The sequence below is a fragment of the Phyllostomus discolor genome, chromosome 8 (assembly GCF_004126475.2).
Source record: "Phyllostomus discolor isolate MPI-MPIP mPhyDis1 chromosome 8, mPhyDis1.pri.v3, whole genome shotgun sequence".
NCBI lineage: Eukaryota > Metazoa > Chordata > Mammalia > Chiroptera > Phyllostomidae > Phyllostomus > Phyllostomus discolor.
Genome location: NC_040910.2, coordinates 12,255,839 through 12,362,084, shown reverse-complemented (window position 1 = coordinate 12,362,084; position 106,246 = coordinate 12,255,839). Strand labels below are relative to the sequence as shown.

The following is a 106,246-nucleotide window of genomic DNA, read 5'->3' as shown; positions in this document are numbered from 1 at the left end:
GGTCATCAGATACTTAGGTAGATGAGCTGTGGTCACCACAAGCGAGTCGAAGTACGGGGCAGAAAGCAAAAAGCTGTCTAGGGATAAAACCGGCCTGGTTTGTGGGTCTTTGATTTCAATGATTAATTCTTTTTTAATCCATCTATTCAAGTGCGGAGAAATCCCAGCATTCTGCCATGCCTGGTCCTCGAAGCTCCAAATGCCTGGTAGAGGAACAGCTGTAGTGTGAATCAGTTGTTCTGAGCTTTTGGGCGGCTTCCAACTCCGCTATTGCTCATGCCCCACAGGTCAAGCAAAGAAGTGATGTAATGCACTTAGCCGGGCCACTTTAATTACAAAGGAATGGAGAGGGGGAGGGGTTTCAGGCGGTGACAAGTTTAGCACATGACTTGCCCAGGGGATGCAGGAAACAAAAACATCGACAGCCATTGGCTGCGCACACTTCCGACCCGGGTATCTAGCTCCAAGTCTGGAACCTTGAAACACTGATTTCCTGGGAAGAGGGGTGGCGCTAGCCTACGGAGCGTCCACCATAAACACGCTCGGCACACTCTCTCCGCCCGCTACGGAGGCTTGCGACGGCGTCCTCCCAGCTGGGATGGGCGTGGGGCCGAGGGTTTGCCACTCGGTCCCCAGGAGGTTCCTCCAAAGCCAGCCGCAGCGGCAAGTCGCGGCGCGCAGAGCCCACGGAGGACCCGCGGCGCCGGAGGAAACTGGTGCCACCCCGGCTCACTCCAAGTGAACCGCGCTGTCGCCATTCATTCGCAGTGTCCGGAGCGTCCCTCCAGCGAGGAGCTGGGCTTCGCCGCGGGTGCGAGTGGCCCCGACACGGAGTGTTAACGCTCAGTGGGCTCCGGGGCTCTGAGCTGCTCGGGACTGAGGAGGCCCGGAGCTTCGGTCGGTGCCGCGGGAGCAGCCGCGCCCCGGCCCAGCTCGGCCCACACCGCGGCTCGGAAGCAGTTCGCGCGGCCCGCAGCCCTGCCCGCCGCCCAGCCGGACCCCGGGACTGAGCCACACCGCTTCCCCCTCCTCCCGCCGCCCTGGGCCGCAGCCGGGCTGCGGGTGGCGGGCCTGGGCGTCTGCGGGCTCGCGGGAGGCGGCGGCGCGCGGGGAGGATGCTGCTCACGGTGCCCGCGCCCTCGCCGTCCACCTCGGCCGCCCGCGGGGGCTTTGTTGTGGCTGGGGCGCTGCGGGCCACCCGCTGCTGAAGTCGCTTTCCGCCGCCGCACCGAGCGGGCAGGCAGGCGAGCGTGTGCCCGGGGGTGCGCGCCCGTGCGCGCCGGTGTGTGCAGGAGCCGACCCGCCGCCCCATTGTGCGTCCGCCCGCGGCGCCCGGGAACATGTGGGTGAACCCGGAGGAGGTGCTGCTGGCCAACGCACTGTGGATCACCGAGAGGGCTAACCCCTACTTCATCCTGCAGCGGAGGAAGGGGCACGCAGACGACGGAGGCGGCGGCGGTGGCGGCGGCGGACTGGCGGGTAAGGACCTGCGGCTGGTCCCTGCGGGAACCGTGGGGGGGGCCCAGAGCGCTGCGGCCCCCCGCCAAGGCCCTGGCCTGCGGGCACCCCAGACGCAGCCTGGTCCCCCGGGGCTTGGCCACCCGCTCCACTTAGGTGCTGGGAAGGCATCCGGAGTCGTGATTTTCAGACTGTGCAAGAGATGCTTATTTTCTGACCCTGTCAGGCTGTGGGCCCTTCGTGTACTGGCGCCTCCGAAGTGGGTGGTGTTGACGGGAATGGAAATGAGTGGGTCCGGGGCGGGGGGTGTATCAGCCCTTATGAACTAAATGCGGTACTTCCTCCTGCCCGCTCCCCTCTGTAGAAAACAATATCGGTTTATATATGGGCAAGAAAGGTGGCGCGCAGTTCATTTGTACTTCATTCTCTTCACGGGTAATGGCAGGATCCGGTATTAAATGCTCTTTTGTTTTAGCAGAGCCGTCAGTAAGGAACCGGTGTGATCATTTCCTATAGCAGTTACCGCCTAAGAGAATGAATAAGGAAAAAGGAATTTTTGTTGTTGCACCAAATTGGACATAGCAAAGCCAGTTATGTGGTTGTAAAAGGAATTAGCAGTACAACTGCATTTTAACTATTTTTAACTCAACCACTTCTTCCCGAACCCTCTCACAAGGTGTGATTAATATAGTGCCCATCACAAAAACCATGCCGTATCACCCAGGATTATAAAATCAGACCTGTGTCCCAGTGCGGGCCATATCAGAAAGGTCTTCATTAACGAGCAAGTTTGCTTGGTGATAGGTTATACTTAATCTTGAACTCCTGCAGTACTAGAGGAAGGACCGTTGCTCTTCCCGTTGGTTAGAATGAACAGAACTGGATACTTTTACAATACAAGGAAAAAGTTAGCAGAAGAAGCAGGAGAGGTTCAACCAGGAAGGAGACTCCAGGAAAGGAAGACCCTTGGCCTTATGGGACTATGTTACCCTCCAGGAGCTTGTGTGCAAGGTAGATTGTTGCTTTTAGAATACCCTTAGAAGGAACTGTTCCTGATACAGGAGGTATTTGGTTGTGATTACAATTTGTAAACTAGTTTCCTCAAGATTAAAATTCCTGTGTCACATGGTATGGTATACGCTGGTGTGGCAGATCTTGGTTAGTGCATCAGAACGCCTGTAAGCCCTCTGATTTTTCTGTACTTTTCCTCCCATAAAAGAAGAGAATCTGCAGAGTTGCAGACCCCGCTCAGGAAATGCTGATGAGTGGCTCAGAAATAGAATTTTCCAGTTCGTTTTGCAGAAGTTGTCTCACTCTGTCCATGAGCATGTAACTTGCAAGCCTGATACTGGGATTGGCCCAGATGGTCTTGCTCTCTAAGACAACAATGTGGAGTTGATAGTCCATTGGTGCTGGGAAGGCATGGGGAGTTGTGCCTTCATTTCCTGCCTGCGGTTAACCCTCCTGACGCTTAGTAACAACTTAGGAGCACCCGATAACAACTCAGTAATTATTTCCTAGAGTTACTCGTCATAGGTTATGAAAAACTCAGAGACACAGAGCCTTCTTTATCTAGGGAACATTTTTATTGCATTCCTACCGACTCTTAGAGCTGTACCTGACTGCAGTGCACATGGAATTCCATCACTGATGACTTATTTCAGGTAAAGTTATGTCTTTTGACTTGAGAAATCATAGCTTTTACATTTATTGCTGGAATAATTGAAATTATTGTCATGAGTAAAAATATTCCTGCCAACAAAGGCTGTTTTCAACCCACACGGGAAAAAAATGTTTGCTCTGTTAGGCTGGTGCCATGTCAAATGTAGCAGGGACATTTCAGGAGTCCTCGTTACTAGGTATAATATATTCTGATTCGAATGCAAATTCATTCATGCATTTATTAACTCACTGAATCATTTTACAAATATCGGTTGGCACTTTCTGAAGGACCTGTGTCACAACGCTCACAGCCTAGTGGAAGAAGGCAAATGTTGATAAAAAATAATCATACAAATAAAATGATATAAAATTGCCACTCCGCAGGGTCTCAGCAGAAAACAGAATCCGGCCTAGTTCCAGTGAAGGGAGTTTTGTGGAAGAATGGCTTAGATTCACAGGGGCAAGGTTGGTAGAGCCAGTGAAGGGCACAGCTGGGGCACAGTCACCGCCCTGGGTGGCAGGACTGATGGAGCTGGGGGCAGTGTGGGCTGGAGCCGGGAAGGATGGGCGTGGGCCTCTGGAGAAGCAGCCTCCCCTAGAAACACAGACCACAGCAAAACAGGAGTGAGGAGGGCACGCTGGGCTTCTCTTCTCCCTCTCTCCAGCTTCTGCCACTGCCTCCCATCAGCGACACGGAGGCTGACCAACAGGTCAGCTGGGCAGGGTGTCCTGGTGATCTGGTCCCCAGGGATCAGCCTCCGAGGAGGGATCTGGCAGGCGGGGCCTGAAGGAGAATGACCAGCACTAACTCAAAAGGAGAGGCCCACGATGTTGGTCACCCCAGGGAGGGATGGGTGTGGGAATGGGGACAGGGAACGATTCCCTAAAAAAGTGACAATTGCGTTGACAACAGAACAAAGAAAAGATCAACCTGTGAGGAGTGAAGGGAGGAGCAAGTGTTGGGTACCAGTGGTTGGAGGTTTTTCTGGAAGATCTCAGGGCCTCTCTATAATGTGCGTTACCTGGGCCAGGGCACCGCGGTCTGCTCGTGAAGTGGATGACAGGTGAGGAGGAAGCCTGCTCGGGGTGGGCTGGCCAGCAGTGCTCCGTGAGCCACGGTGCTTGGTAACACGTCAGTGCAAAAGCTGTCAAAAATGATGGGCCACAGTGAGGCCACTTGCCATTTTTTCTTTTTAATTAAGTCATTCTCTTCCCATTTTCCAGGCAGTATACCTAGGTACTGATGGACACAATGATGTATTTTATCGTAGATGCATTTGATTTATTATTTAACCCCCCCTTTTTTTAAAAGGAATCTTTTTTTAAAGATTTTTTATTTATTTACTTTTAGAGAGGGAAAGGGGAGAGAGAGAGAGAGAGAGAGAGAGAGAGAGAGAGAGAGAAACATCAATGTGCAGTTGCTGGGGGTCATGGCCTGCAACCCAGGCATGTGCCCTGACTGGGAATCGAACCTGCAACACTTTGGTTCGCAGCCCGAGCTTAATCTACTGAGCTATACCAGTCAGGGCCCTCTTTAACCCCCTTTAACTGAGTTTTCATATTTATACGGAAAAGTTCACCAAATAAAGACGCATATACAGTGAGTTATCACAGTGACACCTCGGAACCAAACACAATAGAGCATCACCAACGCCCCAGAAGGCCCCCTCCCCTGGCCCCTCTTCCAGTCACTACTCACCGTCCCCCGAAGGTGAAAGAGAAACTCCTGATTTTTTTTTGTAAATACCGTCTTGATGTTCTTTATAGATTTTCAGCCAAAGAACTAACCCCTACACATAATATTTTGGTTTTGACTGTGCCTTTTGAGCAAGGACGAAGGGCATCTTAGACCGTGGATTCCCCGCTCAGCACTGTGTTTGTGGTGTTCGCGAATGTCGCTGCGTGCGGCTCTAGTTTGCTCGTTTTTCTGTGCTGCACAGGAAGCTGTTGCCCAAGTACGCCTGCCCCCCGACCGTGTGTCAGTGCCGTTGGTGGGCCTTCGGGCGGTCTGGCCGGGGCGCTACGGTGCAGTGGCTGTGACCGATCTTGAGTGTGTTTCTTGGTGCCTGTAGGTGTGGGTTTCTTCTACTTGTCTGTCCTCAGCAGGAGAGGAAGGCCAGCTCACAGGTAACATGAACTTCAGTCAATACCATCAACCTGGTTTCCAGAGTACTGGTACCAACATACTCCCGTCAGTAGCGTACGGGAGCTCCCCTTGCTCTGTGTCCTTGCCAACATTGGCAGCCTTTGTGATTTCAGTCATTCTGGGGGGTTTGTAGTAATAGCACATTGTGGAGTTAATTTGCTTTATCCTGACAGGTGAGGTTCAGCAATTTTCATGTCTACTGGCAATTAGAAGTATTTTGTGACATGGTAGTTCAAGTCTCCTGCCCACTTTTCGGTTGGGGTGTCTTTCTTTTTCTTACTGGTTTGTAGGTATTTGTAATATACTCTGGGTACGAGTTCACTGCTGATTATATTGTGGCAGAATGTTCACCCTGTTGCTTGCTTGCACTTGCTTTAGGATGAACAGAGGTTCTTAACTTTAATGTGTAACTCCTTTATTGAGTCCATTTCCATTATGGTTAGTGGTTTATTGTGTCCTGTTCGGTAAGTCTTTTCCTACTCTAAGTTAGGAAGATGTTCTTCTATCTTGTGGAAGATTTTCAGTTTTAACACCCAAATGTACATTTACGGTTCACTGGGAATTAACTTTTGAAAATTGTGTGAGATAGGGATCAGGTTTTATTGAAAAAAAAAACGTTTAAAGACGGCCAGTTGCCTCATCATGATCATTGGTAAATCCATTCTGTTCCCACTGTTTTGTGGGGCGACTTTGGCCATAAACCAAGTGCCCAGATGTGTGTGAAGTGGTTTGCTATCCCTATTCTTTTCCTTTTGTCTATTAGAATGTGTTTTTGCACCAGTCCCACACTGTACTTTTACTATAAGAGTTTACAGTTTACATTCATTAGATGAAGCCTCTTACTTTGTTTTGTTGTTGTTGGTTCTTTAAGAGTTTCTTGGTATTCTTTGTCTTTTCCATTAAGACAAAGCTTATTAAGTTCCACCAAAACAAGACAACAATAGCAACAGACTTTTGAACTGTTGGAATTTTGATGGAGAGTGAAGTCTCTAAATAGATTTGGGCAACACTGATATTTTTCCTGATATTGAGACTTCTGGTCCATGAACATGGTATGTTCCTCTATTTATTTAGATCTTAAATTTCCTTTTAATGATGTTTCATAGTTTTCTGTGTGGAGGTCTTACACATCTTTTATTAAATTTATTCTTAGGTATTTCATATTTTTTCATGCTACTTCTAAAAATTTCATATTCTATTTCTTTTTGCTGACCTAGAGAAATATATTTATCTTATTTTTATTTTTATCTTGATATGTATCCAGAACATAGCTAACTAGTGAAATGAATTCTAATGATCTGTACAGTCTTGGGTATTTTCTTCATATGCAATCACAGCATCTTCAGAATATTGGCTGTTTTAGCTCTCCTTTCTAATCTTCATAAAATTTTTCTTTGTCTATTTCCACAGGCAGATTGTACAGTGTTGAATACTTGTGTTGATTTTTCCATATCCTTGTCCCTTCCCAGGTTTCAAAAGAAAGGCTTCCGACATTTGTTCAACTACAGTGATAATCATGGAGATAATTTTGTTTTTTCACTTTAAGGGAGTTCTTACTCCTGGTGTGCCAAATGTTTCAAATTGTGTGCAGGCGCTGAATTTTTTTTAATGCTTTTTATGTCTACTGAGGAAATTGTACAAGTTTTTCTTTTATTCTATTAGTGTGGTGACTTACACTAATTGATTTTTCAAGTATTTAACCAAACTTGCATATATAAAATAATTACCTTGGCTGTGCTATATTATTGTTTTTATATGTGCATTACTACTACTTGTTAAAATATTTTACATAGGAGTTTTGCCTTCTTATAAAGGAGTAGGAATTTTCATAGTCACCCACCCCCATTTGTCCCGAGACTTTACCTGACTTTTCAAAGAAGCTGTCAGAATGCATGCATGTAATTTGTGGAGGATTTTACATGGCATTTGACCTCTTCTGGGTGTTCATAAACTGGTCTCAAGAAGTAGGGAGGAGAAAACGCACTCCAAGCCTCCTGTTAGAAGCTGGAGGGACTGCGGCCGACTTCCTGTTCTGGGCCACTCTGTGCACTTGCTGCTCTGCTGCCATTGTGCACAGAGAGGATCCATCCACTTATGAAGAGATCCGGTTCTCACTGTGCTGGGCCCCCAGGCCTGCACACAAACCCTGTTTTGTAGTCGTGTAGGAATCAGGCATGTGCAACTTGAGACTAGGTAGCTGGAAATGCTAACAGCTGTGGTAGGTGCCACCTTGATGTCTGGGTGCAGGCAGTGCCACAGGCAAACTGGAGAGCCTCCAGTGCTGCTCTTGCCCCGGCTTGTGGTCTCCGCCCCTCACGGGCTCTGGTCTTTTTCAGCCCTTCCCTTAGGAATCTGACCACCCGCCTCAAACCCCAGCCCATCTGTTACTAAGAGGGGCGGTCTGGGATGTTCCTTCCTTCCTGAGCTTGGGTTTTTAAATCTATGTATAAGATGGTTTAATAACCTCTTAGCAGTCACTGTGAGGATTCTGGGAGGCAAGTTCTGGAAAATACAGGAAGCACAGAGAGCCATTCGTAGATGACACCCCATCCCTCCCCTCCCCTTGCTGACGGGCCTCCTGCAGGTGTTAGGAGGCAGCGCCTCCAACCAGCTCACACCCGTGTGGAAGCAGTTAGGGAGGCCTGCAGTTTACAGAGACATCAGCTAGTTGAAAGGGTGCTGTTAAAGCAAATAGTGTCCATCTGCTATGTAGGCAAGCTTAAAGAGTTAAGCCAAATATTCAGGCTTTTTGGAGAAGGTAATTTTTGATCAGCAACTGTAAATTGTTTTTACATACCTACCTTCTTTCCTCCCTCTCGCCCTCCCTTCCGGGACCTGCACATTTTGAAAGCTCTGCCAGGAAACACAGTACAGGTGCTCCTCGACTCACCACCAGGTTACATCCCAGTGACCTGTTGGAAGTAGAAAACACCCTAAGGTGAAACTGTTTAACACACTTAACCCACTGAACATCGTAGTGTAGCCCACATTAAATGTGCCCAGAGCACGTAACACACAGTTGGGCAAAATCACCTAACACAAAGGCTGTTTATACGAAAGTGTTGAATATCTCATGTAATCTATTATGCATATCCCTTTCTCAACATTGTAAAGTCAAAAAATCACAAGTCGAACCCTCAAGTCAGGGACTCTCTCTACTCTCTGTCCCTCCCTCCTTCTCCTCTCTCTCTTCTCTCTCTTCCACCCCCCCCCACCCTCTTTTTGCACAAATGACTCTCTGATCCCGGCAAATGGGACTGCCAGAGAGAGGACTTGGGTGGAAGACCCGGAGGGGCCCCCTTCTCTCTTTCCATGCAGGTGAAGATGTAGATTTGGATAGAGAGAGAGATGTGTAGCTACGGATAGATGGTTAATTAGCCGATTAGGAATGTGTCATTCAGAAGCATTGGTCTAGGACAGTAGACCCCCTTATTTGCCGTTTCGCTTTCCTGGTTTTAGTTACCCACGGTCAACCTCAGTCAAAAATATGAAATGGAAAATTCCAGAAACAAACCATTCATGAGTTTTAAATTGTGTACCATTCTGCATAAGGTGATGAAGTCTCAAGTTATCCCGCGTTACCCTGCTTGGGATGCGAGTCACCCCTTGGTCCCACATCTCCACGCTGCGTGTGCTCCCGTGGGAAGTCGCTTAGCAGCTGTCTCAGTGATCGGATCCCCTGTCTGGTGTCACAGTGCTGGTGCTCCAGTCACCAAGAGAGGTGTCCTCTCTTGTTTTCCTGCATGACCCCAGAGACATTCACGAAACTTTGCCACAGCGTATCGTTATCATTGTTCTAGATTATTATTAGCTGTTAATTTCCTGCTGTGCCGAATTTATAAATTTAACTTTACCGTGGGTGTGTCTGTATGGGGAGTAAACAGAATGTATAGGGTCAGTCCTAGCCATGATTTTAGGCGTCCACTGGGGGTCTTGAACTATTTATCCCCCGTAGATGGGGCGGGGTGTGTGTGGCTACTGTAGTGAAACCAGAAAGCCATGAAGACATCATTAACCCACTTTCCCCATGTCCTTGTTTTGTGTTTCTTTGTTTGTTTGTTTTCCTCTCGGGTGTGTGTTCTAGAAAGCTCAGAGGATACGCCCGCTGTCTTTTTGAGGTGTTCTGAAATTGTCAGCGGGCTTCTGGTTTGCTTCACAGGGCATCTCAGTTTTGATTTCCACACCCTTTCAGGGAGCTAGGTGTCCTCTCTGTGGGGTCCATTAAGGTTCTCCCTCTATCTCTCCATGGAAGGTCTGGTTGAGAAATGTTCATTTGGACAAATCAATTCTTCTCCCTTCTGCTTGGGTCCAAGCTGGGTTCACAAAGCTCGGTGGATAACTAGCCCAGGAGGTGAGGCCTGTGCAATGCACCCCGCCCTTTCAGCTCCGGTGCTCCAAGGTTTGCCAGGCGAGCATTTGCTAGAGGGAAGGTCAGGTAGAACACTGAGGACTTGAGCTCTGTTTACACACAGAACAAAAAAGTTGACCTTGTTCATCTCATTGGGTGTTCTTAGAGTGTGTTTAGTACTTACTCATATGGAAAAAATTCACTTCAGTAGTACAAATGAATTTTTAAAATCTTGTTTAGCCTAGGAACCAAGGTAGTCTTTAATAAAACTAAGCAGGACTTAATAAATTTACGTTTAGACTCTTTAATTAAAGCATGAAAAGAAGAAATTGTTACTTCATTTACACTTCTTTTACTCTATTGGCATTAGGTAACATTTGCATATCTATTACTGTGATGAGTCTAACTTGAAGAGACCACGCAGGCAACAGGCAGAGCATGGGTTTGGACTTAGCTGTGACGGGCTATAGAAAGAGAAAGATAAAAAGCAAGGCAAAAAGAAGAGTGGAAGATGAAATTGGAATGCATCCTTCGGGAAGTTAAGGACACAGGCAAAGTGAACCCCAGCCTTAGAAATGCCGTCTTGAGTGTGGAAATGGAGGGAACAGGCAGAGAAAGGCTGTACCTTCTCCCATGTGGTGACGTCGTTGTTGGGTTGTCACCATTGTGATGTCACCGTTGTGACGTCATTGTCTCAGCACATCATGGGTTACAGTAACATGATTGTGTGTGCCAGGGAGGAAGTCTGAAAACTAACTCCAGGTTTTCCTAAAAGAGACTTCCAGACTTTCCCCGCTTCCAGCCTTCTGGGGGAGCCGCCTTGGGGATCAGATATGGAACTGCTCCAAGGTATGCGGTGAAGAGGCACTGAGCCTTGGATTTAGGACCAGACCAGGGAGAGGCCTGTTGGTATGGGCCTTCCCTGAAGAATGCAGACATCTGCATTCACTGTGAGGGGGGCCAGTCTCCAAACGGTTATGGCTGCCAAAGGAAAATGTGAATTCGACATACAATAGTGATTTATATTAATGTAGTTAATAATCTGTGTGGATATAAAAATATTATTGTGCTTCTTATGGGATCACTACAACAGTTTGGCTCCCCAAATTATTGAGTTGGTCGAAAAGTTCATTTAGGTGTATCCACACAATAGCTCTACTAGCGCTTAGCTGTCCTTCACTTCATTTGAAACAATTTTGTTAAAATTTTAAAAAGATTTTATTTATTTATTTTTAGAGAGGGAAGGGAGGGAGAAAGAGAGAGAGAGAGAAACATCAATGCATGGTTGCTGGGGGCCGTGGCCTGCAACCCAGGCATGTGCCCTGAGTGGGAATCGAACCTGGGACACTTTGGTTCGCAGCCAGCGCTCAATCCACTGAGCTACACCAGCCAGGGCCATTTGAAGCAATGTTGTTAGATTGTACTGTGATAGCTGTTATATCAGTGTGCATTTAAAAAAAAAACTTATCAAAATTGGCGATTTTTGTACAGCCATTTTAAGATGGAAGATGGAAGAAGATAAGTAACACTTTGAGTGTATCATGTTTTATTATTTCAAGAAAGGCAAGAATGCAACTGAAATGCAAAAAGAAACATTTGTGCAGTGTGTGGAGAAGGCGCTGTGACTGATGGAACATGTCATAGGTGGTGTGTGAAGTTTCTTGGCACTGCTGCCATTTGGGCCAAGTACATCTTTGCTGTGGGGCTGTCTCATGCATGGGAAGATGTTCAGCCTCTTCCTGGTCTCCACCCACTGGAAGCCAACAGCGGGAGACAGCTGGCATACTCAAAATATCCAAATCAGTAGTTACTGGTGAAAATGAAGACCGGGCCTTTCATTTCATGGAGAAAACTAAACGGACTTCTCAACCCACCCAGTATGGTTTCGTTTAGGGACTTTAAATGGGTGGGATTTTCAGGAATTCGGGCCCCACCGCTCTCAGCAGCTCCTTAGAGTGTGACACAAACACAGGAAGAGCCAATACCCCACAGTCTTACCCGTCTCAGCTTCTCCACCCAAGTGATTTTTAGGAATTTGTAGTTGCTTGCAACAGGATGACTACCTACCATTTCCAGGCAATTCTGTGATTCTTCCACCTAGTTGAAAATGTGCAGTGCGCTGTGTACTGTTTAAACAACAGGAATATATATACCGCTGTCTTTGGATAAAAATTTCAGTGCTTCCTTCTTACTTTTACCCCGGTACCCAGATGTGGGGCCCTCAACTACAGGTGTTGTGGGGGAGACCGTATGGCACGGGCGCATGCGTCCCTGCCTGCGTGCGTGTGCGTGTGTGCGCGCACGTGCTGGAAAAGTGCCCCGAGGTGGGGAGCAGAGGGCGAGGATTGACACGGTGGGGAGACTGGCCTCAGTCGCAGGCCTGATGTTGCCCTGGCTGCGCCCTTCCGGACAGAGGCCCCCTTCAGGGAGTCCCGGGCGCCCCCGTGCTCCGGAATGCAGAGCACCCCTCTCCGACAGGTAGCTCCCCTGGCGCCCCCTGGTTAATGCGCCTTCCCTGCAGGCAAATGGAGGGAAGACTGGGGGCCGAATACAGACCCGTGAGTGGGCATTTCCCTTTGGCAGTCTGAAGTTCAGCTCTCGGCCTAATCAGTGTGCAGTTCTGATGGGATGGCGCCGCTAATCAGTGCAGACCAGCGCTGCGCTTCGCCTGGGCAGCTCTCAGGGCGCTGACCCTCAGGACAGGCGCAGCAGGCAGGCCCCTCCTTCTTCCCGTGCTCTGTTTCCCGGCTGGCCCAGCGCCCGTCTCCCAGAGACGTCCAGCCCAAGTGTGGCCTGTGGTCTTCAGGAGGAGCGTGCCCCGTGCCCTCTGACTCGAACCATTTATCTGCGGTCCCCTGTTTATCTGAGCCTGCTGTCCCCTTCCTCCTCGCTCTCTCCCCATAAAAGCTGGTTTTCCTCTCTTCTGAAAACCCCCATCTTCACGGCAAATTCCATGGAGCCTTCATGAAGGCATCAGATAGTTTTGTTTTTTGAAAAGATTCATGAATTTCTGTTTTTTTTTGTTGTCGTTGTTGTTGTTTTTGTTTTTAAAGAAGCCCTGCTCACCTTGGCTGTGTGACTCCATTTCAGGGTGTTTGACTAGCCTGCACTCCATGACTTTTGCACAATTTAAGTACCTTAAGTCGGACCCTTGATAGATATGTCTGTAATGAGTTGACCTTCCCTCCAGTAAACCTCTGTGTCAGTAAAAACTCTGTTGGCCAGCAGAGAACACTTCTTACTCTTGCGCTTTGTTTCTGTATGTGTGGACATTTCAGTTTGTCTCAGTGACTGTGCACAATCGGATGCGACAGCAGACTAAACTTCAGCGTGTGTGCTGTTAAAGGCGCTCACAGTTTTCTGTTGTGTTCTCTGTCTGCGGTGCTTCTGAGGGGGGACCCAAAAAACCCCGGAATTATCTTCTGGAGGGCAGGCCCCTTGTAGTGGATGCTGCCCCCGCTAGGTGAGTGTTCTAGGAACCCATCTGTATTAGCAGACCAGCTGGTGTTGTTATGAGAGGCTGCGTTTGGCTTCAGTGAATTTTTTTTAAGACCCTTTAAACACATTTACCCATTCCAGGATGGGTGATTTAGGAGCACAGCTGCCCGCACCGTGCTGAGTACTCAGCAGCTTTTGACCAAAAACGGCCTGACCTCTGTGCCCCACCCTCCCTATTCACCTGATCTCGCACCAAGCGGCTTTTTTCTGTTTTCCTGAATGAAGGAAGTCCTCAAAGGGGAACACTTTGCTGATGTGGAAGAGGTGAAACAAAAAACAGCAGAAGCACTAAAAGGCATCAAAATCAATGAGCTCAAAAACTGTTCAGAGCCGTGGAAAAAACAACTCGATAGGTGTATTGTGTCAAGTGGACAGTACTTTGAAATTTAAACATGTAAGTATAAAGACACAATTTTTAATAAATAAATTCCAGCTTTTGGGGGATTCCCCCTTGTATAACCCACTTTTTCGAGGTTTAGATGAGTACAAGGATTTTAGTAAGTCCTGAATACTTTTTTCCTTATGGTTACTCACCAACTAGATCTTTGTCGTAGAGGATCCATAATGCTTACACAAAATGGGAGAGGGTATTTTTATTTATTTTTTTAAAGATTTTATTTATTTTTAGACAGAAGGGAATGGAGGGAGACATAGAGGGAGAAAATATCAATGTGTGGTTGCCTCTCATGCGCCCCCTACTGGGGACCTGGCCCACAACTGAGGGATATGCCCTGACTGGGAATCCAACCAGCAACACTGATTCTCAGGCTGGCACTCAATCCACTGCGCCACACCAGCCAGGGCAAGGGAGAGAGTCTTTTTAAAAAGTTTAGTAAATGGGAATAATCATTTTTGAAAAGGCCTTGGAAATGTCCTTCCAATAAAGGATAAATGTCAAAGAAGATGTCTGTTTTTTTAAATTATTTATGGCAGATAGAGTTTGATAAAAAGAGATTCTGTATTTATCTTTCATTGTCACGTGTATTAGCCATGAAGGAGTTGAAACATGTTTGAGGGGTGTTGTCTTAAAGGACTTTCTGGAGTGGAAGGAGACCCTGCAATGCTGCCCCCTAAATACGTGACTGCAGTGCTTAACGTCCTTGAGAGTTTTCCACGTGGAAGTGCAGATAGACCCCTGCCCCCCGCCCACCTCCCATGTTTATTGTGAGGGTCAGGTGAGACGCCCTCCGTCCGGTGGCGGCACGGACTAAGTCAAAATAATGTATAAATAAATCAGCCTCGCCCCCAAGGAGCAGAAAGACATTAGGAAGAGGGAGGGAAAGGAAGGAAAGGAAGGGCGGAGGGGAGGAGGAAGGAAGAAAAAAGAAAAGGGAGAAGAGAAGAGAGCGGAAAAGAAGAAAAATGTTTACTTTAGTAGCTGTCTGGGGTGGTAAATTTGTTTCTTAAATGCAGGTGAAACTGACTGTCCTTGATCTCTTTGGAAGTAGAATAATGCATTGTTTTCTATCACTCAGTTAAACAGTGCCACGTACCCTGGGACTTCCTGTACCTTAAGGTTCGGTGCACCTTGTTTCTGGCACGAAGGAGGAGGTGGAGAGAAAGCGTTCTTAACTGCTGTCCGGGTTGCCAGGTGCAGTCAGGAAGTGGGTTTATGGAAATGAGTGTGTAAATGCATGTAACAAGCATTCAGTGTTGTTTCGTGTGAAGTTGTAGGGCTCTTTACTAACATTAATAGGGAAAATGAAGGTCCAGGCATTAAGAAGTATCAAACTTAGGGCCCCTAAACCCTGAAGGATCTAGAAAACACATTTCTCAGAAAGAGAAGTTTCTCTGGAAAGACTCTTGTTTTCCTGGGCAAGTCCGGTCCTGACACCAGCTCACTAAAGAGGGATTAGCACCTGTCTATTTAACAACTCCTGGCATTTTAAACTCAAACAATTATTTTTGAAGGGGAGTGAGGAAGGAGGGAATGGAGGCAAAAGGGATATTGCCTGTCTTGTAAAGGTCAAGTTTTTAAAACGTTAAAACACTTTCTTGCACAAAGAAATATCTTCTCCCAAATATTTTGCAACACACGGTGCTCTCAGTCAGTCTTTTGTTTTCCCAGCTTCAACAGAGATGGAGTTAACGGTTATGGGGATACGTTTCATGACTGTGCACAGTGATCGTCGTTTTGGGGGGCGCAAGGTGATAAGTGGGAACTGACACTCAGCCCCAGCGTCAGAGAGACACTTGGGGGTGATGGGACCAGGGTGGACTGGGGAGTCCGTGCTTATATAAGTAGTCAGTCACAGGCCGCTATTTACGCTGGCAGCTGTGCGGCACGGCGCCACCCTGATGCATTTTGCTGTGATTTACAAATATACGCTGTTGGTTGGATTGTATCAGTAGTAATGTTCACTGTCTAATACTCATCCAGCGTCTTTGAAATCAGCCCCACAGTGTTACTAATTCAAACAATCACACCTTCGCCAGAAAACCTGGCTTCCTGAGAAGAGGGAGGGAGTCGTGGGGCCTCGGCACAAACAGCCCTGGGAAGACTTGAGTTTGATGCCAAAGCAGCCAGTTCTCACTGGTGACGGTGTGGCCGCTGCAGCCCGGCCCAGACCAGATTTCCTCCCGGTTAACCCAGTGAACACTTCATGAGCTGAGATGAGAACTGAGCAGTGTTTTAAGTAGAACTTGGGGACATGGGCGAATACACAGCAGCGGTGCCCTCATTGGGAGGGGCGTCCTGAGTCCCCAAAAGTCATCTTGTTTTTGTCCTTGAGATGTCGTACATTAGTATCTAGAGGTTAAGGCGGGGTGTGTTTGCCTATGTGAGTGTGTTTGCAACTGTACAAAGCTATCTGCTCGTGTATGGCTTTCTTTCTGAACAAGGTGGGTGACAGGGGACGGACAAGGACGAGCCGCTGCCCCTGGAGAGCTGCTGCCCTGGAAGTCAGGGGGAGGAGATCATGGTGTAGTCCGCCCGCTCCCTACACCCCCTTCCCTCCAGTGTCTGAGAACCCATCTCAGTATACATTATTCATACGTGCATCAGTACTCTTCTGAGTTTGTGTTTTCACCGGGTGCCACCTCTAGGGACAGCCGTCTAGTGTTTAAAACTGTGGACTTGTGCTCAAGAGCTTGGCTTTGGGGCCACTCCCTGAGCAGATCCGACTCAGGGCTTTGTGTTCTTAGGAAAAGGTGCCCCTTCCGAGCTCTGCCCCTGGGAAGGCACAGCCCCCAGCAGAGCTGGGGCTGGATGTCAGCACCACCGTCCCCCTTGTCTGGGTACCTCTGTGCAGGGCGCACGCTGTGTAGAGGTGGAGCGTAGCTCTGTACCAGAGTGGAAATCCAGTTCGCACTTCCAAGCTGGGGTGACTTGGTGCAAATTGCATTTCCGTGTTTCGGTCTCCTCATCTTAAAGTGAGGGTCAGAGTAGTGCCTGTGTATTGGAGTTGTTTACATTTGAAACGGCAGGTGTTGAGAACGGCAGTCGGAACCTAGAATGAGCTCAGAGCCCTGGCCATTTCGATGAGGAGTTACAGGGTGAGCAGCAGGAAGGCTCAGCCTGTGGTCCTCGGGCTCCACTTGTCTATTGATGGTTCCCGTGATTTGATCCAACTGACCATACTTCTGACTGGCTCAGCCTTGAGGTCCAGAACACCAGGTAAGAGACATCTTCCCCTTCATGGCAGAAGGGAGAGAGAAGAAGGCATGGAGTGAGAATGCTTGGCCTTGAGTCCCAACGCGGCCAGGTTCAACGTTTTCATGTAGGAACTGGGATTTTCGCTAGGAGCAAGTGCACAGTGAATCCGGATGACTGAAGGACTCACAGATGTTTAGTTTTGTTTTCCTATGAAGTTGCATAGGGTCTTAGATCAAGAATCCATTCCACGAGACAGGTGCCGCTTTGCAAACCATTTATTCTTTTGGTACCCAATCATTCTGGTGGTTCCAAAGACTTTTGTTTTTAACAGGTTAGTCAGAAGGAAATTTCTGAATTTTGGCATTGAGACTCCTCATAATAAATAGTGATTCTAATGAGACATAATTCCTGCCATTTGCTAACACTGAGGTTTTTGGCCCCATAGGAACCACCACTGAAAGTCTGGACAAGTCGGTGGTGAGATCCCTCTGAAATGGAGTGTTTGCTCAGGTTCAAGTGAAATAACTACCCCAAAGATTGTTTTTGTTTTTATTTTTTTAAAACATCAATGTGTGGTTGTCTCTTGCATGCCCCCTACTGGGAACCTGGCTTACAACCCAGGCATGTGCCCTGACTGGGAATCGAACCTACAACTTTTTGCTTTATGGGTTTGCGCTTAAACCACTGAGCTACATCAGCCAGGACTGTCTCTGTTTTTCATATTATGTGGCTGGATACCTTCTAGACAGACTAATACCTTCATGTAACCCAGAAACTGCTTGAACTTGAGAGAATTGCTTCCTTTCTCCTTATGTTGAGTGGTGGCCAACATTCCCGACTGTTGTGGAACATGGCATTGAAAGAATGTGCCTGCAGTATGTAGCCGGTGACCTTCATAATCAGTGTCCACGTTTGTGGTTTGTGTTGTGCTCACCACAGTACATTCTTTACCTTCAGTGGGGTCCACTTGTTTTCACTTTAGCCTCAGCAACAGGCCAAACAGCACAGGGACCACCTACCCCACACCTGCAGTTGCTTTAAAAATAAATGTGCATGTGAGAACCCTTGGGTATTTTTTGGTAGACTCTGGTTTTTTAAGGAACGTTGTATCCGGAGAAAGATCTTAAGGAGAGAGGGGTAGCATTGCTTCTGCAGGGCCGTGGGGCGATCGAAGAGAGACGCTGGAGATGCAGAGAGGCAGAGAGAAGCTCCCTGATGTCTCAGGTGGAGCCTGCCAGCATGCGGAGGCTGGATGAGCAACCTCTCTCCTTCCTCTTTTTTTTTTTTTCTGCCTTTTCTCTATTTTTACTCTCTGGCTAATTCATCATTCACTCACTGGCTCATTCATTTATTCATCCGTTCTTTACCCATTCATCCATCAGACAGACATTAGGTATACTTTTCTTTTTTTACTGAAGATGCAAAAGTACATGACATCATCGCTATATTTGAGAGACTGGGCTCAGCAAGAATCTGCACAGATGTTGGAGACTGAAATTAGTTTCTTGGTTTTGTTGGGACTTAATGAGGGAGGCTTTGAAATGCAGATCGCATCCTACGTGCCCTCTGTGGAGAATCGTTAAATTTGTGTTAGACGGGGATTGTGTTATCGTGGGTCGTCCACTCTCCTCCCAGGCCGGAGGTGCTTGGGAGCTCTGCCGGGGTTTGAGAGTCGGGGAGCGAGCCCAGGAGCGGGGCCAGGCTGCCCCGCTGGGGGCAGTGACAGCACGGGAATCCAAGGTGAAGGCAGACTCGGGGCCGAAGAGTCTGACCCCTTCCGAGACTCGAACATCAGGCTCCAGGAAGAGTCTTCACAGATGAACCGGAGTTGTGTTTTGTTCACTAGGATCTGTGACTGCTGAGGGTCTGTGTATGCACTCCTCTGAGTTTTCTGTAATTTTTAAATTTGATGCTTCATTCTTACTACGTTCGTAATCAATAATATGAAAATGAGATAACCTTCATACAAGTCACTCTGGGTTCCTGGAGTGAGCGCCGGGTGGCGGGCACCCACTGTCAGTGCTCCAGGTGGCACCCACACCCGTGACTGCGGTGGCGGAGGTGGCTGGAAGCACAGGAGACGAGTTTGGCCAGAGGGAGGTCGGGTGACTCCACAGCCCGGCTCAGGAGGGCTTCTGAGTGGGAGCGGGGGAAACTGAGAGTCACCGCCTCGAGTCACCGAAGGTGCTGCATGAGCCGGACCCCAAACCACCCTGGTGGTGTCCTGATCCTAGTGACAGCGGGTCGTCCACGGAGCAACCTCATCATTCACCATAAGGTCCTAAGGTGTTTCCAGACTGACTGGTTTCCTGATTTTGATGAATTTAACTTGGAAGTATAGTCTGTTTTTCCAGCGATAAAGGAGCTTTGTGCATAAGAAGTTTAAATTCGGATTTATGTCTGTGTGTGTTTAAGAAACATCATTTCAAGAAGAGGTCACAGAAGGTGGGGCTGTGAGGCTGTTTCTGTCCTGAAGGTTCCCAGTTCACAGCATGAGGGGAACTGCCAGCGGAAGAGACTGCAACAGATGACCCTTAGCAGCCCCCTCTCGAGCCTCCCCTAAATTCTTGAAGTTAATGATTAACGTTCCCAGCAAACAAAGCCTTTGACACAGTCACGAAGATGCTTGAAAATGTAAATGTTTTGAATAATAATACATTTGTGTATATGGTGCCAAGATCCAATAATGTTAAAAAGTAGACAGTGGGGCCCTGGCTGGTGTGGCTCAGTGGACTGAGCGTGGGCTGCGAACCAAAGTGTCACAGGTTTGATTCCCAGTCGGGGTACATGCCTGGGTTGCAGGCCACGGCTCCCAGCAACTGCACATTGACGTTTCCCTCTCTCTCTTTCTCTCTCTCTCTCCCCCTCCCTTCCCTCTCTAAAAATAAATAAATAAAATCTTTTAAAAAAAAAGGTAGACAGTGGGAAATGTCTCAGGCCTATTACCCACTCTTGGTACCTCTGTGTTCATTCTGGGTGTGTCCTCCCCAGGCCCTCTGTGCACATACCTACGAGCAAGCGCCAGTACTTGGCTTCGTCCCAGCTTCCCCCCAACCCTCCGTGCAGGCCTCTCAGCTCTGCAGTCTCTCCCGCAAGCTGCACGTCTTCCTCCATCAGGACATAGCACGTCGTCATTGTTCTTCCACGTTACAGCTGCTGTTGGCCCATTATAAGGCAATGCTGTGTATTTAACCACTTCCCTGTCAGTAGACACTTATGTCATGGTCATACCTTTACCGTATTTTTTTGACTATAAGACACACCCTTTTTTCCCCCCTCCCCAGATTTGGGAGTAATAATGATTGTTAATGCTGCTGTTGAGTTCTGTTTACATTTACATTGGTAAAATATTATGTTATTTATGTTATTAAATATTTTACCACATTTTTTTGCTCCAAAATTTTTTTCCCTATTTTCCTCCTCTAAAACCTAGGTGCTCTTATGGTCCAAAAAATAAGATAGTATAAAACTGATGCTGCCGTAAATAACCTTGTGCCAGCCCTTTCGCCAAGTGAAACGTGTCTGTAGAATAAATACCCAAAGTGGACTCGCAGGGCTATGGGGTATGGTCGTGCATTTGGAATTTGGGGAGGTATTGCCAAACCCCCGCCCTTGGGGTTCTAGCAAGTTCCACTCACAGCAGTGTGTGAGCACGGCGTTTTCCCAGTCTTGCCAGAGAGAATGCATTCTCAGACTTCAGATTCCTGCCTTACTGATACGTAAAAGTGGTATCTCAGTTTACTTTCCGTTCACGTTTCACGTATACGCGATGTTGGACATTTCTCATGTGTTTCTCGGCCATTTCTATTTCCTCCTCTGTAAACTGCCTGGTATTGTTCCTTGCCCACTTTTTATGGGGCGGCTGCTTTTTTTCTTACCAACCTTGAAGACCTATGGGTATGTGAGTTGCATCTTTGTTTCTTTGTTTGTCTTTTGAGTTCACTTCCGGTGTTTTTGCCCTGTAGGGATGTGGGGGTTTTATGTAGAAGAATGGATCTGTTTTGATCCATGGTTTCATGATTGTGAATCAGAGTTAGAACCCTTTCCACTCGTGGTCTCAAAGGGGATTTTGAAAAGGCCTCTCAGAAACGGCCCCTCCCCGGCGTGGAGTAGATTGCGTTCCCGGCTGCGTCACAGCCGCGTGGCGCTGGCACGCCGCGGCTGGTCCTGCACGGTTCTCAGCCGCAGCACAGCCCCCGGGAGCTGAAGCTGGACAGGGATCCTTGAGTGGCCTCCTGAGCCAGTAGCGGACCAACTCTGGCCTTAGTCTGTACGTGGCTTCCTTTTCTGGGCACTTTTTTGGTAGGGTGGAAAGAGGGAAGGGTAGAGAGGGAATGCCCAGCCGGCTCTGGGACCTGTGCCGTGGCTTCGCATGAATCAGACCATTCCTTACAGAGAGATCGTATCACTTGTCATTTTCGTGACCTTTATCATCTCGAATTTATTCAGAAAGCAGCGCTACCTGTATAGTTGAAAAGTAGCACTTGGATCCTCAAACTGGACGTTGTTCTGGAGCCTATATTAACATTGCCTCGTTTCAGCAATCCTAGGGGCCCTGTTTGGATTGGAAGGAAGCTGTCCAAGACTGGGAAACAGTGTTGTGAGTCAGTGAGCTCGAGGCTGGGCCTGTTGGTGCTGCCTGTCCCACTAAACCCTTCGGGGAAGGCCGCAATGAGGAAGCTGTGTTCTGCAGGCATCCTTTGTCCTTGCGCCAGCCCCCTGGGGTCTTGAGAAGAGAAGCTGAGCGTGTGCAGCCTATGCAGCATAATTACTAGGAATTGTCAGGGTTTGTAATTCAAGATGCCACACTCACTCAGGCATGGCAAGGCCTCTCTGATTGGAAAGGGCTCTAATGAGTAGGTAGGATGATTTCCATCATACGAAGCAATTGGATAGACTCAGAGAAAATGAAAAACTCACTCCCTTCCAAGGAGGTTGGAAGAAATCAAGAAGAGGGACGAAAGGAGGTGGGGGGCAAAGGGAGGGAAGGAGAGATTCTGAGAGAGAACCCTGAAGAGTAATTAGCCTTATAGTTCAGGACACAGGGAGGAGCGTTGCAGGCAGAACCCAGAGTTCTGGGAAGGAAGGGGGTGGGGAGAGGAGGCACACCCAGGGAGGGCCGCAAGTGGAGAGAGACATTTCGGACAAAGGGTGCTGGGAGTCTTTTCAAAGTAAAATGTAAATAAATAGCAGCACGGAGAAGAAAATAACGGTTTACTTGTTTTAATAATAGTTGAAAAATGAAAGGTTCAGAATGGTATCATTTGTAAAAATTGTCAGAACCATAGGGTTATCTCTCACGTGTTATTTCCCAGACTAGTGACTCTCCACTCAACCACAGGTTTAAGATCAAGAGAACGTGGTCACAGCCAGACCCCAGCTGTGTGGGAAGTCACTATGCAAATATTTGCCGGAGGGATGCATGAATGAATGTGTGAATGATAGATGCATGATCTGTTTGGGGCATATATAGATCTCTGACCTGAGTTCAGACTGAGTGAAGATATGAATGGTCTTGGCTGTGTTGAACAGTGACTTACCTTGGCAAGCAATCTTTCTTCTAACACAGAGACTCTCCCCTGCAGTCCAAGCAGGTGGAAATGTATGACCTAAAGCTTCTTGCTCTGAAATTAAACATTAAATAAAAAACAAAACAAAACTAGATACATTGCATGGCAAGACACTCCACAGTTCATGGAGCAATTCCATACCTAGTATGTCATCTGATTTTCCCAGCAACTCTGGGAAACTGGCAGAGAAGACAAATCATCCATCTCTGACACGAACTTTTGGCTCAGAGCGGCTAAGTGACTTGCCTGAAGTCACACAGCTCCCAAGCGGGGCAGGGGGAACTTGAACCCACCACTTGGCCCTGCCGTGTTAGAAACATCCCTGTTTCCATCAAGGAACTGGACCAGTGCAACCATGTGAATGTTAAAGATCAGTTTTTCTAGGGGGTTCCCTGATGATCTTTTCGGAAATAATTTGAAATGTGCATGTTGGTAATTCCCAAGCGATTGGGCTTGCTCATTGTGAAAGTGTGTGTTTGTTGTGGTTTATTCACTGGGCTCTGGGAAGGACAGGGGCCTGAGACACTGGGCATAGACTGTATGGGTGGCCCTGTCCCATTCGTCCTCAGGGTCCATTTAGGGGAATGAGAAATAAGGATCAGAAGCCCTAAAACTTTTACAAAGAGGGAGTTTTGCTGTTCTAAGGAAAATTTTTCAAGAACTAGCACAAAGGCAAGCAAAGAGCAGGCAAATGTCACCCATTACCTCCTGACGTACATATTTATATTTTTTCTTATAAGAAAAAAGAAAAAGCCCTGGCTGGTGTGGCTCAATAGATTGAGTGCCAGCCTGCGAACCATAGGGCCACAGGTTCAATTCCCAGTCAGGGCACTTGCCTGGGTTATGGGCCAGGTCCCCAAGTAGGGGAGCGTGGGAGAGGCAACCACACATTGATGTTTCTCTCCCTCCTTTTCTCCCTCCCTTCCCCTCTCTAAAAATAAAATAAATAAAATCTTTTAAAAAATAAAGCATTAATTTTATTCTTTGTTCCTTTGTAACTGGAAAATCAAAAGCAAACAACAACTTAGGTTTTCCCTCGCCTCCTCCTCCCCAACCTTAACACAAGTCACAGGGAGGACGGCGGGGGCAGCTGTCTGCGTTGTCTGGGTTCAGAGAGCAGATGCTGTGGAGGGGGCAGGGGGTGCTGAGCAGGGCCTGAGGGACAGAGCGAAACTCTGATGTTTATGCAGAGACTGCTGGGTGAGCAACACTGGCACACGAGGAATTCTTGCATGTGATTGTCTTTTTAAAAAGTTTTAAAGTACGACGTAATCTTATTTCTTGTTGTGTCATTGTGTTTCATTACCTCCCGAGAGAGGAACCAAAGTGTGAGGGTCTTTTCAGAGCCCCCGCTACTGCACCCTGAGTTTAAATGAGGTGGCATGTTGTAGCGCGTGTGTAGGCATATGTATGTATACACACACGTGTGTGTGCATGTTATTTTCCTTAGAGATTCAGGAGCTAGACACAGAAGATGTAATTCAAGGCGCAAGAAATATAACGAGACCTTCATTATTTCTGTGTCCCCCATTGTTAATAAAATAATAATATAAAAGTAATTCGCCACATATTTCATCATGGCTCATCAATCTCTAGCTGTAGGTCTATGAGTCAGTGCCATTGCTGTGGTCAGACCATGGGGCGTCACACTGCCCTCTGTCTGTGGTGCCCGGCATTGTCACAGGGTGTCCAGCCTTTTGGCGCCGTCTCCACACCACACTGGAAGAGGAAGAGTTGCCTTGGGCCACACATTAAATCCACAAACGCCAACAAAAGCAAAAACAAATCCCATAATGTTTTAAGTAAGTTTACAATTTTGTGTTGGACCACATTCATCACCACCCTGGGCCTCATGCGGTCCATGGGCTGCAGGTTGGACACCCCTGGTAACATGAAAAAAGAACAGTTTTTTGGAAATGGCTGGCCCCTGTCCCGGGGTACTGCTTTTGTTATCACCAGTGATCCTTTTCTCCATCCATCAGTGATTTTTTTTTTTTCCAGAATAGTTCACAAGCTATTTCTAGGCCATCCCTGAACTATGTTTTAAGGAAATCTTGATTGGATCTAATGTGTTACAGAAGGGACTCATCTGTGTTTGCAGGGTGTTTACCTGTATTGAGAAACACTTATCATTTCTCAGTCTATGTAAATCATAGGCAGCGGACAAAACGAGGGCCTTCCCTGCCGCTGTGCACCTGCCGTTGCAGCTGAACCATCTTTGCCCTCTGGTTTGGCGTCCGCCTCTTATTGGTGCCGCGACTCCTCTGTGCTGTTGGGTCCCCCCAGCTCCATTTCCCCTTTAAGGACTGGATCTGGCCCTTGGGTGAAGGCTGCTCTCTTCTCATCTGTTGCACGGCTGACATGTCTCCGGGAAACATCCCGTCATTTGATCCGGGGACTTCGGGCTAAGCTAGAACTGTGATTCTTCTGAAGGGGGGATGCGAGGGGAGTTTCGTGCTCTCTAAGTGGGGTAAGGTCAGCCGAGACTCGCAGGAATCCAGCCGGGCTGCTGCTGAGTCTCTCCCTTGTAAATAGCACGGTTGTCTTAATTACAGTCCTGCAGCCGCTATTTATATCCATTCTAGAATATTTGGATGCCAGGCTGGAAAGCATATTATTAAACTGTTGTTAATGCCTTGGTGCTTCGTTATATAACACGTGTCTCCCTGTCCTCCAAAAGGGGGTGTTTACTCAGAGCCCCTCTTAGGTGGAGCCAAAGGGGTCAGTTAGGATGTTAACGGAGAGCTGCTTTTTTGTTGTTGTTTTTTGGAAGGAACAGAGACTCAAGGACCTGGTTTGGGGGCTAAGATCTGGGGGAGCTGCAACTGGGCCTGGGAAGCTGGCAGGAAGCAAGGCAGCCCAGGGAGGTGGCTCCCGCCATCCCCTCTCAGCCCCTGTGGCCCCCGCAGTTGCTCGTCAGCCCTGCACATTCCTGCCTCTGTCTGTTGCTCGTGACGGGCTCTACTAACCCGTGGTTATCTGAAGGGAAGCACCAGCTTTGGTGTAAACACAGTAGCCATCTGTTTACTCCATGGCACGCTCTCTCCCTGAGTCGAGAAAGTGCAAAGTAGAAGATTGAATGTCCGTTGGAGAAATTTTCAAGAACGCAGAAGAAAATAAAATTAACATTTTGGGTTTTGGGGTATGCCAATCATTAAGGATACACCAAATATGTTAATTTTTATACTTTTTTAAAAGATTTTATTTATTTATTTTTAGAGAGGGAAGAGAGGGAAAAAGAGAGAGAGAGAAACATCAATGCACGGTTGCTGGGGGCCATGGCCTGCAACCCAGGCATGTGCCCTGACTGGGAATCGAACCTGTGATGCTTTGGTTCGCAGCCCATGCTCAATGCACTGAGCTACACCAGCCAGAGCAATTTTTATACTCTTTAAAAATAATACATATATTATAATTTTTAATATAGCTACATTACACTTATATTTTGGCAGATTGTGATCACATAGAACTAAAGTTATAGTTTTGTGCCTTTGTCACATAACATCCTACATGCATTTTGCCACATCATTAAATGATTATTTGAGGACATGATTATAAATGTCTACATATCATTATAGAGATGTGCTCTAATTCACTTAGACATTCCAGGTCATTTCCTAAATGTAATTTAAAGTTCACAGTTGTTTTTGTTCCATACTATTATTTCATTGTGGAGAAGGTTCCATGAGTTGGAGGGCAGAAAGGCGACTTCCCCAGCTGTGGGCAGTATGCGGCTTCTGCAAACGCTGCCCCACAGAGGGGGTCTGAGGGCATCCAGGTTTACCTCTGGGGGAAGGTGGTGGGCTTCACTACCCCCACCAGCACCGCAAGGGCTCCTCCACCTGTGCCATCCAGGCTGACATGGCCGGCTCTGAGCCGTCAGTGTTGTCTGGTTTTCAGACCTGCACGTGGAGACAAGATCAGAATCATAGCCTTCCTGTAACTTAAATGGCAGCTGGCAGTAAATGTAACAAAAACACATCTACTTTCCTCTTCCCAAAGAGCGCTTGTTTGAGGACTTGGATCACACAGGTGCTTGGAGCGTTCTTTGAATATCCGGTGTCCTCATTGGTCCTCATTGGCCTGTTTCAGAGCAGACCTGAATTCCTGACCAAGGTCTGAAAACAACAGCTTGTCTGTGGGGGTGATGTCACCGTGGCACTGCTGAGGTCAAGGTCGGCCTGCTGGGTGTGTAACCCGGCCTGTTGCACAGGGGCCTGCACTTTCTGGAAGGGCCCCAGACTTAGTGGAGTGTTCTGTGGCTGTCCTGAAATTCTCACAAGTTTTTGAGGACCTGCATTTTCATGTTGTACAGAGTCTTGCAAATTGTATAGCTGGTCCCACCTGGGGTACAGTAGAAAGAAAATATTTTAATGGTTCTTCCTCAGACACTGGCCCAAAGAGAAACGTCAGTTCCAGCTGTCCTCCTGCTTTGCAGGAGGAGGTGTGTGTGTGACTTTAAGGGCCTGGCCCACAGGGTAACCCGGCAGCTCCTGGGCCCGCGGTGGGGAGCCTGGGAGATCGGAGCCGCACTGATTGGCTGCGTGACAAAAGCTCAGCAGACAGAATGTTCTTCAGATTTCAGTCTTCTGTTTGCTTAGCAGTAAACCCCGCCCGTGCTTAGTGCTTATCTTTTGGGACGGAAAATAGAAAGGAACGTTATGGCCTCTTCTGTCCTTTCTGGCTCCAGCTGTCTGGGTCCTTACAGAAGAAGCATGAACGGCAGCGACCCCTGAGCAGAAGCTGGTTTGCAGTGCTGCAGAGGGGAAAGTGTTGGGGCTGGTCGGCTGCACTGCAGCTGGGGAGGAACCACTTCTACAGAAACGTGGTCCAGGGGGTGGAGGATGTTCTCCCCGTCTCCCTGTCTGTTCTGCACTGAAGGGAGAACCCTGCTGTTGGGAGCGGCCTCCGCCCACGAGGCCCATAGTCCCCATACTGGAGAATGACTGAGAGAGATGCCGTGCCCACAGCCCCAGGCCCACCACCTCTCCCTACAAGCCTCCTGCAGCCGTACCTCTTCCTCAGGCAGGGCGCCACCATCACCCGTGCCCTCTCCTGCGCATGGTGGTGCCATGGCTGGCCTGCAGTAGCCCGTTGGTGCCTTCACTTTGTTTGTGGTGACACCGCAACTCCGTGCATTCACAGGGACGTGGCTGGCCCTCGCCCGGCAACCCCAGCACCCCCCTCACAGTGGTGCCCACGTGACAGTTTACCGAACCTCCTGCCTGGTCCTCTGGCCGGCGTGGTGGGCAAACTGGTGTTTGCCAAACTGTGTCTGGGACGTACGGCTTTAAATTGGTTAATTAAGTCTGCGGGTTTTCTTGTTTTGTTTTGTTTTTTTTTTTGACAATTGCAGATCACTATACTGTGTCTAAAAGTGAAAGAATTAAAAAGACTTAGGCTTTCCCTAGATATCTCTGCCTTTGATCCAACTTGCTATAAATCCCAGTATTGATTTAAAAAATGATAAATGACTTCTGAAACTAGAGGAGTCGGTTTCCCACAGCGCGAAGTTCCACGTGTGAGTTTGGTCTGAAGTACCTCTGAGTCTCTGAGGTGGGGCTTTCCAACCTTCTTCTCAGGTCTTGGTCTCCATCCATTGTGAGACTCTTACACAGTTTTAGTACGTAAGGCCAGTTCGCTAGGACTTACTGTGGTGTGCTGGGTCCTGTGGTGCGAAGAGGAATAAGCTGTGTCTGCCCTCCAGGAGCTCATAGGCTGGTGGGAGGAAACTGCCCCTGTTGCTCCAGAAGGAAACGATGTGATAGTGTGTGTGTGTGTGTGTGTGTGCGCGCGCACGCGCGTGCACAGTGCAGAGTGGCAGGCAGATCACAGAGAGGGGAGCAGTTAATTGACAGGTGATTGGAAGGTTGAATGTTGAGAGGGTGGGAAGAGTGTTGGAATTAAGTGGAACAAATACATTAGGTGACCTGAACCTTGGCATTGAGGGACACAGACATTTGCCAGAAGGAGAGGAAGGAAGTACATTTCCAATGGAGTGCAATAGGAAAGACAATAGCCCACAGAACAGGAAACTGCAATGGCCCATAAACAAGAAATAGACACTCAGACTCATGAATAATTAGAGAAATGCAAATTCAAACAACAAGTAGATAACATTTCCCACTCTGGAGACTGGCAAAAACAAAATTGGCACTACTAAGTGCTGGAGACAGGGAGAAACAGGTTCTCTCGCTCGCCTGGTAAGAATGTAAATTGCCACTATCCCTTTGGAGAGCAGCTTTGTCGTATCTAATGTGGTTTAAAAATGTACTCACCCTGTGGCCCACTCATTCTGTTCTAAAGAAACGTGCTCACTTGTTTAAGGACTAGTTATAAAGGAGATAATTGGAGATAAACCCAAATGTCCTTTATTAGAAAATCAGAGAAGTAACAGTTTATTTGCACTGTGAAATACTACACATTTAAAATGAATAAATCAGTTTGGGTAAATTTTGCACACCTGTTAATTGGGTAAGGAAAATAGGTTGTGGAACAGAATCTCCTCTTTGTCATTAATGTAAGCTTTAAAATACACAGCCGTGTTAAATCTACATTCATACACATACGCTGAGTCAGTAAAAAGATAAGGACCCGGGTGGGAAGAACACGAAACCACTTGAGAACGGGGAAGGGAGAGAGGGAAGCGGGTTGAGGAGGAGGAGGAGGTGGGGGGGGGTAAGACCAGCTGTTAAAGTTAGAGGAGGGGGTACGTATGTTTTGTAATTTCCAGTATTTCCCCTTGGCTTCGTTTATTTCGTTAAACAGTAACGCATGGCATGCAACCAAGCCGTCTCTGAGAGGCACTGTTATTGCCTCCATGTCAGAGTCCGGGCCAAGGCCAAGGCCAGGTCCACTCCCTGGGCCACCGTGGCTTCACCCCTGTACGTCAGGCCTCATCTCCCACCGGCTGCAAGGCTGAGGGAAGGGAGGGAGGTCAGGAGACCTCCAGGATTCTGTCCGCTGCAGCCTGACTTATTCTAAGACCATCAGTAGACAGGTTGGCCTTTGTCATGGGCACGCTCCCATGTGTCCAACCCTCTCCTGACGTGCCCCCCCCCCTACTCCCTGACGGTGCTGCCCAGGAGGGAGACGTGACTCCCTGTGCATCACACAGCCCCTGGAGCCCCCCGGCCGGGTGGCCAGCCGCACTGTGCGAATGTTGCAGAGAGTTTTCTGAGTCTCGCTGGAAACAGTGCTTCTGTGTTGCAAGATGCCCCCAAACTGATGTAATAGGTAGCTGCAGAGAAGAGTGCTGTGGAAGGCCGTAATTTGACTTAGTTATCTCCGGCAATCAGAGATTGTTGAACGCCCGAAGTAGCTGATTAGAACAGCTGCTACAACCACACTCTGCGTGGGGACGATGCAAGATGCGGTATTTTGACAGCCGTTTCAGATGTATGAGTAATAAGACTTCTAAGAAAATCCCGATCGCGGCCTCTTTTTGGAGTCTCTCGGCCAGATTTCCCCTCCTCTGGTGCTGTGTGTGCAGAGGACGTGGGGGGTGGGGCACCTCCTCCTCCCCAGCGTTCTGACTTCTTGCATTCCTAGAGGTTGGGCAGCACAGCGATAAAGAATTATTTAGGTTTTCAAAAGATACCTAACTTCTACAAACTGGTCGTTACAGAATAGTCCCGGGGATGTCGAGTGTAGCCTAGGGAATACAGGCACTAATATTGCAATAACTGCGTATGGTGCCAGGTGGGTAGTAGACTTATCGGGGGGACTTCATAAATCATATGTCTAACCACTCTTCTGTATACACCTGAACTAATTCAATGAATGTTGATGGTCATGGTCACTGAAAAATAATAGCTAACTCCTGCATTCATCAAACATGGGTTCAGAACTCGCTGTGCTCCCAGCCAAGTTCAGGGCTCGGGAGTGGGCGTGGCCAGCCCATTCTGAGTCTCCGCCCCTCCTGTCCGTCTCAGTGGGGCGCCTTCTCTATGTCCTGGCCTGTAGGGCTTGGTTCGGCCCCTTTCCAGGCGGTTCTCAAAGGTGGCAGTTCTGCAGTTCAGCTGCGGTTGTGGGAAGAGGCGAGTGCCGTCCTTGCCCGCGCTTGCCCGCGCCACCACGCTGGCCAGAAGCCCCTGAAGGTGGACTTTAACTGGGGACATTTGTGGTGATCAAGATGTGCGGGTCGACTGGACCTTTTCGGAGGTCTCCCCTCGTGGGTGTTACGGAGTACAGAAGCCCAGTGAGGCATTCAGGAGGGAAAAGCTGTGGCCTGGGGAGCTGGGCTTGAAAGATGGGCCGTGGCAGAGGCGAGGGTGGAGAATTCTGGCACCAGGTCTGCCTCTGTCGGTTGCTGCGCCCAGAGAGCCGCACTTGCCCTTGGACGATCTGTATCTCCCAGAACGCCATCCGAGGCTCATTGAATCACGTAAGCTAATCCTCAGTGGCACCTCCCTGATCCCAGACTGAAGTCTGTGCCTCTTAGAACCAGCCCATGGGACACTTTCAGTGTGGGGGGCACGTTATTCCCCCTTGTGGTTGAAGCAGAAGTGGGAAGTGTTACAAACACTCAGGTACCGTGGGGGATGCATGTGTACTTCTAGTCGACATAGGAGGAAGTCCAGTTCCGCCGGCACTCGCCTGCTTTTCCTGGAACACACTTTTCTGCCTGCAGGTAAGCGAAACATCACTGGAGGTCTTTGCAGAAAACCTGAGTCACAGAAAATAGGGATGCCCACATGGGTGGCCCTGTGTGGAAGTCTGTCTCTCAGAAGCCTCTGCAGGCTCCAAGGATTTGATTCTCCGTGTGCTTCATACAGGCCAGCGCAGACCGATGCCTTTGCTTCCACTTTAGCCAAAAGTTGTTTTTGCCGGTGCGCTTCGGTCAGGTCACGGTCACTGTGGTTGGGAGTCAACCTAAGTGGGTTCCTGTCCTTGGACGAAGACCAGGGACAACTGTAGGGCTTCCCCCTGTTAACCACCTCCGGGGTTCTAGATTAACATGCCTGGGTCCGGAAGGCACGTGCTCCTACGGCCACCCTTCACAACCGAGGCAGTGAAAGCAGCGAGAAGTTGAGTGGCCTGTCCGCACCACAGAGCTGGTTGTAACAGAGTCCGAGCCGGGGCTGAGCTTTTCTGGACTCTGGTGGGCGAATCCGTAGCTCTGTCCCTGACTGGGGACTGCTGCCAGAAGGCGGTGAATTGCAATGGCATGGTGCGTTTCAAGGTGTCATTCGGTGTAGTCAGAACCAACCCTCAAGAGGACACATCAAGAGATGGTGGTGGTGACAGTTTCAGAAAAACGCGTGGTTCGGGTTCAGCAGACCTTCTCGAAAAGCCTGCTGGCGGGGGCAGGCGCTGAGCTGGGCTCCCTGGGCTGCACCGTTTATTTCCTGTGAGGCCAAGCCAGGGAGGCTGGGGGCCCTCCGCCCTCCCCGCCGCACCTCAGGCACCACCAGTTCCACCCCCAGGGCACCCTTCGTACCGTATGCACTCTAAGTGGAGGTCAGAGTGCAGTGCCCACCCTGCCCCCGGGACGGGAAGGCACCGAGGACCCTTACCCATCTCTCCCTCCTTCCTGCCCCTAGGCCTCCTGGTGGGTACCCTGGATGTCGTGTTGGACTCCAGCGCCCGGGTCGCGCCCTTCCGAATCCTGTACCAGACTCCTGACTCTCTGGTCTACTGGACCATCGCCTGTGGTAAGTAGCAGTGCTTGGGGACACAGAGACACGTTGCCATGACCGATGTTCCGTCAGGAGGGAAGGGGCGTTTATTGGTGGAACGCAGTCCCTTGGTATTTCAGGGCAGGTGACCATCGCCGTTTCAGCAGATGCACCCCCAAATCTCAATGGCTTAACACCAGAAGGGGGGTGTCCTTCTCGCTCTGACCAAGTCTTGTTTGGGTCCCGTGGCTTCTTCCCTTGGTAGTGACACCCTCTGGGGGCACAAGGCCTCCAGGGCCAGCCCACAGGGGACAAGCGGGAGGTGGAGGTGCACCTGCCTTTACCTCCCTTGGCCCAGAGGTGTCACTGCGTTGTCACTCCACTGGCTAGAACGGGCCACATGGCCCCAAGGTCACTTCAGAGGAAGCTGGGAAAGGAGGAGGAACACACAGAATATTTGGGCGGGACTAAGTAAGGCTTACGTTCCTAGCACAGGACTTCCCCCTGAGGAGGGATTGTTGCCTTCTCCTGCTGATACTCTGTGACACTGCTGATACTGTGCTTGACACGGTGGCGAACAATCGTGCTGCCATCGGATCTCTTCCCAGGAACGGCTACCCCGAAGTGGCCGGGATTGTTTTCGTTACTTGTTTGCATGTGGCGTTCCAAATAACTATAGGAAAAGCAGTGGTATGGAACTTTCTTTCTTTCTTTTTTTTCTCCACTTCATTTTTTGTTATTAATAGTTGTTATTATTTTTAGAGCACTTTGAGATTTACAGAAACGTTGAACGGGTAGCTTGCAGAGCTCTCCCGAGTCCCCTCCCCATACCTGGCTTCCCGTATCATTCACACCTGAGTACGGAGCATTTGAATGAATGAACTGATATGGAGACACTGTTACTACGTCCATCGTTTATTTAGGTTTCCTTAGTTTCTCCCTGAATTTTTTTTTTCTGTTCGAGGAGCTCATTGGGCACGCTAGTTGTATCTCTTTAGGCTCCTCTAGGCTGTGGAAGTCTTTCAGATTTTCCTCGTTTCTGACGATCCCGCCAGGATGCTGGTCAGGGGTGGTGGAGAATGTCGTTTCACTGGAATTCGGTGTTTATTGCAGGGTTAGCCTGGGCATGGGTCCTCATGAGGACGATCACAGGCTCCATACTATCGACTCGATTTATGACTGATCAAGATCATGTCCTCCCTGGCCTGGTTGATGTAGTGTTATTTGAGTTTCTTTACTGTCAAATTATTTTTTTCTTCTCTTCCCATATTGTCCTCTCTGGGAGGAAGCCACTGTGCACAGCCCACACTCAAAGAGCGGGGAGTTTTAGTTTATTCAGCTGTTTTTATCGCTGTGGAATCATGAACATTTGTTCTGTACTTGAGCGGGGGCTCCTAGTACTACTTTATGTATTTTGTTGCTCAAATCATTCCAGCTTTGGCCACTGGGAGCTCTTTTAGTTGACTTCATTCAATTTTTAGATTGATCTCTGCTTGGTAGGAAGTGGTATGCTGGTATCTGAAGACGTGGAGGTAATTAGATCCGGTCTCGGCTCTTGAGAACAAGAGTAAGTGCTCAGCCGAGGTCCAGTGGGGGCAAGATCCGTGCAGTGCCATTTGATTGGGGGGCTCCCGGCCACACCCCAGAACCTTGGCCAGCCTTCTGCATAGGTAGGGGGAGTTATCTGGCTGTGACTTCAGGCTGCTGGAGGGCTCGAGTGTTCTGGTAGTGCTCCCTCGAGGATTCCGCAGCACCCGAAGTTACAGTCGTATCCCTTATTTAACGTTATTCTGGCTGAGATGCAAAGAGCCCCACGAGAAACAATGGGTATATCAGTCACTGTGCTTCCTGGTGAATGGAGGGATGACATCGGGGTTCGGGGTTCGGGGCAGGGAGAAAAACACCCGGAGTGAAGGGTGGGGACTGGGGCGAGAGGGAGGGGCAAAGGCAGAGGGAAGCTGGGACCCCGAATGAGACAGCCTTGGCTGTGTGCCAGCCCTCTGCACGGTTCCTTCCGTCACAAAGTGAAACACCTGGTCGCTACTGTGCAAGGGAAAGCACCCTGTGCCGGTTGGTTGGGAAAAGTATCACATTTAGTTGGCAAGCTATCTAGAATAGTGTTAGACTAGACATTGTAGCCAGCAGGTGAAGACATGAAAAGAAAGGAAATTAGAAATCAGAGCCACTAAATCACTCAGGGACTCAACAGGGGTGTGGAAGGGATCACTGATACATTGTTGCTCGCCATCCGCCACTTGTGCCCAGAGGCTTTGGAGGTCCTCTGGACGCTGCAGCTGCCCTGATCTCCCCCTCCCCCCACCCCGCTCCTCTCAGCTCCTGGCTGCCCCTGGCGAGTGTGCACAGCTGGTTTGTGCCTCCGGGACTCCCGTTCTTGTAGCCCCTCAGCCCTCACCTTCCTTCCCCCCTGCTACCTGACGTTACCACTCCTCCGCCCACTTCTGGGACTTCGCCGTTCTCCAGAGCCGACCCTGTGTGTGCTCCCTTGGGAAGGAGCCCGGAGCCCCAAAGCTGAGTTACTCCTCCGTGGTTTGCTGAGCCGAGGCTCAGGAGCACGAGGCAGTAAACGCTGATGGCGTAATTTATGCCACCAAGAGATGCACTTTGGTTTTCACATTAAGTACCGCCTGTCATAACTGCATGATCTCATTATAATAAACCCAGAACCGGTTTCGCTTCCAAATCTATCGATTGCCCATACGCATAGCTCCAGAATTTCCTGTGGAAGGCTCCACGGAAGTGACGGCCATTGTGAAAGTCCCATCCACCCATTAGTTGTTCTCATCGATTTCCGTTTCAGCCCCAATCGCTGGCTCCCTTTCCTGAGAAGGTTTTAAGAGCGGAAGCTGTTACCTTAAAGATTTCTTTGATATGCTGACCCTTCGGCTTGTCTTTTTCACGTTGTTTTTTCTCATAAACTACACAGTTAGCATGTGGCGGGGCGCTCTATGGGGAGCGTTATGTATTTTCTTGAATTGCGCGACTCATCGTAGGAGAGCTCTCAGCACAGAAGCGGTGAGTCTCACCCACGGCCCCGTGGGACCCAGAGGGCTCCCCAGCCTGGTTCCCTGCCGCGTCTTCTGAACCCTCCGCAGGTGGGAACTGAGTTAAAGGGGGCGCCTGGGAGCAGTGTCCTCACCGAGACCACATTCTGGAGAAGAACCTCGTGGTCTTCGTGGGGAATCCTAGGCACGCGGTTTGCCTTAGACCCCAGCCTCGGGGAGACAAGGACCTGGAGGCCTGTGGACCTGCCTCTCTCGCCGCTCACGGAGTAACGGGCTGACCCCGGGCGATGCGAGCCGTGCAGAACAGGAGTGGGGAGAGCAAGTTATGTGGTGAGACATTCTTTTCCTGCGCTTCTTCGTGTTACCTTCTGACTGCCCATACCCAGACGAGTTTGAGGAAGTTGATTTTTTGCATTTCCTCCACACGGAGACCTTTACCTGGGAAGGCTCCCAGGTAACACCTTCCTGTGTCGTAAGGACTCTTTCCACCACTGCCCCAAAGGAGGCCTCGTGAATTGTAGTGTGCTCAGCGGTTTCTGCAGCAAATGATCCTTCTCACCATGAAGAGCATGGAAGAGCTGCACTGCAGGACTCTGTCCAGCCCGCTTCGTGGAGCGGGTCCTGTGCCCACAGTCCCGCCCCTCCCCCGAGACTCAGTGGCCTGACAGCTGTGCACCTGGGGCGCGAGGGTCACCAGAGAACCCAACAGCTGCAGGTCTCCCCCAGCAGCCGGTGTTTGGGACTCAAAGCCCCGGAGGCAGGAGAGAGCCCGTCCTTCGCCCTCCTTGGCCTTTAGTAGGCTGAAGTGAAAGGCAGCCCCCTTGGCTGTCCCCATTAGGAGGACCAGAGGTTCTACCAGAGAGCGGACGGAGTGAGGAGTGTTAGGCAGCCTCAGTGAACACGTGGGCACACGCCATTGTCTGAAGAGGTGCCCCGGGACAGCTGGGGAAGGGAGGTACGGACAGAAGGACAGAGGAGCTGCTGACAGTTCCCTCTGGGGACGTCTGACCTTCCCACGGGCCTGGTCAGGAAATGGCATCATGGGGACGTGTTTGGCGGAGACCTCACTGACCGCACAGCGAGGCCTTGGCTGCCCTCTGATTCGGTTCCCCTCTTCTTTACCACGCCAGTGTCTCCTCTGGGCCTGGGTGATGGTTGGTCTCAGAGCTGTCAGTCATGTCAGCCTCCACCCCGCTCCCCACCCTTAGCTGAGCAGGGCCCAGTCAGCCTGAGCTGCCCAGATTCTCACGGGCGGCCACGGGCAGGGTGCACGGGGCTGAGACCACTCTCTCGAGCTCCCCCGCTCCAGCCAGCGCGTTTTGAGCAGCACCAAGCCAGTGCTGTTCAGGATTAAACGTCCTTTTACTCCGCAGCTGGTCAGGCCCAGGACTTAATGAAAGGCTGCTCACTGGCTCCGCCTCTGCTGTTGCTCTACAGCAAGGGGGTCACACTCATGTTCACGGGGGGGGGGGGGGGGGGGGGGGGGCCACGTCAGCCTCGCGGTTGCCTTCCAAGGGCCGAATGTAATTTCAACTCCTTCACAGTTCAGGAGCAGTTACAGTTATACAGTCCTGAAATTAGTTCAGCCCTTCGAAGGCAACCTCGAGGCTGATGCAGCCCCCGCCCCGTGAACATGAGTTCGACACCCCTGCTCTGCTGTAGCTGGAGAAAACGCGGGGCAGTTCAGTTGCCTCCCGTCCGAGATGCACGAATGTGAAGCGTGGTCAGCGTTCGATCATCCTTCCTCGGTCTGTGGGCCTCGAGAGCTAGTCCTGGATCCTTTAAGGAGCAGCTTAAAAAAAAAAAAAAAAAGAACTTGCCTTTTCTCTTTAAGCAGTACATGTTCTTTGCAGAAGATTAGGAAATATAGATAAAAAGAATAAAAAATGAAGAACTAATAATACCACACTACAAATCACATTCCAGACTTTATATTATATAAAATGTATCTATACATTCAGGTTAGGGCAAAAGTGGGTTTACAGTTATGAGTACATGAAACAGTTTATTCGTATATTATTCCTTATTAAGTATTATATCATTTGCACACAAACAACTGTAAACCTGCTTTTGCACCGTCCTGTATTATAAATACATTTTATCTTTCCATGTTAGTAAAATATATTTCCATGATGTCAACTTTAATAGGTAGATAATATTTTATTGTGTATGTAACGTAATTTGACTAAATAATACACCATTGTTGGAAATCTAGGGGTTCCCCCCCCCCTCGGATTGGTGAATATCCTCTTAACACAGTCTTTCCCGGTCCCCCAGTTATCCCCTTGGGACGAACGTACGGATGCAGGGCTGCTGAGTCACCACGCATGTGCACGTGTAGGGTGTGGCGAGTTTCCGGAGGGGTTGCACCCCGAGGAAGAGAGGCATTTGCATTTTGCCCTTCAGGGTGGGGCTGGGGGGAGGGGATGGGGGGGTGGGGGGTGGGGTGGAAGGGGGCGGGCCTTGGCACTCAAGTGAAATGAGGAAAACGAGCACATCACCCACTGAGTCTTACCGCCAAGGCCCCAGCCCCGGGATGAGCTACCCGGGCCTGTCTTTTCTCAGAGTGCCCATAAAGCTATCAGCGGATGGTGGTGACCCGTGAGAGGTTACAAGCAGAGTTGTGTAAGACGCTTGTCATACTAGTCGCACAAGGAGTTAGTCGTTCCAGGCCCGCCTTCCGCAGTCACCGGCGCACTTGCAGTGCAGTCCGCACACGGTGGCACCTGGCCCCGGGGCGGGGTTTCTGCTGGGGTGTGTGTGTGTGTGTGTGTGTGTGTTAGTGAAACAGCTGGCTTCTGAGTGTGCTGCCCTCAGAAGTAGATACCTTCTGCGTGACATTGTAAGAGGAGGTCTTTGTGTTGTTGTTTATGATCATGGAATAACAAAAGTATCTTTATTTAGTGCTTTGTACGTGCTCGACCTGTGCCAAGGACTTGACCTGTGTTGGTTTTCTTTAGTCTGCAGCACGAACCAGCGTGGCAGGTGTTGTTACCTCTGTATTATGGATGAGGAATCGGAAGCCCAGAGAGGTGAAGGGACTTGCCCTCAGTCACAAAGCTAGTGTGTGGCCGGGTGGGGACTGGAAACCAGCCGTACCTTTTGGGCAAAGTCTGTGGTCTGAGGCACTCTGTGATAATAACCGTCTTCCTGATACCCAGGCCCCGAATCAATAATGTGTGTAAAGTGAAAGCATGGTGCCTGGTCTTGATGAGCGCAGATAAGTAATAGACAGCATTACCGTGGTCATGATCTGTAACCTGCGTATAATCATAGCTTTCATTACATTTAAATGTAATTTGCATATTTAAAACACAGCTCCCTGTTGTTCCTAAAAATGTTTTAAATCACCACGTTGTGTTTGGGTTTTATCTCTTGCCCTCTCCACGTACAAGTCGGTCATTTTTCTGGGTGTAGGGAGTATACCTGGTGGCTTTGTGGATACTTCAGGGACACTGGCTGTTACACTAGTGTATGGGGTGTCACTCTTGCCTTCATTGGGTATTAAACTTAAGAATGATCATTCCTGTGACTAAGGTCGTTTTTGGGTAGGGCCGTAGGATACCTGAGTCCTTCATTCGGTTCCCTTCATTGAAGCAGCTTCAAGTGCTGTTCTCTTGAGAACTGGATCAGCTCTGGGATCCAGGCAGTCTGTCCCGATGCCGGAAGATACTAGGTGGGTGGCTCTGTCGTCCCTGGGAGGTTTAGGGGATTGGTTTTGCTCTGTTTCGTTTCCTGCTGTGTCGCGAGGGGTTTTTCGTTTTGCAGGTGCACGCAAATACCTACCTGCACGTGTGCACACACACATTCTTGCCCCGTGAGAACTTGCCGTCTGAGTGATCCTGGATTCAGCTTCGTAAGTCAGTGCTGCAGTCACAGAACCAAAACATGATTCATCGAGCATCACGAAGGAATGCCCACCGACCACCCATGAGCGGGGCCTTTCGCCTGTGTTCTTCACCCTCAGGGGCCCCGCTGATAGAACCAGTTCACGGGTCCGTCTCAGTACTTCTCCTTTTCATTTCCGGTGGAGTTTATGTGATTTAACATTCGTTTCAAACTGGTTGACACATAAGACTCAGGGCAATTTAGTGCTTTTCATTCTCATAGAAAATGTGGGGATTTTGCCCAGAATCATGCTCGAGGCCTGTGGCTAGTATTCTTTAAAAAGAAGGAGGAGGGGAAGGAGGTGGAAGAGGAGAAGGGGGAGGGGAGGAGAAAAGGAAAAGGAAAAAGAAACCCACTCCCAATGGTACTTGGATTCTCATTTTTCCAAAACTGATTTCTTTTTTTTTTAAGATTTTATTTATTTATCTTTAGAGAGGGAAGGGAGAGAGGGAGAGAGGGGGGGGGAGAGAAATATCAATGTGCGGTTGCTGGGGGTCGTGGCTTGCAACCCAGGCATGTGCCCTGACTGGGAATCAAACCTGCGACACTTTGGTTCACAGCCCGAGCTCAATCCACTGAGCTACACCAGCCAGGGCTGATTTCTAAATGACCTGAAGTCCACCCCGGGCTGGTCTAGCTGTGGCCCCAGCAGGTGCTTTGCTCGGACTTCCTGAAGGCGCTGCTGCCCCAGCCAGCTCGCCCTGTTGTTCTGGCGGATGGCACAGTCGGGCCGCTGTGTTTCCCGCTGTGTCTCCCTGTGAACGAGCCCTTTCCAGAAAGGCTACAGCCAAGCCCTTCCTTCTCCTCCGAGTGTCCAGCACATTTTGCTCAAACTTCGGGTGAAATAAACCTACCCCTCTTCAGAGTCAGGGCGAAAGAGCTTCCTGGCATCTCACTCGAAGCAGTAACAAAATAAAAGTTCTGGGACCTGAAGTACTGCAGCACTCGGCTTGTTTTCTGGAGAAATGAAGGAGCCGTTTCCAAGGAACACTTAGGATTCCACTGTGTCTCCGTTAGGGCCTCACTGGCTCCTAAGGAGAGGTCCGGAGAAAGTGACAGCTGGCCCCACACTGTCACTAGGACATTGGCTCTGTGGCTCCCAGGTAATGTGGACCCTTTGTTCTGGGGTGAGAAACGGACAGAAATGGAGACCCGCTTTCAGAAATAGCTTCTACCGAATTGAAGTCTTCAGAACTCGGCCCGTCTGCTGGGGGAGGGGGCCGGCTCTGCCTCATGCGTGTCCTTGGACTTCAGACTCCAGGGCCCGGTGCCACGAACACCGGTCCCCCTTTACACTCTGTGCACTTCGGGGAGCGTTCAGAAAATACAGTGCCTTCGCACAGTAAATATCAGTGTAAAAGGCACATTCCCGTGAGTCTCCCTGAAACTAACTCTTGGGTATATAGATCGGAATCCATGGTTAATTCCTCAAACTACCATTGGCCGATGATATTTATGTCATTTTCTTGCCTCAAACACTATGTGGGGATAATGATATTCTACAATGGTGCACAAAATGCTTCCGTATCTGGAAACCAGTCTCCTGGGACGTTGGTGTCTTAGGTCTGGATGTAGCCAGACTCTTCGATGGTCCAGCAACAGGCCCAGAGTCCCGAGGAGGCGACGAGAGTTGCAGATGGGCAGATGCTGAGACTTGCATCCCCAGTCCGTGCCCTCCGCCTGGGAGCGGTGAGCAGCCAGTGGTAGCTCCAAAAGGCCAGCTTTTTCATGTGATGCTGGCAGGTGCGGGAGAAGCAGCAGGAGACGGAGGACAGAGGACAGGAGAAACGGCACAGCAGCGGTGGTCGGAGGGGGAGCAGTGGTGGGGATCGAAGGTGGAAGTGTGGGTGTTTATGTACGTCGTGGTGCATGTGGTGCTGGGTGGCAGAAGGTGGGGATTGTGGAGATGAGGGCAGTGGGGCAGGGGCAGGGTGTCCCTGGGGCCACAGGGAAGGCGATAGGTCAGGAACGGTGTGGACAGTAACGTTGAACTCCAGTACAAGGTCAGCCATGTCAACCTTACGGTGCCATGAAAAGTGAGCGATACGGGCAAATGTTTGTTGAATGAATACATACACGCATATACTGTTTCTGCCGGGGGGTGTGTTGGGGGGGCGTGTACTTTTATGAATACGTGCATGAGGAAAACTGAGGGCAGCCTGTACAGAGCTGAAGGCACGCCTGTTCTGCACGAGAACTTACAGCTGGTGTGCTTGTCCGTCCAGGACAACGGAGGAACAGTGAGGTCAAACTGTGCATGGTTGGATTCCACAACCCATGGGACAGGGACTTTAAAGTCAAGTGCCCGGTGTGACTGCCTGGCAAAGGGCAGAGCATGGTGACATGCCAGTAACAGCCAGACTGCCCGGCTGGGCCAGGGCAGCTGTGAAAACCAGCTCCGGAAGGCGCCTCTGGGAGCTGTGCCCGGCAGGTCTGCAGAAGCGCAGCTGCCCTGTGAGCCCCCAGGAGGGCCCCCGTCCTAAGGTGCACACATCTGACAGTGCCACCAAGTACGGTTGGGGCGGCGGGGCGGAGGGCACATGGCGGCACTCGCCCTGGGCAGGACTCTACCTGTCAATCACAGCTGTTCACAGCTGCTGACAACAGTGAGTTTACAGACAAGGAAGGGTGCGCTCTGTTTTAAAATTTTTTAAATAATCATCAAAAACATTTAAAAGCATACTACACCCTTCCTTGTCTATAAACAAAGTTTTCCCCGTGGCTATTTAAAATGTTACAGCCTAAAAGGTCCAAAGCTCTCTGGCAAATTCCAAAATGACTCATCCCCTAAACATTCCAAATGAGCATTGTTCTTTGCATCTGAAAAGTGCCTTCCACTTTCCGAAATGTATCTGCAGACATTATCCCTTGCTATTTTTTACCGCATTGTTCTGAGCGATGTATGGGCTCTTTGGTTTGTGTGTTTTTCATTTACTCCCAGTTTGCATATAAAGAATTTGAGACAGAGAGAGATGTAAGCAAAATATTTAAAGCCAGCCCACTGGGTGGTGGCAGAAGGGGAGGGGGCCCGGCGTGCTGATTTCCAGCTCTTGCCGTGACCTGCAGCCCAGAGCCTCTGACTGCTTTTCCGTGTGGCTGACTGTGGCCCGAACGAGTGAAAACACACAGGGGGAGCTGCAAATAGCCTCCTCTTCAGTGTGTCCAAAGGCTGCTCTGCACTCGGGGACACACTTTTCATCCTCTCCACGAGCGTGCCACGCAGGCAGTTTTGGTGTTTGGGCTTCAAGAACAAGAAAATGAACTTGGCTTCTGTTTGGTTTGGGGTCTCCTCGTACGGTGGGCCCGACACCCCTCATTCTCTGAGAGGCTTCAGCTCTGTCCCACAGCCCGGAGGGAGCGCCACTGGAGACACAGCTGCGTCTCCCACCTTTCTCTGTCGGGCATCAGTGAGGTTCTGAGAGACACTGAATTACTAGTAGCCAAGAACTGTGAGAAGCCATTTTGAAGAATCAATAAAGAGATAAGTGGGAAATCTAAGGAGCGGCCTAAAGGGTGAATCGGCGGAATCACAAAATCATTTCTTAATTCTGTGTGCAGTGAACAGTGCATGCAATTTCTGTCTGCGATACAATGACTACGATATCTGTACAGTTTATACCTGTGAAAGATGACTTATTTTAAGACACTCTTTCTGCAAGGTCATTGATAATCCCAGAAAAGGGAAGGCAGTTCACCCAAGGGTCCATACGGCCTCATCCGAGAGTGCCCTCCTCACGCGCAGCAGGGGCAGGCAGGAGGGCGTGCTGGTGCCACGCGAGGCACGACCAGAGGGGTTCAGTTTGGAGGTGGCCCGGCGAGCTGACTTAGGCTGCTTATTGCTGGCCCAAGTGCAGTGACTTGGTGGGCTGCTGTGGGGATGACCTCATCCCATTACATCTCAAAGCAGCTGTGGTCATGAGAGCCGGGCTGCTGCTCCCCAGCGATCGTCCATCTTCACATCTCATTCATAATTGAAAGGGAGCGAGGATCACTTTTGCCCACTGCAGGAGGTTACATCAGAGCCCTGGCGGCACACGAAAGCTGTCTTGTGCCGGTGCAGCCTCACTGCTGTAACCTGCTATCCTGACGGGATCAGCGTCACCCTGTGAGGTGTGTGTTGTAGGAAGGAGAGTGGAGACGGGGAGTGCTCAGCTCTCCATCCAGGGAGGGGATGGGGGGCATGTTGCTGCCTTCTGGTTTGGAAGTGTCCTAGATGTCCCTGGACTCACCTCCTCAGACTGGACCGAAACCCAGCACAGCAGGTCCTCCTCGGGCAGCATCCTTCCAGCACCAATGAGATGCTGTAGGGTCTTCCCTCCCACTTACGTCAGTTAGCCTACGGTGCAACTGGTTTCATTATACACCGTTTCACGTGAAGTCTCAGAACCTGTTGATGGCATTAAGTGAGGACTTCCTGTCCTTCCTCCTGGGCTACCACCCCCTTAAGTGTCTTGGTGCATCTCTGGAGGAGAGGAAGCCCTTAAAGCCAGGGCTGTTGGAACAATATTCTCCGTTGGCTGCATTGAATGTTGACGGCACGAGCCTGGCTTTTTAGGGACCTTTTAAAGCCTGACGTTTGATGTTATCATGTTTACACTCACACAGGTGGTTTCAGAAAAGAAATCACCGAGCACTGGGAGTGGCTGGAGCAGAATCTCCTGCAGACCCTGTCCATCTTTGAAAACGAGAACGACATCACCACGTTTGTGAGAGGCAAAATACAGGTAGGGCGTGTTTTGTTTCACCGTTAAACTTTTCCGTTGGAAATCACACAAAGCTTACGGGAAAGTCGTAAAAATAACTCAGGTACGCGTACTTTTCCTATTTTCTTAACTCCTGCACACGAGGCTCCACGGACATGCTGCTCTGCATTTGCTTCTCTCACTCAGTTACTCCTGGGTAACTCTCCACAGAGAATGTCCATGCAGTGGTTGTTAACTTTGATAGTTCTGTTTTTTAGTTGGAAGTTATTTTGAGGTTTGCAGAAGAGGGCAGAGATGGAGCAGAGAATTCCCATAGACCCTGAGCTCAGTCTCCCCGAATGTTGACCTTGTACACGACCACGGCACGTTTGCCAACACCAACACAGTAATGATGGTGCGACATTGTTAACCAGTCTACAGATTTTACTTGGGTTTTACCAGTTTTTCCACTCTGTGGCCTTTTATTTTTTATTTTTAGTTCCATGGGCCAGTGCGGGGGCCTAGGTTGCCTTTAGTTCTTTATTTTTTATTTATTTTTAAAAAAGATTTAATTAATTTTTTTAGAGGGGGAAAGGAGGGAGAAAGAGAGAGAAACATCAATGTGCGGTTGCTGGGGGCCATGGCCTGCAACCCAGGCATGTGCCCTGACTGGGAATTGAACCTGTGACACTTTGGTTCTCAGCCCGTGCTCAATCTACTGAGCTACGCCAGCCAGGGCAGTTCTTTATTTTTTTTAAGCTGCATATGATGTGTGCACGCACCATGGTTAATTCAGCCAGTCTCCTGTGCTTGGACAGGTAAGCGTTTCCTGGCACTGGGGACCGGAGCTCTATGGGGACTGCCGTGCTCACTGGGTGAAAGGCGTCGGCAAGGCCTGGTCCGTTCGTGTGAGTGATTCAGCCCCAGGATATTCCAGAGTGCCATTGCTCAGTGCTCCGTTCTCTTAAACCTTCTCATATTTAAAACCATTTTCCTTTTTAAATGTAAATGACCGTTCTTGAATGTGCTATTTACTAGACCTTTGGATAGCGGAGCCTGAACTTAATGTTTTCCACCCAAAACTCATGGGCATCATTTGTGTGTGTCACATCACTCCCTTCCCTGTTCTCCCTTCAGGAAGGAGCCTAGCAGTGGATCCCAGATGTGGATGGTGTAGACTTTTGGAGTTTAGACTGGTAGCAGTGGGGAACCACTCCGGACTTTCCCTCTAAGAATTCTGTAGTCAAAAAAAGCGTTAGGAAGACACATGTGTAGGGGCGTCCCAGATGGACTGGAAGCAGGAGAGCCCGGAGGCAGGGGTTCCAGGGACGAGGGGACGAGGCGGTTGCAGTTTTCTGTTGGTGGCACGTGGAGGGTTCGTAATGTCAGGGAGAGCCCAGCGGTTACCCAGCTTCTGTGCTTGAGCGCCTGCGCTCTGCTGTGCTGCCCTGAGACCGGAGTGAGCGAAGAGGAGCTGAGAGGGGTCCAGTGATCGCGCAGTCAGAGGGGGACGTCCAGGGAGCACTTGTACGCGGAGATGCGTGGAGGAGCCGGTTTCCTGGGAAGCGCGAGGAATCTGTGACAGCGAAGTAGCTTCTCGAGCTGCTGACAGGACCAAACAGTCACTCGTTCCTTCCCTCTAGGGTCCCTGGTGCTGTGCACGGCCCTGAGACGGAGACGGCGGGGGTTTGGGCCGAGGGCCCGTTAGTGACACGCCTTCTGGTCTGTCCGTCCTTCCTTGTCCGTTCATGATAAACGTTCGTTGATTTTTTGAGACAGGCAGAAATTGACCTTTCAGACGACTATCATGATGAACTGGGAAAATCAATAGAACTAGCAAAACCTTTACATTTCCTCATTTGTAAAATAAATTTCTGGGCTCTGTCCTAAGTGAACTTAATAAAATAATGAGCACCAATGAACAGATAACAAAACCTGTATTGTTATTTTGAAAATCTTTTTGTACCCAAATGCTACTTGTTGATTGGCTTAGAATTGGGGGGGTTGCCGTTGAAAGTAATCCTTCCATTTTTAAAAAAAAAAACTTCTAGCCTTAGAAACTGTTCCTTTCCTTTGCAACATGGACAGCACACAGGAAAAAGCCGCTGTCGCCATAGTGACCCCAGGTGTGTGCTTCCTGTCCCCTCCCTGCCAGGGCATCATTGCCGAGTACAACAAAATCAACGACGTCAAGGAGGACGACGACACGGAGAAGTTTAAGGAGGCCATCGTGAAGTTCCACCGGCTGTTCGGGATGCCCGAGGAGGAGAAGCTGGTCAACTATTACTCCTGCAGCTACTGGAAGGGGAAGGTCCCCCGCCAGGGCTGGATGTACCTCAGCATCAACCACCTTTGCTTTTACTCCTTTCTCATGGGCAGGGAAGGTAAGTCGTCTCGAATTCCAGAGGGCAGCTTCGGAAAGTCTCCCGAGGTTTGCCCTGAGCTCATACACCACGTCAAAAATAGCAAAAATAAATCTATAGTGGCCCTGGCTGGCGTAGCTCAGTGGATTGAGCACGGGCTGCGAACCAAAGTGTTGCAGGTTCAATTCCCGGTCAGGGTACATGCCTGGGTTGCAGGCTGTGACCCCCAGCAACTGCACATTGATGTTTCTCTCTCTCTATCTCCCTCCCTTCCCCTCTCTAAAAATAAATAAATAAAATCTTAAAAAAAACCCCACAAAGACAACTCTTTAAAAAAATAAATCTATAGTTATGGCTAGGTCAGCTTTATCTTTTAACTATTCAACAAGTGAATGACTTTAGTTCAATATTTGTAAAACCTGTGGCCATCCAGTAGTAAAGATTCACCGAAGGTATGAGTGGTTTAGTAGACGTGGATATAAACTGATGATAATGATGAACTCAGGGTTTACGTGGTCTGAATTTGTCCCGTAACGAGCAAACACGATGATGACAGATGTGGGCACCCGGACGCGAAGCTGTTCAGCGCCACTGGGAGTTGGGGGTGTGAGGTGGCAGCGTCTCGGAGGGATTTTCAGGGGCCAGGGGTTGACCGAGCCTTGTCCCCGCACGCGCAGCCAAGCTGGTCATCCGCTGGGTGGACATCACTCAGCTGGAGAAGAACGCCACGCTGCTCCTGCCCGACGTGATCCAAGTGAGCACGCGCTCCAGCGAACACTTCTTCTCGGTCTTCCTCAACATCAACGAGACCTTCAAGCTCATGGAGCAGCTCGCCAACATAGCCATGCGGCAGCTCTTAGACAACGAGGGGTTCGAGCAGGACCGGTCCCTGCCCAAACTGAAGAAGAAGTCTCCTAAAAAAGTGTCTGCTCTTAAACGGTAGGTGACAGGGGCGGAGTCTTTCAGACTTTGGAAACAAGAGACCCATCCATGCGCTTTATGAAACGTGATGGTTTCTGAATACCTCAAGGGTGCCGGACGCTTTCCTGGGCGGAGACACAAACATGGAAAGGCGCTCTGTGGCCCTCACAGCACAGTGAGTGGGGCAGACGCGGCTGGTTCTCCTGGCCCCGTGAGCAGCGTGCCCAGGGCACACACACACACAGGAAGATGGGGCAGAGGGTGGGCAAGGCCTCTCAGGGGAGACTGCTGGGAGCTGCAGTCTTGGGGGTAGCAGACACTGCCTTCAGGTTCGGCAGGTGGCTGTGGCCAGCAGAAGGAATGGCAGGAGGGGGAAGCTCAGAGGGAGGGGGAAGCCCAGAGACTGCGGAGCAGCCTGGAGGTGTGGCTGTGGAGGAGGAGCGAGAGAGAGTGCAGGGAATGGTGACACTCCGCAGTGTGACTGTAAGCGTGCAGCTGCCCTAAGCTGAGGTGGGGAGTGAGAGGGATGAGCACGTCCAGGGATGTGAGAGCTCAGTCTTGTCCTGTCCAGGTGCGTTGTCCATGGGACAGCCAGGTGGAGACTGGACAGGTAACCTGGGGAACTGGAAGTCTCTGGCCCGCAGCTGGTAGTAGGAACCCACCCGACAGAGGTCACCACAGGGAAGGTGTCTTTGGTGACTGGAGACAGTCTCAGCAGAGTGGTGGAGGGTGAATGGGATTTAACTGCAGGGGATTAAATAGCGAATGAAGGCAGGGGAACAAGGCAAGGGCAGGCTGGTTTTTGAAGAAATCCAGTGGTGCGGGCGGGGGCGCTGCTCTCTTCAGAATGTGGGAGATTGGCACACAGGGTAGGATGGGAAGAGTGTGCTGATCAAGGTGCATGCAGGGACAGGAGATAAAAGTCCACCTGGAGATAAAAGTATAAGGAAACAAATAACTTGAAAGGGGGCATCTTAGAGGGCATGGAAGAGGGTGCTTCTGTGTGCAGCGATCTGTCCTGCTGAAACCGGGAGAGGAAGTAAGAGCCGTGGGGATGGAGGTCATTTTGGAGACAGAGGGAGAGAGCTCCTGCTGGGCGCTCTGCGCTGGGAGCCTGGGAGCTAGGCCACCAGGAGGCCAAGGCCGGACAGAGCTGAGGGGAGAGGCTGTAGCGACCCGCAGGACGAGCAGGACAGAGGGAGTCGGGGCAAGGGTGCTGCTGCTGGCAGAGGCCCCGGCCGAGGCTGGGGATGGGAGGGGTCCCTCGGGTGGGGTTGTTCCTGCACCGCAGGCCATTTCCTTGTCCCTATTGGGCGGGCAGGGACACCAGCAGGCTCAGGGGGCTCATTTGCATTCTCACCGGGACTTTCTTAGAAGACAAGCCTACCCTCCCCCCTCCCCAAATGGCTCTGGAGAAGTATAAATGTAATCATCTCCTTAGAAATAAGTTGTTGTATTCCTTTAGAAAAAGAGTGAATTTCCTGTCCAGGCCTAGTTTCCCTAAGATTCTTGAACATATTGACCGTAAACTGACTATACAAGGGGACCCTACTGTATTAAAATAATTTTATTGCACTTTTGGGTCCTAGGTAGGCATTAGCACCAACAGAAAGCCAAGAAGGTAGGGCCTGGCCCCGCAGGATGGAGGCGGGGAGGGGTAGGCAGGGACCACCCCCATGGCCGCGCCATTTGGAAGGCAGGGAGACACTTCTTCCTCGAGAGGTGAGTGGCTGTCACTCTTTTCCAGCGACCTGGACGCCAGGGCCAAGAGCGAGAGGTACCGAGCCCTCTTCCGGCTGCCCAAGGACGAGAAGTTGGACGGCCACACGGACTGCACGCTCTGGACCCCATTTAACAAAATGCACATTTTGGGGCAAATGTTCGTGTCCACAAACTACATCTGCTTTACCAGCAAGGAGGAACACCTGTGCAGCCTCATCATCCCGCTGCGTGAGGTAAGCGTCGGGCGAAAGCGGGTATTTCACGTTTCATCGGTAGTACTTTTCCGTGTGGACCAGGAATATCCTTACCAGACGCTGGCTGGCTTTTAACCATGAGTGCTCGTGGTGATTTGGTGACACCTGCCACCCTTTTGTGTGTTGCCATCCATCAGAGGGAGGGTGGGACCTGCGAGGGTTCTCCTTCCAGTGGCAGCCTTGTGTGTCCAGTGGAGATTTCATTATTGTTCAGGTATGGGGAGGCCGGCAGGTGACTGCCACCAGATCATTCCCTTGGGACAGTAAGCCCACAACACAGTATACGGGTGATAGATTACAGAATTGCACAACTGAAACCTATGTAATTCTATTAACCAATGTCACCCCAGTCAAGTGAATGAATGAATGAAATAGTAAAATCAAAAAAGGAAGAAGGAAAAGACAGATCGTTAGACGCACAGATCCTACGGGGAGGAGCGCTGGGGCTCCCTGGGGCCGGCAGCACCAGGGTCGGTCAGCAGACAGAGAAATACTGGGTCAGAGTATGTATTGTGGTTCCCAAGGGAAGGAACAGATGAGGCAGGTAAGCGGGCTCGGTACCGGCTGGCCTGGATAATTTCAGTGGGCTCTAGGGCATAGGGGCTGTTCCTAGTGATCTGGTCTGCAGCCCTGGGGTTTAGGGCAGGTGGACAGTGGTCCCGATTGGAGCGGGAGAGCTGGACAAAGGAGGTGGCCGGGGTGAGGGCTCTGGAGGGGCTGGTTTGCCTGTGAAAGGCCTGCTCCCCAGGGAGTCTGTAGGAGTGTGTAACTCTGGAAGGGTGGTCCTGCTGGGGTCTGTAATGTGTCAAAGCATCAAATACAGAACCTAGAAAATGTCATTATTACACCTGCCTCACAGCCCGAGAGCGGCTGGGTCTAAAGGAGACGGTTGTGAATCAGGAAGCCCAGTGTTGTTTCGATCTGGCCCTCCGGTGCCCAGCACGGCGTCCCCCAGGGCCATGGGCCTCAGGGCAGACTCCTGAGCCCACCCCAGAGCTGCCGAGTCTGAGTCCCGGCAAGTTCTAGAATCTGGGTTTTAAAAAAGTCCTGGGCCAACTGTCATGTGCACGAAGACCAAGAAGCGTTTGTGTTGTGTCGGGGGCGGGGGAAGCTTCCATCGTGCCTTCCCAGTGGTGCTTGAGTGGAAGCCCTGCTGGGGGGGCGGAGGTGGGGGGAGAGGGGACTCCCGGCGGGGATGTCAGGGGCTGGCCGTCTGCCGCTTCGGACCTGGGGACTTTCTAGCCTCCCCGGTCCTTTTCTGGAAGTGAAGGTGGTGAGAAGCTTTGGTGGTTCCGATGGCCCTTGGCTAGGATTCCCTGTAGTAAAGGATTCAAGTGTCTCTCTGCCTTCTTTTCTTTTTTTAAAAAATCATTTATGAAAGCACTTTTTCTTCTTTGGTTTTGTTTTAAGAATAATGCACCACTGCCACAGAACATGTGTAGAAGTGCAGACAAATAAAAAGAGAACAAAGTTCGCCCCTCATCCCACCACCAGAGACCACCCCCGGGAACCTTCAGCTGAGCTGATTTCCAGACTCGCTCTGTGCTTTGCCGTGTATATGTTACCGGTGTCATTTAGTTCGAAACAAAGGGGATTTTTAGCTTTTGCTCATTTCCTTGGACAGGGAGTATATATTTAAACTTCCCTAGATCACTAAATAATCTTCTATGATGTAATTTCTAATTACGACTTATTATTTCACTTAGTAGATACATACTCGATAGGTTCAGTTACCTATGACTGGACCTTTGCATTACTTTTAGTTTTCTCCCAGTTATATGTATACTTTCCTTTAAATTGTAACCTCCTAGAAGCTGAATTGGTGGACTAGAAAGAATGGAAAATGTCAAGCAACTGACACATGTAGTTTCTCTGAGTAGGAGGAGCTCAGTGGTATGACAGCACTTCCAGAGGCCAAGGCGCTTTGCTGGTGGTGAGTTCTGAGATGGGAAATTCGACAGCATTTACATTTGACTCTAAAATGGATATCAGAGCTTTTCCACCTAACTTACCTTTTTTGCCGTAACCTGCTCCTAACCTAATTTTCCTTGTCAAGCACTACCTGAGTGTCGCAGGGCAGAGTGGCCTGGAACAGCTAGGGAGTCCAGCATCTTGGGATCAGCTGTGTACCGTGGATGCGCTGTTCATGAACCTGAGCGAGCCCTCGCTCCTTGTCCCAGAGGGAGACAGGTCACGAGGGCCCGCAGGTGCAGGCAGGACCTCTGCTCTCCTGCTCACCCCCGGCCAAGGGTTTGGGGCCAGCAGCTGAGTTTACGTCTCAGTGCAGTCACAGTGCAGTGGTGAGTGGGGAGGATGGGGATTGGTATTTCCGGCCCACCTTCCACTTGCCGGTTTCCTAGTGGGTGGTCGGGCAGAGATGACTCTGTCCTGGTGAGTCAGAGCAGGGGCAGCAGTGGAGTGGCCTGTAGAAAGAAATCACGTTTTAGTTGGGGGATGCAGCTTTGAAGAAACACCCAGCAAACCGGCAGTGCCCTCCCAGTCACCTGGCGAGTCTCTGAGCCATATTCACAGTGGGGCCCTCACCCGACTAATGGAAGAAACCAAGGACTTAATGTACTTTTTATTGCCTTTTGGTAATGGTAATCACACGGCCCAGGGTGGGCCCCGCCTCCTTCCGGGATGGGTTGGAGAGCGGCTTCTCTGTGGCCTGGGCACCTTGAGGGTCTGAGGTGAGCCAACAAGTCAGTCAGCAGGGGCCTCCATGGGAAGGTTAAATTCTATTTAGAATGCCCATTTTTAGCATTAGACTAGGAATTGTTTTGTTTAATTTTTGACAACAGAAATACTGACTGGAGATTATTAACATATATTGCACATCTGCACTGACAGTAGACCAAATCGACAGATGGTGAACGATTACACGGAATCCCGTTGCTACAGATTTTGGAGAAAATTCTGAGGCAACGAAGCAGGGCGATAAAGTGAACTAATCAGGTTCCTCATTAGACAGAGATTCCAGATGAAGCCTTTTTTAAAAAAAATCATAAATCACCTTGTAAATGTCCCATATTAAACTCCAAGACTTGATTAAGTTCCAGCCCATCTTATAATCCAAGGTAGTGAAAATGGGTTTCATTAAACCGTAGAATGCGAGCACACAGCTGTCACCGTTTCCCAGGCACAAAGCTGACGGGCTACAAATCCAGTAGAACTCATTTGTTAGTGACAGATACTTTCTAACCTGTGTGAGCCTTCATGTGTTTTATGCGGGAGGTCGCTGGTTACGTCTACATTGATGATCCAGCCAGATCAAGACTTTCCACTTGGACTTTATCAAGATCCACTTGGCCCAAGGGTTTTGAGTCCAGAATGCAGACCTTTAATCCCCTTGGTGGTCTGTCATTGAGTCCTGACACCTGGGGGCCAAAAGAATCAGAAAAAAATTCGTTGTGAGAAAAGGGGCTTTTACTTATGCATTTATTTTTGTGTATATGTTCTGCAGGTGGGAATGCTCTTAGAAAAGGAGCTTTTAAAAATAAGCATTATTTAACATGCCCTAAAAGCTATGGGAAAATCTGTTCATGAGAAAGAGGAGTTTTATCCCCATTTCCCTAGCTTCTTTTTTTGCATCAGGGAGAAAATGAGAGCTTTTGTGTGCAGCTCCACCCAAGCATTCCAGAAGAGTCCTTTAAAATACACATCTAACTGTATATACTTAAAAAACCCAGAGCAGAAGTCGGGTCCTGCAACCTGTCCCTTTGTGGGTTCCAGACACGGCCCCTTTGCACGAGGGCCCTGAAAGGCAACACCCAACAGGCTCCTTAGCCTTGAAAGGGAGAGAAAAGTTGTAAAAGTCCTGCCTTGAAGGAATGTATCTCACAGGAACGTGCTGGCGAAGGGGCTGGAGTGGGACCTGTCTAGCCTGCTCGCAGGCAGAAATCAAGAGGGGGGGCGAACGCTTTAATTGTGTCGCCAGAGCCGCTGCAGATACACCATCTACCTGGGGCTTGCCTTGAGGTTTTCTTTTTCCCTAATGTGCTAAGGCAAAAAGTTTTAATGCACTTATCCTGGTTTCCAGTTGATGAAAATCCTATTATAAACCACCAAATGGGTGTCTTCAGAGCTAAAACACATGTCTCCCTTTTGTTCAGTACCTCTCCTGATGTGGTTGACTTACTTCATCTCTCTCTCTCACACACACACACACACACACACACACAGTCCCCTAGTGCAGATGGGGTTGCAGTTAAGCTGTTTACGTCCTGTCCAGACTCAAGCCTTGAAAACACTGAAGGGGTAGAGGGTGAAGGCGGCAAAGCCCTGGGGTCCAAACGAGACGTTTGAAGGATGGCCGTTGTTTTCAAAACCATCCCAGCGTTCAGCTTGGTAAAATGAATCGGGATCATGACTGTTTTCTGTCTCATATGCATAATGCAGCAGCCAGGAGTCCTCTCCTTTATGGCACCATGAAACTTTAATGAAAATCAAAGCATTCTTTCACAACGAGGTTTCTCAGCCCTGGCCCTGTGGACGTCCTGGGCTGGACCATGTTGGGGGCAGGCTGTCCTGTGCACGGTACGTTGCCTAGCAGCATCCTGGCCTCTCTCTACGAGATGCCGGCTGTACCCTCCACTATGACAACCTAGTGTGCCTCCAGATGTGCCCAGTGTCTCCTGGGGCATAACATCACTCTCAGTGTGGAGGTAATGGCTTAGAAAAACAAGCAAGATGATCCTAGCTTGTGGTATGAGCTGCAGTTTGATTTGCTGTTGGATTTGGTTGGAACAGAGTCAGAGAATGTCAGTTGGCTTCAGAAAGGTCTGAGTGGTTCCTACAGAACGTGAAAGAGCTGCGAGGCTCCCTTAGTGCTGCTGGTCCGGGGCTGCTGCTGGGCAGGGGCTGCTGCTGGGCAGTCCCTGCAAAGTAATACTCTCTGTTTCCTGTCTCTGTTCAGGTGACGATTGTAGAAAAGGCGGACAGCTCCAGCGTGCTCCCCAGTCCTTTATCCATCAGCACCAGGAACCGGATGACTTTCCTGTTTGCCAATTTGAAGGACAGAGACTTTCTGGTGCAGAGGATCTCCGACTTCCTGCAACAGACGACCTCCAAAATATACTCGGACAAAGAGTTTGCAGGGAGCTACAACAGTTCGGACGACGAGGTCCGTGGAAGTCTGGGTTCGCCCCGTTCCTGAAGGGTTCACCTCCTGGCCCGTTTTGCTTGACCTTCAGGCTTGGCCACTGAGCTAGGATTACACCGCCTGCGCTCGTGGCAAGAGCAGCGTGTCATTTAAATCCTGTGGAACGTGTACTGGGGACCGTAGAGCTGAGCAGAACCTCACAGACCATCTGATCTAAACTTCTTATTTTGCGGTGGAAGAGTTATTAAGTCCTTTGTCCTGGTTACACAACACGTGGCTCCGGCCCATGTAGCGACATTGTCAGGAATGGGACCCAGAAGATATGTCACTAGGTCAAGTCACAGAGCAAGTTACTGGCAGCTAAAACATGTAGTAACGATGAGCTGACAAGTAGCATTCCTGTCCCTGGGCCCCTGCCCCCGTCGTATGTGGGCATTTTGCAGGCACTGGCGACTGGAGAGGAGGGGAGGGAGGTGGTCCCATGAGCAGCTGACTCAACCACAGCATGCTTTGCATACACACCAGTCAGAGAGACAAATGGCCAACTGATTCATTGCAAAAATGCTGCTGAAATCCAGGGAAAACCTCCTTTGAGGATAGAAGTACTCTAGCCTGTGGCCCATGCGCCTGTCTAATTTCCACCGAAACGCTGGCTTGCGGCCATCCTTCCGTTCTTTGTAAAGCGAGAAACATCCTGGGAACCATGACATAGCCCTTGCTGTCTGTAGGGCACACCGCAGGGCCGCTGGCCAAACCCCCCTGTCTGCAGCGTCTTGTTCCTGTCTGCGTCTGCAGGTGTATTCCCGGCCCAGCAGCCTCGTGTCCTCCAGCCCCCAGAAAAACTCGAGCTCCGATGCCGAGGGGGAGCGCCAGTTTAACCTGAACGGCAACAGCGTCCCCACGGCCACACAGACCCTGATGACCATGTATCGGCGGCGGTCCCCCGAGGAATTCAACCCAAAATTGGTGGGTCCCTCCTGCTTTCCCCAAAGCTCTCACTAGATATGCATGTGAATAGACATTTTCCTACATGGAAAGCAGATCCTGTCTCAATACGTCATTAGGTTTCAGAGTGGCTTTTCACGGGTGGAGTTATAGAGGGTATGGGCGACATTTTTGTGTCTTGATTTCACAGTTGTTTAAGTCGACCAACAGAGAAGTTCCCAGCGCACATTTAAAAAACATAACTTACTCTGGCTTGGAGACATAGACATGAGACCATTAATGTAACTTGCATTCTGCTGACCTGCCTCGGGGAAGAGGAGTCTGACTCGGGACCAGAAAGCTCTGTGGCAGACCTGCAGGACGGGATCGATGGGTCAGATGAGGGGAGGATGTCCCGAGAGCTGAGCGCTTTGTTCTCGGGGGTTCTGTCCCGACCTTCGCTTCTCCGGTCACTAGGGAGGGTGTCCCGACTTCCCATAGAACTTCCCTGTGTCCTCGAAGAACTCTGGGATGTAGTCACACGTCATTATCCCTTTCAGGCCAAGGAGTTTTTGAAGGAGCAAGCCTGGAAGATTCACTTCGCCGAGTACGGGCAAGGGATCTGCATGTACCGCACGGAAAAGACACGGGAGCTAGTGTTGAAGGGCATCCCGGAGAGCATGCGTGGCGAGCTCTGGCTGCTGCTGTCAGGTACGGCCGGGCTGGGATGGGGCAGCGCCAGCCCCGGGTCTGCAGGACCTCGGGGCTCCCCCTCACCACCAATCACACGCGAGGGCTCTTTCAGACATGCAACTCCAGTACAGAGCTAAATCTCCTTCCCTGGCCAGAGTGTTGGAGTCCCTTGGTAAAAATATTCGGTGATCCAAACATTGAAGCCTTCTCCACCTTTGAGTCCTGATAACCTCTTTTATTTCTTCACCAACATTATTTAGGAAAATAGAAAGAACTCAAAGGGATAGAGTATCATCCTCTGTGATTTGGGGCATCCTGTTTCCTGTCCCAGCTGTGCCGACGTCCTTGATCATGTTCAAGTGTGTGGCACGTGGTCAGGGCCGTCACTGGGGTGGAGAGAGGGAGGAAATGGGAGGAGTCAGGAGACCTTGTCCTTGGCTTTGGCCACCGCCTGAGTTTATGCTTATCACTGGAGACGAAGGGGGCACTAGACTCTGCACCGGAACTGAAAGCCCTCACGAACCATACTCAGGCTCCGAGCGGGAGATGTCAGGAAGGGCAGAGCGGACGAGTCGTGACCCCGTGGGAAAGATGTGGCCCCCTTCGCTGGTCCACCAGCCATGCTGTTGCTGGAACAGGACCCTGCAGGTCAGCCCTGGAGCCCTGCAGCCTGGAGGTCCTCCGGGCTCCTTCCTCCCAGCCCAGTCTGTTCCAAAGCCCAGGGCTTCCTGCGGCTGTCGCCGTCTTTAATGTGTGAGTCAGTTGCTCTGCTTGGGCAGAGGCTTGACATGTAATCATCCCACACAGGGGGACGTGAATATTTTAATCTGAACCCAAGGTGGTCTGACTCTAGTGCTGTTAGCAAAGCCTTTCATTTTAAAAGTGACATTAAAATCAGACGAGTTTCCAGACTTACAGGAAAGACTTAGCAAAAAAAAAAAAAAAAAAATTCCTCACAGCGCCTCCTAAAAGCAGATGTCAATGGTAATTGCCCATAATGAGATGTAGTATCATCCCAGAAGTAGGGCGACAGAATCCTGAAAAATAATTGGCTTTACGTGTTCCACGTAGAACCAGTTTGTTTTATCTTCGCTGGCAGGTCTCGCTTTTCATTTCCGGGAGTAGAGCAGCCCCGGCCCCTCGTTTGGAACCCAAACACGGTCCTCACTGTCCCGCCCCGTGTCTTCCCGGGTTCACAGAGCCGGTCACCCCAACCCCCGATCCAGGTCGCTGACAGAGAGAACAAAACATTCCGTTTTCATTTTCCTTATTCAAATTGGAAGTTATATTTAGCTCATTATAGACAAAAAAAAAAAGCCCTTGAAACAAGCACTAGGAAACAGCATGCAACAGCACACGGCCGCAGAGACGCGGAGTTAGACCCAGTGTCTGCTCTGTGACTGATGAGCTACGGGAGGCCGCCAGAGGCTGAGGGGTCCACACGCCGCCTTGACTGGGCAGGTAACCAACCCGGCTCCTGATTCCGGCCTGTTCCCAGGGAGAAGGGAAGGCGACACGTGGAAGCCAGCTTGCTCCTCCAGAGAACCAGCTCCCTATAGGGGCGCCCCACCTGGGTCCTGCCCTGCTTCCCACGGCCCATAGGGCCCAGTGGTTGGCCGGGCCCTGTGTCCCCATTGAGGGGATGCGCAGGCCAGACAGCAGCGAAGCCTCGCAGATCTCCCTGGAGGACAGCGAGAGCCAGTGTTGAGTGTCTGTCGGCCAGATGGCCTCATCCAGGGCAAACGTGAGAGGCAGTGCCGGCTCTCTGGGTGACCTTCAGGGACAAGGACAGGACAACGCAGGGGCTCTAATTTCTAATCGGGGAAATGTGAATGAGTATATAGGTGTATGTTTTCACACGCACACATATATACACATGTTATATAACATAAATATGTGTGTATATTTTGTATATATTTATATATGTATGCATATGTAGTTTACACTTTATATAAATTATATAACTTAGAGAAAAGTATAATTTATACTTACATAAATTACATATAATTATATTTGGGTTTAGAAATTTGTGTACAGGGCTTTTCTCTCTTGAAGGATCTGAAACGGACATCTCTCCGCCCCCCCCCCCCCCCCCCCCGCGCCCTCCTGCCAGCCAGCCCCCCACCAGCCGCCCCCTGCCGGCCCCCTGCCAGCCCCCCGCCCGCCCCCTGCAGCCCCGCAGGGCTCCCTCCATAGCAGTGAGTGGCTGACCGCTGCTAGGAACACCCGCACCCCGCAATCTAATACTCCCTCCAGCTATCCCATCACCTCCTCTCCCTACGGCTTCATACTCCTCAGTAGGGCTATTTAAGGTCTTCAGAGCTTACATTTGGCAGTTTTCAGAGTTGTTCTGAGGAGCAAAATCTCCCTTTTCAGGCGAGCGCTTACGGGAAACCCCACTAAGGACAAGCAGAGCCGCTGTGTTGGAAGGGAGGGCTGAGGCCCCAGCTCAGCTTCCTCGGCGGGCACCTTGCTCTGCTGCTCGGCAGCGCCCCCTCGGGGTGGTCTGCGGAAGTGGCTCGGGCACAGCTGCCGCGCTGGGAGACCTCCGCCTGCAAGAGGTTTTTAAACAGCCGGCTTGCTGTGCAGCTGAGACGAGAGGGGCCCCATCCAAGTGTCCGCGAGAGCCGGGGTTGCAGCGCACCACATTACCCGTGGGGCTGCATTGGCCTTTCGCACGTGTCCTTCGAATGGTCGGGAAAGGGAAGAGGTCCCTTGGGTAAGCTGAGGCTGTAGACCAAGGACGGGACTCCCGCGTTTTGACGTGGTGTCTGTTGGGTGTTTCCCAGGGGCCATCAATGAGAAGGCCACGCACCCTGGGTACTACGGGGACCTGGTGGAGAAGTCCATGGGGAAGTACAATCTGGCCACAGAGGAGATCGAGAGGGACTTACACCGCTCCCTCCCAGAACACCCTGCTTTCCAGAACGAGATGGGCATCGCTGCTCTGCGGAGGGTCCTAACGGCTTACGCTTTTCGAAACCCGAACATAGGGTACTGCCAGGTAAACGGCTCAGATGGTCTGCACTGATGATTGTTTTACTGGCCCCTGAGTGGTAGGGGAGGCTGGGTGGTCATGAGCATTGCCACTTCACTGCAGCCGGCTTTCTCGGCCTCGGCACTGTCGGCATTGTGGGCTGCGTCATTCTTTGTGCGGGGCCGTCCTGTGCTTCGTGGGATGTTTAATGACATGCCTGTGCACTAACATGTTGAGCAGCATCTACCCACTAAAGGCCAGTAGAGCCTCCCGTGGACACTGCCAGACGCCCCCTGCAGGGCAGCGTCTTCCGGCCGAGAACCACTGCGCCTGAGCAGAGGAGCCGGGAGACGCGAGCGCCCTCACTAGGCTCACTGCGGTACAGCAGGGTGACCTCAGAAAACCCCTTGCGGGCTCTCTGACGCAGGCTCCCCACCCCACAGGGTCACGGCGATCCCGCCGGAGCACGGGGCCTTTCATTCTGCATCCTAGCTCCCACAGTGCTCCTGCTCTGTGCCCCCACCCCCCCACAGCAGTCCTGTCCTGAAGAATATAGCGTGTATGTGCTGTGGTTGCATTTTAGCACACAGCACATTTAAAAAACTGAAAGAAAACAAACGCTAAATTTGATATAAAAACTGTGTCGCCCCACATTCCAACTAGAAGTATGTCTTGCACTGGCACAGATCCCACAACCGAGAAAGCTCCGAGACAACGTGGCCTTTACAAAGGCCTTCCGGGACCGTCTGGAGAAACGCTGAAGGTTTATCCCTCTGCACACACACACACACACACACACACACAGGCGTGCCAGGTCCCCCGTCCCCACGCTGTTCCCTCGGTTGGAGAGTGCAGTTTATACACACCCCCAAGGTGATCAGCTAACCTCTGCCTCTTATTTCCTCTCTCTGACACCAACATTTAAGCCCTATGAGAAGTGCCACCACTGTGGTCCCCCTCCCCGGCCCCACCCCCCAATACCCAGTCCAGAATCTGTTACAAAGTAGAACTGTAAGAAAACTTACCTGGACGGGATGACTGAGGAGCCAGCCAGGGCCACAGTCAGGCCACGGAGCAGAACAGCCTGGTTAGTTTTCAAGTGGAATTTTGGTAATGACTTCGTCTGGGAAAACACTGAGTAAGGCCTACTACAAGAAAGTGCCTGTTAGGACCAACGCTCCTTTTTTGACATTTGCATTGTAGAAACCTGATGAGCCGTTACTGGTTTCTAGGAGATCAAAGAAGTCCAGGAGTTAGTTGGCTTCCGATGTAATGGAGTTCATATTTATCTTTTGATCTGCCTTTTTTAATTAAGAGGACTATTAAAGTGTGTGCACCTTATGGCTCCTTCTGAGCTATCCGATAATACCTTTTAATAAAGTAGGCTACTCTAGAATTTAAGTCACACTACTTATCACTGGCTTCTTGATCCAGATGGAAAGAATGGGCCAGGGCTCTGAGTTTAAAAGGTTTCATTGTTCTCCGAGGAGAGCCTTAAGCCAGGTGTACCTGGTCCTAGAAATTATTAGTACCGGTTGAAAAGAAAGTCTGTACCTCACTGAGTTAAGGATTAAAACTCTGAGAGTTTAGCAAATTAAAAGCTTTGTCAAATAGCCTTTGGGCAAAGGTTTTGAATGAGGGCTTTGCTGTCTCCCTCCTGGCTGAACATTGGGGTTCCTGAAAGACCCTGAATGGTTACATGCCAAGGACTGAAGCAGGTTTACATTTTTAAAGGGTTGTGAACAAAACAAACCTCAAAAGACTGTGTGTGTGTGTGTGTGTGTGTGTGTGAAGTTCACAAGGTCCTTAGATATTTCTGTGCCTGGGCTTTTACAGAAAGAGCCTGCTGGCCCCTGTGAGACCAACTCAGTGCTGGTTTAGGCTAACAAACCGCTCATCTGGTGGAATGTGTTTGCTGACCTCCCTTGCCTCCTGGCAGGCCATGAATATCGTCACATCGGTGCTGCTGCTGTATGCCAAAGAGGAGGAGGCGTTCTGGCTGCTGGTGGCTCTGTGCGAGCGCATGCTCCCTGATTACTACAACACCAGAGTGGTCGGTACGTGGGCACGGGCCCAACGTCTTAATGCGGGTCTCACCAAGAAGCTGTTGCACAGTTTCCAGGCACCAGCAGCCAAGGGCGCCAGACTACCCCAGTTTCCAAAGTGGGGATGAGAGGCTTGATCTGTACGGGTTGTATGTACAGCAGCCCCTTGGAACTTAAGATAATATGTACCTATCTCTGTTATAAAAATTCTTTCAAGACCTAGTTGATGTGGGTGTCACTCTGTGACCCAGGAGAGCTACACCAACCTCACTGACCGTCAACCCAAAAGGTCTGGCAAAAAGTTTTTCATGCAGAGGATAGAATCTGTGGAAAGTGGAAGTGTCCAGGAAGGGCTCTCTGGAGTGGACAAAAGAGCCTAAAACAGCTTGTCCAGAAACCGAGTTTCCGAGGTGTTTTTCTTCAGAACCGGTTTCACTGTGGAGCACACGACACCCGTGAGCATTCACACAACATGTGGCGGTTGCTCTGCCCCTCCCCGCAAGGGTTAGACGTTCGTGCTGGCAGGACCGGCTTTTTGCGGGCGGCGTAGTCCAGTGCGGGCTTTGTGCTTTCCCCTCGTGTCCTGTCTCCGCTCATAAACCTGTGCGCCCTCATTGGATTCGCTGAAATTACTCTCCAGAAGTGTAAGTGGATCATGAATGTGTACAGCTGGCATGCATTTACATTTTTTTAAAAAAGTCATTTAAAAAACAATTTGTATGTGGGGGCCATACATCCAGAAAAGTGATTTAAAAAATAATAAGAATTTGCTGAGACATGGAACCACTCAGGTATACATTTCATGCCCAACCAAAAATGCTGCAACAAAGTAACTGATTGTATGTCCTGCAGTCTTTGTAAACTGACTTTCCAAACAACCCTCCTAGTGGTCATATTATGGCTTTTTATGGTGAGGAGAGCGGGGCAGGAAGACCCAGAAGGAGGAGATGCAGCCAGAACCAAGCTGGTGACAGGGCTGTGTTGACACCTTGGTCTTAACATAGTAACATAGTAACTAGTAACATAGAAACATTGCAACATAGTAACTAGTAACAAAAACATAGTAACATGTAACATAGTAACTAGTAACATGTAGTAGCACCAGGACAGTTACAGGAGGGAGCAGAGTTCTGTCAGCAGCAAGCATGAACTGGACTATTTTAGTCAAGCCATTTTCTGGGGTGCATGAGAAAGGGCAAGGGGTTCGCTCAGCGTCCTTGTGCCCACCCTGCTGCAGGTGCGCTGGTGGACCAGGGTGTCTTCGAGGAACTGGCGCGAGACTACGTCCCCCAGCTCTACGACTGCATGCAGGACCTGGGCGTGATTTCCACCATCTCCCTGTCGTGGTTCCTCACCCTGTTTCTCAGCGTGATGCCCTTTGAGAGCGCCGTTGTGGTTGTCGACTGTTTCTTCTATGAAGGAATCAAGGTGATATTCCAGCTGGCGCTGGCCGTGCTGGATGCCAACGTGGACAAGCTGCTGAACTGTAAGGACGACGGGGAGGCCATGACCGTTTTGGGAAGGTAGCGTACTAAGGCTCCTTGAAAACCACGTCTGGTTCTTCCTTGTATTTGGTTGGCCAGAAAGTCTGTTTAGTTTTTAGCGTAAAATAAAAGATGCATTTTTCATTTTCACCAACAAATTTATTGATTTGGGTATTTTGAGTATGTCAGCTCTCTCCCGAGTGGTGTAACATTGATTGTTCTCAATTAATATTTCAATTTGATTGCTGTCGACTTCAACTGGTCTACCCATCCTTGGAGCATCATCCAGCAAGAAATCTCCAGCACAAAGCTTTGCAAACCGCTTTTGACATGTTGGATCAGCCACAGCACCTTCTCCATACTCTGCACAAATCTTTTCTTTTGTGTTTCAGTTGGAGTTTTACCTTTCTTGAAATAATAAAGCATGATATGCAAAAATGTTGTATATCTTCTTCCATCTTCAATATTAAAAAGGCTACATAAAAATTCACCAATTTTGATGTTTTTTTAAATGCACACTGATATGACAGCTGTCACAATGCAATCTAACAAAATTAACTTCGAATGAAGTTAAACACAGCTAAATGCTGCTAGAGCCATCGTATGGAAAAAAACCAAATGAACTTTTTGGCCAACCCAATACTTCCAGGGGTGTCTAACTCCTGGCCCCCAGGCCCCGTGCAGCCCAAGAAAGCGATGAATTCGGCCCAACACAAAATCATAAATTTACTTAAAACCTTTTTTTTTTTTTGCTTATCAGTTGTCATTAGTGTTTGTGTATTGAATGTGTGGCCCGAGACTCTCACATTTTCCCAGCGTGGCCCAGGGACACCCAAGGTTGGACATCCCCACTGGTCTGTGTCCTGGGTGTCATAAGTCTTACCTGGCTTGGTTCCCGCTTCCCTTGGCAACTGAGGATTTATTTTTTTTTTAAATTAAGATAATTTCACTTGGTTCTTAAGGATATTCTAGTCTTTTTAAGATTTTATTTATTTATTTTTAGAGAGGGAAGCCGGGGGGGGGGGGGAGAGAGAGAGAAACATCAATGTGCGGTTGCTGGGGGCCATGGCCTGCAACCCAGGCATGTGCCCTGACTGGGAATCGAACCTGGGACACTTTGGTTCGCAGTCCGCACTCAATCCACTGAGCTATGCCAGCCAGGGCTGACATTCTAGTCTTTTGTTTGCGCGGTTGGAGTTTGCAGGAAATGCGTGGAGAACCGTAATGGGAGAATTCCGGCTCGGCCGCCCAGTGACGCCCGGTGCGTTTCCTCTCCCAGGTACCTGGACAGCGTGACCAATAAAGACAGCACGCTGCCCCCCATCCCTCACCTCCACTCCCTGCTCAGCGACGACGTGGAGCCCTACCCCGAGGTGGACATCTTCCGGCTCATCCGAACTTCCTATGAGGTGGGTCCGCTCTCCTGGCTCGGCGTCGCGGCGCTCCGAGTGCTGCCGGGAGGGGGTCAGCTGGACGTGTGCTGCACGCTTCACGGCTGACCCTCGCGGCGGGGGGCGGGTGTCTGGGTCCTGTGACCTGCTGAGAACTGGTTGCTGCAGCAGGTAGCTGCCCTCTGGCTGGCAGCTTTGAGCTGCAGAGGTGGAGGACTCTGAATGGGGCCTGTGACTTCTGCTGGGTGTCCGGCCAGGGAGCAAACGGCATGACAAGCTCTCGCTCTCCGGTTCTGTGCTGTGCCCACCCTGAAACCTCTGGGTGGTCTGATGTGGTCTCAGGAGGTTGGCCTGCACAAACCGGCTTACTTCCTGTCCTCCGGCCAAGCACTCGGGCCTCCCCTGGAGTAGATAAGCCAGTCCTCATCCGTCCAAGGCTCTCAGAACACCTGCACCACCATCCTATGGAAGAGCCTGCCCCACGACTCCTCTGGAACCGGTTTCAGAACCACTAATGTTTCTCTCCTTCTCTTTCTCCCTCCCTTTCCCCTGTAAAAAAAATAAATAAGTAAAATCTTTAAAAACAAATCATTTCCCTGGGACTTTTAGAAATTTTGGGTGATTATTCTTCCAGAAAAAGAGCCCAAGTGATTAAAGGCCATAGTTTTTACACCGGTAGGGCTTTTTTTTTTTTTCCCTAAAGGAATCCCCTGAAACCTTTGTTGTTAAGAGAATTCTGGGCCACAGTAATAAAGCTTAGTACATGGAAGCTCAGCCTCACTCCTGACAGCAGATGAGCTAGTGCCATGCTGGAACCAGTGCTGGGCCCGGGTTTACTGGGACAGAGAAGGGAATGGAGACAAGGCCAAGGGCGGGTTTCCAGTCCCGTCCTCTCTGGCTGACCCCTCACGGTGGCCCTGGGGCTGCCCGGCATCCTGTCCCCGGACTCTGCGATTTCCCCCCTCTGCCTGGGAGGATAGCCCCTTTCACGTCCGTCAGCGCCTGCGTGACCTCGTCTTTCTGCACGCGGTGCTTCCTTTTACTTCCCCTCCCCTCCGGTTAGTGCCACCCCTGCTCACACGTTTGCAGGGGCTTCCCCATGCCTGCCTTACAGGTTGCCCTGCAAAGAGCATCCTAAACCCTGGCTTACTTTTTTCCCTCCTGACCTTTGAATTCGTGGCTCTCAGTGTTTTTTTAACAAATTTTTTAAAAGATTTTATTTATTTATTTTTAGAGAGGGAAGAGAGAGAGAGAGAGAAAGAGAGAGAGAAACAGAAACATCAACGTGCGGTTGCTGGGGGCCGTGGCCTGCAACCCAGGCATGTGCCCCGACTGGGAATCAAACCTGCGATGCTTTGGTTCGCAGCCCGTGCTCAATCCACTGAGCTACACCAGCCAGGGTGTGGTTCTCAGTTTTCAAAAATAATTTTAAAAACTTTTAAGCCCCTCTTTTAGAAATATGAATTCCCAGGCTCCATTGCAGACAACATCAGCCCGAATGTCTGGGATGAGGCCCAAGAATAAGTGTTTTTTGAAAGTCCCCCAGCTGACTCCAGCGCCCAGGGAGGGCTGGGCACCATGCTGCCCTAGTTGCAGAACGGGGCCACTTGGCACGGAGCGGCAATAACCTGGTTTGGACTGATGCCTGCCACCAGCATGTTTGGAGGTTCGAGCCACTTGTCTTTCTGTGCTTCAGGATAATGAGCCTGGAGAGTAGAAAAGTAGGAAAAATACTGGAAGCACCTTCAGCTTTGAGAGCCGGTGAAGTGCTCCCCAGTCGTTGGTAGGTTGCCCTGACACACTGACCCAGTTTCTCCTGGTGAGTGGAGATGATCGCTACTTAACGCCTCCAGGGGAAAATCCTCGCCCGTGCTCTGCCCTCCCCGGCCCCTTCCAGAGGGGACTGTAGTGACAGGTTGATGGACAGTTTTCCTCCATGCGGGAGCGGCGGCTGAGGCCCTGCCGTCCTGCAGAGAGAGTTACCCAGAAGTAAAAGACCAAGTCCCAGCCTCAAGGTGGGTGCAGACACCCAGATGACCTTCCTGAAAGGCACAGGGACACGTTAATTAAAGACCTTACAGCAGGCTTATGTCCACCACGGAGGTTCCTGAAGTTCGAGATGACTCTGTCCAGCAGGTTTCATCTGAGAAGTATGAATCAGGGAAGGATGAGGCTGATAAAACACAAGGAGGACTTTGTGCAAAAGGATAGGCAGTTACGCAAGTTGAGGGTGTGCTGAGTTTATGAGTGATGGCCGTGACCGCTACCCCTCGGTGGAAGCCTGCCCTGCGTGGGGCAGGGTGCTGGGGGCTTCCACACAGCCCCGCCGGCTGAGTGTTAGCCCTTTTCAAGGGCAAAGGTAAGTTGAGAGCGGTTGAGCTAGTTTTTCTAAGGCACACAGCTCGACCATGGCCACGTGAGGATCCAAATAAGAGCTCCCGGGCACTGGAGGCAGAGCAAGGGTGTTTGTCAGGACCAGAGGGGATGGCCAGAGATCTCAAGACTCAGCCCCGACGCTCTCCAAGGGTTAGAGGAGGAGGAGACTGCAGGGAGACAGGAAAGAAGTGGCCGGTGACGTATACAGAGAACCAGGACAAGGAGATGCCGTGGAATTAATGATTGTAGTGATTATGCCAGTCACCATGATAAGCAGTTTATACGTTTTCACTCTTTTATTAGGTGAAGTCCGGGCTAGATTGTTGCAATAATGGACCCCAGGCTGGAGGGAAACGAGATACAGATTTGGTTTTTTCTCTTACTGTTCAGTCCTGCGTAGGCAGGTCAGGCCCGTTAGGGAGCTCAGCAGCCTCGGGCCCAGGCGCCTCCTCATCCACTCTTGAAACACGTCTGGTCCCTATGGGCAGGGGGCGGCGTGGCTGCGCTCCTTTCCCTCTGAGGGCCATTGTCACAAAACTTCTGCTCACACCCTATTGGCCAGAATCTAGTCCCCTGGTCCCAGTGGGCTGCAAGAGGCGCTGGACATTTCTCCCATGTCTCAGGATTGCATCTCTGTTGATCCTGCAGACAGGACTGTGTGAGTTAGCAGGTGTCTCAGAAATGCCAACCTCCCCATGGAGGGTGAGCAACAGGGGAGCGGGAGGAGGAGAGAGGGGTAAAGGTACAGAGAATAAGAAGCATAGATGGTAGGTAGAAAACAGACAGGGGGAGAGTAAGAATAGTATGGGAAATGTAGAAGCTAAAGAACTTATGACACATGGACATAAACTAAAGGGGGGGATGTGGGTGGGAGAGGGTGTGCAGGGTGGAGGGGAATGAAGGGGGAAGTGGGACAACTGTAATAGCATAATCAATAAAATATATTTAAAAAAAGGAAAAAAAAAAAGAAGTGCCAACCTTGCTGTTTTCCAGAAATTTGGGACTATCCGGGCAGATCTGATCGAGCAGATGAGGTTCAAGCAGAGACTGAAGGTGATCCAGACCCTGGAGGACACCACGAAACGGAACGTGGTGAGTCCTCCCAGAAGCGGCCTGCGGCCTGCTCTCCCCTCAGCCTCCCCGCTCTCCTGCGGCTCCGAATTCCTGCGTGGCGCACGGACGGTGCCTTAGAGGAGCAGGAACTTCCCCAGTGTGGCATTGTCGAGTTGGTGAAAGTCACTGTATTTATTCTCTTTACAGGTACGAACCATTGTGACGGAAACATCCTTTACCATCGATGAGCTAGAGGAGCTCTATGCTCTTTTCAAGGTGAGTTTCGAAGTAAATTCACGGGCATCCAGGGGCATAATGAAGTTCACTGTAACAATTCAGTTCTAGATTGTTCTGTTAATTTTAAAAAAGATTGCTTGGATTACAACATGCGTAAATAGGAAGATGGAGCTGAGAATATAAACATGTGAAAATACAGCCCCCTTTTCATGCCCCTGCCCACCCACCACCTACCATCCAGAGCTAACGTAAATGTCGGGGAGGGGGCTGTTCACCCCGTCCACTCTATTTGTTTCATCTTTCCGGTCTTCCTGGCCTGGGCTACCTTGTTTCCAAGGGCGGAAACAGGGAGCTTTTAGCTGGATCCCGCCTTCTCTTCTCCTCATGCACCGTGGCTCCTACGCATACTTTTCTAGAGCTATTTTCAGGTGTGTGAAATACGAGGCCCACACGTTTGTAGCGTGAATACCGTGTGGCCAGGGTGATACCTCTGTGACTTTGGTGCCCCGGAGGCAGGGGGTTTGTGGGACACCGAACGATGAATTGGGGAAATCAGGATTTCACCGTGATCTGCTCTGGCGCTTGGGCTGCGTGACCTGCGTAGGCCGCTCGACCCCTGGGCTTTACCATGGTCCCCTAGAGAACCAGGTGGTCACGTGGCCCGAATTACATCCTTTTCAGGTTAACATGCTCTTTATTTCTTTTAAATTAAAAAATGTGTTTATAGGAGTTATTTCTTAAAATTCTCATGAGGGTGTGTGTAAGAGGAAGAAGATGAGGGTGGGGGTTCCCTTTCTTCCCTCACCTGCTTCAGTAGCCGAACCAGATCTTTCGCGCCCGAGGTGAACTGCAGAGGCAGTTGTGGTGGAGCTGGTGGGACAAGAGCAGGAGGAGAAGACAGGACCGGAGAGCAGAGCAGTGCCCTGGGGATGCACGAGGGTTGACCAGAAGCCTAATTCCAAGCTTGAGGGTGGGCCTTTTCTTCCTGCTATCTGTTCTGGGACCAGATCCCCAGTACCAGCCCACAATCTGTTTTTTTCAGGCAGAACATCTCACCAGCTGCTACTGGGGCGGCAGCAGCAACGCGCTGGACCGGCACGACCCCAGCCTGCCCTACCTCGAACAGTATCGCATCGACTTCGAGCAGTTCAAGGGGATGTTCGCCCTTCTCTTTCCCTGGGCCTGCGGAACTCACTCGGACGTGCTGGCCTCCCGCCTGTTCCAGCTACTAGACGAAAATGGAGACTCTCTGATTAACTTCCGAGAGTTTGTCTCTGGGCTCAGTAAGGATGTGGCGGGATTGCACGGTGTGGGAGGGGCCGATGGGGTGGGTGCCCCGTCGTGGTCAGCGCAGCCCCCAAAGACTGGGGTTAGGGGGCAGGGCAGCACGCTGTAGGGTTTGCAAACCTTGTGAAATTCATTTTTTGCTAATGGATATATTATATGATTAATTCATTGCCTTCTACATTAGATAGTCCCCAACACTGGTTAAAATACATTACCAGAGAATTCATAAGACGATAAAATGCCAACCTAAACACAGACCATGCAGACTCCACAGGAGAAAAAGAAATGTGTTGGTGGATTGCTTTTCTTTGAAAAAAAAATATATATTACACATATATACACACATATATATATGAAGTATATATAAGGTATTTCACAAAACTTTATAAAACCATTTTGTGGTGTTTTTGAGAAAGGGCTGAGAAGACCCCGACAGCTCAGTGGTGTGCAGGGAAGTCTTTTCTCTCTGTCGTACGGGAGGAGGGGCTGCCCCCCCAGAGCACACACCCCACCCTGTTCTAGTGCCTTCTTGTCCCTTTGTAAACGAGGGAGAAGAGCTGCCTTGTGGGTCGAGCTTGGCCCACTGATGATGAGTTGCGCATGTAGCGGGCATTAGGTCAGGCTGCCAGGATGAGATAAGAAGGAAAAATGTGTTTATTCCAATTGTGCCCTTCTGTGACCTTGGCCCACGTACTTTAAAATGGCCTGCCCTCGGAGAGGTGAAAGTGTCACGCATGGAGCCGCTGATGATTCCAGCTCGTGCGCTGAGTCTTTAAGAATAGTGGCAGGAGGACTTAAAGGCCAGAGAAAGCTGATGGTTTTTTAAAAAGCAAAGGGATGTGGAAGAGGTTCTCTTAAGTAAGATAAAAATGACTTGTGTAAAGAACTTATAAATATGTTTATAAAGGGGGACATGGAGGGGCTGGCCTTTGTTAAGTGCAGGTGCTGTTCTGATGCTTTAGAATTTGTGCTTAATCGTGTGACCCGGACAGCAGCCCTTTGAGGTGACCAATGGCAACGCAGCACTTACTCTGTGCCGGACACGGCCCCAGGGCTGCCTGCGCATTGCTGAGCCTATAGGCATAGGGCTGCCAGCGGGAGGTTGGACCCAGGCGTCCTGGAGGCACGGTTTGCGCGGTTACTACTAGCCTTCATTACCGACCTGCTGGTTAGCATCGTCCCCATTTTCAGTTAAAGGAATGGGAGCTCAGAAAGGTGAAGTCACTTGCCGGGACATTGGTTTTCAGAAAGTCAACATGTATCTGTTACTGGACAACTCCATTAGCACTTGCTGGGCCCAGGATTCTGATGAGTCTGGAAAGCTCATTTTTTCCTAATTACTTAATGCTGAGGACAGCAAACAAGATGTATGTGCGTGTGTTTTGGGGGGGAGTGGGGGGAGAAGGCGATAATTAATTTTTAAGTACACAAGGAACACCTAAGCCCATTCTGCTTTTTTAGAAAGTGAGACAAGGTAAATACTGGTGTCCATAAAAAGGGTTGTTTTTTTTTAATTGTCTTTGTGCAAGAACAAGGAAGAGGGAAAAGAGGCAGTTTCTGCATGTAGAAAGTGATAGAAATAAATATAAATATTTAACTTACTTAGTTCCGTTAACTCCAACAAAGAGAAATACTTTTCAAAATCTTCAAGAAAGGGAAGATGGGTCCAAGACAGTGCAAACACAGAACGAGAACATGTAAGCATCCCAAAATGCAGTGGGGTTCCTGAGCGGAGTAAGCTGTGCCCCAGATGCCGGGAGAACCCCGAGCCCTTGTCAGACTGTGGGCCACAGGCACTTATGGAGACGGGCGAGTAGAGCAGAGAAGAGAGATTCTGTTCACGTCTTTGAAAATTAAAAAAATGAATTTTGGTAAAGACTGGATCAGTAATTTCAATATCAATCCCCAGAAAGATTCTTCTAGAAATCAGGGACCAAATAGATGGTCTGTAAGGAGTTAGAAATAAGGAGTTACCCTCAGGAGCCGTAAAGTAGCCATATCTCCTTCTCCCGTCACGTTGCTTGAAAGGTAGGGTCTTTAAACACGTCACAGTGGCCGTGGCTCGGCTGGCCCTTTGGCAGATGACTCATTGTAAGTGGAAAAGGAGGGAGGGTGTGGGAGACGAGGATTGCGTGACGGGCTGAACTCTGCCCCCAAAGGGCAGTAGCTCATGAGTCATTTTCAATGGAGAGTTCTCTAGCACCTTGGGCTTCATATTAGCCTCTGTGACTGTTTCCTGATTTAAAAGGAGAGTTATTGTCAGGACTAAATGGAATAATCCAAGTAAAGTTCCTAGAACAGAGCCTGGCTCAAAGGGGTTAGTTACCGTTGTCACTGCGATTACTAGTTACCCTCCTCTCCTTGCCTCAGCAACTTAAAACAACGAAATCCGAGAGAGCCTTCCAACTAGGAGACACAAAGCTAGGAGACACGGCCGTGTTACATGACAAAAAGAAATTTAAAAAAATAAGAGGAAGAAGATTGGCAAAAACAAATGGACAGGGGTATATCAGAAATCCTACATTTGAACAAATGACGATGTGAAACCAGACATCCTGATTTCAGAACTCTTAGCCTACACACGCCCTGGCCGGGCCTTCTGTCACCCAGAGGCTCGGTTTCCATTGGCCGGAAGTGGGGGTTTCAGGGGAATGTTAAGCCCGGGGGTTATTGCTACACACGGTGCATTTCATGTTTTTGGTGTTTTTGGACTTCCAGATGCCGCCTGCCACGGGGACCTCACAGAGAAGCTCAAGCTCCTGTACAAAATGCACGTCTTGCCTGGTAAGTGCGCCACGCACAGCAGCACAGCACACCTGGCTGGAAAGTGTGTGTGTGTGTGTGTGTGTGTGTGTGTGTAGGGGGTGAGCTGTTTGCCTCTCTCTGATTTACAAAATCACTCATTGGTCACTACGAATGAGCCGAATGATGACTCTTCACCTAACTTCTGAGTCCGTGTGTCCCCAAGTCTGTGGTCACCGGCCTGTCCGAAGCACGAGTTGGGTTAACAGTGAAGCTCAGACCTCTGCCAGAGAAGGGACGGCTGGCACTCGGCGACACACGGGGTCCCGGGGAGTCTGAGGTTCCGAGTCGCGGGGAGTGGATCTAACACTCACAGAAACCAGTATGAAAGAGGGAGAGAATTTACGTTTTAAACAGGGTTGGCCTCCAGCTGGGATCTAACAAAACTAAAAATGTTTTTAAAAAGAGGACGACTTGGCACCAGGATAGAGACGGGATAAAAGTGTAGATTGGGACCCTGTGCAGCCTCCTCCCCCTCCCCGGTCATTCCTTTACCGAGTGAAGCACGAGGCCGGGAGCCACCATCCTGCCTGTATGAGAATTCTCTCTCCTGCCCCCTCTAGAGCCCTCCTCTGATCAAGACGAGCCAGACTCTGCATTTGAAGCGACCCAGTATTTCTTTGAAGATATCACCCCAGAGTGCACACACGGTAAGTGACTGTCCTCACGGGGCACTGTGTTTCTTTCCCACAGAGCCCTCTGTTTTGGGGAAAAGTTGCTTCCAAAGCTACTCAGTCAAAGAAGTATATGGCTATGACTATGTGATATGTTACTTTCTGGTTTTCTTAATTTCTGAAATTGTAGTTTATATTCAATATTATTTTGTATTAGTTTCGGGTGTACAGCATAGTGGTTGGACCATCCTGTGCTTTACAGAGTGGTCCCCCTGCTATTGCCAGCACCCACCTGGCACCACACTCGGTCATCACAGTATTACTGACTGCATCCCCTACGCTGTACTTCACCTCTGCGTGACTGTTCTGTCCCTGCCGTCTGCACTTCTTAATCCCCTCACCTGTTCACCCAGTCCCCAACCCCCCCCCACCCCCCCGGCAACCGTCGGTCTGTCCTCTGTGTCTATGACTCAGTTTCTGTTTTCTGCGTTCCTTTATATCATCCTTTAGATTCCACGGATAAGTGAAATCATGTGGTATTTGTCTTTCTTTTCACATTTTTGAGTTGGATACTATTGGGGAGCAGGCACTTCGGCCCCCTGAAGGGACCGTGGCCATTGTGTCCCCCAGCTGGGACAAGACATGCCTTGCCAAGCGGTAGGCTTTGCGCCCCCCTCCCCCCGCCAGGCTCACTTGTTAACAAGGTCATTCTGTTAAAAAGTGGTTTCCCTGACGGTCATAGTTTTGAAATGCCAGGTTATAAATCTGAAGGAATTTTATAACAGACAACATTTGTTTCCTTTTATCAACACAGGTTTTAATGTCTCTTTAGAAAGTGAGTTTTTGGTCTTTTGTGGGGCCTGAAGGAAAATCAGTTGCATGTACGTGAAGTTAGGATGCCAGTAGAACAGAGTGGGGATCGACACCCATGGGGCGGGCAGGCCTCACCCTTCTCCAAGTAGTGGAGACGACATCCCTTTATTTCCTGATTGTACATTAAACCCCAGTCGTGACAAAACATTCTGGGGGAGTTGTTTCTTCACCTAGAAATCAGGTTGTCACATAAATTATGGGACAGCCTGTAAACTTTGATTCCAGGGAAGCAAACAATAATTTGTCCAGCAGAAGTGGGTCCCAGGCATTACTCGGGACACACGTACACCCAAAAATGGTCTGTTATGGATCGTAGGTTCGAACGGCACTTGGCGTGCTGGATTTTTGTTTTTGTTTTTTGCTAAGTCAGGCCACTCTACCTGGTGGTTTCTCTGTGTTCTGCTGCAAATGCTAAGTGTGGGTTTGCTGCACACAGTCTGATTTTTCGCCCGTTTCTTGGCAGTGGTTGGTTTGGACGGCAGAAGCAAGCACAGCGCGGACGACGGCTTTGTGACTGTGAGCCTGAAGCCGGACAGAGGTACAGACTCCCCCCGTGTGCTGCCTGCCTGCTGGTCGGACACTGTTTCTTGACCTTGGAACACTGACTTTTTCACATTTGGGTTTTAGGGAAAAGGGCAAATTCTCAAGAAAATCGCATTTATCTGAGGCTCTGGACTGCCGAAAATAAGTCAAAATCAAAGAATGCAAGGGATTTACCAAAACTGAACCAGGTAAGTGCCGTCTGTTCATTTCAAACCCAAAAACTGTTTTGCGGTCACAGGTCTGTGTAAAATAAGTACCCCTCAAAGGCAATGGTGACTCGGGGCAGTTAGTACCTAGTTACATCTATTTTGTGCCTCAAAAATATGTTGTGAGAGAAATGTGAATCAGGGAACCGTCGATTTTGAGAGTACACGTGTCATCCCAGTCATTAGAAATACCCTCAGAGACTCAACAAAATGTGAGTGCGTGCTCTTTTCAACCCACTGAGCTCAGCTGTGAAGGTAGCAGACAGATTTTTCTCCTTAAAATGCAGAAATGTAATGACAGACTTAAAAAAAAAAGTAGGTAATTATAAGACCGCATGGAAAGGCTAACTTTCCCGACAGAAAACAGATAAATCCTCTGGATGGGGGTGGGAGAGCTGGCCTTGGAAAAGCTGCGATGCCCCCTACAGTGTGTAGGTGTTAGAGGAGACGAGGTCAGGGGTTTACTTACACTTACTTACACTTACGACACTTCAGCAAAGGACAAGCACATTAACACGACTGTGCAGTGCGGTCGGCCTTAATTCTAGGAGATGGATGGGTACACGGAGTCCATTATTTCATTCTCTCTACTTGCACGGATGTTGGAAGTTTTTCAAACTGTAAAAAATGGAACCATCCATTGAGAGACTTTCAGTGAGGCTTCCACCCACCCTATGCACAGGACTTGCGGGGGATCTTCCGTTGTCCTACCGGGAAACGGCCTGGCAGGCACCTTCAGCCCTGCCCCTGAGCTCTCCCCGGGCGGTGACGTTCTTTGTGCTCTTTATTCGACACCCGTTTTCAGGGGCAGTTCATTGAGCTCTGTAAGACGATGTATAACATGTTCAGCGAGGACCCCAACGAGCAGGAGCTGTACCACGCCACGGCGGCTGTGACCAGCCTGCTGCTGGAGATCGGGGAGGTGGGCAAGCTCTTCGTCACCCAGCCTGGCAAGGAGGTGGGCAGCGGGCCCTGCAGCCAGGGCATCCCGGGTGTGCCCTTCCCCAAGAAAGGGCCCGGCGGCGGCGGTGGCGCGCCCTTCGGGGTGGAGCCAGTGGAGCCCCACGCGGCCAGCTTGGCGGGCGACGCCGAGGACCACTCTCTGGGCGGACAGATGGAGGACATAAAGCTGGAGGACTCGTCCCCGCGGGACAACGGCGCCTGCTCCTCCATGCTCATCTCCGACGACGACACCAAGGACGACAGCTCCATGTCCTCCTACTCGGTGCTGAGTGCCGGCTCCCACGAGGAGGACAAGCTGCACTGCGAGGACATCGGGGAGGACACGGTGCTGGTGCGCAGCGGCCAGGGCACCGCTGCGCTGCCCGGGAGCGCCAGCCTGGACCGGGACTGGGCCATCACCTTCGAGCAGTTCCTGGCCTCGCTGCTCACGGAGCCCGCGCTGGTGCGGTACTTCGACAAGCCCGTGTGCATGATGGCCAGGATCACCAGTGCCAAGAACGTCCGCATGATGGGCAGGGCCCTCGCCTCGGCCAGTGACTACGAGATCTCCGCCCTGTCCGGCTGACGCGCTCCTCCCTCCGCCGGCCTCCTCCCTCTGCCGGCCGGGAGGGGCGGGGCGGGGTCTTTTTTATGTTCTCTGTTGGGGTTTCTTTCTTTTACATTAAATATTTATTAGGGCCCGGCTTGGAACCTAGCGTTTTCATAATATCATACAGTGAAGACTTGGAGAAATATTTAACACCTCGCTGTAGGTACAGTGCACTCTTGTTGGGGAAGGGGGGGGTTACCAGAATACAGTTTATTCAGTGAATTCCAAAAAAAGATGAATCTGTTCGTGATATGTGTGTATTATAACTTCTTAGTCTTGCTGTTGAGCTATATACATGGTTTAAAAAAAACAGTGCTGCTTAATGCTAAACAAGGCAGCAGCCATTTGCGTGTTCGGGCTTTTTAAAAAAATCAGAGCCGGAAGGAAAATGAAGTGGGAAAATGAAATGATCTTAAATGGGATAGGCGCTGTCAGCTAGGGTAAATCCTATACCATTTTGGGGAGCACTAAAACTATTTTTTAAGATTTGAAATATATTTCATAAAAAGTCCTGTATTCAAAAATTATATTCAACAGAAATTCCCCTGCAAGGGAAAACATTTGAGATTCTAAACAATTATGCAAGTGTGGTTTTTATGCGATGCCAGAATAATGGTTCTATTTGGTCAGTTGGGACAAACAACAGACCAGTTTTGCATTAAAAAAAACAGTTGTTATTTGTGTCAGCTGCCAGAATTCAGTGGAAATGAAGTCTTGTTATAGAGTCAAAGTGGACGTGAGGGTGACAGAGGGCTCGGGAGTTTTTTTTCTCTTTTTAGAAAGACTGATGCTTCTGATACTGGATTTTCAGCCTCTTATTACTCATTACAAAGAAAGCAAAAAAATAAGTAAACTTTACCATCTCCATAGTCTCCGTAGATTCCAGAAACTAGACCATGTATCACATATGACCATCTTTCCAATTAGATCAATGTCGTGATAATGTCAGCTGGAAAAAAAAAAAAACAAAAAACCCTGCAAGGTCACGTAACTGAATGTTTTAAAGCAGAACTGTGTCACTTTATACAGAAGGATAGTATGCTCTGTTTCCCGAGTGGACGTGGAAACGGAGACTCGCACACCTGCACTTTGGAGTCCCGCTTCTGTGTCTCCGCCGTTCTCGTCGCAGACGCTGGGGGTGGTTTTCCCTCCCACCGTTCAGTTCACAGCCATGGTCTCCGTTCCTTTGCTTCTTCAGAATATTCCTTTCGACGCATTCCTTTATTTTATTATATACACTGTGTCCTTATTTTAGCTGTTACTGCTGGTTTTTTTTTTTTAATTTTGTTTACAGAATGATTTTTAAACTGTCAAATGAAGTAGTGTTAACCTCAAATAAGATAATGTGAACAAATAAAATACATCAGATACTCAGATACGGCTTTCGTCTCGGTGACTGAGTTCCTGCCTAAGGCAGTCGCATTATTCTTTGGACAGCTTTGCAGGGGGAATTCTATTAGGCAACCGTTTGGACTAAGTAAATATTTCTATAGTCAAGTATTTTGAGATGATAAATTAACAATATGTAGTGATGTGCATATAATGCATGTATTTAAAATAAAGAAGGGAATTTTTATCAGTTATCTGATTTAACTTATCCTACCTACATTAGAGATTAAAGGTTGAAATTCCTGTTTCATCCCTATTAGCACGCTGTGATACCATTTGTTAATGTGTTTAATCGAGTGACTAATCACTGATTTGATTTGATTCTGAGATTGTTACACATTCCTTCATCATGTGCTTCTGTCTCTGAAGTCATCTGAAAGATGCCTCGGGAAATAACCTTAAAATCTGACACTGTCAGGCTTTGGGAGGGGAATAGCATGTGTATAAATGTTGGCCCTACATTAGCAAGAGAAGCCAGAATTTTCCGCTGTCACAGAGAAAGGGGCCCTGACAGCAGATGCCTCTCTTGATGCTACGGAAATAGTGCCCTTAACATCCCGGGGCTTTCTGTCACAGCAGCCACATGCTCTGTGAGGCAAGTGTTCACCCGTGTTTGCTTCTCTGGGAGTCCTGAGCCTCCAGGCTGATTATTTCCAGCGTAGGCGAGGAGAGAAAAAAGTGGGCGCCTCAGCTCCCTCCTAAGGCAGTCAGTGCCTTCCAAGGAACATTTCCTGTCCTGTTTTTGATGACTGGGGTATGTATGTCTTTTTAGTATCTTTGTGGATTTTTCTCTTTGATCTCGAACTATGGTGATTTACCATCTCCTTCTCCGAAGGGTCACGTTTCACCCAGCTCTGTGATGATTTGTTTCCCAAGCTGATGACCGTTCCGCCACCGCAGAGGGTGGGTTGGATGTCTCTGTCCCCAGAGACCCGAGCTCCAGCAGCAGAGCACTGGGCACCGGCCTCAGGGGAGCTTTCAGATAGGAGCAGGAGAGGGAGAGAGTGAGGAGACCCCTCTCTGGGAAGGGAGTGAGCCCACCAGAGCCCGCCATGCAGGGAAGTGGGTGTGCGGAGGACCACGGCTCCAACCGCACCATCCAACTGGGGTGGGGGGAGGGGGAGGGGTGGAGCAAAACGGAAAAAGGACTCATGGACATGGACAACAGTGGTAATAAGGGGACTAAATGGTAACGGGGGAAAATACAATAAAGATAAAAAATTGAAAAAAAGAAAAGCATTGTTTCATGAACATAAATGACTTATTAAAGGGACGGGAGGGTGGGAAGAGAACAGAAGTGTGAACAGCAAGGCTTATAGAAGTTTCAACGATTTTTATTTGCTCACAGCATTCTGAACAATATGACATCACATCTCAGCTATTGCTTTTACATAGGAAATTAATTGCTTTATCCAAAGTAGACAAAAATCTGTTTCTTTAAGTTGCCAGCCAGCACTCCCCGCCCCCCCCCCCCCGGGACAGCTACTGCTTAAATATTCGTTGAATACTTAAATAGAAACATAGAATCGCCCTATTATACATAGTAGTGTAATACTGGGGTCTCACCTGCACTAACTACATTTGAATTTCTTCTTATCCAAAGCCGAAGACAGGAAAAAAGAGAGGAAAAAGGTCACTCGTGACATTTCCTTTCTGATTTTTAACAAGCCCATTAATTTTTATGAAAAATTCGCTGATGTGGAGAGGTTCATAAACAGGAAAACAGAAATCAAGTCCCCCTGGACTGGTCCACGGAGAAGGCGGTGGGGCCATGTGTCCCGAGGAAACAGCTGCCGGCCCGGCCCCCTCATTAGTTCCAGAAGGACAGTAAGCAGTGTGTCACCCTCCAAGCCAAACCTCTTCTCTTCGGGGCCGTGACCACGCGTGACCCTTCCTTCCCTGGCCACGAGCTTTTCCACTTTTCACACTCACGTAATGAGCAAAGCTTTGCGCAAGTTCTACCTCGCTGAACGCAAAGGAGAGAAACGTACATAAACCGTTGTGGACACTGGAATAAGAATGAAGAGTCCGTATGTTTTGACTCAATAAAAATACATACAAATCCAAGTAGCTCTTAAAAGAGAAAAAATTCCGGGTGGGCATTCTCAAGAAAAAGGTTGTTTCCTAGACTGAGTGGGGCCAGTAGGACACCAACTCTTCTGTCTGTGTCACCGGATTCATACACAAAAGGGAGGCTGGTCTCAGTTCACTGACACCCTCTGACCTCCCCTGCCCTGCACTGTTCGAACACAGTACGTGAACTACAACGGTTTGATTGTGTATTAGACTGTCCTTGTCACTGGCACATGCTCTTCAGTCTGGCGCACACAAAGTCTCATTCCAACACTGACTCACTTTTCTGATGCTAAAGCAAATGTAACTTTCCTGGTACTTACGTTCTATCACTACTTTGGTACTTACTCATTATTATAGAAACAGGAAAGGGTCTCAACATGGATTATAAGACTACATAAAATTCTAACATAACATGGAGGGCAAGGAAAAGTAGGAAGGCAGACACAATTATATTTCTCTTTTCATCTATGTCACTATCACATAAAAGCCAGAAGGCGCATGTTACACTCTAATTTACAACTGGTGACATTGAGCTTGGCTTTCAGGTTCAAACCTTAGAATCTGTCGGTGGCTTAGGCCAGTTTGCCATAGAACTATCTGAAATGGTTACTGATTATTTCAAGCAAAAACAGAACACTACCTGTACTGTACAAACAGGGGTGGAACTAAAGAACATATTAGAGCAAATTTTCTAATAACATTTAAAAAATACTATTAAGGTTTTTTTTTTCCCTAGAAAGGGAAAAAACTTAATTACTCAAAAAGCCCCCCTCCCATACTTGAGTTGTTCTTGTATTAGGCATAATGACAAAGGTTTAAATCAGTTCAAGAACTCAGCTATGGAAAAATTAAAATACAGGTGTTTCAGCACAAAAATTCAAAGACAACTGCTTTCCCGTACTCGGGAGCACCCTGACCAGAGCAAACCACTGAGTGGTCAGCACCTGATCCTCAGCGGGGCGCTGCCACAGCTCACAGACCTCCAGCGGGACGACGCAGCATTGAAAAACGTGCTGAAAAGTGAAACGCTCCCAAGGTTCGGTCCCCTACAAGAAACCACATTTGTAAACTCCTCTAATACGGAGTGAGCAGCTAAACTGCCAGGACTGCAATAAAGTGAACCCAATTTTTAAAATAGTTGCATCTTGAGAAAATTGTGACTCGAATGCATGCACTTTTAATGTGCTGTACAACACCACAGCTGTTACGTTACAATGGAGCATTTTCTTACCACTCTTCTCTGGCAAGTTTGAAGAGAGGTTTGTTAATAAACATGAACAAATACTTTAAAGTCTCAGGTCTTTGTGTTTTAGATTAAATTATGTCTTTGACAGGCTGGTTTCTGTAGGATTCAAGGAAAACTTAGAAATCACGTGAACTTATCTTCAAACTAGAGTTTTGCTATGAGAACTAATGTCTAAAGGAGAAACTGTTCACTTTAGAATCTCATCACCGTATAATCCTTAACACACCTGCTGCCGTCCTGAGATTGTAGAAGAATAAAGCTATTCAGAATGCATAATCATCCTCCTCAGGCTACTTGAGAATCCCACAGACTGTTAACTCGAAGAATACCCAGAAAGTCTACACATCAACTACATACACTATGGAGTCAGAGCAGAGACTGAGAGTTAACAGTAAATAAAATAAACCGATGGTGTTTAACCAAGTTTATAAAAATGCTTTAAGTCTTCTTCCTGTCTAAGTTCAAAGACAGCTTTATTGAAACAGCAACTGTCCTTTGAACACAGTCAAGGTGTCCCTAGCAAACACCTCTCTTTTCATAAGCACACGCAGGAAGGGCCGACCCCATAAAAGGCCCTCACGCCAAGCACCGACTCAGGTCCCTTCCCCCACTAACAAAAAGCAAAGACTGACGAGGAGGAACTGTCTCTAAGCTTTAAAAGAACATCGTAATACTTGAAAGTATGGTGTTTAAAAACCAAGAAAGCTAGTCGCCAACACTGTCGTTCTAACATGATCTGTGATGCTAAGTAATCAGACAAACCACCATGGAGGCCACGCGTGTTCCTCCCCTCTGATATACCTGTGCTCTCGCTGCTGCTGACGAGGCCACACTGGCATCTGCGTGAGATTCAAACAAAAACCATGAAGAACCACTCCCCGCTCCCCTCCGCCAATTAACTTACAAATAAGAGAAAGAAAATAAAGAACTAGCATATCCAAACTCAACAAAAAAATTTTAAGAGCTTTGCAAAGATACCAACTTGATAGCTACACATAAAGTGAAAACTGATATTCACACATTTTAATCAACCAATGTAATACAAATACAGTACCTGACTTGTACTTTTACACTCAATGGGCCAAGTCCCAAGTTCCGAACTGTAGCTCCCGTGACTCTACAGAGGGGTCTTTGGAAGGAAAAGGTTCCTTTGGAGGACAGTGTATAAACAACTGTAAACATACACTGATTGTCCAGTAGCTTCCTTAAATAGAATTTCTGAAAAACTTTTGTAGGAAATTACATATAAGCAGTGTAATTGATCAGATAATTTCTATTACAACATATAAATTCTGCTGTGTGTGCAAAATGTGGTAGAAATAGAAGATACTAGGGATGATTCATATTTTTAAAGTGAGTGACACATTATAATCCAGTAGGAGTCCTTTAATCTTTTCATGAAACTTCTCTCTATATATGTTGAAATACATAATGCTTTCTGGCTTTTCTTCAAACCAAAACTTGTCAAATTCATAGACAAGATAACCTGTAGTTAAAAAAAAAAATACAGTGCTCAATAATGATATCACATCCAAACCATCTCATTTTAAAAGTATATGACCATCCTTTAAGTTCCATATTAGGGTATAATAATTTATCTTAAACTACTAGAAACCTGAGGAACATTATAAGAAATGTTTTTGCACGTTCAAAGTAAACAGCAATTTCAACAAAACCCTTCAAACTTAAGAGACATAATACTATCAAAAAGATACCTTGGGAATAGGAAACAAGGTTATTACGGGGGACCCCTGAAATGCAAAAATGAAAATAACAAGAAAATGTTGGACAAGGATAATTTAGGAGAAAGCTGTTTTCTACTTAATTTCTAAATCTCAGAGATATTTCCATTTTGTTTTCAATGGACTATAAGCAACTTCTCTTTAAAAAAAAAAAAGAAATTAAACTCTAACCAACTGAGCTAACCAGCCAGGGCCAAAAAATAGATAAACTCTAAATAAGCTTGACTTAGTGACAAAGGCCCCAGATCATACAGTCACAACAGGGATGGGAAACAGTGGACAAATGCTAGAGAAATTTAAGAAGCAGACGAACCTGGAGTTACGTAAAGACAGGGGAGATTATGGGCAGAGACCTGGATGACACTGTCGGTCACGGAGTTGAGTAAGTTATGATCTGGCCATTTATTACCTAAGTAGTTTCCGATCTCCTGCCGATAGCAAATGACATTCTAAAGACTCAAAATGATCAAGAAAAGTACAGCATAAAAGTACAGCATTTAGTACAGCTAAGCTGGATTTGAATTCTTTGCTTCTGAGCAATAACTTCAGAAGATGGGTTCATTCAATTAAACCTTCAGTGTTCAAATATCAGAATAAAAGCTAATGAAATGGTGGTAAATATGTAAATAGACTGACTGCTTTATGGAAAGTGACTAAGTAGCTCACCCACACACAAGACCACCGGAAATTGAAACAAGGGACGGGGGTGAAAAATTTTTTTAAATAAATTTTACAAAATAATCTGTAAGTTGCCTGTCCTTGACTCAATAACATTTATTGACCAGGATTCAACACGAAAAACTCATCTTACAGATTGAAAAATGGATACCTACAGAGAAACTGAATACTAAATTTGCGTACATGTGAAAAAATTGCCTCACTGAATTTTTTAAATCAACAATTAAATCATAAAAACTACAGTGCAAAATACTCTTGGGAGCCCATCTTCCATTATTTTCCATTTTTCCAAAGATCCAAAATAATCAAATGATAACCATAAGTCATATACTTGCTAGTGGTGTTCCATCTTCCTAAAGATTTAAAACTTCTCCTAGAAATACCTAGTTTTAACTCCTCTTAATACTCACAATAAAACTGGTGGAAGTGCTCTATCGTTGGCACACCGGGAACAAAGTTGTAGAGATGGAATTTCAGCGCTTCGCTCTTCAGCAAGCTGTAAGCCATCTCTGTCAGGTTGATTCCAACTATTGCATAAGAATACCTATGTCAGAAACATGACTAGTTACACCAGCTAGCCAAATGGTGCATAAAATAAACTTGAAATCAGTCAAGGAATTAGCAAAAAGCTACCTGACCCATTTTTAACACAGTATTGACTTCATGATATCTCTACATATTAAGAATAATAAGCCAGAGTAGATTTTTAAAAATTGTTCTTTAGAAGCTGTTTAAGACAAAAACAAAGCTCTGGTCCCATGAATATCTAAAATGAAAATCCTTTAAAATACTAAAAGGAGAGTAACACACATATTCTCATTGATTTCTAAAATACACTGGGTAATCTAACATTTTCTCTTCCATCATCAGGGTATTTATTTTTATGATGTAATATTGTTATATTTTTCCAAATATAAGTGTCATTGGAATATAAACATAAAATAATATTATATGATAAAGCTAATAATATAACCTCAATTTGCATTTTATGTCACAACTCTCAAAACTATTTTTCATATTCCTATTCCTATTTTCAAATCTACTCAAAAATTCTTTATAAAGTTCTTATCTCCATTTTATAAATAAAATAATATCTTGTGGTAAAAATATTAAAATATATACAAAGCTGGCTTATGATTATTATTTTATGAGCCTTAAAAATAATGTGTCATACAATATCCTTTAAAGTTCTTATTAATTAAAATCATCCCATTTAAGAAATACCTGGACATACTCTCAAAGTCAGATCCCCCCCCAACTTAAATCCAAGGGCCTGTAGTCTCTTCCCTGCACCCGGCTTACCCTAAACTAGGATGATTGGAGCGGGAAAGAATCTGATGAGCCTCCCTGGTATAATTCTCACTGAAATACCTTCAAATGATGAAGAAAAAGAATGATGTCAACATAAGTCATTCACAGCGAAGCTACAGAAGCAATTTAAAGAGTTACCGACCAAATGAGAGTCCTCGCGAGGACACAAGCACCCGATCGACCCCCGTCTCAATCGAAGTTTCATTCTGAGCGATCAGCCTTTTCCGCACAGGACACCGGCCCTTGGCAAGACTTTAAGGTATTTTAACAAATAAGTGATCTACCTGCGTTTAAAAAGACCTAGAGTTCTCTTTATTTGTTTGCTCCAAATTTTCTACAAAACAGCCAATGCCCACCTGTTAGGAGGACGCTCTTCCCTTCACCTGGGCCCGTTCCTTCCAGGGCAACTGGGGTCCGCTCTGTTTAATGCCATGTTCAGTGCGCTCAGAAGACAGTCACCCACCTTCATTTTGCACTAAAAACCACCCCCAGTGATCAGGGCTGTAACTAAAACTCTGGCCGCAATACTGAAGCGTCAGGAGAAATAGAGGATAAAGCTATGTATTTGTAGGCTCATACATCCTGTTGCCTTGAACTCCTGCAATCTCTTTGAGTTCCAAGGCAGGGACCAAATCTTCTCTTCAACCTCCTAATCATTTCTAGTGCATCACCGGCAATCAAATGATTATCAAAACATACCTGTGAATCTTCGCAGTTCTTCAAATTAGTAGATACTAGCTCTACACAGCATTAAAATATCTATCTGTGAGTCATTTAAAAGTGTGTCCAAATCCCTTACCATAGTCATGAATCAAATTCTATTAAATTATTTAAGCCCTGGCTGGTGTGGCTTAGTGGACTGAGTGCCGGCTTCTGAACCAAATTCTAGTAAATTATTTAAATTTTCAGCTAAGTTGGAAAATACTGGAAAACCTGATTTCTGAGGAAAACAGTCAGAAGCAAGGTTACTCAGAAAAAGGTAACCCAGAAAATACCACGTGTGTAGCCACCCGACTGAGGCGGCTGCTTTGCATGTCTATGCAGCTTACAAGTACTGAGAGTAGAGGCGGCCTTGGAAGGGTACAGACAAAACATCCATGTGCTTTCAAAAATAATACATTTTAAAATAGTTCACAATTTTCCAAGCAAAAACAAAGTGCACTTTTTTCTACTTAAATTCCAAACAGAAGTTTCTGTTTATCAAAGTGGAAAACAGGTGTCTCATTTCTGTGGTTATTATTTTTTAAATAATACTGTGTTTTGCTTATTTCTAAGAGGTAGAATTATAGGAAACTTTAATACTCCTAAAATTTAGATATTATAGAAAATTAAATACTTTGGAACTGGGAAAAATTACATATTGAAACCTTCTGTGTGTCTATTTTCTTACCAAATATCTTCATTCATATTGACCTAGATATTTTTTCTCACTATTAACATAGTGAGGTCATAATTTAGGTCAATTTCAGGACTAATGTTTTTACAGTAATTATCTAACTCTTGTTCATGGTTAGGGTTCCCATTCCAGGTATTCTGTAGTCAATAAATCACAATCCAAGGATAGCCTCAAACACTACAATTTCTTCATTTGCATGTCCTTTGCTTTCTAAAATAGTTGTGGCTATCAACTGTGATTTCAGCTACATATTTTACAACTTCATACATGTGCTCAAGCACAAGTACTGAAGAAGAAAAGCAGAGGGAGCCCATACAGGCTGCGAAAAGTCTGGGATTCAGACCCCTTGCCACACATGGCAAAGAATCAGTGTGAAGGGACTTCCCTGTCATCTTGTCTGGTCACATTTCCCAAAATGGAATCAGAGAACCAAGAGAAGAGACGAGAGCATAAAAAAAAGTAAGAAAAAAGTGTAAATAATTCCTTCACAAGTTATCAGAAGGAAAGTCAGGAAGAGAAAGGAAGAGGAAAGGTACTGGTAAGCACAGAAACCACACACACACACACACACACACACACACACACACACACGGGCACATTCCCAGTGTCTTCACGTTGCTGCCACCACATCAGCAAACACGGTCAGCACTGCAGCTATTCCAGTTCACAGACAGGGTGCAACTAGGTGGGAGATGACATGTGATTTCATTTTAGAGAAGAAAATAAAGTTTATTTTCACTTACACGAGGTTGATTAATCCAAGGATGCCCATGCCTCTGAAGTCTGTTTTGGGGTCATCGCCCTGGAAACCGATGTCAGCCCACTGCTTGGAGATCCTGGCCTTCAGCTTTTTTGTGGGCATTAGAAGACTCCAAAGCTGTACAAACATGCTTCCATTTTACCAATAACAGTGACGTTCTCAAGTTTCCAGGGCTTTTTCCCTTCTCATAACTGATATAACTAGTAAGTTGAATGCTTTCAATTGAATACTTTTGTAGACAACTTACAGGTTCAACAAAAGGTATGTCTAGAGAACTTTTCAATTACCATAAAAAATGTAGCCTATTTATTCCAGTTAAAAGACTTACCTAAAAAATAGATTTTGAAAAGATGACAAATGCACAGACATCTACAGCAATGTGATGTCCTCACCTCCTAGGTCATGCACCAGAACACCAGAATTGGCAAACTACTTCCTGGAGGACAGTGTTGGGTGTGCGGCCCTCGCCCCTGCTACTGTGTGCTCAGGTGGCTCTGAGAGTGGGGGATTTGTCCCCGATGACAAGAAGGAGAACAGGTCTGGGTTAGGGAGGGGATGAGGAAATAATACGGGTTCATTCCAACCCATATGATGATGATTTTACAAATTTTCATGGTTTTAAAGGAAGAAAAATAACTCAGTTTTAACTAAGTATATGCCGTAAGACTGAGATCAAATATCAGATGGCTATCATAAAATAAGACAGCTATCAAGTATTAGATAGCAACAAACTAATCAATGCAAAATAAAGTTTAAAAATTTAATCATTTTCTAAATTTGACACCAAACATCAATCGAGACAGGCTCACAAAAGTAAATGAGAAAGTTTATGAAATTTGCGAAACAAAAATACTTGCATTTTCCCATTTCACTACCATTTCAGGCACTGTTGAATAAAGGACTTCTCACAAAAGGAGTATCCCGCTACCCAAAATAAAACATGAAGACTCGTGATCCTGCTTTAAAGCAGGGTCAAGACTTTGCTGGTCCTAAAGCCAAATCCAGTACTTAGACTGGGTTTTATCTGGTCCCTTCTTTTATAACTAGCAGATTTCCCTTTATATGTTAACAATCTATTCCAGAATTAAAAGCATTTAAAATAAAATGTATTTGAATATATTTTAATGATACTTATCAGAATATTATAAAAGGAGTTAACTAAAAATCTTTCACCAACATGATACAATTTTCTAAGGGGCAAAGAAACTGGATGGCTGTTTAAGCCTCGAGAATTGGCACCAAGACCTCAGTAGCTCAGGCCTGACTCATTTTCCCAGCATTCAGGAACTTCGAATACAGAAAACGAACCATACCTTGAGAAGCAGCTTTTCGTGTTGCGGGTTATCAGAATCATATGGTCTTTTCCTCACACCTTCTACGTCCAAATAGAGCTGCTTATAACCAGATATCTGCAGTAAGCATGCCTTCATGCAGATTTTAAAACTGAAAATAACAGAATTATTATTATTTTTAAAAGTCATTCTTTATCACAATAAAGTAATACCTTCCACAGCTTGTGGTTTATACGGCTATTTAGAAACCATTTCTTAACTTTCGGTTTAATACAGTAAGCAGCAAAGGCCTCCTTAAACACAAAACTTTTTGTAAGAGGAGTATCAAGTATCAGGAAGGACGTGATAAATCAGGGTCTAGAAAGAGAACAAGACATGGTAGGAGGGGCAAGCTTTGCAGCTCTCCCTTCTTTTCATGCTTTCCTTGGGCAGCCTCATGCACCCCTAAATCTTCATGGCCAGTCACCACCAACAGACCTAATCTTCCAAGAATGTATATACAAGGGGGGGCCCAAAAAAACACAATTATCTTCTGGAGGGCGGGCACCTTGTAGCACAGGCTTCCCCCACCAGGTGAGTGTTCTAGGAACCCATCTGTACCAGCGGACCAGCTGGTGGTGTTGTGAGAGGCTGCAACTGGCTTCAGAGAAAATTGTTTGAAGGCTCTTTCCACACGTTTGCCCATTCTGTGATGGGTGATCGGTGAGCGCACCTGCCCACACTGTGCTGAGTGTCCAGCAGTTTTTGACCTGAAACAACATGACCCCCGTGCCCCACCCTTTCTATTCACCTGATGTCACCTCAAGTGACTTTTTTTGTTTCCAGGGGTGAAAAAAGTCCTCAAAGGGAAACATTTTGCTGATGTGGAAGAGGTGAAACAAAAACCAGCAGAAGCATAAAAGGCACCAAAATCGACAAGCTCAGAAACTGTTGTGAGTAGTGGAAGAAAGTCTCGATAGGTGTATTGCATCAAATGGTAAGTACTTTGAAGGTGACTGGTGTTTAAACATATAAGAATACATGAATTTTTATAAATAAATTCTGGTTTTTTGGGTCCCCCCTTGTATATATAACTAACAGGTCCAGGACAGGTTATCTCAGTTTCTTTCCCTAAATACAACTGTCTGTCTTTCCTGAAGAAACATGCTTTTCCTTAATAAGTCGCTAAACCTATTACTGACACCAGTAGTCAATCATTAGTTCTCCGAGCCAGAACCATCTGAGTGCTGACTTCCCACTCTGTACCACCAGCACATCGACAGGTCCCCAAACCCTCATCCCGTCCTCCTCTGCAAGGTCCCTCGAAGCAATCACCATCTATGCATTTGTGCTGATGTGTTCATGGCTTTGTCCTCTCCTGCCGGAAGGACTATTTCCCAACTGTTCTGTCTTTATTCCTTCTGCCGGCCTCCCCACGCCCCCCTATTTACCCTCCATTTTCTGATAATATAGCTTGTTTGCTTGAAAAGAAAGAAAGAGAGAGCGGGGCAAACTTTGCAGCTCTCTCTTCTTTTCATGATTCGTTCTCAGAAGAGAGCGAAAGGCAGGCAGGAAGGAAGGCGGAAACCCAGAGGACAATACCTGTCCCTCGGTGTGACGTGCAGCCCAGCACTGCACTCACCTCTCGGAGCCCTGCTCTGCAGGGACCCGAGCCCCCAGCCACAAAGGCCCCTGTCACTCCCAGGGCCACAGCGCTGGGGCCGTGCTGGCATTCCTCCTCCACACAGCGTGTCCTCCCTGCCCACTCCGCAAGGCCCGGCTGAAATGTCACCTCTTCTGTGGAACTATCTCACAGCTCTCTCCTGTGCCCCTCCCTGTTCCAGCCAAAATACATTGCTCCTTCCTCTATGTTTACACAGAAAATGCTGAAAAAGCACAAACTGCTAAACACTTACAAGTCAGCCTCCTGGTCCTGAGAACTCAAAAATGGAGCAAGTCAAGTCCTCCTCTTACGGAACTTGCAACTCATGGCAATATGAGGGGAAGGACAAGAGCAGATGGACAATCACAGTACAGTGGTTATGCTACGGTGGAGGGAGAGCTCTGTGACAGGACAGGACAGGGGCCCTACCTCGGGCTGCAGGAGCCAGGGAGACCCTCCTGCAGGAGGACAGAGGGTCTGCATTTTAAAGGATGAGAAGGACACAGTAACCACAGTTATTCAACTCCGGGAAAGTCATGGTAAGTTACCCTAAAGCAGGCAGATGGTCAACTAGCAGCAGTACTGGGCTAGGGACCCGCAAACACGGGCTTTCTTCCGCTCCCTCCGCTCCCCTGTCTGGACCTCAGCCCCTCACACGCTGACGGGGAAGGGTGGGCTCAGACCACAGCCCCTGCAGCCCCGGTGCAGGCCGGCTGGGGGGCGTCCCCACAGTCCGCAGGGTGTGGGCGCACAGCCACAGAGGGGACCGCCACAGCAGCGCACCTGACATCCTTCTCGGTGTTAATATTCTTCTCTTTCATTATGTCGTCTACACATTTGTCCACTTCGCTCTGAGCAGCAAACGTGGCTTCCTGTAAAACCTGTTGACGTGGCAAAAAGCTGATTGAGAAAAATCCCTTATAGCTGAAAGAGGACAGTAAGTTTTAAGGTATTTAGTCAACTCTACAAGCAGATATTAAAATGCAAAGTGAAACCAAATTTGTTTTAAATTTTCACTACTAATGAAATTCAAGCAATTATTTAATTAATGGAAAGAGAAGCAACATGTTTCAGATGAAGTCTTCCTTAACTGAGAATCAACAGGATCTCTTAGCAAATGAGCTACTACCATAGTGTGCTTATGAAGCAAGCACTTTTTATACAATTCAAAAATTACATAATAAAAATGTATGTACAAAAAATCTGAATGCAGGAATCAAAAGAAATGTAAATGCACAAGAGCACAAAGAGAAAAACACAAATAATTTTGTCATCTTACCACCAGTGAAAACCACCGGTAACACATTAGCATGTTACATGGATGCCATACAGACAGACAACTAAAATTAACATTTCATGAAACATTTAACCTTACTATGACCAGTGTTTTCTAGTTATTTTCTATTCCATCCTGTGGTGGTAGTGGTGGCTGTTTAATGCCGGCCGTGATCTATGATGGCATTTCAAACAATGGTCCAGGTGGCCCATGCTCTGCCTTTGTCACGCCACATGTATACATAGAAAAAAAATGTGCACTACTGCAGGGAAGTACAGCAGGTAGCAGACTAAAGTATTGGTCCCAACTTTTCACTCCCCTGTAATTGAACTATATATCCATTGCCTACTATGGCCTTGCGGTGGGCACCGTGCATTTCTCTATCTTTTCTAGGGCTTGGCCACATCAGTTACTTTAGCCAATGGAAGGGTAACGGATATGACACCAGGAAACTTAAAATATGTCTGTGTGGTTAGGGCTTCCATGGTCCACTGTGAGAACATTCCCCAGGTGCCCACTACCTTTCCAACCTGGGTCCCGGAATGACACAGTGACTACAGACCTGAACTTGGCACCAGCTAAAGGAAGAGTCTCTAGATGGCCAACAGACACACGAACGAGAAATAAATAAGATATTGTTATATGCTCCTGAGATTGTGTAAGTTCGTTACCCAGCGAAAGCTGACTAATAAATAACATGAGGTATGATGTATTTTGGATCAAAAGTTACATGACCCAGGGTGCTCTATAAAAGAAGGTTTTCCCCCAGGACCCTGCTTCCCCCAAAACTATCAAGGAATCAGGCAAAATAAACAAGCAAAACCTCAGAACAGGAAAGATTATTCAAATACCTTCTTTGTCCATAACAGCACACACACGGAGAAAATACTTTAAAACTAAAATATTACTTCTAAAGTGGGAAAATTCCACTCAATTCTTTTTACAGCAAAGACTCTTCTGGGAGGATGTTAACCATTAATTCTAAAATTGAGGCATTCTTCTAAACAAAACGTATTTTCCAGTTAAGTTTCCTGGAATTATCACCTTGATATGATCCTACCTTATTCTTGGAATACACCAAGGAATTTTCTGAAATTAAAAACAAAACAACAAAAATGTTATTACATGTTGTTTGTGAATTATTCCATAAACAAAGAGTATAAATATCTGGCCAATTATAAGTTACTTTCAAAGTTCTAGAAGATATAATTTTTACATGAATAACTTATCGGACACTTAACAATTTCAGCCTTTCAGTACGCAACACTAGATATGATTCCAGAATCCTCAACCCACCCTAACGAACCGCAGCCAAAGAGATGGAGCCCACCCAGTCTCCCCAGAGTCATCTGTTTCTGCGCAGACCCCCGAGTGCCTCCTGACCCCTGCAGATTCGCACACGGCTCTGTTGGATTAGCTCCTGCCCCAGATGGAGTCTCATCTTAGGACTCCAGTGAGCGTGCTCCCTACTGCATTTTCCCCACGTGTTACCCTTAAGGAGTAAGAGTGTCATTTCAGGAGCCAGCAACTGAATGGATCGTACAACACGGGGGCAAAAATGAAAAGACTTCCGACTATTTGCCTAACCACCTCTAACCAGACAAACAGCAAAGCAGCTTCTCCGTTCTGTTTCAAGAATGACTAGGACATTTTCACTGGTTTATTTAAAAAATTTTTCTGGCACATTAACTTCAAGTCTTTTTCTCAGCAACTTGAAAAATTTGAAAAAATGTCTCTGCCACAAAAGAAGGCCTTAACATATGTCCCCCCCTCCCCCGCCCATGCTATAAAACACCAAGACTGCCAAGATTTCTTATCAAGAGGTACTTTGTTCTTCTCAAAACAGTCAAAAGGGCAAATCCAAAGAGCAGGCAATAATTTAAGTCGGGCACAAAGTTGTGAGAAAACTAGGGAAGTAATTAAATTTCAATCATCCAGCTGCCCTGAGGCTTACTCCCTCCTGGTCTGTCATCCTTTCACGTTGCCTTGGATACCAACAGCCACTTCCCAGATCTTCCGGGGTGGATTTCTTAGTTGAAGCACCCTTGTTTGATGCAGAAGAAGGCCTGATTTCCCATTTAGCACAGTGAGCGTGAACTGCAGCTGATCCCTGGTTTTCTTTCCCCTGGCCTAAGAAAAATGACCTCCCCCACGTCTGTCACTCATTTGCATTCCAATTTAAGGCAGTATTTTCAATTACGAATTGCAAGCTGATGGATTTCAGAAGGTAAACAGACCAGTATTGTTCAACAGAAATATAATGCAAGCCAAAATGCACACTACAAGCGTAATTTAAAGTTTTCTAATAGCCACATTAAACGAAACAGATACAATTACTTTTACTATTTTAAACCACTACATCTAAAATATATTAAAGCAACATACCCAAAATATTCCATATATAATGAACACGAACAATTACTAATGAGATAGTTTTACATCCTTTGTTCATATCAACTGTTAAAACCCAGTGTATACTTTATACTTCCACATATCGCGATTCCTAGTAACCCATTTCATGTGCTCAACAGCCACATGGGCTACTGGCTCATGAGTGAGTATTGGACAGTGCTGACTCTGAGTCTAGTAATCTTCCCTAGGGATCACTAGATACCTATTGCTGTCCTTTCATGAATTACACAAGAGATGAAAAGATTCATGAAAGATGCTGAGTATAAAAAGGAATCTATCGAATAGATCCAGACACCCACTTTCCCATCACTTGGGTGAAAATTTCAAAGGGCTTATAGAATTATAGAGATTTTCTTCTAAAATATACTTCACAACTATAACCTAAGGAACAACAGATAAATTTCAGGAGCCAGAGAAAATAACTGTTCCCACAGACGGGCAATTAAATAATAATCCGTTTTTCTTTTTCAATAAAATCATACAGTTTTGGGGATTCAATGCTAGATTCCACAGATTATGAAACTGAGTGTAACTGACTTGATCAGGTTACACAAGGAGTGCATGTCACTGTGAATATTGAGGAAAAAATATTCATTCAGAATTAAAATTTTATTAGTTTTTAATTATTCTCTTTCAGATAACATTACCTATCCTGTGTGTCCTCTGGGCACCTACATAGGTATCAAAAATTCGCTGCAATTCACACTTTCCAGTCATCTGTCGTAAGAGCCATTTCATCCAAAACCGAAAAAAGTGCCCATAGAAGAAGTCCCACAAAGAAATAAACATTTTTTTTCCTGGAGAAGGAAATATATGACAGGTTTAATGACCTTAAATTGGATTTTAAAAAGGAAAAGAATTAGTTTATTCAATTCATCAAGTCTCAAGTTACATTAATATCTATTCCACTATTCCACTGTGTCTATTTGTAGTATTGTTTAAGGAATCTAAGAAAACAATGATAGGTGTAATATATACTATTTAGATTAAATTATGGCTGGTCAAATGGTCAATTTTTCACTTTTTACAAATTAACTGTAAAATTCAAAATTACTTAAAATTTAAGCTCTTGGTTCCCTTTTTAAAATTTTTCACTCTTTGAGAATTGGGGCCCAAAGTTGACAAAGGGAACCCAACTAAACAACAATTACATAAAAAATACCACGTATCAGAATTGTTATTATAAGGAATAGCTCTTCTTAATCTCTTATGAATGGTTCCAGTTACATGTATACCATAGAAAGGTGTTGCCAGCAAATAAAAACACTACATATGGCTTACAAATTGAAGTACACAGGTTGAACACTGAGTAGATCACATCCTGGCTAAGTCTTGTTTTTCCACTCAACAGGTGAAAGACTGAAATCCTGAGGACAATGAACTACACCTTCAATAAAAGTGAATCTTTACGTCGTAAGAAAAACCTTCAGTTCCTACACGAAGAGCGATGGGGGCAATGCGAGTGAATAATTACTTAAAATCAAACAAAAGTGTTCATCTTCTTCCTGCCTTAAACATTCCCACCTATATATCATCTCTAGACGAAGGTCTGCCAGACTGTCAGTTTTGAAATCCCCGCACATCAGCGCAGAAACGGTGCACGACAGCGATGGGCTAAACTGTAACGTGATAAAGAACCCATCTAGTTCACGCTCCTCCTGACAAAAGAACTGCCAAGCGGAGGGAACACGAGCCTCGCTGCGCCTGAGCTCCCCGGACAGCGGGGAGTCGCTGCGCCCAGTCCCCGTTTCGGAGCCCGGAGGAGCCCAGCTCTCTCGCTGCCCGCGAGTGGGAGGGAACGGCTCGCACAAAGCCCCACCGTCCCGGGCGTCCAGCGGATCTGCCGTGGGACACCGCGGGGCTCGCGCACCCCGCGCGCTCTCAGCGCACCCGCAGGGAAGCCGCACGGGGCGACAGGAAAAGAAACAGCAGCCACCTCACAGGAGCGGAAGAGCTAGGGGGAGCTGGAGTCTGCCTCGGTTTCCCCAACTGCAAACAGCCGGCAACGGAAACGACGCTACTAGCACAGAGTTCCCCGCAAGCACCGTGACCCGGAAGTTGGGGAGCAAGGCCGCCGGAGAGCCTTCTCCTGGACACGGCCTGCCCCGCCCCTCCGGCCTCCTCCGATTGGTCCACGCTCCACCAATTGCTAATGCAGCAGGAAGGTCGAGCAGAGTTGCTTTGGCGCGTGCTCGGATTCTAGGGACTGGAGACGCGTTCCCTAGCAACGGTACTAGGAGGCACGCCCCGAGCGCCGAAGATCAGTCTTCCCAGCAATCTGTGTAGACTTCGCTCGAAGACTTTTGCGCAACTTGACCCGGTGCCCTGCTTCTACACTTCAAACGCAGAAAAAGAGGTGTACTTTTGGTAACTATCGTAGCGTTTTCACCCACATTTAATCTTAATTCCGTGTATTTTTCCACCCACCGTTGGGAATCCACAAATACGCTGGGCCGATTTAAATTATACGCGGATTTTCTACAGTGTTGGACCCCAACCCCGCGGTGTTCAAGGGTCAACTGTAATGATTACTAGTCTCACTTTATGGACGAGGAAACGGAATTTGCGTTTAATAACTTTCTCGTGACTGATCAGTGGCAGGTAAGAGCCATATATGTTGAGGAAAGAAGTTTGGACTTAGTTCTGTAATTACAAGCATCTAACAGTTAATTCCTCAAACATTTATTCCTTAAGTGGCTGTTTTTCTTGAAAAATAAACTTAGGTGTATGATTTTTTTAGAAGTCCCATCTGAAACAGTACATTAATGCAAGTATTGGTTGTTTGCCTGTTATATACCAGTCGGAGCCCCAAAAGGGAGTCTGCACAGTAAACAAAGGCAAATATTGAGTGTGCCGGGTGGTGCTAAAATAAGGCGTAGGGGGAGGGGGGAGATTTTACACAAGGTAGGTGGGGGAGTCTCTGTATTAAGGTGACATTTGAGCAATGTCCAGGATAGAGTAAAGCAGTAAACCTTCCGAGTGTGTGGAGAAAGAGCATCCCAGGCACATAGAAGGGCAAGTGCAAGGGCCTTGAATCAGGAGCGTACTTCATAGATTGGAGGAATTCCAAGAAGGCCAGTGTGGCTGGAGGAGAAGGAGCAAAGGAAATGCAGAATGTAAGTACAAAGGACAACCTTCGTATAAGTATGAAAAATAACTCCCCTGTACCCCCACACAAACTGCTGATCCCTCAGCCCCCTTGCTCAAAAGCAACCAATATTAGTTTTCTGGTTTGTATCTCCAGGAATATTCTATGTAAATATGTAGATGTATATTTACTCCATCCCCTTGTTAACACAAATTGAAGGCAGCAATACACACTTTTCCACACCTCAACCAACATTTTTTAAAAGATGCTAATTGCAAAAAAAAAAACTAGACAGGTGAAGGGTGCATAAGCCATCATCCCTGCCCCATAGAGGCATCCAGCAGTCAACGTGGTAATGAGATCTGGACATAGAATAATAAAACTATACAATCTTAGATCTTGAAGGGAATTTAAAGATCACTTCATTGAATATTTTTTTATTGCACATAAGAAGATTCAGAAAGGCAAAGTACACAGCCAGTCTGGCAAATTAAGAAGTAGAAACTAACTTCTGTTTCAGAGATCTCTCCATGCACAGGACCTTCACTAAATAGAAAGTGAGATAACCCTGTACTACAATGATAGACTCCTTCTACCTCTTCATTGTGCTGTACTGACAGTAGGGAGTGAAGAGAGCTCCTCTCGTCTCCATGCTGCCTGTTGGTCCACTTCAATCATGGTTTTCTCCAAGAGAAGAGAATGCTAACCTGCTTGGTCAGCACCTGAGAAGGGAATTGAATGTCACTTATTGGAAGCAGGAATGTCATGCACATATGAATTCCTTTTTCCCCCTGACTAGTTCATTTGCATGTAAGTGACATATAATAAACCAGAACTGCTCCTTGGGGAAGGCTGACTTTCTCTCTGTCTCTATTATTCTCTGATTTTCTTTTTCCATGTGGCTGGCTTAATGGTGGCTAAGCCCTAAGATCAGAGTTCTGGCTTCAAGGAGAAGATGGGACCTACTTAGGTCTCTAGACTAAGCTGTGTGCTTTTTTACTTGGCCTTATGGAAAAACCAAGACTATATAGCATAATGGAGTTTAGTCACATTTTTAAAAAAGATTTTATTTATTTACTTTTAGAGAGAAAGGAAGGGAAGAAGAAAGAGAGGGAGAGAAACATCAATGTGTGGTTGTCTCTCATGTACCCCCCACCAGGGACCTGGCCAGCAACCCAGGCATGTGTCCTGACCAGGAATTGAATCAGTGACCCCTCAGTTTGTAGGCTCGCACTCAGTCTACTGAGCTACACCAGCCAGGGCTGGTCACATTTTTGAGGAGTCTCTGCTTTCTTGGATTCCCAGGCTAAACAGCAAAGACACTTTGTTTTAGACACTGCTGAGTAGAAAGAGTTGATTAGTTTGCCTGTTAGCAGCTTGTTGCAGTGTTCAGCATCTGATCAACATCAGCACCCACTTTTGGAGCGTGTGAGACATGGAATGCAGTGAATTTATCCTGAGAAGGAAAATCGTATGGCCTTTTTACTAAGAGTGAAATGGGTTTGTCTTGGGGGAAGTATTACAAATATTATGGACAGTGGCAACCCAGATTAGTTTATGCTGATTTGTGTTGCACTTTACTGAAATTGTGTTAGACCCTGATTAGGGGGAACTCCTCCTATTTGCATACCACATGATCTTTTAATGGGAGAACAGCAAAATATACAGGTTTGTTCTCACAGCTACTACTAATGGGCTTTACCAACAAAAAGAAAGTTTATGCTATTCAGAATTAAGTTATGGCTCTGGCTGGTGTGGCTCATTGGATTGAGTGCTGGTCTGCAAACCAAAGATTCGCTGGTTCAATTCCCAGTCAGGGCACATGCCCGGGTTGCGGGCCAGGTCCCTTGAATAGGGGGTGGGGGAGAGACAACCACACATTGACGTTTCTCTCCCTCTCTTTCTCCTTCCCTTCCCCTCTCTCTAAGAATAAATAAATAAAATCTTTTTGGAAAAAAAAGAATTAAGTTATGGGCTGGAGTGGAAATGGTAACCAGAACAAAGAAAATAAGCATTGAATCATATATATATATATATATATATATATATAGAGAGAGAGAGAGAGAGAGAGAGAGAGAGAGAGAGAGGGAGGAGAGAGGGGGGAGAATTTTTTTTAAGGCAGGGGATGAAGGGGAATAGAGAAGCAGAAAAATTGACAGAACCCCTACCAAGGGTTTGGTGGCACATTAACTATAGCTGAGATGAGGAAAAACCACTTCACTTAAGTAAACTTATCAGATCTGTTCCAGTTATCCCAGCTGGATAAGTTTAAAGCCACTGATGGTAAAGGAAAATAAGGTGTGTTTAGCACAGGGTAGTGATTTTAATTCATCTATTAATGTTGTGGAAGAGAAGGACAATCAACTTGAGAGTCAAGAAACCTTCATGTGACCCCATGTAAGAGGTCCAAAATTGTGTGGTATCGTCAGTGTTGAGAGGCAGAGGAGAGTGGAAAACCTCTTCGGGATTATCAGATGAAGATGTGAGATGCACCATAATACCAGAAGGGTAATGGAAAGTCAATATTAAGGTATGAAAATGGAATTTTGGGGCATATGAAAATGTTACGGTGGTTACACCAGAATCATTGTGGAGCCGAAGAGGAAGAGATAAGAAAGAGCTAGTTCTTGCCTTTACCTGAGTGTGTAATTAAAATGCATGTGACAGGACTTCTGGTCAAGATGGTGGCACAGGCAGATATGGCTTGTGTTTTTGCACAAGCACATCAAAATTGCAACTAAAATATAGACCAACCATCATTCATCAAGCTGAATGGAAACCTGACAACTACGAATTAAAGAAACCACATCAATCCAGATGGTAGGAGGGGCACAGACATGGAATGGTCTGGTCCCTCACCCACATGTGGTGCATAAAAATTTGGGAGTGAGGAGTGCCAGCCCTACACCGGCTCCCAGCCCAGAATTCCAATGCCAGAATGATAAGTCCCCACAACTTCTGGCTACAAAACCCAGCGAGGATTGAGTTGGTAAAAGAAACTGCTGGATCCCCAAGCAGTTCCTCTTAAAGAACCCACACACAGAGTCACCTAATCAGACTCACTCCCTCTGAGCTCTAGCATGGGGTGGCAGCTTGAAAGGCACCAGTGGCATACAGGGAGAAACTGAAGTGTCTGGCATCAAGGCGAGCAGAGGCCATGGTCCCTTTTCTAAACACTCCCCTGACAGAACTGGCAAGCTGGTTCCATATCTGAGACCCCATTAACCTGGCTAACACTGTTTGACCTGCCTTGGACATCCCCAGTGACTGCCCCACCCAACCTACAGGCCCACTCAAGCTCCTTTTCCATATGAATGGCTGGTCTTGGATCATGTTCCACAACTTCCAAAATCCTATCTAACAAGTAGCAGCCACCCTTATTGAGTCCCCAGCCCCTGTACCTCTTGCTAAGTGGCCCCAGGCCTGGCACTAGCAGCAGCCAGTAGATTCACAGCTGGACTACACCTGGGAATCTCCAATCCCAGCGCAAGTATCAGCCATCTCAGATTGCTTTATAGCTCAGGCACAGTGGCACCAGACATAACACAGGTGAGGGTTGACCTTGGCCTGAACCACCTAGGAAACCCTAGGGCCAGTGTACCCAGTGGACAGCTACAGACCATGTTAGAGCACTGCCATCCTGTTCCTGCACAGCTGAATCATCCATGGAGGGTGGAGGTCAGTGGTCAGTGGTCAAAGCCAGTCCTTGCAGCTGACTGGCTTGGGTAAATCCCTCCCATTGACTTGCCAATAGTGGTCAAAGCTCAACTACAAGAGGAGGATGTACTCAGCCCCACACAAAGGGCACACATCTGAGTACCCAGCTTGGGTGATGGGGAGGCTGTGCCACTGGACCCTACAGGACACCTACTACATTAGGCCACACTACCAAGACAGAGTCAAAGCAGCTCTACCTAATGCACAGAAATAAACACAGGGAGGCTGCCAAAACAAGGTGACAAAGAAACATGGCCCAAATGAAAGAACAGGTCAAAATTCTGGAAAAAGACCTAAATGAAATGGAGATAAGCAATCTATCAGATGCAGAGTTCAAAGCACTGGTTATAAGGATTCTCAAGGAACATTAGAATAGCATAAAAAAGATCCAGTCAGAAACAAAGGATACATTAATTTAAATAAAGAACAATTTACAGGGAAACAGCAATGGAGTGGATGCAGCTGAGAATCAAATCAATGATTTGGAACATAAGGAAGCAAAAAAACAACCGATCAGAACAAGAAGAAAAAAGAACCCCCCAAAAATGAGGGTAGTATAAACATCATTTGAGACAACTTCAAGAGGTCCAACATTTGCATCATAGGACTGCCAGAAGGAGAAAAGAAAGAGCAAGAAAATAGTGAAAGAAAACTTTCTTAATTTGGTGAAGAAAATAGACATGCAAGTTCAGGAAGCACAGAGAGTCCCAATTATGATGGATTCAAAAAGGCCTACTCAAAGACATATCATAATGAAAATGCTAAAGGTTAGAGATAAAGAGAGAATCTTAGAAGCAGCAAGAGAGAAGAAGTTGGTTATCTACAGAGGAGTTCCCATAGGCTATCAGCTGATTTCTCAGAATAAACTTTGCAGGCTGGAAGGGATTGGCAAAAAATGTTCAAAGTCATGAAAAGCAGGGCCTACAGCCAAGATTGCTCTTCCCCAGCAAAGATAACATTTAGAGTCAACGGGATAAAGAGCTTCCCAGGCAAAAAACTAAAGGAGTCCATCATCACCAAACCATTATTATGTGAAATGTTAAAGGGGCATATTTATGAAAAAGAAGATTGAACTATGTACAATAAAATGGCAAAAAGGACACATCTATCAACAATTGAATCTAAAAAACAAACTAAGCCAACAAGAACAGAGACAGAATCATGGATACAGAGAGCATTTTGATGGCTGCCAGGCGGGGGAGGGAGGGCATGAGGGAATGGGTGAAGAGGTGAGAGGATTAAGAAGTACAAATAGGTAGTTACAGAATAGCCGTGGGATTGTAAAGTCCAGTACAGGAAATGGAGTAGCCAAAGGACCTATACACATGATCCATTGTTATGCCAATGATTGTGTGTATAGGTTTTAACAATGTGGGGGATTGCCTGAGGGATCGTGGGTGCTAAGTAGAGGGGAACAGAGGGGGGAAGATCAGGACAACTGTAATTACATAACTAATAAAATATAATTCAGAATAAATAAAATGAATATGATGGAGGTCCTTGTCACTACCAGTTTGAAGCAAAATGTCTTTAAGAGATAGGGAAATCTTCCCTTCTTGTAACTTTTTTTTAATCATCACCCATGAAATATTTTTACTGAATTTTACAAAGAGAAGAAGGGAGAGACAGAGAAAGAGAAACATCAGTGTGAAAGAGAAACATCATCCATTGCCTCCCATGCATGCCCCAACTGGGGATGGAACCCACAACCTAGGTATGTGTCCTGACTCAGTATCGAACCCACAACCTTTTGGTACTCAGGACAGCTCTCCAACCACCTGAGCACCCAGCCAGGGCTGCTGTTCATGTAGTTCTAATTGGTCGTACAAAATGGAAGCCCTGAGAAGTGTTCAAAACTTCCTTTGTAGTAAAAGTCGGACGGTGTCAGACTCTGGAAGAACACAGGAAATGTTATCTTTCCTTAGGCAGCACTGGGAGCAGAAGTGCTGATCTCCAGCTGTCGATCCTCTGTGGCCCAGAAGAAAACAAGGCTCTTAGAGCTGTTAACTGGCATGTTTTTACAGGGTAGTTCCCACGATTTAAACAAGTGTCTGTTGTTCCAGGCATTGTAGAAACTGTAAGAGGTTCAACAAGCAAGCTGTGACTGGGATTTTTTTTTTTTTGTGGGGAGGGGGGACAGCAATAAATTTGGCAAATGCCATCTTCTTGATCACACTCTCAAAGAGAAGTTAAGCACAGTTTGCTTGTACAGGAGAAGGAATGTGTTATATGTTCATGGTCCTTCCAAAAGGATATCTTGGGCCCCCCCAATTTCCACAATTTAGTGAGATTGACTTTAGACATAATCACCGTAAAAATTAAGTAAATTCATTTTATTGATGACATTTTGATCCTTGCCCTCTTGGAAGGAGAAACTCAAAAGATTGGACAGCCGTCGTTGTCCATGTGACTAGTTGAATAATTAGTCAATCCAGCTAGGATTGGGAACTTAGCACAGTCAGTGAAATTTCTAAAATAACTTTGGGTCACCAGGGGTATTCTATGAGCAGTAAATAATAAATTGCTCTCTCCCAAGACCGTTAAATGAAAAGGAGACACAACATTTTAAAGGAAGACTTGGCAAGCTATAAAAATATATAATGACCAGTGGGCCACGTTTGCTGCTGACACTCTAGCATTCGAACACATTCACACTTAATTTTAGAAGTTTCCGGCCCTGGAATACTTCCGGCCCTGGAATACATGCAAATCAGAGACTTTGACTGAAACATACTATTGCCACCTTGTGGTGACCACTGGGATTTTTGCACTCAAAAAATTCCTGATGATGGTGCTAGAGAGCTAGTTTGCCAGCTTGTTGTTGCTCTCAGGAAAACAATTCCTATAACTTAAGAAGAGCAAATTGTATTAAGATCTCAACTACCTGTGCTAAAGAAGAAGCTGCACAAAAAATCTCTCAAATAAAATGGAATTCACGTCATGAGAGGTGGCTCTGAGGTGTTACAACGCCCACGTGAGCAGGTGGCGTCTCTGCTGTAGAAGTAACCGATGCGCAGGTGACTGCCGTTGCTGAATGCTCTAAACCCCGTGATTCTCTTTCCAGCGAAATAAAACATATTTCTTGGTTTATCCGTGAAAGGCGGTGTACAGTGAAACTCCGTTATCCAAGTCAGCTACTGTTTGCTCTGTGGGCAGTAAAAACCCAGTCAAATCCGTTCATGCAGTGGACCAGGTTGAGAGCAATATACGTAACACTGGAGGAAAAACTTAGTTTCGGACATTTAAAGGGCCATAGGCAGTGAGCAATATGAGAATCTTGGTGAGCAAACCTGAAGAATAGCCCCAGTGTAGGGGATGCATTGTGAAGAGCCCTAAGGAACCTCAAGGGAGGATTATAGTGGGTCACAGAGGTGCCTACATCAAGTATTGAGTCGGTTCAGGAAAGGAAGGAGCTGTCAGGATGATGCCCTGCCGTTCCCTAGGAGTAGCCACCCAGGTCATTTCAGTGGGCACTGTGGTACTGAAGCCGTATGGTGGTGCTGGAGCCACTAACAAGGTAAGACACTGTTGAATGCTAATACAGCAACAAAAAAAGTACCCACTTAAAGATGGCACTTGGAAAAATCTCCAGGGCACAGGAATCCAAGCATATTAACTATATGCTTGGACTATATGCAGTGAACTATATAGGATTACTATTTGCAATCAAGTCTAGAAGATTCAAATGAGCCGGGCATTTATTCCATCTTGGGCTGAGGCCCAAAACCCTCTCAAGATCTCGCTGGTTCCTGGTCATCTATCTCTATGAACCAAAGAATGCATTCTCTACTCCAGTGTGTAGAAGTGGACCCCCCAAATCCCAGTGTGGCGTGGACATACTGTGTTTCTTGCCATCTATACAGGAGCTGTTAAATTGACACTAGAACTGGCCATTGAAACATTCTTGGAAACACAGCGTAAAGATAGGGAGGGCTGGCTGGGTCAGTTAGGTGAACGTGTGATTTGTTCAAATATAAGAAGTAAAGGGGGAACAGTTTTTAAAAAGGTCTTGCTGGTGTGGGATATAAAACCAGCTGTTTCCAATTTTATGGCTTAAAACAATACCTTGCTATTTCTTGGGATTCTGCAGGTTGCCTGGTGTCAGCCGGGCAGTTCTGCTGGTTTCATTGGGGTCCCCACACAGCTGCCTTCATTTGGAGCTTGGCTGGTGCTGGAACGCCCCAGTTGGCCTCTCATCCTGTGTTCCTCTCCACATAGCCTCTGGGCATTCGGTAACTTGGGTTGGACTTCTTAACGTCATGGCGTGTGGGCTCCAAGAAGGAGGAGGCAAAAGTTGCCAGTCCTCTTAAATAAAGCCTGGCTCAAGAGTCCCGGAATATTACTCCACTGATTTCTATTGGTCACGATAAGTTATAACGTGGGCCCAGAGGCTCCTCTGCTGGTGAGGAGCCGCGTGCACAGAAGAAAGAATTGTCGGTGAAATACCACAGTTTCCCTACAGAACACCGGAGAGACTGCTCAGTCCTTGTTGATCTGTGTCAGCCCTCTGCTGCACACTCCTCATCTGTACCACATTCCTGTCTCTGTTCATCTAGTTGTTGGATTGTAAGCTCTGCTTGCTGGAAGGGACATCCTCAACTTTTCAGCAGAAGGTCCTTTCAAATTAGGGGACCCTTTTCCCACTAATCAGGCCAGTCTTGGTACATCCATGAATATGAGACATACTTGTGTACTTGCTGTTAACTTCTAGAATGTGATGGCCAAGGGGCGTAATCCAGTCCCTTGCACAGGTGGTGGAGGATGTGGCATCTTTATTACACAAGTATGTGGGGATGCTTTGGGCATTTTTCTAAGTCTAACCGATGGTTCTCTGCACTGCTGTTATGCAGTGATTCTCAAAGTGTGCTTCCTTAGGCCAGCAGCATCAGGATGATGTAGGTCCTGTTAGAAATGCAAAATGGGGGGTCCCAGCCTTAACCCACTGAACCGGAAACTCTAAGCGTGGGCCAGCAACCTGTGTTTAACGAGGTTTCCAGATGATTTTGTGCATGCCGAAGTTTGAGAGCAGCTGCCCTAGATGGTCCATAAAAGCCCCTTTCAGTACCTCCATTTTCCTGAACTGTGCTGAGCAGATGGCACTCATTCCGGGTGCAGATGACTTAGTCCTGAGTAACTTGAAACATATGAAATAGGGGCCAAAACAACTGACATCTTGTCAACAGCTCTTGTCTTTCAGATGGTTTTCACCTTCAGGATTCTACCTACTTACGAGACTAGAAAAGTCTGTCCCCATGGCTTACTTTTCTGTGCTAATAATAGTTGTGAGGCTGGTGTAGCCCCAGGTTAACTAAAGGAGCCTTGAGGGCCGTGATGCTGGTAACATCCCCAGAGGCTACTCCTCCCTTTCCTGTTAGTTTAGCAAATATTTATCTTTAGCCTGGTAATTTTCTACTTCCCTCGGTCTGAAGGGGACTGAAAAACAAGTCACAAGGGGGAAGTCTGACGGGGTGTGAGAATGCTGCTGTGCTTTTATCTACTGGGTTTCCCGGCGTGATACTTAGTGTTGCTTTAAATGGTGCCGGGCAGTGGCTGCAGGTGATGAGCCGTGACTGCAGCCCTGCTGTGTCTCACGGGCTTGCGCTTCAGCCAGTACCTTTGGTCTGTGCTGCACCCTGAAACGCGCAGTGGGGGATATAATACAAAGACGTGTGTCAGACATGATCTTCATCTCCTGAGGTTCACAGAATGTGTGCGTAACAACCAAATGTGATGCAGATTGAGTGCCCCGAGAGAGGATCTAAGTTACAAGAGATCGAAGAAGGTAGAGACTCCTTTATGGACAGTGACCAATAAAGGCTGCATGGAGCAGGTGGCATTCAGCCGAGTCTTGGCTCCCTCTGATAGGTAGGAATGTGAGTGTGTGGGGGTGCGGTCCGTGTCTGAGCATGAGGAAGAAGGTGGAGCCACGAACCCGCAGGTGACTATTCGTATCTCTAGCACCTGTTCAGTGCCTGGCACAGAGTAGGTGTTCAATAAATATGTGTTCTGACTCATGACCATCGACCGACTGGCGGGTTTTGGTTTTCCTTTCTCTGGAGAAAAGACAGATCTCAGGAGAAGATATATAAGGGGGAACCCTCCAAAACTGGAATTATCTTCTAGAGGGTGAGCCCTTTGTAGTATGGGCTTCCCCTGCTAGGCGAGTGTTCTAGGAACCCAACTGTGTCAGAGTACCAGCTGGCGTTGTTGTGAGAGGCTGTATTCGGCTTCAGTGAATTTGTTTTTAAGATTTTTTCAATGCATTTGCCCATTTCATGATGAGTGATTTCTGGGAGCACCTGCCCACACCACACAGAGTGTTCAGCAGTTTTTGACCCAAAACAGCATGACCCCCGTGCCCCACCCTCCCTATTCACACAATCTCACCCTGAGTAACTTTCCGTTTCCTGGGATAAAAAACGTCCTCAAAGGGAAACATTTTGCCAATGTGGAAGAAGTGAAACAAAACAACAGAAGCACTAAAAAGCATCAAGGTCAATGAGTTCAAAAAATGTTTTGAGTGGTGGAAAAACCATCTCAACAGGGGTATTGCACGGAGTGGAGAATACATTGAAGGTGACTGAAGTTCAAACATGAGAATAAATACACAGTTTTTTATAAATTCTGGGGGTTTTGGGTCCCCCTCATAATTTTATAAAATATAGCAATCGATTGGAAGACACATGCTGATTTCAGAAACATTAAAATGTGAGAGCAAAGTACTGTTTTGGAATCCTAATGGCAGCTGAAAATGTCAAACTGGAGTTTGAGGGAGAGAACATTGAGATAGTGGTTTTGCAGACACCTTTGTGCTGAATAGCTTCCTTCCCCCACCTCAGTCTAGCCTGCGTCTTTCTCTCCTTGGCTCCGCACCCCAGGAGGCAGGTTCGTGTGATCTAGTACATCAAGCTGGATTTACGTGCTTTCTGGCTTCCGGTAGAGCTTAGCCAAGTGAAGACTGGCACCAGACTGACAGGATGAGGGAGAATGAAGCTGAGGTCTTTATTCTTCCCAGTCCCCTGTTTTAGGAGTGGCTGGGTCACTGCTCAACTGAAGGCCATACTCCTGGCCATTAGCTCACGAGAAAACAGCTTACAATGGCATCATCATGCTGGCATGTGGCCCTCTCCCTCTAAAAGGGCCAGAAACCAGCCCAGGGGTGCAGTGCGAGTTTGAAGGAGAACACGTATCACTAGGCACTGCCAGGGAGTCCCAAATAAGAGTGAGTCATCAGAGTGGCGAACCCAAACAGAAAGCCACATTTAAGGAGACTAGAGAGTCTCACCCTCCTGAAGTTCAGCTAGTGTCTCCCA

General features: G+C 47.8%; 2 protein-coding genes across 7 annotated transcripts; one reads left to right on the top strand and one right to left on the bottom strand.

Moving 5' to 3' along the window:
* Positions 1–1,278: 1,278 nt before the first annotated feature.
* On the top strand, positions 1,279–75,861 carry TBC1D9 (TBC1 domain family member 9). 2 transcript variants are annotated; one of them, XM_028520012.2, is made up of 21 exons: positions 1,279–1,479; positions 31,823–31,933; positions 43,414–43,532; positions 45,646–45,874; positions 46,531–46,792; positions 48,522–48,729; positions 53,666–53,872; positions 54,647–54,817; positions 55,336–55,486; positions 58,258–58,472; positions 60,385–60,502; positions 61,728–62,013; positions 63,254–63,383; positions 66,735–66,833; positions 67,002–67,070; positions 68,074–68,314; positions 71,037–71,102; positions 71,684–71,770; positions 73,071–73,145; positions 73,235–73,338; positions 74,162–75,861. In XM_028520012.2, exons 1-21 carry the CDS (start codon positions 1,341–1,343, stop codon positions 74,882–74,884), a joined length of 3,810 nt encoding a protein of 1,269 aa, XP_028375813.1. In that variant the 5' UTR covers positions 1,279–1,340; the 3' UTR covers positions 74,885–75,861. The 2 variants fall into 2 exon arrangements, with proteins under 2 accessions (XP_028375813.1, XP_035887728.1); XM_036031835.1 differs by lacking the exon at positions 1,279–1,479 and adding an exon at positions 15,470–16,728 and having other exon boundaries at positions 74,162–74,997.
* A 1,755-nt stretch (positions 75,862–77,616) lies between these two features.
* On the bottom strand, positions 77,617–94,196 carry ELMOD2 (ELMO domain containing 2). Of its 5 annotated transcripts, none has more exons than XM_036031832.1 (10): positions 94,065–94,177; positions 93,183–93,264; positions 92,776–92,925; positions 90,777–90,805; positions 89,224–89,321; positions 86,820–86,949; positions 85,490–85,623; positions 83,342–83,410; positions 82,450–82,583; positions 77,617–81,105 (listed from the first exon to the last, which is right to left on the bottom strand). In XM_036031832.1, the coding sequence occupies exons 3-10, from the start codon at positions 92,915–92,917 to the stop codon at positions 80,960–80,962; spliced, it is 882 nt and encodes a 293-aa protein (XP_035887725.1). In that variant the 5' UTR covers positions 92,918–92,925; positions 93,183–93,264; positions 94,065–94,177; the 3' UTR covers positions 77,617–80,959. The 5 variants fall into 5 exon arrangements, with proteins under 5 accessions (XP_035887725.1, XP_035887726.1, XP_028377519.1 ...); XM_036031833.1 differs by lacking the exon at positions 93,183–93,264 and adding an exon at positions 93,653–93,747 and having other exon boundaries at positions 94,065–94,167; XM_028521719.2 differs by lacking the exon at positions 93,183–93,264 and adding an exon at positions 93,653–93,747 and having other exon boundaries at positions 80,995–81,105; positions 82,450–82,566; positions 94,065–94,178.
* Between the last annotated feature and the right edge of the window lie 12,050 nt (positions 94,197–106,246).

What these genes read in the sequence shown, in the direction of transcription:
- TBC1D9 (XM_028520012.2), top strand. Translation starts at nt 1,341, where the DNA reads ATGTGGGTGAACCCGGAGGAGGTGCTGCTGGCCAACGCACTGTGGATC. An exon ending in AGCTCTATGCTCTTTTCAAG is followed by an intron (nt 67,071 to 68,073) that starts GTGAGTTTCGAA and finishes TGTTTTTTTCAG; the next exon opens with GCAGAACATCTCACCAGCTG. An exon ending in ATTTACCAAAACTGAACCAG is followed by an intron (nt 73,339 to 74,161) that starts GTAAGTGCCGTC and finishes ACCCGTTTTCAG; the next exon opens with GGGCAGTTCATTGAGCTCTG.
- ELMOD2 (XM_028521718.2), bottom strand. Translation starts at nt 92,917, where the DNA reads ATGTTTATTTCTTTGTGGGACTTCTTCTATGGGCACTTTTTTCGGTTT. An exon ending in TGGTGTATTCCAAGAATAAG is followed by an intron (nt 89,322 to 90,776) that starts GTAGGATCATAT and finishes CCACGTCAACAG; the next exon opens with GTTTTACAGGAAGCCACGTT. An exon ending in GCACTTCCACCAGTTTTATT is followed by an intron (nt 81,106 to 82,449) that starts GTGAGTATTAAG and finishes TTTTAACTACAG; the next exon opens with GTTATCTTGTCTATGAATTT.